We start from the raw sequence: 120,314 nt of genomic DNA on the forward strand, positions 1-120,314 counted from the left end.
TTCAAAGCTCCAACTGCCCCAAGATTTCCAAGCCCTCGGCATTTTTAACTTCAACGATTCATGGTTGTTCCGCCCGATATGTCATAGGAAATATACTAGTACAAGTCCATGAGGAGACAAGGGAACGAGCCATAGAATCCTCTTCTGCATGTCATTTGATTTGTTTGACCTCAGCACTATGGCATCTCCCATTGTTGTTGTTGTAGATTTGTTTGCGTTTTGGTGTTTGTTTGGGTTTATTGATAAATTTTAGTTGTATTGTTAAATTCATCTTGTACTTGTTGGTAATTATGTACTAGGGTAAAAAAGATAATTAACTTTTAAAGTTTAAGTTGAATATAAAAAGAGGTTATATATATAATTTCCCGTAAGAAAATGGCCTATTGAGCTTTGGCGCTATCATGAGTGTAAGTAGAATAATAAACAGACACTCATTTAATTTCTAGTGACCAACAATAAAAAGAAATTAGTGACATGCTAAAAATAATGTGTATAAATCATCTTTTGTAATCTCATTATTTTAATCGAAAAAGAGAAGAAGAAATGAAAGGGAAAGTGTAATCTCACCTCTGGTGTGCTGGATGTCATTTTTTTTGTCCACTTGTATTCTCATATTTTCTCTCTTTACAAGATCTAGAACTACAAAAACATATAAAAATACAAAACATGCTTACCTTCACCGAACTTCAAAAAATTAAAGAGAGGAGTTTAGATCCTCAAAATTGAGGTGTTCTTTCTCAATCACTTAGTTGCTGATTCATAAAATTTTGTTCTTACGATCGAAATCGTTTATTATTATAGATCAATATGCAAAGGTTTTTTTTTTTAAATTAAAATTAAGGTTGTTTAGTCAATCAACTGTAACAAATAAATAGACACTCTGTAATTTATTTATTAAATCCGTCAATTTGTTTTAATACAGTTCGATAAAGCAAACCTTAATTTTCAGAGTGCAAAGTGGTGTTATTTTTGTTTCAGGGATAAAGTCGGATTGAAGTCAAATTTCAGGGGGAATTTTCAAAAAAAGGATATTGCTTGTATCCCCCACGAGAAGACTTACTTGTTCCCTCACTTACGATTAATGAACTTTACAACCCGAACAACATAATTGGAACTGTTCAATCTCTTTATCTTTAGAACTGTTCAATCTCTTTATCTTCATCTAAAGATCAGATCTACAAAAAAAATAAAAATAAAAATAAAAATAATCTATTTGGAGATCTTTCAGTCATTCATATACATAAACCGTTCATTAGTTTAACATGTATTGATGGCTAAACAATCTCCAAAATTGAATGATTTTTTTTATTACATATGATCTTTAGATGATGATAAAGAGAATGAACGGTTCCAGTTATGATATTCAGGTGATAATGGTTCATTAATTGTAAGTGAGGCGACAAATAAATCCAATGAAGGGCACATGCATTAGTAGAATATCATAGTACACATAACAAACATACAAACAAATAGATTACCAATTATGTTAGTACATTAACAGAAAAACAAAGAAACTGTATTGCCGAATGGCGAGATGGCTACACTTAGAGACTACATTGTGAGCGACTTGTTTTTCTATGGAGTTACAAAGTCATATATATAGAAAATTAATCTAACCCTAATAGGCAAGAAAATGAAAACTTAATACTAATGGATAGATATGGATGCAAGCTTTGTTATGCTAACTTCCGATGCCAATTTCCCTACGAAAGTTTATTGGTGCAAGGAAAAGATTCCAATATATGTGCCAATAAGATTTCAATATCAATGTCAGTGCAAGATTGTAATGTCAGTGATAGTACTAATACCAATACCAATACCAATACCAATACCGTGCAATACCACGTCAAATTGGTGGAAGAAGTAACTATCTGATAATATGTACAACCTAACTCCCATGTCCCCTTCTTCTGATAATATGTACAACCTAAAGCAATGCGAGTGTGAAAATCCTTTGTGGCCTCACTGCGAAAAGCCTTCTTTCCTATTTCCATTAAATCTACTGTCACACTCATATTTTTTAAGCTTGATGTCTGTGCCAATTTTTAATTTTTGTCACTCAATTCACTGGATTATGAGCATCTATTTATTCTTTAATTTATAAAATCCCTAATGAGCTTACAAAAAAAAAAAAAAACTAAAAAAAAAAAAAAAGGAAACCACAATACCACCACTCCACCCCCGTCACCTATGTCAAATGGTGGCCAGTGAAACCCATCTAAGCGGTGGCCTCATCCAACGCTCACACACGCACACCCCTCCACGACCTACCTAGCCCTAGCCCACCCTCTACGACCGAACCTCCATAATTAGATCCACCACCCCCCCCCCCCCCCCCTTGAACCACTCATGATCTTGTTCCCCGTCCTATGAGACCCATCCCACCCAAACCCGACCCGGATCTGTGACATTGACAATGGAAGAAGAAAATAGAGAGATAGAATGAGAGGGAAGAGAAGAGAGGAATGTGGCGAGAAATTTAATTTCCAAACATGGCATGTTATCATAACTTGACTGTGAGGTTCATAAAAAAAGCAGTAAAATTTGTGTTTATGAAATTACTAAATTACCTATTATTTTTATTTCTGTTCAATTTCAATTAGAGGGTTATATTAGTAATGTACGAGTGAGACATCAAAGATTTTATTCATTTAAATGAAGAGCTTAATTATATAAAAATTAAAATGGGTTGGTTTAATTTCTCTAGCACGCTGTTGTAGTGACGTGAGTTCGTTAATTGCAATCCAATAATTTATTGAAATCAAATTCATAAGACATGATTATATATACTCAACAGTTAAACATTTATATTGAACTCAATTTATGGGAACCCAAGCTTATAAGCCGAGTATTCTTATTTTAATAGAAAATGTATGCTACATTGCTACTCATCTAGTCACGTAACATAAAAGTATTTTTTTCTACCTAATTATATAAAACAGAAGTTTTTGTATTCCAAATGTTTCTTTATGTAGTAACTCTTGCTAACCAGGGTAGCAATCATTATTCTAGACGAAATAATAGATCAATGCTAAGGCCAAAAAGAAAGTAAAATAAAATTGAGAAATGAATAATAAGATTATATAGTACCTTAGCAACAAATATATACATATATGGTCAGACCGGATGACACACCTTTGACACACTTTCTTCTAGTTCCTTTTTTTGTAAATTTTTCAAAGATATCACCCGTCTGTATAAAAAATTAGAGAACTCCTAAACTATTGAGACATTTATTTGTAGTGAAGAAAATGGACGAATATGATTCTATAAAGAAAAAGTAAAATGACTATCTTTTAATTCAAAAGTCATATAATTTTAGGTTAAAACATTGGCGTGAGAATCAACATTAGCGTGAGGTGACAGAGAATCTATAAGAAAAACTAACGAAAAGTCTTTAACAACTTTAGTTTTAATCAAAAGGATAAAATAAAGGTGTAGGTGAATAGTACATAAAGTGACTTTTCAAGGTAAAAATGTCCTTAACTTTAAAAGTAAACAGTACTAAGAATGTTTCGTTAAGATTCTCAAATCCATAAAGAGAGTTCCATTTCAAAAAAATCTCCTTAGCATTTTCCAAAATTAAAAAGGGAATGCAAAGATAAAAGAAGTGTACATATAGTATCATCTTGTTGTATATAGGTAGAGTCATTCCTACAAGCCACCAGCCACCAGTCGCGAGGGCAAATATAATTATATTAAGGTCTTGTTTGGCAGTTCGGATAATATTGAGTATTTTAGTCGGATATGATAATTAGTCATCGGATAATATTGACTAAATTAGTAATATTATTTATACTGTAACGGATAGGAGAATTTCAAAATTTTATTTTTTAATTGAAAAATCGATGATTAATGAAAAATAAAAAGAACAAGAATTAAAAAACAAAGTTGTCATCTGCCAGTTGGAGATGCATAGCAAAGTTGTCAACTGGAAATAAAACCCAATCGGTGGCACCGCCACAGTTGGCTTCCTCGTATCTCGTTGTGGTCCCTAATCCATTGAGACCTTAATCCAAATCAGAAATTCTTGAAAACCTAGCAGTCATTACACCTTACCCACGCGAAATCTCTCCCAATTTTGAATTTAATTCCCTCACATCAACAAAATCAATTAGCAATTAAGCCACAAACCCAGATATTCGAAGTGAGGATACAAGTGGTAGAAAATTTGTATTCCGGATTCCCCACAGCAGGCGGAATTAAAGTACCTTATAGATCTTAGGAGTCCAATTCCTCCAAAAGAAGGAATTGAATTCCAAAATTTTTGTGGGACTCTAGATTTAGTAAACACTGGTGTTTGGGTTAAAACTTAAACTTTGGGCTCAAAAGGGAGTTGGCCCAAAAGGAGGAGAGAAACCCGAAGCCCAGCCGGAGCCCAAAAGGCAGAAAAGGCCTTTCCCAACTAGGTGTAGATCATTTACACCACTTGCTCACCTGCCTAGGGACCAAGTGGTATAGACCAGCCAGCTAATCAACTCAAAAGTACTTTACAGTGGCAGTACAAGTAAATAGCTGATGAGTCATCACCCTTCAAGCTGCATCCGGGCAAGATTATTGCTACAGGAGGCCAAACTGAAGTGTCTATAAAAGAAGAAAGAGAAATCAGAGATAAAGACACTCAATTAAACAAACAAATACAAGCACAAACTTTGCTCAAAGCTAGATTTTCCTTCAAACGAAGCTGTAGTCAGCCCAAGCCTTCATCCCTTTCGGGATAAACCCCTACCAAAAGCCTTTGTAATAGCTCTGCTACCTTGTCCTAAGCTTGCTGTAGTATCGATTTCTTTCTGTAAACTCATCTCCCTACCTCCCCCCCCTTTCTAAAAGCTCTCAAACCCCTTGATAAACCACAAAGATAGGAAGTTGCAAGACGATCAACCTTGCCCGACCCTCTTTGTTTTTGTCTTTTCATTCATTAGCCTAGCAATATGTTGTATACTTCAAGTTGTATTCAAGTTATTTCTAATAAGATGAAGTGGAAATAAGATGACTATTATAAGACTCTCTCAGCTCTTGGATCCGATTAGCTATTACAAAGGCTTTTGGTAAGGGTTTATCCCGAAAGAGATGAAGGCTTGGGCTGACTACAGCTTCGTTTGAAGGCAAAGCTGGCTTTGAGCAGAGTTTGTGCTTGTATTTGTTTGTTTGATTGAGTGTCTTTATCTCTGATTTCTCTTTCTTCTTTTATAGACACTTCAGCTTGGCCTCCTGTAGCAATAATCTTGTCCGGATGCAGCTTGAAGGGTGATGACTCATCAGCTATTTACTTGTATTGCCACTGTAAAGTACTTTTGGGCTGATTAGCTGGCTGGTCTATACCACTTGGTCCCTAGGCAGGTGAGCAAGTGGTGCAAATGATCTGCACCTAGTCGGGAAAGGCCTTTTCTGCCTTCTGGGCTCCGGCTGGGCTTCGGGTTTCTCTCCTCCTTTTGGGCCAACTCCATTTTGAGCCCAAAGTTTAAGTTTTAACCCAAACAATTGGAGTACTCTGTAATCGGAATTCAATTCCACATTTGATTCCGATTACGGGGTACGTAAACGCGCCACCAAGGTTTTGGAGAGGATAATTAAACGGGTGGGAGAGGTATTAAAATGATGGGGTCAGATTAAATAATTCGATGCTTATTTAATGCAGAACTTATCAAACACATATTTCGTATTATTAGTATTATCCGATGATTTTATATGACATGCCAAACAAGGCTTAACTTTCCTGATGAGTCGCCCACAGGCTAGGCAATGGATTAGAAAACTAAAACTAGGGGCATCGGCGAGTGGTATTTGTGAGAGTCTATTGACCATTTGGTGATGGAGAGTTGAACAAACGACTTCTACCATGGAAATTTGAGAAGATTCCCAAAAACCAGGAGCTAATATGACACACGACTGATTGGACATTCATCCAAATGTCATTCCTCAGAAAAGCTAATCGCCACGTGCACTGTCCTGACTTCTCGTTTCTGTTCACAACCTGTGCATGAAAGGCACATTTTAACTATCCTTGTATTTATCCTACACGTACTTTGTTTGCTGTGAGCCTGTGACTGGATGAAAAGATAACAAAGTTATACAGGGAAGGGCATGTCCACACTATCGATTTTTATGGTCATTTTATAATGAGACACATTATACTTACTTTGTGGAGTAATCCTTCTCCTACTTTTAAGTTGGTCTTAGTTTTTATTTCTTTTTTCAACATACTTTGTAAATAGTGTTGATTCATTTCAGTTTAATTCCTCGTACTAAGCGAGGCCTTAAGGTGATAAGGCAGGACGCTGGTGCAAGTCTTTGTCTTCCAAGTAAGATCATATAGATAATTATTTAGATTTTTTTATGATTTAACTATAAAGTTAATCAGAAGAATAACTTTCCGTCTTTGGGTGGGAAAACCAGTGGCGAAGCCAGAAATTTTCAAGTGGAGGGGCGAAATTTAAAAGCGTACAAAATTCCAAAAAATATGTAGACAACAAAATCTTTTTATATAGTAAAAAATTTAAGTGTCGTTTGTAATGTATTAATACAAACAAGTTACAACTGTTGTCGTTCATAATGTATTAATACAAACAAGCATACACGTGATGTCACACCCCATTCCTAATTAAAAATAGTTTTTGGGTCTTAATTGGTGAGCCCAAGGGCCCACCCCCTGATATCTTTCCCTTTCTCCCGTACTCCCTCTCTCATATCTCTTCCTTTCTCCCCTCACTCCCTCTTCTGCTCTTCGAAGCTCCCCGAGCTCTCTCTCCCTCAAGTCGCCCTCACCCTCTCCCTCTCTACCCGTGAGCAACATCCATACCCACAATCTTATACACACGCACACCCTAGGACCCTCCCAAGCAAGAACTCGAACTGAGGACAGGTCTGTGGTGCACCACAGTGGCGGAGGTAGAACAGCCATGGAGGGGTTGGGTTTTCTGGGAGGGGAGGGGCTAAACCTGCGCTGGGGCTGTGTTTTTCGGCGAGGGGAGTGGCGGACGCCACTCCTCGCCCTCACGTGGCTTCGCCACTGGGGAAAACAACCATGTGTTTTGTGTATTATTTAGTTTTTTTTATGATTTAACTATAAAGTTGATTAGAAGAATAACTTTCCGTCTTTGTAGTTTTTTTTATGATTTAACTATAAAGTTAATCAGAAGAATAACTTTCCGTCTTTTTAAACAACCATGTGTTTTGTGTGTGTACCTACTGACACTCGCCTAATTAGAGTGAAATGTTGTCAAATGTATTTATATTTTAAGTAGTAAATTTTATCATGAAATGGGATTTGAACTTGAAACTTTTTTAATAATAAGATAAGGAGGTACAATTAGACGAGGAAATACTAACAACTCTCTCACCAAACAACTGAGTTGAGAGCTCCATGATCCGGAGTGGATTCAAGGGGAAAGGCAGAGCCTCACCTTGCAGTAAGAAGGTGATCGTTGCTAGGACGGGTTTAAACAGGAAAAATAATAATTGTAGTCTAACTTGTCGTGGTTTAGCTGTCGAGAAAGGTACCATTCTCTTCGTCCTATCGAGAAGTATGCTTTCGTTTTTGAATCACTCGATTTTGTTGAGTATTGAAGAAGTTATGAACGTTTAAAGTTTATCTAGTTTCCGGCGAATTTTCCAGTTTTCCTGTGGATCAGTCACCTTTTAGGTTATTTTCCGGCCATCTCCGGCAACCATTGGGCTTCCAAATAGGTATAATCTTGTTCTACACTTTCCTATCTTCATTTTGATATATTATGGGTCGAATTTGATTATAAACGATTGAGTTACGAAGCTTTGAAAATTGCCCAAAGAGCTTTTAACAAAATCATGGATAGTGGACAATCTCAGAGACCATTTCTAGCTCTACTTGTCTGGGGAAAGGAATTATATATATACCACGTGAAACTCATGGAAGAAGTGATGAAGTAAATAGGGGTGGGCGTGGTTCGGTTTGGTGCAGTTTTGAGTGAAACCAAAACCAAAACCGCAAGTTTTTGCGGTTTGGTTCGGTGCGGTTTTAAGGCTAAAATCGAAATGAAACCAAACCATTTGGTTCGGTTCGATTTGGTTTTAAATGGTTTTGGTTTGGTTTCATTATTTGAAAAAGCTATTATGGTTACCTAGTTGTATCTCATTTCATTTTCTTTTGATATACACTTCTATTACTGCATTGTTCAAGCATGCACACAATATTAAAATTCAATCGAGCATAGCTTCATACAACATTCATCCAATTTAATAAAAAAAAGTTTTTGTATTTCAACTTTCTTGAATTAGATACAAGTAATCACCGTCTTTGATCAATATTCACTCAAAGACTCGTAGGCAGTCTAAGTCGTCTCTCTTTCCCTATCACTTCACTTGGATCTTTGCCTTCCCTTTCGCTTTTGTCTTTCCCTGTCTTTGATCTACACTGCAATTCTCCCTTTTTCTTCCATTTCCCATTTTCCATTTACAATTGGGAATGGGAATGGCATCGGGATCGCATCCTTGATTGATTGTTTCATCCTTCACTTTGAGACTTCATCTTTTCCTTATATTTATCCAATTTTAAAGAAACAAGAAATTGGTCACTTGAGAGTGAGAGTGGGAGTGAAACAAACAGAAGCAGTGTTGGTGGGCGGTGAGTGGTTCCTAACGGCAGTCGGCGGCGTCTACTGCTCCTGATTTGCTAGGAATGCTGGAGTAGCACAAGAGTAATGAGCTTGTAGTTGAAAGAGCTCAACACACACTACTTTAATGGGGTCCGAGCAGCACAGATTCCCTCAGCAGGAGCTCAACACATACTAAATGTATAGACTCAATGAAATAACCAATTAGAATTTAACATTTAATAAAGGTATGCAATTTCGGTTTTGGTTTGGTTTCAGAAGGCCGGAACCGCACCCAAACCGTTTTTTCTTACACTTTCAACTCTGCCGACATAGAATTGTTTGGAAACAATGAGTGTTGTTCTTTTGCCACAAGCGCCGAAAATATTGACATGTTAACCCTATCTTTATACTGTAGGTTTAAATTTTATTTTCAAATTTTTTATAAACAATACTTTTAAATAAATATGTTGCAAGAATCAATTTGTTAATTCGAAGAAGTAACAAATGTTGTATATTCTCAAGGTTATTAGTTAATTCTTTAACTTATTAATTAAGTAAGTATTTCCCTTGAAGATTTTTTCCAACAGTGTGAATTTAACTTCATTATCAAATACTGCCTCCCTAAACAACACTTTCAACTGTGCCTGATTGATCCCAGCCATTCACGATGGGATAGCCAAAAGAGCAAAGATATTCTTACATATGTTGTAAAATCGACGGTGGGTGCAGTGGAATAAATTAAACAAAACACAAAATTTACGAAGTTCCTCTACAGTCAGTGTGACTGGAGTACGTCCTCAGGGCAGCAATGATGCTTTCATTATAATCTAAAATAATAAGAGTACAAAGATAACTCTCTCTATTATCTCCTCTCCTCTTCTTCTCTTTTCTCTCTTCCTCTTCCTTCCTTTCTTTTCTTTCTTTCTTTTCCTTCCTTTCTATCCCGTGAACCTCTCCCTACTTATCTCCTTGTAATGCTTTATTTGTAGAGCAAACATTATGAAAGCAAACAAAAAGTTCACTATTTAACTTGTGAACCTTTACTATATACATGTGGGCAAACATACCCATTGTTTTACAACAACATACTAAATCTACGAATTATAGAGAATTAAATAACTACTGTTGAACAAAGTACTCTTAATATCGCCTTAAACTCAAGATGGTACACTACAGCCTAGTTTAGTATTGTTGTGCTTTGAAAAAAAAAATATTTTTGTCATATTGTGAAAATAAGCAGTTGTGAAATATAGAAGTAAAGTTTTTGATAAACTGTCATTGTAAAAATAGTTTTAGAATAAGAAAATATTGTCATAGTATTTGCTAAACATTTATATAAAACAGCTGAGATTGTGTAAAATAACCAAAAAAACATAATGTTGGATGTGCTATTAATTTAATTATTTGACAAATAAAGGTTAATTATTAAATATACTTTTAAAAAATATTTATATATTAATTTAAACATATCTCAAATGCTAATTAGTACAACAAACTACATTTTAAACTAAATAGCTAGGATTCATTAGCACAAGCTGCACAACATTGGTGTTGCACCTCAAACACAATCAACGAACTAAAACATACTTCAAATAGAATAACAATCCAAAAGTTGTTCAATAAAATAGACAAAAGCTCAAATAATGATGTGGCTTATTGTATCAAACCGTCAAAATACTGGAACTTAAAAAAAGTGATTAAATAAGTACATAAACTCATACACTAATCTGGTTTTCATACATTTGATGGGATATATTTGTGATTAAATAAGCGTCCTCAATTGTCGCGTACATCGTTTAATTTTCATGAACTCAACCAGCTACAAATGCCGCCACCTTGTTTAGCCAAGGGCTTTCTTTCTCATATACTTCGCTGGCACACTTCCAGTTGATGACTTTCCATATGTTCTTCCCATAATCTGGTCTCACAGTCTTGTACTGCAACTTGAGAAATAGATGTCTTAATTCAAACTTTCATATAGCACGATACACAAAAAGGATGGCAAGAAACTAATACTGCAGACAGCTAACAGGTTATTGTGCGACACTTAAACTTCACCGCAAGCATCTATTGACAGATTTATACAATCTCTTTAACAAAAGTACGCATACTTGAAGCTACTGTGTTACTAATAACAAAGTAAGCATAAAATTTCAGCTGTACCAGACTTGGCTATTCATACTACCATGCTCAATCATTTTTAGCCTCATCAGGTCAACCAAAACGAGGTTCAATCATTTTAGCTAGGCAAACATTGTAGGTGGTTCGGTTGTAACACACCAGCCACTTCACCCCACCTAGGCTCAATCATTTTGCTCTGCCTTATAGTTGATAGGCATTGTCAAACAAGTGGTCAGCAAGAAGCATAGTTGGTAGGCAATAGATGCAGATATCAAATGGATTGGTAGGCAAAACAAAAGAAGACAACATAGACAATGCATAGGTGTATTAGATTCAACAACTGCAGTCTTAAAGCTAAGTCCTGCAGGTTCTATGCATGTTGATCCCAAAAGCCCAGTCATTGTATTATTAAAGTCTTCAATGCTTTTATCGCCTTGTTGGTTAGACGGTTAGACCGTATGTCAATCTCTAATTAATAACTCCAAGCAAAATTAGATTTCATATACAACATTGCTAAAGATCCCAAACTTCTCGATTTGTAGAAAACTTTGCAAGTTGCACACCAATGGCCAATTACAACAGCATTGTTGATCCAAGTAATAATTTTAGCATTGCTCATCTGCGAAGTATCGAGCAATTCAACACGCATTTCCTCCGTAGTATCGGATGGAACGGTAACATTTTCACATACATAACCCTACATTCCTTTATCCATCGACAAATTCTTTAGTCTCACACCAATAGCTTGAAGAGATTCATCTTTTGCACCACCAAAAAAATTAGCAAAACATTGAAATTGAAAATGCCAAAGCCATCTGTCCTTAACATGCAGTTATCTGACTCTCACTAGCTCTACACGCATCAGTTTCTTCTCCTCATATTCCAATTGTGATCTCTCCAAATGAAAATGCAATCACAGAGAAAGTTACAGTATCCTGCCAAGTGTCCTGCAACCAATCACTTACAAACATAAGAATTTTTCTAAGGCGGAAATAGTTGGACTTCTAATCTTGGGGAAATAGTTGGAGCATTGTAGTTCCACTTTTCCCTGGTACAAAATTTTATCGACTTCTTATCCAAAATAACTACGAAGAGTAGAGAGCTCGGGTGATGGGAACAATGTTGATCTCTTTTATTTACTTTCAATTTTCTTAAATGATTTCAGAAATAACTTGTAAATCACCTGCAGAAACACCGCTCTCCTCGTATAATTTTGTTTATTTTTTGAATTTTTATATCAATTATCTACATCATAATTTGTTAACGTTAACTTTGATCAACGGCATATTAACCATATATCAACGGCATATCGACATTTTTAAAATATGTGATTAACCACACCTTTGAAAATCTATATATCTATTCAAGTCAGATTGAATTCATCCTTCATAGCAAAGGCGTTTAGAGAGATACTAGTAAATTTTACTCGCACGTTGTTGCGGGAGCGAAAACATGACTATAGATTATGTTTTTAACATATAAATATGGAAAGAGTGTTATAAATACTAAACAGAAAATGGAACAAATATTAAAACAAAGCTGTCCAAGTTTATATAATTTACAGAAAAGACATTATCAAATGCCTTATCATCAGTATACAAAAATGGTTAACCTAGTATTTCCCCTTGACAGTGATCCTAAAGAGCCCATTGTTTATATACACAAAAAGAATGAGGAATTCATGTTAGGATCAACTATTTACACACACAAAAATGTGAATCAGGTCACATTCTCCTTCCTCTGCAAGCTATTTTAAAAAATATATATATAATTGTTGTTTTGCTTTTCTTAATAAAAAACATATACACAAAAAGTTTACTGCAAGCTTATAGCTAATCGGGTCACATTCTCCTTCCTCTACAAACAAATAAATCAAAATTCGATGCCGAAAACTATTTAAAAATATATATATATAATTGTTGTTTTGGTTTTCTTAAAAAAAAAAAAAAAAAAACTCGGTTTATTTTTTGCTCTATCATTGTCATCAGTTTAAGTAGCAATCATTTATCCTAATTCATTGTCAAATTAGGCTACGAATTCAAAATACAAAACACGAAAATCCAAATTAAACGGAAAATTAAAAATTCACAACGCAAAAATCTAAATGCATCTAACATTTATTAACCCAAAAAAAGCAAGCTAGTCATGATAAACAATTTGATCAATTAAGAAAATCTCTTTCTTTTATTATTTTACAACACTCTTGTTTTCAAAAATATTTAAGCAAAGTTATCCCTATGGCACTGTCAGCAACCAATTTTTTGCCTTGGTATTCAATCCATACATATACCCTCTTTAAAATTATACTCTCCATCAATCCCACTAAACTTTTGTCCAACGACTTACATAAGAAAACCAATTTTCTTAACCAACCACGCTTACTAATCCTTACGCTCTGTGGCAAGAAAACCAAATAACTCACCAAGACCCACAACACTAACCCACAAAATCAGCCAAAAGATACCAAATAGGGGAAAAAAGCTAAATCTAGAAGAGAGAGCAGACAAAAGAGGAAAAAAGCTCAATCTGGACAATTTCGCCATTTCACTATTAATAAACAGTATTAAGAAACTGAGTTTTAGTATATATAATTTGCTTTAATAATTTTGTAGTACAAGAGCCATGTTCCAAATCTTCCAAAACTCGGAGGACCGAGCCCAGTCAAATTCACAAAAACGAAACTTTGGTGTACAAAGAACCACTCTATGGATACTAGCACATGAATAATCCAATAACAAAAAAGGATTAGCATATAGCACATAATCGGACCAAATGGTAAACAGCTAAGTGACATATTAAGAGGACCAACAATCTGTTTATTGATGCTCCACCCAAAAATAAAAAGATTTATGCATAAGGCCCTTATCCAAACACAATAAAAGGCATCCTTTACCTAAAGCCCAATTAGCAACGTTTTGAGATGCCACATTTATGGAGATAGATCATGTTTGTTATTTCTTTTCCTTTTGGATCAAGAAATTCATTCAGCTTCACTGCTTGAGCATTTTTGAAACAAGAGGAGGCACCTTTAAAAATTCAAGTATCTTTTTCGTGACAATTTAAGTTAATTTCTTCAACTTGTTACTAAAACTCTAATTTTTTTAATTTACTCGTTTCTAAAATATTTTCTCTAATTGTTGTATTATTATACACTCACTCATACTAACAAAAATATGCAATTCAACACTGTTTTATACATATTATAGAGTGAGAAAACAAACAAAAAAATGAAGGAAAAGAACTTAAAAATTCAATAGGAATTTTGTAAATACTTTAACTATGTTAATATACAAATTTTCTGGAAAAAAAAAAGAGAGAGGGCACATTTCCGTATAAATAAAAATTCATAAACCCTAAGGCCTCGCTTAGTACGAGGAATTAGACTGAAATGAATAAGCGACTATTTACAAAGTATGTTGAAAGAAGAAATAAAAAAACTAAAGACCAACTTAAAAGTAGGAGTAGGATTACTCAACAAGTAAACTTATCTATTCCGATCAACTCCAAAATGAAAGAATAAGAAAGGGAAAATTTTCTTCTTATTTAATCCTCTTACAATCTCTCAAAACGAAAAATAATTCTCATCTACCTTCCATATCCTTGAATGGCTGGAAATACATCATTTCATACAAAAGTACAATAGCAACAGAAAAAACAAAATAAAAAGGAAAAAATGGCTGGAAATACACATGCATGCGAGAACATATAAGTTGAATACATTGAACCTTGCTACAATCAGCAGAGTCAACATATTTTTCTAATGTAACTAGAAGTTTTGTATTCAACAAAACAAAATATTGTGTGCTTAGATTTTATTGGCACACAGTATTGTTAAGCTAGATTATGAACTAATAAACAATGAGATTATACTTTTGGTAGATGCTTAAGCTAATTTAAACGGAAAGACACACACAAAAAAACCATATTCCACAAATAAAAATAACAATAAATAAATAAGTAAACAAATTAAAAAATGAGCAATGCTAAAGACTCTAAAAAAGAAGACTTTCTACTAAAAATTTGTCACTTCATATTTTTTTTACACAAAATAATAATAATTAACTTTAAACTTTTAAATAACAAAGAATCTATCTAAAATCGTCTTAAGAGAGCCTCCTAATCATTTTTTAAAAAACAAATGCAAATAGGTTTGGGAAGCGTCCATAGACCCAATAGCGGTATTGCAAAGACCTCCTCAAATTTAGGAGTCGAAGTTGTGATGATGGGGGTGGAGATAATTACACAGGTGACGTTTTTCCACGTAACGTGGGTGGAGTCTGACATTCTCAGATCAGAAAATTGGTGGTCCCGCGCAGTTATCGTGAAGTTCATGTGTTGTTGGAAGCCATTTGCATATTGCATGGTTGCCACATGTTCCCACCTTTCCTCTGCGTTCCTCCACGTGGTATAGCTTATCAAAATTCAAAATTACACAACTTTTCCTCGACGTTCTCGTGTCCATCTTTCCGCAAACGCCAAAGCCCAAAGGTATGGAAAACTTGTTCCCTCGATTTTTATATTATGAGTGAAATTATTCATATTATAATTTACTTTACAAAAGTTTAATAAGGTTATTTGATTAACAAGTATATAGATAATTCGTAATTAAATTTAATTATTTTTTTGTACAATTTGATGACTAAACATTTTCGATTTTATTAATGTTTCAAAATATTTTCTACAAAATGATTTATAATACGAACCTGAGCATAATACAAAGTTCCGTAAATTAGTAACAAGACATTTTGGAGAAGACCTCCTCCTCGTTTATTTGCGAGCTAAGTTAACTCCTTTAACAATATTTCCACTTCTGGTTTTGGTGAGTTTTCTTGTACATCTTTCCTTTGAGTCATGGCACACGACTATTAGCTCATCTTGAATTAGTTGAGGTTATTGCCATTATTAGTTTGTGGTTTTTAATTTATTAGTGAGACATCAAAGATTTTATTCATTTAAATGACGAGTTTAATTATATAAGAATTAAAATGTCTTGGTTTAATTTCTCTAGGTTGTAGTGACATGAGTTTATTGATTGCAATCCAATAATTTACTGAATAAGACAATGATTATATATACTCAACAATTAAACTCATTTATACTGAACTCAATTTATAGGAACCCAAACTTATAAGCTGAGTGTCCTTATTTTAATAGAAAATGTATGCTGCATTGCTACTCATCTAGTCACGTAACACAAAAGTTTTTTTTCTTATTAATTATATAAAACAGAAGTTTTTGTATACCAAATATTTCTTTATGTGATAACTCTTGCTAACTAGGGTACCAATCATTATTCTAGACGAAATAATAGATCAATGCTAATGTTACATCCAACATCGTCTAGGTGAGTGGATCCTATAAGCCTTATATGTATATTCTCATCTTTACCTAGCACGAGGTCTTTTGGGAGCTCACTGGCTTTGGGTTCCATCGGAACTCCGAAGTTAAGCGAGTTCGCACGAAAGCAATCCCATGATGGGTGACCCACTGGGAAGTTCTCGTGTGAGTTCCCAGAAACAAAACCGTGATGGTGTGGTCGGGGCCCAAAGCAGACAATATAGTGCTATGACGGAGTCAAGCTCGGGATGTGGTGAGGGCCCAGGCCGGGATGTGACATGCGTAAAATTAGGAAGAGGTTGTCATAGCTAAGGCCAAAAAGAAAGAAAAATAAAATTGAGAAATGAATAATAAGATTATATAGTACCTATAAATAAATATATATATATATATATATATATATATATATATATATATATATATATATATATATAGTCAGGATCAGATGACACACCTTTGACACACTTTTTTCTAGTTCCTATTTTGTAAAATTTTCAAAGATATGACCAGTCTATATTAAAAATTAGAGAACTCCAAAACTATTGAGACATTTATTTGTAGTAAAAAAAATGGATGAATATGATTCTACAAAAAAAAAGTAAAATGACATGAGAATCAACGTTAAATTGTGAGGTGACAAATAATTCATAAAGAGAGTTCTATTTCAAGAAAATTTCCTTAGTATTTTTCAAAATTAAAAAGGGAATGCAAAGATAAAAGAAGTGTACATATAGTGTAATCATGTTGTAAATAGGCAGAGTCATTCCTACAAGCCACCATCCACCTTCCGCGAGGGCAAATATAATTATATTAACTTTCCTGATGAGTCGCCCACAGGCTAGGCAATGGATTAGAAAACTAAAACTAGGGGCATTAGCGAGTGGTATTTGTGAGAGTCTATTGATCAGGTGATGGAAAGTTGAACAAACGACTTCTACCATGGAAATTTGAGAAGCTTCCCAAAAACCAGGAGCTGATAAGGTGGATGACACACGGCTGATTGGACATTCAGCCAATTGTCATTCCTCAGAATCTAATCGCCACTCGTCTCTGTTCACAACCTGTGCATGAAAGGCACATTTTAACTATTCTTGTTTTTATCCCACGCGCACTTTGTTTGCTGTGAATCTGTGACTGGATAAAAAGATAACAAAGTAATACAGGGAAGGGGATGTCCACACTGTCGATTTTATGGTCATTTTAAATGAGACACATTATACTTATTTTGATTGAAACCAAATAAATAAGGTGATAAGGCAGGACGCTGGTGCAAGTCTTTGTCTTCCAAGTAAGATCGTATAGACAATTATTTAGTTTTCTCATGATTTAACTATAAAGTTAATCAGAAGAATAACTTTCCGTCTTTGTGTGGGAAAACATTAATTAGAGTGAAATGTTGTAAAATGTATTTCTATCTTGTGTAGTAATTTTTATCATGAAATGGGATTTGAACTTGAAACTTTTTTAACAATAAGATAAGGAGGTACAAGTAGACTAAGAAATGCTAGCAACTCTCTCATTTGAACATTTCCGTTCTACCTTCTTGGCTCTCTTTTTCATTCCCCAATAATGTTTTTGATGATCAAAACCGTCTATATAATAGATCCCCATTTAAAGATCAAGTGTGCAAAAATAAGCAGAATAGAAATTGTTTAACAATTTGATTAAGGTTGTCAAAATTTTATTGTTTAAGTAAGAAACATAGTTCGTCTATTTATTGGATAGCTATTAGATGACTAAATGATTTTAGGTTTAGTTTATATTTTCGTATATGATCTTGAAAGGGTGATCTAGAAAGTAGACGGTTCTCATTGCAAATACATGAGGTTCCCTTATCATCAAGCAACATTGCACAATAAGAATGAGAGCCAAGAAGGTAGAACGAGAAATTTCAAATGAGAAGGTTATTAAAGTTCCTAATGATACACTAATACCTAATTGGTATTCTTATCCGTTAAATATATATACACTCAACTTTAGTTTAAGAACCTCCTCAAATAAGCTTATTTAAGGGACACTACTTATAGGCCGTGACGGATCTAAGACTCTAACCTTGTGGGGTCATGGTGTAACAAATCAAAAGCTCGCAGCGTGTAAAAGTTCTTCAATTTTTTGCACAAGATAACATTAGTCGAGAACTTACTGGGCATATGTCATTATTTACCGAGACATGTCGATAGCTTCCAAGGCTAGATGTCGAGCATCGCCTAGCTACCAAGGCCTATCGAGCATGCATCACTCAAGGCCGGCCCTGCTTGTCAAGGTTTGCCAAATTATGCTAAAGAGACATTTAATCGAATAGTTTGCGGGCATATTCAAGTCTGATAACAAATGACCATAGGCCATCCTACAACCTTCATCCCAAAATTCCCGACTTCATTAGGTTCCTGAGACCTAGCAGGACCTTGGCATCGCACACTCCGCATTGTATTTCAATGATCCAATGATCTATCTTTTAGATATGCCCAAATCGAAAACCCTACATAAATATATGACTATCATATTAAATGGTGGTCATTTTAGTATTCCTTTGGAGCACCGTATTCATCTATTTGGTTCAATATATACAATTAGTTGTTTTTAATGATTTGAATTTGTCTATTTTTTCACTAGATGATATGTGATAAATGATATATCATATCATATACTTATACAATTCACTTGTTAATAAGGCAGCAGCGTTCATCACTTGTTCGTATATCTATTTTTATCACAATTATGTAACTAAATAATTTTTTATTTGAGTGAATTTTTTACTGGAATGATCATTCAATACAAGGACCTAAAAAATAAACTATTCAACTCATGAATTTAAGTCCGAAAAGCTTGATAAGTGCTCTTTCTGCCTAGCTGAATTTAAGTCCGAAAAGGCTCCTACAAATTTCGAATCTTGAGAAAGCCAAACTTAATAAAACTAATGCAACTATGTCATTAATTAATGAAAAATGCTACGAAGACCATCTATTTAGCCTATTTATAGATCATATGATATGTCACCAATAGAAAATGAGTTCATTAACCAAACACTTAAGTAATAATTTTCAATAATCAACATTCACGTCATGTAGTTTACAGAATATGATTTAGATAGTTAATCTTCCTAGCATTATTCATAATATATATATATATATATATATATATATATATATATATATATATATATAATCTATGTGGTTGTGCTTCCATCATTATAAAGAATATTATTAATTATTTAGTAAGGAAAAAACATCATTAGGGTCACTGCAATAATGTCCAAATAAAAGAAATGGGACGATCCAAATCTTGTGTTCGAGTTCACATGAACTTTGAACTAACTGATGCACGAATTAATATATCGTAATGCAAGTTGTGCGTAATAAAACATAACATTAGCAAGTTTGTTCGCACAGATACATAGTGCTATTAGGTACCTGAATTATTCCCCCAATATTAAAGCACCCGTGTTTTGTTTTCTAACACAACTTGTCATTTTTTTCTTAGCAAAATACTAATTACTTTTAGTTTATGATCAACTCAAATATATTGTTTAGTTTTGACAAAAAATATATATATAATGTTTAGTTGGAGGCTTGATTTATAAGAAGACTTTTTAGTCAAAATGGTTTGAGATTGACATAACTTTTTACTTTAGTCATTGAGATTTGAAATCGATAGAAGTAATCCATGAATTTGTTCATCATCCATCATTTTGGTCATTCCGTGTAAAATTCTATTAAATAAGGACCAAAATAATAAAAATACCCTCAATTAATAAACAATGGGTCAAAATCATTTGACAAAAATTGAGGGTATTTTTGTTATTTTATCATTATATAATGGAGATTCTTCACGGAAGAACCCAAATGATTGATGTTGACAAACTTAGAGACCACTTCTATCGATTTCAAATCTTAGTGATCAAAGTAAGGAGTTATGTGAATCTCAATGACTATTTAGGCTAAAAAGCCTTATAAGAATAGTGCTATGAAAACTACAATTTTATATCAGTTTTTAATACCGCAAAATGCTACATACAATTAACTATCAACGGTAGGGATGGGCAAATACCCATTGGTTATGGGCAAGGTATTAAATATCGGTAGTCCAGAAACACGGAAATATCGATGGAAATATCGGGATATTATCGATATCGATAAAAATAATATGGAAACCACGGAAATTGTAAGAAAAACTTGGAAATTTTTATTGAAACTTTGTAGGATGTTTACTTAGTCAATTATCTATTAGTTTATCACAAAAAATTGGAAGGAAATGCATTGCATGATGGATTTAACTGATTTAAGTTGATTATATAGCGAGCTGGCAAACATTGTGAGTGTAGAAAATATTTAGTAATTAATGAAAGAAATTTAAACACACAGTCACAAACTATAAAAAATTGTACATGTAAAAGCTGTAAAAGTTGAATTATTTAGATGCTTTTTTTTCTTACACGCCACCCCCCCACACACACACACACACACTCTCACACGCCAACACACACGCACACACAGATCACACACGCATACACACATTACACACGTAGACAGAGACTGAGGTCTCTCTCTCTCTCTCTCTCTCGATCCTTCTCTCTTCTCTCCGACAGAGACTGAGGTCTCTCTCTCTCTCTCAGTCATTCTCTCTTTTCTCCGACAGAGACTGAGGTCTCTCTCTCTCGATCCTTCTCTCTTCACTCCCTTCTTCATTCTCCCCCCCCCCACACACACACACAGATCTCTTGATCTCTCTTCTCCCTTCTCCCACACACACGCACAGAGACATCGCCCCTCGTCATCGTCATCGTCACCCACACACACGCACAGAGACCTCGCCCCTCGCCCATCGTCATCGTCTCCACCACAGATCTAGGTCTTTGAACGTCAAAATTTCGAGCGCGCTTCCTAAGCCAAGAATGGAGAACCTGATCTTGTTGGTAAACAAAATCCAGAGAGCTTGTACTGCTCTAGGGGACTATGGCGAAGGTAGCGCATTCGTCGTCGCCGTCGTCGCCATCGTCGTCGGTGGTCAGGTCAACTCCCGGTCCCTCACCTTCTTACCTCTTCGATTGATTCATGCATATGAATTGTGGTTGTGTTTTCAATCACTCTGTAGCTTAGATCTTGATCTTAATCGTGTTTTTGCAAGGTTTTTGGGACGAAATCGGCTTGGGAATCGGCACACCCATTTCCAGTGTTCTTCTCCAAGTAGCCCAGTTCCAAAAATATCGTGATAATTTCGGAAATATCGCGATATTTTGATGAAAACCCTTTGGATACCTATTAAAATATCGGTCCGGCGAAAAACCGATAATATCGGCAATATATCGTCGATATTATCAGCATTTTGTTCCTTGGTTATGGGTAACCGCGGTTACATGCCCATTTAAATTAAACGGTTATGGTTATGGGTAACTGTTTAGATAAATAAACGGTTATGGGTATAACCGTTTACCCGTGAAATTTAAATGGGCGGTTATGGGTATTAACCGAGGTTATAAACGGGTAACTATTTAACCATTTATTTTATATATGTAAAACTAACACAAACCATGTTCTCGATCCAATAATACTTAGCACCCAATAAATTAGCAAGGAATTCATCGGTCATTCTCTCAATAACACTACTACAGGAATGATGATTCTCATCATCAAGGAATTGGCCAAATTAATTTAAATTCCTTGCGGGTAATCGTGAAATTGACAGAAATGTTTTGACATAAATGTCTTCTAAACAATTTTTGTAACCCAATAATACTTAGCAAATATTATATTTACCTTCATTGGTAACAGTTAAAAATATCGTTCGTAAACTATTATTTCACTTATTGGAATGGTATAAGGACTTAAAAAATTAAAATATTGAAATGTATGATGAATGTACTAATAACGGTGTTTAATTGTCAAAAAAAAAAATTATGACAATTTTTTTTTTAATTTTTAAGTTGTTAAAAAACATGTAGACGGGTGAAAAATGGGTAGTGGTAAAAAAAAAAAAGATAAACGGGTTAAAAAGGATAAATGGGTAAACGGGTATTAAACGATCACGGTTAAATGAGTATGCGGTTATGGGTATGGGTATAACCGTTTAGGCAATTACCCAACGGGTAAACGGTTACGCGGGTATGAGCATAAACGGTTATGGGAAAATAATCGCGGTTACCCGCCCGTCATAACTGTTGCCCATTCCTAATCAACGAGTTATAATTATTAATAAACATAATATGTACATTCATTACCGACGATAAACGCATTATATGATACTAATATATACATAGTACAAAAATGTCGTATTTCCTAACATTAGTGAATTCATAATCATAGTCCGAGTCTTAATTAATGGATATGTTGCAAAGCGCAAACATTTTTCGATGAGAACAAGATAAATTTCCAAATTAGCAGGGTTTGCATTCACCAAACCTTTTGCTTTTAAGAATAAGTATATATTGTCCCCATTGTTTTCAACAAAAGGAGGAGGCAGGACACAGATTATGTAAAAGGTGGTAATGGTATTTTGAGCCTCCTAAAAACCGGGACCGAGGCTGCTGTGCAACTATGTCGGTTCCCCGTGATATATGACCGTATATGATTAGGTATCCACAACTTTGGAAACTTGTGCATGTAACCGATCGATCAGCCTTCCAAAAGATTCACGAGTGTATTTTCCAATTAAAAATAAGTTTAATTACAATAACACATTAACACCTTCTAAAGATTATTATATTTTTACAATTTTCTACGTTTGAGAAATAATTTTTAAAGAAAATTTTATAAATAAATTGAAAAAAAAAATCGCATTAAACATTAAAAAAAAAACAACAGATACAAAACTTGTGTTCAATCTGGGAGGTAAATTAAAAAGAAGGTCAATAAATTTTCAACCAAATGAAATTGGCACCGAGGAATCTCATTAAATTAAGTTTATTTTTTTTCTTGAATTTTTTGTAGCCGCCCACTGATAGCGTGCAATTGAAAGAAATTAGGAAGGATAAAAAATGGATAGGACTACACTCTTTACGCTTACATGCTTTTTTTTTTTTTTTTTTTTTTTTTTTTTACCAATAATACCAATAATAGATTAAATTGTTAAAAGTTGAAAGGGAGGAAGATCGGTGAGCATCGAACTCGTACCGGAGTGCATAAGTATTATTATTTTCACCCATTGCAATAAAACATCATCTGATGCATACATGCATTTCACCTCATGTTTTTGGTAATACTAAACAAAGAAAACAACAACTATTTAATTTCTTTATTTGGTACCACTGCATCTCTATTGCATTACGAAATTACTGACTCTTGAAGAAAGAAAAGCAAAGAAAAGAGTCCACATGCATTAGTGGTTAGTGCGAGGTGTATAAGAATGAGCAAGAATTAAGATAAATCCACATTCAAGGAGGGTTGGCTAATGGCTAAATTTCAACTAACTTTGTCCTTTACCTCATTGCCTGCAAAAATTGATCATATAGTACATTCCTAAAAATTGGAAAATTTGCTGATTCCCTTCTAAATAGGAATTACATGAAGGTCAATCACGATATGATTTTATTCTTCTCTTTTATAGTAAGTTATTTATGCACTCATGTTAATTTACGATTGACAACAAAGACAAGAACGTATGAATTCTTTTATTTCAGAAGCAATGCCCCTAGAAAAATTAAATTTTCACAAGCATCTCTTTAGCTAATGAACATATATAAGAATATGAGTATGATACGACAAAAAGAAAAAAGAATATATATGAGTATGAAAGTGATTGTTATAATCAGCTAATTCAAATTGGTGCATAAAAGTCTTAAGAAAAGCAAATTACTTTCTTAATTTGTAAGAAATCGGACTTGGTATGTAAACTTGTTTTTACCACTTATAATTTGATAAGGAGACAATTTTGGTGATCTATGTGAATTCTAATAGGAGAATCATATGATTTTTGGTCTATATATTGAACTTAAACTTATTGTAAGTAGAACATATTGTGAATACTACTCTCACAAAAAAACTAACTCGTTATTGAACTTAAACTTATTGCAAGTAGAACATATTGTTTTTGCAAGAACGGAAAAGCTTGCTATTGAAGTTGACTAGAAGTTCATCTTCTTTGTTATTTTAAACGTCAGATTACTCTTACAAAATAATAACATATCCAATGCTCTCTTTGAATAAGCTCCCTATAAACCTTCGAGAACTCTTAAACTTAGAAGAGATTAAAAAAGATCTCCGATCTCCGAGTTATTCCTTATCAGTATTTGAGTGTTTTAACATCAGTGAACTCATTAAAAGTCTATGACTTACTATACTGGGAAGTATGGTTGGATTAAATTTTTACATAAAGCTTCCAAGATAATTTTCAAGTCTTTTTCATGAACGTTTAACTTTGAAATAGAGAATATGATTTGAGATGTTCTCTTAATAGATAATTTTTTTTATTAGCACTACAAAGTAATTATCATGTACTCCTCACTCCTTATTTTCACTAGAGATGAGTATGACGACTTTATTGGAATGTCAATAGTACCAATTAATAAATATGAAAGTATATAGACATAAAATCAATAAGATCTTTAGGTGTTATAATCAAACTATTGTGTAGTTTTATCAACTATTGTTTGAATACAAGTGACATCGAAATACTACGCGGTATGATGCTCACACCTAAAAACTCACTCATAAAAAATGAATTAGTGTTATTATATTAATGACTTGATAGTAATACGTTGATTGTTGCGATATGACACAATCATAAATTCTCGTAAAATCAGACCAAATCATTTTAAGATAAAAGTTAAACAGTAAGAAAAAATAGCTGAATCATTACAAGATTAGTTAAGAACATTTATGGTAAGATTTTCTATAGATCTTGAAAATATGCGACAACTTGTAATTTAAAATGTTAAACTGATAGATTGTTGGTAAAAGAAAATAAAAAGAAAATGAAAATAAACCCATAAAATTGGAGTTGCGTGTGGCGTAGTGTTTGGACGTAGGTGTTGGCGGTGTCAACGTAAAATAATCCAACTAGGACGTCCGGGTCCTGCCTTACAGGATAAGCATCATATTTTAATTTAATAAACAAAAAATAAATAAAAAAATAAGGCCAAATATTAAAAAAATTAATTAAATACTAATTTGAGTGTGTAAATCGCGAGCGAGAGAGCCCTCCAAAACCGTTGGCGAATAGGTCACGTATTTTGCAGGGCGCCCACAGTCCCGTACAAAACCGGAAACCGACACCCTGTTTTTTCTCCCCTCACCTGGTTTTCCCCGAAACCAGTACGACCTCCCGAAAACCAGGAGCTCTTTTCTGTGTTTTTATACTCCTGTTTTTTTAAATAATTAAGCACCCCACATCACTGATATGTGGCGATTCGACCGCACTCTGACACTTCAACGTGACTGCCACGCGCCGCTCTCTTCCTCTCTCTGGTTTTGTACCTATCTGCATGCCTATCCACCCTTTTCCCCCACTTGCATCTCCTTTGGAGCCTCTGTTGTCGATTTACCATCTTACCCTCGCCATTGCAATTGTAATCTTTTTGAATTCATACACAAGTTCCTTGTAATATAGAGCAATTCAAACTCAAGATTTTTGAATTATGTCAATGTAATTTTATCATCATTTAGAATATGAAAAGTGACCTGATTTTTCAAATAGCTCTTTCAGAAATACTTTTAAAATAATTAAAAGTGTTTTTGAAAAAATTGATATTGGTTTCAAAACATTTAAGTATTTCAAATGCTTTCTGAAATTTACTTGGAGTTTTACTAAAGACTTAGGATTTGTTTCAAAAATATTTTCAGTTATTTCAAAAAGAATTTTCAAATGTCTTAAATTTAGAATTCACTATTTATAAAAGGGTATCAAGTTGAGATGTAAATTAAACTTCACCATGTACAACACATTGAATTCACTATTTATATAAATTGACTATTAAAATTTTTCGTTTATTAGTGAAGAAAAATACTATTACACTATATAATACTAATGCATCCATGATGTTTTGTTTAATTCATGATTTCCTTAAAAAAAAAAAAATTTTACTTCCAATTCTTGAAGAAAAAATAAAATGGTTTTCCCAACTTGTTGAAACTCATCCAAGCAAGGGGCTCCCACTAACTGGGAGTACGTTTCACGCTCTGAAAACGAGAGTCATGGAGGAAATTAGTACAATGGATTAAACAATAATAAAAGGATTAAAATATAATAACTTTGTAAATGATTTAGATTCGATTGGGAGTACTGAAATAAAAATTGAAAGTGCTTCTAGAGAAAAATTTATATAAAAAGCATCTAAAAAACATTTTAAATATTTTTTCAAGTTAATTAATAATTTATTAAAAATTAATTCTAAAAATATTTTTATCAAAAAAACGTTTAGCTATTTAAAAATATTTTTAAACGAGTCCTTAATTTAAGGGATAGGAGAGAGAGATGAAAGGGTGGGTTGAAGGCCAACCCTTCTTGAAAATGGAAACCAGTGTCTTGCTTTGCACACAACAAAAATTGAAAAAACAGCTGCGTCCCCGCAAGCCAGTGGGCAGAGAGAGAAAAAGAGTAAACCCAGCAGCTCAACCCGTAAACCCCACCACGCACCCCCACTTAAATACCCACCACTCTCTCCCATTTCTTCTCCAAAATCCTAAACCCAAAACCATCACTTCCTCTCTCTAAAATTCCCAACTTTCTCTCTCTAAATACCCAGAAAAGCCCATCTCTCCGTTTTGAAGAAGAAGAAAGCGAAAATGCGGATGAGCTGTAATGGATGCCGAATACTCCGAAAGGGCTGCAGCGAAAATTGCAGCATCCGGCCTTGCCTGCAGTGGATTAAGAGCCCGGAAGCCCAAGCAAACGCCACCGTTTTCCTCGCCAAGTTCTACGGCCGCGCCGGACTCATGAACCTCGTCAACGCCGGCCCCGAACATCTCCGCCCTGGTTAGTTCTCTTTTTCTTTTGCTTTTTTCCGGTTGCATGTACTTTCCGGCATTTTGTTTTTCCCGAGAAACAAACAGAAGACTTGGGACTAATAGCTTTTGGTTTTGGATTTACAGCGATCTTTCGGTCTTTGCTATACGAGGCATGCGGACGGATTGTGAACCCGATTTACGGGTCGGTCGGGTTGTTGTGGTCCGGGAGCTGGCAGCTCTGCCAAGCCGCCGTTGAAGCCGTGCTGAAAGGCCAGCCGATTACGCCGATTACTTCCTAAGCGGCGGCGGACGGGCATGGCCCGCCTCTCAAGGCCTACGACATTCGCCATGTGTCCAAGGACGAGAACTCGGCCGCGTCCAACGATCCTCAGAAGGTTAAGACTCGGTACCGGTTCAAGCGGTCCGTTGTCAAGCCCAAGACCAACAAAGTAGGCTCCGGTTCTGGGTCGGGCTGTGGCTCAGGAGCTGATGACTCGGCCAAGCCGAGTTGTACCGGGTGCTGTGGGAACGAGTTTAACCGATCGACGAGTCACGAGTCGTCGCTGAGTCACCAGTCCGAGGTGGCTGCCAACGTGGACGGCGACAGCAAGGAATCGGAGAGCATGATTTCGTCCGAGACGGCTGAGGCTGAACTCTTTTCCCGAGCCGAGCCAGAATCGGCTCGCAAGCGGAGGGAGCCGGTTCAGGATGGGGAGCTAGCTTTAGAGCTGACGCTTGGGTTGGAGCCGCCATCACGGGCCCACCACGTCGTTCCGGTGAAGAAGAGAAGAATTGAGGCTGAATTCGGCAGCTTATCATCGGCTGGCGACGGCGCGTGTAAAATGGAGCTGGGGCTCGATTTCGTGGCCTGAGCGGTGGGGAAAAAGTAAAAGTAAAAAATGGTTCAGTTTTGACGACTCAGATCGGCTCGTTTGTTTAGCTTTGAAGAGATCAAGACCCTTGCTTTTGTTCAGAGTTGTTTTTAGTTTCGAAGTTTCGGTTTTTGACTTTTTTACCCTTTGTGAAGGTGAAATCAGATGTACAAATGCGGTTGGAACCTTGAACTTGCATATACAAGATGGTAAATGAACAGAGGGACAAAATATCAAAATATTTTTTTTATTTTTTTATATTTTACCGATAAAAGGATAACGTCTTAACTAAGAATTACGCTTTTATCCAGAGAAGCCTGTTACAAGCAATAATTGAAATATCATCGGTAGATATTCTTCGATATTTAATCGATATGTGAATATACGAAAATTTATTGATTTTAGCTTCAAATTAGAAGTTTATCCAATAGATGGAAATTCAGACTTCATCTCTTTTTTTTTTTTCATATTTATCTTTAATTTTTTAGATATTTTCACGAAAATATATTGAAGAAAATTTCAAACCGTAGCCGCATGAATAGTAGTGTAGTATTGTAAAGTACAAGGTTGGTTTGTCAGAGAAACGCCATTTCCTTTGGACATGTGGCATTGCGCATGCAAGAGACTTTTGTCTGGTTTTGTGGGGTTGTTTTGCCAAAATTAAGGATAAGGATTATCTAGTTGCCCTATAAAACAAATATTAAGGATAAGGATTACCTTAGAATGGACGCTTATCTTTATCTTCTCCCCTTTTAATCTATTATTAGTCAAATTTTGCAGGCTCCTTGTATGTTTCCTTTTGAGTTATTTTGAGCGTTGATAGGGAGAAAAATTTGTTTTGTGGACACGCTAGTGTACTCGTTTTATACAAGTTCTCGTAATGTATCTATTTACCTGTTACCATTGGTGTAATTTGGTAAATCTTTTTGTTAATGTCTTTGAGGTGGTTGGGAAATATATGAGGTGAGTTGGCATAGAAGTACTCGGACGGTGAGACTACAGTACTCTGGAGCATGGAATATTTTGCAATTTAAAGCCTTAAATCCAAGTCAATGGCTTTTCAATTTCCTTTTACTACAGTGGAAATGGCACTATGGCATTCCACAGTGGATCGAAAAATCGAACGTGATGCTAATAATACAAGTATCAAACTTCTACTGTGGGCCGCAAAATATGAGTGCTACTCTTATTTTTGAGTTTAATATATGGAACTTACGAGTGTGATGCATATACAATATACGATAATTAAGAGAGATAAAGAGATAAACAATGTAATATATAAAAAGTCACTTTATCAACTCACACTACTGTGATAACAGTACAATACGAATTCAACTTACAGTGTCTAATCCACATATATAGGCATCACACTCATTAAACTACCGTGGAAGGCCTAAGTATTGTTAACTTTTGCAAGTTGTGAAGTGTTTTGTTGTGTGTGTGTGTTTGTGTTAATTATAACACTCCTTGAATTGTTTAATTTTGTACTTTCCTATTTGTTTGCCTTTTGGGTTTGCTTTCGTTTAAGTGGCATAATATTTCAATACTCTGCACACTTCGCTGCTTAAGGGCCTTTGGATTTGTTGTATAAGTATAACACTCCTTGAATTGTTTAGGGTTTGTTTGGTATCCTATTTAACTTTTTTTTATAATTTCTCAAAACATTTCTTAAGAATTTTTCTTGAAAACAATTTTCTTTAAGACTAAAAAACTTGTTTGGTTTGCGATTTAAAAATTCTAAATCTTACAACTTAAACTGGATAAAGAGATCCAAAAAAAGGGGGTCTGAGAGAGAAAGAGGATAGAGGAGGAAATAAAGTAAGAGATAAATGGAGGAAAGAGAAAGAAGTGAGAGGATCGGAAGAGATAGAAAGGAAGGGGAGCGAGAAAAAGAACCGAGAGAATGAAGAGAGCGGATTGAAGGAGAGACGAAAAAGGTAAAAAAAAGAAAGAGAAGGGTGAGAGAGAGAATAAAAGAGAGATAGATTTGGAGTGAGGGGAGAAGGGAGAGAAAAGAAATAAGTGAGTTTAAGTTTAAAAACCCTAAAAACTTACTTTTTTTTGTTTTTTGAGAATATGTTATATTTTTTAATTAGTCTTGAGTTCAGTTTTTAAAAATAGTCATACCAAACAAGTTTTTAAGGCCTAAAACTTGAAAATTGTTTTTGAGTTTAAAAAGTTGGATTCAAATAGAGTACCAAACATGCTCTTAATTTCTTTGACAACTATTTGATTGAATTATATGTTGAAAATTTATGGATTTAGTGAAATACCACAATTTTCGTAAGAATTGGCCACTGAACCCAAAACAAACGGAGTAAAAATTAAAATGACGGAGGAGGACTAGAGTGCGACAATGACCATACCGGAGGGCTACAAAATTTAACCTCAACTGAGGAATCAGAGTATTTTAGGGAACACGGTTATATTTAACCCTGTTCTTTTGCTTGTTTTGTTTTTTTATAAACATCTGTGTCTAAACTGTGAAGTTCTTCATGAAAATTATGTGAAAAACGAATACCAGAATTGATGAGTTTGTCATAAGATCTGGTCTGCCGTCTGCACTATCAAAATTCTAGCAAGAAGCTTGGATTGATTTGGCATGGACGTAACTTTGTCCCATGTTTGGTGTAACTTTGGAGTAGGTGGAGGATAGCGCTAAATAATCATTTAAATTTGATGAAAAGCGGATAAGGATAATCCGGTGAAACAAACGTACACTAAATTCTTGGATTAAGCCACCAGCCCACGCTTGGGACTCAAAACAATCAAACAAAAATTTATATCAAATAAACTGGGTCCCGGGTTTAAACTTTAAACATTTCCCTTTCTTCTTAGGGTAACCTAGTTATATCGCTATAAAATAACCAACTAAAATGAATGATGAGAACAAGTTGTTCTAGACATTGTCTTGGACTCTCTATTACATGGAAATTTAAAATCAGAAATCCTGAAAAGACTTGAAATGTGAAATTGAATTGAAAGATTACAAAGCTAGTGATCCTATATAGTGCAGACTACTTTGTTTTAAGCTAAATTTTCTGGTTGTTGCAACGAGGCTTATTTTGCAGACGCTCTTTCTTCAGTGCCATGAATTTAGCTGCTATATCATCATAGTCAGGCAGCTTAGGGTGGACATGAGTAGGATACTGGAAGGCGTCGGAATAAGATCGTCGGAAGTCATCTTTGTGATTGTCCTTAGCTCTTTCGGGCGGCATTGTCACGGCTCTGGAATAAGGAGGTACTGTCTCTTTTCTTGCACTCCAAGAATTAGTCACATGTGGAGATGTGGAACTATATGAGGCACGCCTGCATCGAAAATTCGATTCCTCCACTCTTCCTTTGAGCACTTTGTTTTGCATAGTGGGATGCTGATGATCCGGATACGTGAAAACGTTATACATCATAGCTTCATTGTCATAACTCTTCCTCCTCATTGGCTCTGGACGCACTGCAGGCCATTCGATTCCCCTGTTCAATTGTCCATGTCCATAAGTTGGAAATCCAACCCTAGCTGTAATCCCTCTCTTTTGCTTCCACGGTTGAACTTCACAAGAAATATTTTCGTCGTTCCGAGTGCAAACATAACATGGATTTCCCAGGCTGCAGCCACAGCTTAATCCCTTAGTATCAAATCCACAATTACTTTGATTTTTCAGATGCTTTCTGCCATAGTAATTTAGATATTCATTATCCTTAAAGCATTGGTTTTCCTGAGAAATCGATCTCTTCCTCGGTCTTTTGCCACTTCCCTTCCAACTTGATCTCCTTGGGCTTTTTGACTCGCAATTCTCACTCCAAGTCTCATAACATTCCACATAAGTGAGATCATAACTGCTTTCAAGATTCTCCCTCTTCGGTGCGATACCTTTGAACTTGAAGAGTCTTTGGTCCTGGGAGTCTGCATCTCTTGTTGTAGAAAACTGAACCTCTTCTATGTCATCAAGGTAAATCACAATATCTCCATCTCTTGTTCTAGCGTGACTTGTGCTACCAGAAGTACTGCTCCGACTTTCTTCAGTGCCCGGAGTTGATATATTTGGAGAACCAACTTCAGAAAAATTCCCTTCAATCAGTGGCATAACTAATGAAGAACTAGCAGAAGTTCTATATACATTAGAATCAGCATCTACGGCTTCTCTTTCCATTTCCTCGACATTTAAAACTTGCATTCTAGATGTTTTGGTTCGTCCATAATAATCTGCATCCAGTACTTGATGTCCACTAATTTCCTTCACCTAATATGCATTGAACAAAAGGACTAATATTTTAATTTCAAGTATGATAAAAGACATGGAGTACTGGGAGCTAACGGATATGCACAAAACCAAGCACAGTGGCGTTCTAGGATTCATACAGCCAACTCCACTTAGTGAGATAAGGCTTTGTTGTTGTTGTTTATAAAAGATATATAATAGCATAAATGTTCTAGACATATTTATTGAAGTATGTAATGAGTAACTACCTTTTGTTGCCATTCTGAATGGTACTCAATAGCTAAAACCTGTGGTTTGATGCAGTAATTTCTTGCTATTTCACTGACCAATATATGCTTCATATCATCTGTTACTGACTTTTGGGAGAGTTTCTCTATTACCTGTAGTTTTGGATTTTGTTAGTTCACACTCATGTATAACTTCCAATAACCTTATGAGATCAACAGAAACACCCCTTAAAAAATTTGTTGCAAAATCGTAAAACTTGACATCGTACCTCACGGCTCACAAGATTCCCAGGGAGTAGTTCAAGAGCACTCATTGTGAATTTCTGCCCGTAACGTTCTCCGAATAGCTTCCTGATCCCCCTAAGCTCAGGCAGATCCCCACATCTTGCAGAAGCATAAATAAGACTTGAAACTGCTTCATTTATGTCATTTGGGCAGTCCCTGAAAAACCACCAAATTGCAGCACAAACAGAATTACTTCAGATCAAATGAGGAAAACGAATTACTTAAGATCAAATGAGGAAAACAAAAAAAACTTGGGAGCAAGATAGAAAAAATTCAGATCAAGGCATACTTGTGTCTGCGGATGTAAGGAAGGTGGATGAGGATGAATTCACAGAAATTGTCCAACACTTCAAACAATGCCACTACGGATTCGTCTTTGATTATCTGCTCAACCTGAAAAATAAAATGGCCCAAAGTTCAAAAAGTGTTGATAGTAGTTTGAGATACTCAAATTGTTCTTGGTAGCACTTTGGTTTAACCGCACCACTTTTGTCACCCAAAAGTGCTTTGGGGGAAGCACAATATCCCAAATCAAAAAACATAAAATTGAATTTAGTATGGCAAACGCAAAAAAAATTAGAGAATTAAAATCAACGAGAAAAAAAGGTAAAAAAAAGGTAAAAAAAAAAAAACCCCAGAGGCACACGGAATTGTTGGCAGCACAATAATATTAAGAAATTGCAACGAACACATGCTTTCTGGTGGTTGTACTTTTAAGTTTTAACCACTCAACTTTCTCAACCAAAAGTTGAGAAATGTGAACAGACCCAGGTGCCAAATTAGTTCAACCAACTATATGTACTACGAAATAATTAATTAACTAGAATATTCATGACGAATTAAAATTAGAAAAGCAGAGAAGATGTCACGGGATTTCTACTGTTACATTCATACCCTGTTGAAGGCTTTGTCTTCGTGACCGTGTTTGATCAGCTCCGCCACGTCTTGACGTAGTTGCCTAACAATTGCTTGCCTCTTGTTTTTCAGCAACTTGAGCCGGCAGTGCACCTCTTTGATCAGCCTCTTGCTGCAACCCAAAAAACAAGCACACACATAACAAAACAATACAATGAGTTTGGTTTTATAAAAGATAAAGCTATGATACATTTCCAACAAAAGAAACAGCTTCAAAGATTGCATTGAATTAAGTTACCACTTCGAAGCCTTTCGCCACCCGAATAAGATGTCGAACATGTCTACAGTTGCGGAATAAATTTTGGGTTGTTTTGAAGGTGAAAGAACAAAAAATGGTAGCAAGGAAAACCAGCATCATTTGCAGCTGAAGCTTTGAGGAATATGGGAAAGAGAGAAAATGTGAAGGAGAGAAGTTGAAGAACTAGTAACCACCATATGACAGTTGGGTTGATCACTTCATACTTAGGAGTGGGTTTGAAAAGGTTTAGAGAGAGAAAGAGAGTGGGAGAGAGGAGAGAGAGATTGTGGAGGCACGAGACAGTTGTTGGTCTCCTTGAAAAACTGCTCCCGCTACTACAAGTCGTTTGGGACACTTGTGAGGCCACTCTGGAAACCCTCGTTAATAGAGATTAGAGCAACAGGACATGGGGTTGTTTTTTTTTTTTTTTGCGAAGGTCCGGTTCTACATATAATTTGATAATTGTGTTGAAAAGGAAAAAGGCTCATTCTTTATCATTGAAGAGATAATCTGGGAAAAGAAGATTGGATAATGATGATATTTGATGACTCCAGGAGGAGACAATGAAGAAATTGTTGATCAAGCCAAATCATAAATATCTCTAAAAGTTCATCAGAATGAAGTCAGCCGGCTCCTAAAACCCAGAAGTACGTGGTCATGAATCAATTAGATAGTGGAAAAATCACAAAAACACAAGAGCTATATAAACACGGGATAAAAAAACGAATCGGACGAAAACTGGTAACAGAAACTTTGGTAGCAGAAAGTTTATATAGGCATCAAGATTCCTAATTTTAGATGATGTTGAAATTATTGTGTAATGAAATTGTGCTCTTTTGAGTGGTAGGTGTTTAATGACTCTCCAATAAAATAGAATATCGTTAGAAAAAAATTAAAACATAGAAATAAAATGACACAAGTGTGAGTTTTTCTTTTTCTTTTCTGAAAGAACAAGAGAAATCCTGTAATCACGAATAAAAAGTACAATGGGAATACGTATTACTCATAAACATTGTTGAGCCGAAAAGATTGGTATGGTTGGTGTAGTTTGTGCATATCAACTGACCTTTGTAATTTGTATAAGTTGGACGTTATTGTACTTTGCACACAACATAAACATTGTTGAGCCGAAAAGATTGGTATGGTTGGTGTAGTTTGTGCATATCAACTGACCTTTGTAATTTGTATAAGTTGGACGTTATTGTACTTTGCACACAACCTTAACACACACGCATTGACATTGGACCCCATCTGCTCATTCCCCTCCTTGTCGGATAAAGGTGAAAAAGAAAAATAATATGCAAACACAGAAGCTGCTTCACCAAAACAAATGCACAAAATGGCTGCGTGGTTGGTTGTTTTCTAGGAATAGGTAATCAAACCCACCTCTGTGTCTCTCTCTAAACTAGTAATTTATGTGTAAATATTGAGCTGGTGACCAACTGATGCCACAGGGGTATGCTGCATACATGAGACATGGCATGCAATAAACTGCAGGGTTGAGTGTGGGGAGCAAGCATGGCGTGGCGGATAAAGGCAAAGCTCCAATGATGAACGATGATGCTCAATTTATAAGAAAACCAAAAAGGTGGCTTGCTGACTCTCACAACATTCTTTTATAGGGCTTATTGTTTTGCTAATCATTAGTGCACACCGCGCGGTGGCACAACACCCAACAGGATCCTCTTCGGATTTTTTTTATGAGGATCTTGGAGATTCATAAATTATGTCTATTCATCGTATATTGTGTGGTCAATTTTTATCAAATACTGTTTGTATTTAATTTTAAATAAAAATATTTAAAATAATTTCTCACCGTACAATGTACGATGAACGAATATGATTCATAGATTCTCAAAATCCTCACAAAGAAGATCCGGCTAGGATCCGAATTTGCACAACACAACTGGAAAAGGATTCTCTCCTGAGCATATGCTCAGGATCCTGCTGAGCAGGACACGAGGACCGTTGGATGAAAATCCAACGGTTACAATTATTATAACTTTAAAGGGATCCACCTTTTTATAGCCGTTGGATTTTCATCCAACAGTCCTCGTGTCCTGCTCAGCAGGATCCTGAGCATATGCTCAGCAGAGAATCCTTTTCCAACACAACTATCATCCATTCCGTGGAGGGCCTTGTTAAATATTATAAAGAATTTTACTCGAGAAATGGATAAAATATAATTTAGTGCTAACTACATTTACACTCTTTAGGTTGAGATGATTTTTAAGATACTGGGTAAGGTTTTAAGTATTTCACATTGCATCTGATATTTTAAAATTATATCAATTTATAATTTTTATATATTTATATATATATTTTTTGAAGAAACGATATTACTTATACTAGGGAGTTGAGGGATGGGTTAAGCCTTACAATCGGTTTGCAATAATGTGGTTCAAATTCGCCTTTAGCAAGAATCGAACTTAAGACCTCTCACTTGCAAGTGGAGAGGAATACCACTAGACCGTAGTACTAAGTGACACAACTTTTGTATATTTGAACGTATAATTATCCATTAAATTGATGAGTTTTTTGCGTTATATGGTGTAAATGTGGCTTACATGTCATACTAGTTACGGGTATCATGTTAACCATGTCATCAATTTAGTGAAGATTGAAACCTCATGGCCAAATTTAAAAATCATCTCAAACTTGTGTAAAATGTAGTTAGCTCTATAATTTAATATATAAAATGAACTTATAATGTCATCAATATTTTTTTGTGATAGTGTGATAAAGCCCCCAGGCCATGTTGCGCTGGTGATAACGATCTTCTGGTTTATAAGGCAAACAATAATACATTTACAATAACCAAAAATAAGCAATTAGAAAAGACTTGAAGATGGACTCAAAATAACATTAAAAAAAAGGCTAAGAAGATGCTCCTACGTATTACTATTACAGTTGTACGCACTTTCAAGAGTTCAAATAACGAGGAAGCTCCCGGTCGAAAACAGTGACGGTTGACCGGCATTTGCGTCGATAGTTTACAGGTTGATATAAAACAATTGTCGTTCTATTTTATTAAATAGATAATCAGATAAAAACCTTTTAATAACACTCAAATTTTTCGAACAAAAAAACACACACGTAGAGAAAAGTTCTGTTAAATCGGGCCCAATACGTGTGTTTTTTGAAAGCCCAGTCATCCAATACCTGAAGCTAGAGAGCTAGCGTATTTTCGAAATCTCGACGTAAGGAAGCAAATTTGAAACCAGTAAATTAGGACGTATCGAATGAATAATCTGTTTTGATGTAATTATAAACTTTTAGGCCCACCGCCAACATCAACGATATTGGAGGTGGAGAAGGCGGTGGAGAGGGCAGGCCGTCGAGAGAATTAAACCAGAACAAAAACCAGCAATCCTTGTCACATTAGCAAGGCGGTGGAGAAGGCAGGCCGTCGAGAGAATAAACACGAGGGGGGTTGGAGTATGATGACTCAAGTGTAGCGAGGCCACGCAATCAGTACTTGGTTCGCTTCCCTGGGAAACCAAGCCAACGAAGATAAGAACAGGAAGCTTTATAATTCACCCAGTTGGAACAATGTCAATGCCCACAAGCAGTGCCAATAGATTTGTACCTTATCCCTTTTAAAAAAAAACCTTTCTCACGCTATCAGTCTCGCCACTTTTCTCAGAACCCAGTCCACACCAGATCTGAAAGAAGCCATCCTTCCTTCCAGCGATCTCTCTTGTTCTCCAGGTCGCGTTCTCTCGGCTCGACGTCCTTCCTCTGGTAAGCTTCTCTTGTCTAAAATTTCATTATTTATTTGTTTGGGTTTTTAAATTTGGGGAGGGGAGAATCTGAGTGAAAGAGGGGTGGGAAGAGCAAAGGGATGAGGTTTGCAGTGAGTGCAAAAGCTGAGGCTCACAGGTGGGCCTACTGGGTGCCTCGCCGAGGAACCGGAGGTCGCGGAGGTGGTCGGAGAATGAGACTTGAGAAGAGAAAGTCTTGGGCTTGGTGGAGGAGGTTGTGAAGCCAAGAAAAAGGCGGTCCAAGAAGGAAAAGCTGGACTTGGTTCTCAGTTTGCCATCCCCAAGTACATTATCAAGTAAGTCCCAATTGGAAATTGCTCTCTTTTCTTTTTTTCGTTCTTTGGTCTTTACATGTTTCTCAGGTTCTTGTGTTTTCGCTGTTTGGTTTTGCAGTCAATGATGAGTATCAGGGTAATCTTGATCGAATCGGGCAGCTCATGACTGATCTGATTATGTGGAGAGATGTTGAAAGGTCGAGCATTTGGTTTGGTTTAGGGTCGCTCTTCTTCCTTTCCTCTTGCTTTGCCAAAGGAATCAACTTTAGGTGACTACTAGTCTACTGCTACTCTCATTCACTTTTCCCACATTTTCCCTATTTTAATTTTAGCTTATAAAAAAACATCTGATCTTAACCAATTCAATCATTTCATCATTTTCTCAAGATTTCCCAAATCGGACTTTTGATTTTGGGTGCTTCATTTGTCTCCAATTCAATCTATCAAAGGTCCTTGTTGTTTCCCTTTCGGCCACTATTTTCTTTGTTTCAGGGGGGGCTTCATTTGTATCCAATGCTCATTCTTTTATTTCAGCTTAATTCAGGAGAGCCATCCATGACCCTCAAGGTAATGGCAAACAAAACATTAAGGCAGCGTTTGAATTCGAAGTTGCTTGCTTTGGGTGATTAGTAATGGAAGCTCAACTTTTCTGAGTTACAGGTAGCTCCGTTCTTTCTTATGGGAGTAGAGTGTGGGCATCTTATAACATTTTGGAGGCTATGTATGCTTGGTATGCCCAACTTCTAATCAGCCGACTCTGTTGTTGATTATTTTCCGTTGCTTTACTTGTTTCGTGTTATAATGATGATCATGGTGCTAACTCTTTGACCCCATTGTCTTAAATTTCTAGCTCTATACACAGTTAAATGCAGAAACTCTCTCGTTTCTCTCTCATCTCTCTTTCTGATATTTCATTTCTTCTTGCTATTTTGTTAAGAGCTCCAACTAGTACGAGCGCAAGCTCATAGTCTAGCTCTTTGACTTGTCAAACAGTTCTACACTCTAAACAGAAGAATATGCGAGTGCGAGTCTACCGTAAGAAGAGTTCGATTAATAATTAGTTATTCAATTTCTAAAAAATAAATACAGATCATGACTAATTTCTCTTCCAACAATTACAACAAAAACACCAGTAAATTAGCTAAGAGGTAACTGGATCTTATTAATCACTTCGTACAATGAACAAAATCAACCAAAGATAAACATCACACATATTACATCAAGAGGAAAAAAATACATAAAATTACATGGCACGAAGAATTTAAATTCAACGTTTCTTTTTTTTTGTCAAACTTTCCTGGTCCATAAGTATAAATGCATGTGTCACGAAGGAGGGGAAATTGCATCCACACAAATGAGGCTATTGGAAGAGTCGCAAGAAGAATAACTGGGATAACGATCCATGATTGTTTGTCAAGCATAAGGATTAGGGCAGAAGAGAAGGCCATCATCATAGCGGCGATAGAGAAAAAAAGGGTGAAAAGGCCTAGTATCATTTTTGTGGGTAAAGATACGAGGAAGTATTCTTCGGAATAACGCGATGTGAGCAACCCTAAAAATATCATTACTGAAGTTGTGGAAAAAAATAGCGATATAGAATCTGACATTATAAAAACCATGAACAACTTTTTACCCAAATATGTGGGATAGCCTTTGTCTTGTGTGCTTCCTCCAGGAACTGTAAATGATGCAGCAAACATCATTGTAACAATTAAAGCACCTACAACTGTACAAGAAGTTGCAGTCGCTTTCATCGATTTCTCACCCTCCTCCACCAATTCTTTGTGGTTCTTGGTAAATAATGCTCGAGCTGTCATGCGATCAGTATAATTTATCAATCCAGGGACAATGATAGGTACAATGCTCTCCACCTCCTACCAGGGCCGGCCCAGGCCCAGTGCAGGAGGGGCAACCGTCCAGGGCCCAAAAAAATTAGGGGCACCAAAATTATTAGGGTGGTATATTTACATATGTTTTTATAAGAGTATAAATTTATAAAATTTGATTCAAAGACACATAAATTTAACTAGAAGTGGTGATTTGTCATTTGAAAATAACAAGGAGGTCTTGGGTTCAAAACACCATGTGTGCTTATTTACTTTCCTTTTTTTACAAATTTTTTTTATAAGAGTATAAATTTAGAAAATTTTGTTAAAGGATCAAAAAGTTTAATTAGAAACAATGATTTTTGTTGTTTAAAATTAACAAGTGGTCCTAAGTTCGAAATGCTATGTGCATGTTTATTCTTTTCAATTTTTACAAATTTTTGTTTGGTTGGTAATTTATTTTTAGTTACTATCTAGTAGCTATGTGGGTTGTTATTTTTAAATATTCGTTTTAATTCAAGTCTAATCTTCAACAAAGAATAATACGTAGACCAAATTTGCAAATTATATGACGTGTCATCAAAATGTTTAATTTAGTACCCACTCATTAATAATACATATTAATTAAAGATTCGAAAACATCATTATTTTTTAGTCCAGTATTGACAAGTTTAGTAAATAAGAAAAAAAAACACCTCACGATTTATTCAAAAACACATTCAAAGTTCAAATGGAAAACAAAACTCATCATCTATCTACTTGTAAGCCCGCAGTTTTTTTGTTTCCCTCTCTCAATACAAAATAAATTAGTCTTTCTGTGTTTCTAAATTATTGAGTTTGAAGTGTTTTTCTAAGTATAATTTTTTCGATATCTTATGTGTGAAAATAAATAATTTTCTTACATGAAGTTAGGGCATTTTTTTTTACGTCGTCCCGGGCCTCAAAAATCTCTAGACCGGCCCTGCCTCCTACATTTCAATAAATAAAAACTTACCAACTACAACCATTTAAGAGGTACATGGAGGTTAGTAGAAATAAAACCAGGCATCTTAGGATTTTTTTTTTTTCCTATTTTTGACCTTTTCTCATTTTGCTGCTAGCAAGTAAAAGTTTAGTAGTTTATTGAAGCGCATGTCTGAACAACTGTCTCATAAAACTACTGAAAAGCATGCGCAATAGCGATAGTTGCGACGGCCAAACGATGTTTCATGGCTTGTGTCGCTATCAAAGCCATGGGTTACTGTAGATCAGGGGTGTCCAGTGACCAAGCAAAGAAATTATCATATTTGGGGAGCCCTAAGTCAGAAACCGTAACCCATCGTAAAAGGTCAGATGATTTTCACAGCCTAGGTTCTGTTAGCCTAGAGGCTAATCCTCCACCCCCTCTCCTTTTTTTTTTTTTTTTTTTTTTAACAATCGATATTATCTACACTAAGGACCATCTCCTCCCCTCTTAGTGTAAATAATATTGTTTGTTAAAAAAAAATATTGGCATGAGTTAAATTGTAGGGATTCTAGGAGATCTTTCGAGAGTCCCTATTTTAGTAGGAAAAAGATTATGTATATTTCTTTCATTATAAAATTAGGTTTTGTATATGTAAATATTGTAACCGTGTGTTTTAGTGAAAATATAGAGTTTTGGGTTATATAAATACAATTCTACTCTAAGGCCCCGTTTGGGATTGAGGTAATTTTAAAAAAAGTCACTGTGAAAAAAAGCTGAGGGTCATTTTTGTGTTTGGTAAACTGAAAAAAAAAGGCTTATTTTGGAAGCTGCTGTGAGAATAAGCTGAAAATCAAAGGAAAAGCTGAAGCTGCTATTTGTTGCTTTGAAAAAAAGCCAGTTTTTTCAAAGCACACGGAGCTACAGTGCTCCTTTAATGAAAAGACACACTATCATCCTACTTTTTTTTCCAAAAGCACTTTCACAAAAAAGTTTACCAAACACTCTACTGGCTTTATTTCACAGCCGCTTATTCTCACAGCACAGCCGCTTATTCTCACAGCAGTTTTTTTTCAAAGCACAGCAATACCAAACCAGCCCTAAACCCTACAAAAAAAAGCCCTAAAAATATGCGAAGCTTTGTGTTTTCAAACATATTTTATTTTATAATTATATCCTACAGATCACCTACCATTAATTCCAATAAAAATCTAAAAGATGTGAAATTATCCATCATTGTTATTGACTTTTGAGCTATTTACTTCCATGTTTAACAATAATAAAATATAACGTCAACATTCAGCTAAATTACAAAAACTATATAGTTACACTATAATCATCAAAGTTTATAGTGCAGTCTTACATAATAATTGTAAGGTTATAGTTATTAACACAATATCATTTATTATTGTAACAAAGTTGGTTTTTCTGTTTTATTACATTGTCAAGGTAGGATCTTATGTGTGAACATAATTGCATTAATTATAAAATCATCGTTTCTATTAAGGGATATTGATGATACCCTTGTTTTAATGGGTACCCTAACTAACCTGTAAATATTGTAAAATAGCATACAAATTTCACTAAGAGATTAGATGTCTTACTTCCAACGTTACATCTTGCAAACCGGCATGTTCCACTACTATTAATGTGGTTCTTTTTGTACACACAAACTTCATTAAGGATAACTAAGTCAAAAAAAAAAAATCTCTATTAAGTAATAACCCCCCTATAGCTATAAAATTGTTTTGGTCCCAAACACTAAACACTATGACTATATAGAGGTTTTATTGTATTTATACATGTTTTATATAATTAGAAAAAAAAAACTTATGATTGGTCTATGGCTCTTTTTGAGGACATTTTGTGTTAATTTTGAGTTTGATGCTCATCACATTCTAATCGTCCTCCCTTAGGCTTGTAAAGTAGAACCGTAGTTGTACATGTAGGCTATGGACAATTCATTATGCCCATGTATAATGAATTTAACAATAGCTATTCTCTCTTAATACTATAATAGAAGATGCAGTTTTCTCTGCTTTTCAGTTTAAAGTATTTATGTGTTATATCAAAAGTAATTAGACCGCTAGCTTCACTCGCTGTCAGTTGGTATTGGGTTAGACTTGTTAGCTGGCAAGTAGAGCCATGGCCATATATACATGTTGGGTGAGAATAATTTATCTCATGCATATGCAGTGAGAAATTAAGACTAACCTTGAACCATTGCAGTTCGCTTTGCATTTGCAGCGCTGCACCCTGAATATGATTAAGGTTCCCAGATAGATTCGCCGCTGAATGTAGAATACTATTACAACTCAAAGCCCAAGTTCTATCACTTTCCCTCAGCATCCCATACAGAAGGTTATAAATTTTTGCTTGACGACATTCCACGGCATATTCCAACACTGCTTTGCCTTTTCCATCTTGTATCTCAAGGCCTGGATTAGCCTCAAATAGATGATCAATGAACTCAACTAGTCCTTGTTCCATAGCTCGGAAGATTGCTGTTTGCAGGAACGAATATTGCTTCGCCGTCACACACGTAATGTGTCTACTCATTAAACATAAAAATTCTCGGGTTCGGTCATGGACCAATTTCATTTCATACATACGCTTGACACCTAGGTTAAAAATGGAAACAGCAAGCAAAGTATGAAAAGAATAAGAATTAAAATGTAAAAATAATATCAACAATGTAGATGTAGCATACCCAAAAGTTTAAGGAGATTCTTAGCAAGTCCTCGAAATAAACCCACATCTGCATTGCAAATTAGTACAAATATATGTTAGTAAAAATTTATACAAGGGTATGTTAATTAGATGACAATACATCTGTAACTTTTGCAAGGCGCTTAAAAAGTGCTTTCCAATCAAACAATAGTACTTCAAGTGTTAAAAGCTTCTACTCATGCATAATTTGCCTTCTCCTATTTTCTCTAGAATAAACAAATAAAAATAACAACCGCAATTTTATTTTAGAATATTTTGTTTTCCTCGATACCAATTAGTGGCATGTAGATTGTCATATACAAAACAGATGACCGAGCGGACTGAAAATGAAATGGATCAAAAAATGATAAAAGGATGCAACAGGAATTTACAGATTTGGTTTGAGCTTCGTTTTGGACGCATACACTTCATAAAAAGAGTGCTACGTCTTGGTTCAATGTGAAGTATGTTAGATTTTAAAGTTTGTAATTAAAATCAAACCTTTAGTGTTCCGTCCGATTTATGTCAATTTATTTCCCTATGACCCGTGAACTTCCCTTGGGTTGGGTTTTAAGTCTATTTAAGCCTTTTGGCTTCTGATCATTCAAGAATTACCCAAATAAACCTTTAGGTTTTCTCTCAAAATTTGATGGATTTCAGAACATTGTTTTTTCAGGGGTTACATTTGTATCCCTTGTTTGCTTGTGCTGCATGACCGTCTAAACTGGCTATCATTCGAGATATACTAAGCAAGGAGTACACATAAAACAAAAAATAATGCTATTTTTCGCATTATCTTTCGAGAATATGAACCTCCTCCGTCCTTTACTAGTTGTTTATAACTACTATAGGTTTCTTCAATACATGAATGTTTTATATATATGACTGATGCGTCATGGCAACTGTCTATGAATGCTTTTATTTCAATGTAAAAAATAAAATAAAAAACCCTCTAATTATTGACCATTTCTTACACACTTCTAATAGATCTGAAGCGCATTTATATATGTAGTATCCACGTATTAGAATTGATCAAGAGTCCAAATTACATGCAAAGCAAATGGCATTTCCGACACCGACAGGCAACGTACCTGAGTAAATTAGACCCGCTTGATCACCAGGTCATCTTGTAAAAGATCATTGGTGGGGGTAGATGTTTCGACCGCAGTAGGTTTTACTTGTATCACTGTAGAGATAAGAACATAACAACATAAATGGTTTCCACATGAAGTATGCTAGTATGCTCGTAACTTGAGGGGAGAGAGAGAGAGAGAGAGAGAGAGAGAGAGAGAGAGAGAGAGAGAGAGAGAGAGAGAGAGAGAGAGTAGTTCTAACACTTATAGATCCATCGTTCCCAGAAATTGAGTCTTACGCCACATAAGAACGCAGAATGTGCACCAGCTAATGCATTTAAAGGGGTATGCCCGAAGTATGTCAATAGTAAGGGTCAAGCTTGGGTAACTTTGAATCAAAATCCATGCAATATCTAGTGTGTATATGAAGATAACAGGGTGAGAGGATAATAACTATTAACATAAGAGTGTATTGATAAAAAAAAGAGTACCGATATGATGATTACATTTTTAATTACAAGTGATACTTATTATATAATTAATGACACAATTATGGGCTGATTTGGTATTGCTGTGCTTTGAAAAAAAAAACTTCTTCTGCTGTGCTATGAGAATAAGCTCATTTTTGCTGCTTCACGTTTTCAGCTTTTTTTCACCGAAAACTGTGAAAAAAAAGCTGTTTTTAAGTGTTTACCAAACACCTTTTTGAGCTCAACTTTTTTTTATACCCATTTTTTTTTAAATCACCTCAGTACCAAACCAGTACTATATATCATGGTGTATATAACTGCAGTAAACACTTAGGTGAAATTTGAGAAGGAAAAACTTAACTTTAGAAAGAAAAACCTAACGATAAATTTATAAGGGTACTGCTAGGCAGACCAAAATTTTAAATCAAATTTACAAACTAAATGATATACCACCTATAAAAAATAAGCATGTTAATCAAAATTTAAGTAATAATCCAATCATCTACATCCACATCATTAGACTTACAAAATTTGGTTTAGAAATTTGGTCTCCCTAGCATTAACCAATTTATAGTGTTTGTATGAGACTGGAATTATTTTGAGCTTGTTGAAAAGTCAAAATGGGTGTTTTTATTAGCTAGGAGGTGAGAGATTTTAGATTAAATTACATAATGGGCTTGCCATAATAACTTAGTATCAAACTTATCATTTATTCATTAAAACTCTAGTAATGGGTGGGAAAAATAAATTAGTAGACTTGGAAACAGAAAGATCATGAAATTACAAACAAAAAAATTGGAGTATAAATATTACCATTTAAATAGATCAAGGGACTAAACTCAATTTTAAATATTGTACGGCATTAATCTAAACTTCATGTTAATTAAGGATTAAAACCTAGTTTTTTAATAAATTTATATACGTACCAAATGATTGGGCATAGAAACAACTGGAAATAAGTTCAGCGCCGTCACGGCCTTCATTGGGTCCACATGTTAGTTCTTCGGGAGGAGTGACTTTATAAAGCTTGCGAGCGATTTCATTGAAGCCCAGTGAAAAAGCATAGAGAACAGGAGTCATGTTGTCGGGAGGAATTCGCATGGCCGCTATATTCTTGTTCATTTCAATCATGTTTTCAACTATTTCGATACTTCCTTGATTTATAGCATAAATCAGAGGTGTGCAACCATGTTGATCTGTTATCGCCAAATCTTCTTCTCTCATCCATTGCAGCAGCTCTTTCACTATATCAAACCGCTTAAACAAAATTGCACTGTGAATAATCGTCCCTCCATCCTTAGAATATACTTTTCCGATTGCCTCAGGATTTTGGTCAAGAAACGCCTTTGCAGCTTTCCAATCACCGCGCCACACATCACTGAACAAAGGTCCAAGGTAGGAGTCGTCAACGCCATGTCTTGTTTTATCTAACAGAGGATGGAAAATAAAATTAATAATATTTTTTTCTCAATAGTAAGTTTCGATTTTTGATAATTATAGGAGCATTAGAGTCATATATAATTCATACCATCAGTCGGGGATTTTAATTCCACCGGAGTCCCAATTACTATCGACCGCAATGACGTCAACTTCTTCATACTACGCTGGCTCCCACCTACATCTTCACCTTTGGATGATCCATTGCCTGAAAATTGAAGGATAAGATATCCATACAATACTATATGACCCAATAAACTACTCTACATGTGTAAAAAATTATGCAACCAAACTTGCGTTTGTTCCGTGGGTGGCATCTCTTAATGGGGTGTGATATCCACACACCCCTTTTTACTTCTTACGCACCTTTTTAATTTTCGGCCGTCTGATCGGATGAATTGAAGAAGATCAAAGGACAAAAATCAACAAAAGGTATGTGAGAAGTAAAAAAAAGTGTTTGGATAACACAACCCCTCTTAATTTGTCCACCCAGTAGTAGTCAACTTATTCTGTAAATAGAAACTATTCATTTTATCAATTTCCATGTAAACATCAAATCCAAAAAAATGAATTTTGTAAAAAAGAGTATACTTTTTCACGATGTTTTACTTGATGTCTTCATATGTTTCAACAGTTTCATATGTAATTAATCCTTTTTTTTTTTTAAAGATCCATGAGTTATAATATGAATGAACTATAGAATTAGATATATTCCTCTTTTTTCATTTTAAAATTATAATATCTTCAAATATATATTCACTCATATTATAACACCGACATGTTATACCTAGGGGTGGTTCGGTATGGGATCCCATACCGAAACCCTTGTCCCGATTCCCATACCGAAATTTTCGGGAATCCCAATTTCAATACCGATCCCAAACCAAATTTTCGGGAATCCCAATTTTCGGGAATCCCGAAATAGTTTCGGGATTTCGGGACAAATCGGGAATCCCGAAATAATTTTGGGCTTTTGGGCTTTTGGGCTTTTGGACAAAAAAAAACTAATATTGGTCCAATTGGACAAAAACCTAATATTGGGCCATGCCCACTGAATGTAACAGCCCCAATTTTTATCATCAGCTTAAAAATGAAACCTTGAACATGCCTATGCTTCACTGCTATATAACTCCTATAAATTGAATGAACCTAAAATGAGTTTCTACAAGTACAAAATTTATAACCAGTAAACCCTCAATACCTCAAATTAAAAGTGAAAATTAAACAAGAGAAGTACAATCTGTAGTTATATCAACTTGGTGACTTTTGCAGTGGCAACAATATGGAAAAATAATTTTCTTCATTTACTTCCAACATTTCTCTCAAAAATCAATAAAAATACAAAAAATAAAGATTAACTCAGTTACGGATGAACTCAAACAAAATTACCCCAACCCAATACAAAAGCTCAATGAATTAACTTAAATCAAATTTCCCTCCATTGCGAAAGGCACAAAACACGAGCTAACAAGGTCAGAACAGTATACCCATTCAAGCAAAACATCAACAGAAGCAGAAGCAGAAGCACTCATACCTTTTAAGAGAGAGACGGAGATGAAGAAGTTGAGGAAAGAGAGTTGGGGAGAGAGGGGGGGGGGGAAGAGGAGTGAAAAGAGTACAGGAGGAGTGTGTGTGTGTTGCCGTGAAGTGTGGTGTAATCTTCCTCCTCGAAGGAGCCCTAGTTTTTGAAAAGTACTTGGTAGTTGTAACCGACAATTTCACGGCTTCCCCCGAACTCACTTCTGCTAGCGTTGGTGAGGGCCGGAGGCTGAGGGTCAGGGCTGCACTTCGAAACGGAGGAACTGAAATGAAATGTGATCTGACCTAAAAAAGAAATCAACGGCACAGATTAAATCCAAAACAATCAACGGTTGAAATAATTCTCTTATAATTAAAAAATTATATATATATATATATATTTTTTTTTTTTTCGGTTCGGTATGGGAATACCGAAAAAATGAAATGCAATACCGAATCCCATACCGAAACTTTCGGTTTGGTTTGGGATTACATCCCGAAAATTTCGGGAATTTTGGTTTGGGATTTTTTTGGTTTGGGATCGGGATTTTTTTGGTTTGGTTTGGGATTTTTGGGATTTTTTTCCAGCCCTAGTTATACCACACAATCATATTCCAATATTACACAATAATTTCTAATTCAGAACTTTAAATTCATAAAGAAAGTTTTTTTTTTCAAAAAAAAAACCCAGTTTCATCATATAAACCAAAAATACCGGAAAAAAAACACAAATTACTGCTATTTGAGTGGGAGTAACCAGCTAGTATCCTGCAGGCGACCTGTATTTTGAGTTGTATAAATAAAATAAAAAATTGAACAAAAACACACGCACACAAAATATTTTGAGTTTAATTAGTTTTTATTTTTGGCTTCTTTCTTTAATTTAATATTTAGAACAAACTACCTTTGAAAAATCTCCGGTGTATTTCGAACTTGTCTAGCAAAATATCCCATGCGGATTTGGCCGAGGTGGCGTCACTGATAAAACTTAAAATGTCATCCCCGCAAGAAAGCTGGATCGCATGCAAAGCCTGGGCATTCCTCTGCTTCCAAACCTTATGTTTATCACTAGGACCAACTTCTGGATGTTCAGTTTGGACAACGTCCCAAAGATCTTTCGCTACCAAGTAGGTTTTAATTCGCATACTCCAAGGTGTATAATTATTTTGGTTAAGAACTTCAGGTCCAATTCCACAAGCCATGCTCAATCTGTTGATTTACCCAAATGTGATTTACCGATCAAACAAGAAATTAGTAGAAACTAATCAAAACAAAGTAGTGCTAAAACAAAAAAAAAAAAATCTCCAGAAAGCAGCAGCTTGTGAATTCCGGTAAATCAGCCTACAGTGGGCCGTGGCCAAGCTTTTGATTTACAGGCGAACAATAATACATTTACAATTAAAAAAATGATATTTTGGTTGCGATCCCTAATCTTTAACATTCTTTGATTAAAACCTTAATAGTATTCAAAGTTTGATCAAGATCCATTGACTTTGTACATCTCATTATATTACTATTACTATTTATATTTTTATAGTTTCGACATTAATTGTTTGATATTTTATGAGATTTATAATCCTATAAATTTAAAATCCCTAATTATAATACTATTCGAAACGGTTACAATAAAAAAATTCAAACATTGAATAAATGGATAAAAACTATGTAAAAAAAAAGAAATAATAAATGGCAAAAGAATATATCCATAGTGTTAAAAAAATTGGTACATTTTACAAAAAAATTGGTACATTTCACATATAACAAAGTGGTACATTGATAGAGAAGAATGGGTACATTAGAAATAAATTAGGGTACAGATAAAAGATTAAAAATTATGAATACAAATGAATTTTTAAAAATGTAGGCGCTAAAAGAAATTAATACATGGGTACAAAGTAAAACTAAAAAGAAAATACTACAAATTAAAAAAAAAATGTTGCAAACTAAAAGTGGTGTTGATGCACAAAACCAGAGGTCTTGGAACAACGTAAATCCGACCGTGAATCTGCAAGTAATGTAAATAACACAAGATAAATCGTGGTTCACCCCAAGGTTTGGGCTACGTCCACACTGATTATGTATTTATGAGGGAGAGAGAACCTCTCTAATGTGAGAGGGGATGTGAGAGGATGAGGGAGCTTAAGGCCTAAGAATTGGCCTCTTGGGGGTGAGAGTGAGACCTCCCCCAATTGTGAGAGTGAGGGGTCCTTTTATAAAATAAGGGCTCCTCACTTATTACATATTTTCCCCTTCCTTTATTACATAATTACATTTGAGTCCCCCCGAGTATTTATACGATATCTAAATACGGAGGCCCTAAGTATGGTATAAACAGTAGTCCCCCAAGTATTCAGTCAAGAGAGTCTTTTGGCTAGAGACTTGAAATTCAGTCCATGTGTGGGCCGAAGTAACTAGATGTCGTCTAGAATTGATACTCGATATGAGGCGATGCCCAATCTGAAATGATGCTCAACCAGAAGTAGCACATGTTGCGAGGTTGCTCTGCTTGTGGCTTATGTTGCCTTGGTTGGCTCGGCTTGTGGCATTTGAAGGTGAGGGAGTCCCTTTTATAGAATAAAGGCTCGCTCCTCATTACAAAAATGATGGGTTAGAGTTGGTGCTCGCGGCGAGGCGGTTGCTCAGCTGGCGGCGAGGCGGTTGCTCAGCTGGCGGCGATGCTTTCTAATGAAGGTGAGGAAGTCTCTTTTATAAAATAAGGGCTCGCTCCTCAGTACATCAATAATGGGCTAGAGTTGACACTCTCTAATGATGGTGAGGGAGTCCCTTTTATAGAATAAGGGCTCGCTCCTCAATACATAAATAATGGGCTAGAGTCCTCCAAGTATTTTTCATGAGGCCCAGTTGAGGCCCAATATATGGTGTATAGTGTAGTCCCCCAAGTCTTCGGTCAATAGAGTCTGTTGGCTGGAGACTTCAAATTGAATCCATGTATGGGCCGAAGTGGCGGTTGTTCGGATGCGGTATTTGTATACCCTGCACTGAAGCTTTGTAGGTGAAGCTTTGCAAGTGAAGCTTTGAAGTTGAAGCTCTGTAAATGAAGCTTTTGAAGCTAGAGCTTTTGTAAATGAAGTTTTTGAAGCTAGAGATCTGTAAATGAAGCTTTGGAAGCTAGAGCTTTTGTAAATGAAGCTTTTGAAGCTGGAGCTCTGTAAATGAAGCTTTTGAAGCTAGAGTTTTTGTAAATGAAGCTTTCGAAGCTAGAGCTCTGTAAATGAAGTTTTTGAAGCTGATTGACATGAGTGATGCTCATGAATGTTTATGTTGATTGACATGAGTGATGCTCATGGATGTTGACATGAGTGATGCTCTTGAATGTTGACATGAGTGATGGTCATGAATGTTTATGTATGATTGATATGAGTAATACTCATGAATGTTTATGTATGATTGACATGAGTAATGCTCATGTATAATTTGAAGTACTGAGCGTACTTTTGATCACCTGGTTGGTGATAATAGCGGCAGACTGTTGAATAATTTTGGAGTACTAGACATACTTTTGATCACCTGGTTGGTGATAATAGCGGCAGGCTACCTGAATAAATTTGGAGTACTGGGCGTACTTTTGATCACCTAGTTGGTGATAAGGGTGGCAAGTTGACGGATAATTTTGGTGCCATAAGGCCTAGCTCTTTTGGGCATATGGGCCTTGGCCCTCCACATAACATTCCAGCCCATTATTTTGGGCTTGACGTTTTTTTTTTTTTTTTACCCTCTGATGAGGTTTATACAGATGTCTCCGAAAAATAAATCACATCATTAAAAAACAAGAAAAGTAAATCACATCATTTTGGTGGGGTGTTTATTCTTTGCTTTTGCTTTCTCTTTTCTTTTCTGTTTTTTCTTTTGCTTTCGGCCTAATTGCTGCTGGGACCTTGTAGTGGGATGGCAAACAGCTTGGCATCATTAGATGTCTGAATTCCTTTATCATCGTGGTCGCTGGGCCACTTTCCAGCTGTGTGTTTAAAGGAACCTGCTTTACCTTCACTGCTTTTCCAGTCATATGTCACCAGCGGTGGAGCCATGGACGTGGAACAGGGACTGTCGCGGAGAAAAGATCGCACTTTCCATTTGGTGGAGGTATCTGGTCCTGATCTCCATCTCCTGGAACTTGCCTAGAAATTGGCTCCTCTGAATCCACAGTATTTTCGGGAAAATGGGTTTCTTTTCAGTTTCATACCTATTCTCTGAAAATAGAAGAATAGAAAAAAAACATTCATCCACACCGCTTATCAGAAGAACATAGACAACAATGGCATACACCGTTCTTAAAGACAACAATGGCATACACTGTTCTTTAAGATCTCACTGTTTTCTTTTCAGTTTCATCCAACACTTCAGCTGCATCTTTAACAAACCCACATCGAGAGTACAACCCCATAAGCGACGAACCCACAAATCCATTTGAACTACACCCAGACTTCAAAGCATCCCCATGAATCCCTCGTCCAAATCCCAAATCCCCCAACTCGATACTTTTCAAAGCAAAAGTAATGGTGTCGCTATCCAACCCGATATTCCACCTCCTTAAATATACGTACCGTTATCCAGAGAGACAGATAATCGGGGACGATGAAGGTGGGCTGTCTAGGCTTGGGCCTGGATTTGGGTAACCTGGCGCCGGCTGGATCGCGATCGCTGATTTCGTTGGCGAGTAGGTCGGACGACGTGTGGGCGTGGGAGAGGGCGAAGAGGAAGAAAAAGGCGGTGACGGTGAGGATGAGCTCTTCCGCTGATCTGGGAAATCGACGGTGGTGATGAACGAAGCCCCACGAGCTAAAAACGGGTCGTCAACGTGGAATAGAGCCACTGCGCTCGCCGGGGAGTTGATCAAACAGAGAACAGTCAACGCAGACAACATGGTCGATGAGGCCGGAAGCCTGTAGTCCTAGTACCAGAAGAGCCTCTCGCACGACAGGGTTGGCTGTGGCGGGTAAGGCTTCTGCATCCATTTTCTTGGCACCCTGGCTCTTTGGGAATCGGTATTCTGCTCTCTCTCGCACTAGACCCGACTCGACCCGCACCACCAACCATAAACTTGCATCTTACCTGCCCACCAGCCGCGTCACCATCTTGATATACTCTTACGGGCCAAATCTGTCGTAACCCGTATGAAGTCTTCAGCATTTTTTACTTTTGTGAGCTTCTAGAGAGAGAGAGAAAGAAAGAAAGAAAGAGAAAGATAGGTCATGGAGCTCTAAAGTGCAGCCATGGCTGCCATTTTCTCGTTGCTTGGCTCTGACTGTGACAGAAATGGATAATACAGAGAAGCAGTATCGTGTGAGAGGGAGATGCGATGCGAGGGTTTAGAGTGTATCTGAGTCTTCCTCTGTCCTTCTCTCTGTGTGTTTAGAGAGAGACGGAAGGGAGAGAGAGAGTATTTGGTTTCCTTGGTCTTTTTGCAGATTTTTCAGATTCACGGTGGATGTTAAGAAATGAAAGAGAACCGACATAGTTTTTTGTGTCGATTCCCACAAACGGCGCCAAATGTTGATGCACAAAACTGGAGGTCTTGGAACAACGTAAATCCGACCGTGAATCTGCAAGTAATGTAAATAACATAAGATGTATCGTGGTTCACGCCAAGGTTTGGGCTACGTCCACACTGATTATGTATTTATGAGGGAGAGAGAACCTCTCTAATGTGAGAGGGGATGTGAGAGGATGAGGGAGCTTAAAGCCTAAGAATTGGCCTCTTGGGGGTGAGAGTGAGACCTCCCCCAATTGTGAGGGTGAGGGGTCATTTTATAGAATAAGGGCTCCTCACTTATTACATATTTTCCCCTTCCTTTATTACATAATTACATTTGAGTCCCCTGAGTATTTATACGATATCTAAATACGGAGGCCATAAATATGGTATAAACATTATTAATAAGTGAAATCAACTAGTTAATGTTCTGCAGCTATGGAACAAAAACAGTATTAATAAAATAATTACAAATTAATTCAATTGGAGAAGGTATGGTTCGCCTTCTAAGTCTTGCTCTCCTAGGCCTAAAATCCATATTTTCTTGTCAATTTCTTCACATTCTAAACAAAAATGATAAGTTTTTGTCGACATTATAAACATAAATTTAATATGATATGAAAAGTGTAGAAGGATTGGACTATTTTATTTCTTTATTGTGTTAGGAGACATGCGATGATATTACTACTTATTTTATTTTATTTATTTTATCGGCATAAAATAAAATGATGCTATTATGAGATGTAGTGATAAATTGCTTGCACTTTCTTCCTAAAAGAGAGATAATACTTGCACTTTTTGGGTCCATAATTTTAGAAGTTGGAAATGGCGGAATCTCTGATTTAAGCATATAAGAATAAATTGTGAGATATTTACAAAGGAAAAAAAAATGAACGGTGAGACTAGAAGGTGGTTCTTGAGAGTGTTGCGTTGGTGGTTGTGCTGTCTCTTGGCAGCCTTCACCAAAGCAACGGAGGTAGATTGTCTGTCTGTTTGAGTGCCCTCCCTATCCCTTTTTATTTGTGGTTAAATCACGTAAATATTTTATATTCTTATTGCTTTTTATCTTATTATCTTTATAAAAAAAATAATATAAAATGTTGACATGCACTACTACAAAAGGGCCTTATAGTGTCAGTAGATGGTGTCAGTTTAATATAATATAGTGGCGGACTAGACAGTTGCGACACTTATTGAACATGACGTCGGTTTAATATAAACATTTAATGTCGCTTTTAAACCGACGTAAACATTTAGAGTCGCTTTAAAACCGACATACATTTTAATAATTTTTAAATACTAGTGTCGCTTTAAATATAACAGTGTCGCTTTTAAGCGACATAAAATATGAGTGTCGCTTATAACCGACACTAAATTATTGTTTTAAATATTTTGAAACACAATGTCACTTTAAATTAGTTTTTTTAAATATTTTGAAACCCAATATCGGTTTTAAGCGACAAATTGATTACTCTCCCCCGTGTTTTCTTCTTCCTTTCTTGCGTTTTTCCTATTCGTTCTTCTAATTGACAAACCCCTTCCCGTGTGTTCTCTCTTGCATCTTTCTTATTTGTTCTTCCAACTTCATTTATTCCTTCTTCAGAGCAGTAAGTTTTTCTTGCTTGTAATATTTTTATTTTCTCCTCTTATGTTTAATTTTTATTTACAATTTATTTTTTGTAGGGAATTTATTTAAGCTAGTTGAGTACATAAAGAATTGATCGACGACGGAATTCTTCCATAATTCAGGTTTTTATCACTAAATTCTTTAATTTTTAAATTGTATGATACACAAGTTTATTTATTTAAAAATTCTAATTTAAGTACTTAGATAAATTTCTACTATTTTTGTTAAATTAATAAATATTTAGTGAAATTAATTAATTTTGTCACTTGAATTGTTCTGAGAAAATGGAAATGAATAATATTTATAAGCATTTATGTTAAATTAACAATATTAAATATAACATGAACTTGTAATATTTAGTAATATAAGAATATATTATGTTAAATTATTTTGTTTTGCATTCTAATTGTTATTTTAATTTGTTGTTATTTTAATTTGTTTTTGTTGTTATTTTGATAACTTTTGGTTGTCATTTACTAGAATAGATTAGATGAGCATAAGTTTGATAACTTTTGTTGTTATTTTAATTTGTTTTTACTATAATAGGTGTTGAAAATTAAAAAATTGCAATCGTGGTAGAGTTCGAGGGTTGAAAGATAGAAATTGAAAATTCTAATAGTTTTGCCTACATGATAGGGATTGAAAGATTGTAGGCATCTTAGTGTTAACGTAATATTTTGCCCTTGTAAAGTGGTAAGACATGGACAAGAGTTGGTTGATGATACCCCGAAATGGAGACTTTTTTAGGTTGCTTGAAGAGGCGGATCAAGATTTATGGCCAAGTTGTAAGAAGTTTAAGAAATTGGAAGCAGTTGTAAGACTGTATCAGATCAAGTGTTTAGCAGGAATGCCAGACGAGATCTTCACCACTTTACTGGAGTTAATTAAAAGAATGTTGCATGAAGGGGATTGTTTGCCTGAATCCTGTTGTGAAGCCTTTCTCAAAAGTTAAAACATTGCCAATTGACTCAAAGCTTGCATGTTATTCCTTTTACAAAATCCTCAATTTTCATCGATCTTCATGACATAAGATTTTGTGGTATCCACTTCTGTAAATATTTTAAATTGACGATCAAATTAGTTCATTGTATTCCTATAGGATCAAGGAGTGTAGTTGTAAAAAATCATCAAAATCGGAGTTAAAATAACCGTTAAATCGTGATTTTTTATTTATAACCGTAAAAAAGTTTTGTCTCCTTACTTGATCTTTAAATGTTTTTTTTTTGCAATTTTTGGCGTATGCAATCTCGAAGCATATATAAACAAGTTTGACGGTTGGATCGTTGAAATTAGTTTCGTAGAATGCGTATCCCATCAAAATGATAGATTCACTAACACTTAGAGTTTATTTATATTTTCATTAAGTATAACATAAGAATTTGTGGTATCCACTAGGGTAAATATTTTAAATTTAAGATCGAGCTCATTCATTGTATTCATATAGGGTAAAGGAGTGTAGTTGTAAAAAATCATCAAAATCAGAGTTAAAATCACCGTTAAATCATGATTTTTCGTTTATAACCGTTGAAAAGTTTTGTCCCGTTACTTGATCTTTAAATGTTTTTTTTTTGCGATTTTTGGCGTATGCAATCTTGAAGCATATATAAACAATTTTGGTGGTTGGATCGTTGAAATTAGTTTCGTAGAATGCGTATCCCATCAAAACGATAGATTCATTAACACTTAATAATTTATTTATACTTTCATTAAGAATAACATAAGATTTGTGTGGTATCCACTAATGTAAATATTTTAAATTGAAGATCGAATTCATTCATTGTATTCATATAGGGTCAAGGATTGTAGTTGTAAAAAATCATCAAAATCAGAGTTAAAATAACCGTTACATCGTGATTTTTTGTTTGTAACCGTAAAAAAGTTTTGTCCCGTTACTTGATCTCTGAATGTTTGTTTTTTGTGATTTTTGGCGTATGCGATCTCAAAGCATATATAAACAAGTTTAACGGTTGGATCAATGAAATTAGTTTCGTAGAATGTGTATCCCATCAAAATGATAGATTCACTAACTCTTAGAGTTTATTTATACTTTCATTAAGTATAACATAAGAATTTGTCGTATCCACTAGGGTAAATATTTTAAATTGAAGATCGAGCTCATTCATTGTATTCATATAGGGTCAAGGAGTGTAGCTGTAAAAAATCATCAAAATCAGAGTTAAAATCACCGTTAAATCATGATTTTTCTTTTTTAACCGTTGAAAAGTTTTGTCCCATTACTTGATATCTGAATGTTTAATTTTTGCGATTTTTGGCGTATGCAATCTCGAAGCATATATAAACAATTTTGTTGGTTGGATCGTTGAAATTAGTTTCGTAGAATGTGTTTCCCATCAAAACAATAGATTCATTAACGCTTAAGAGTTTATTTATACTTTCATTAAGAATAACATAAGATTTGTGTGGTATCCACTAATGTAAATGTTTTAAATTGAAGATCGAATTCATTCATTGTATTCATATAGGATCAAGGAGTGTAGCTATAAAAAATAATCAAAATCGGAGTTAAAATAACCGTTAAATCGTGATTTTTCGTTTTATAACCGTCGAAAAGTTTTGTCTCGTTAGTTGATCTCTAAGTGTTTTTTTTTTTTTTTGCGATTTTTGGCTGATGTGATCTCGAAGTATATTCAAACAAGTTTGGTGGTTGGATCGTTGAAATTAGTTTCATAGAATTCGTATCCCATTAAGTTCAATGGTGTGTGTATATATATATATATTTATTAAGTAGATTTAAATTTATTTATTTTGTATGTATAACACTTAAGAAATTGAATGGTATGTATATTTAAGCTGATCCAATGGTCACCAATTTAAAATTTAATTTAATAATATATATATATAATTATTATAGTTTTTAGGGGTATAAAATTGTTACATTAATATATATATATATATATATTAATATATATATATATATATATAATTATTATAGTATTTTTTAGGGTTATAAAATTATAAAATTAATATATATAAAATTATAGTATTTGAAATATTAGGCGGGAAATTTCCCGCTTGTTTGCATGAGGAAATGGATGGAGAGACTTAGTGTCGGTTTTAACCGATGCTAGTGTCATTAAAGCGACGCTATGTGAATTTCAAAAAGTGTGTCAGAAGTTGGCGTCGGTTTAAACCGATGCTAGTTTCATTAAAGCGACGCTACGTGAATTCAAAAAGTGTGTCAGAAGTTGGCGTCGGTTTAAACCGACGCTAGTTTCATTAAAGCAACGCTATGTGAATTTCAAAAAGTGTGTCAGAAGTTGGCGTCAGTTTACACTGAAGCTAGTTTCATTAAAGCGACGCCAGTTTCATTAAAGCGACGCCAGTTTCATTAAAGCAACGCTATGTGAATTTCAAAAAGTGTGTCAGAAAAGTACCCATAACCCCTCTCTTTCCCATTTCAACCGTGTTTTCATTTCTCCCCCAATTTCAAACTTTCTTCTTCTCCTTCCCCAATTCATCTGTGCGTCCCCTTCTTCCTCCTTTTCAGTTTTTCCTCAACTCCTTCCCCATTTGTTTTGGATCACCAATTTGAAGATCAACATTCTGAGGAACTCCAATTCGAGGAGGAAGAGCTTGAAGGTGGTTCATTTTTAAATTATTATGATTATTAATTTTTAGTTTTTTCTCAACTCCTTCCCCATTTGCTTTGGATCACCAGTTTGAAGATCAACATTCTGAGATTTACTCTAGATAACAACATTTTTCTTGCTACAATCAAAAGATCTAACTATAATTTAACCGTCGATCTTTTCACAAAAATTGTGAGCTACAAGTCACCATTTTTTTTATTGGTTTTGAGAAAATGTACAAGAATCATGATAAACTTTTTATTACTTATGTCACATAATGAATTGTAAGACCATTTCCGAATCCCTAATAACCTTTTTTTTAGAAGGCACTTAAAAGATCTTGCTAAAACTCATCGATTGAACTTTTCACTAAAACTGTGACCTGTCATGATATTATTTTCACACAAATTATGAGTTGTCCCAGTTATTTTGTACTAATTATTTTACTAAAGTAGTTGGAAAAAAAATACCTTCAGGATTAGGCTTAGTTTATAGAAACATAATCTCTCATGGGCAACTTTGCCCCCTCCCTCAATGGTTATGGTGCTATCTCGGATGGGCTTCCATGTCCTCCGCCATCTTTTGATTGATGTCTGATAGTGGAATCACTATTAGCCTCTCCCTCTTTTGTTTCACCTGAGTAGTGTTCAGTAGTATTTGTTTGATTGTATAAGCCGTATTTCGCTACTGTCTAGTTTGTATCGACTGCACTCTCTTTTTTATTTTGGGTTTTGCCTTTGGGCTATCATAGCCTTTATTTGCACTTGCTGCCCCTTTTCGGGTCTTTAATGAAGTTTTCATTTGACCAAAAACAAAAAAAAAAAGATGCTAGGTTCAACCCGATTTCTCATCCTTCAAGCAGCCTCGTGGCTTCCGCATAATCCTCTTCCTCTTCTTGTGTATTATTACTGGGCAAAATAGTAAACATGCGAAGAATTAGTAGAACGGCGAACGTTGTCGCTTAGATGATGATGATGATGATGCTGATCTGGTTGAGCTGCTGCTGGTAATAAGGAGGCATTGTCGCCGAGGCAGTGGTCGATGACGTACGGCACCAATTTTTTTTTTTTAAGTAATTCATTCATGGTGCAGCCACAAGCTAGCCAGAATTATAACCATGGGTCAAAGATAGGGAAGTAGCTTATGTGACCAAATTAAAGGAAACAGACTCGATTATTTATATTCACTTGTAGTTAAATACATAATTATACACCTTGGAAGATTATTATCTAGCTTTCGAAATTCCTAGATGGCAAGGTTGAATTTAAAGTCATCACATCGAATTCATAGGTTTGAGGTAAACTCAAATGACAGAGACATAATATGTTCTAATTGCTAGAAAAAATGGCAATTATTATCATCGTTAGTTGCACATAATGAGGTGAATAAAAGATCTATTGGTAACTAATGAGCTGTATGAAAAGTATGCTGGTGGCTAATACCCACATTAGACACTACATTATGTGCAACTAACGTCATTAACTATTATTTAAAACACGAATAATGTGACAATCACAAAGTAAAATAGTAGTAGCCGGAGAAATAAAATATTTAAATCTATTTTCAACTTTGTAGTCATGACATGTTGCGTCCTTACGAAGACTATTTGTACCTCGCAATTTACCATTTTACTTATGACATGTAAATTAAGATGCATGTCACAATCATTAAGGTATTGACTTTAAAAACATCGTTAACTAACCAACATCTAATCGGTACGTAGATAGTCTACGAAGATAGCACAACCTTAAATTTGAATATGTACCGAGGAAGTACGTACCGAAATGAATTATACTTATCCCTACCAAAATTTTTTGAAGTACTAATCCAGAATTGCAGATGAAGAGAGTGCTTTGCTATTTGCTAATGGGGGTGAGAAGAAGCAGTAAATTGAGCCAGTTAATAGGAGCAAAAAGACTGAAAAGTTCTCCTTCTACAACACCGAAACGTTACGTGCCTGTTTGTGTTGGTGTGGATGGTGATACTAAGCGTTTCATGATTCATTCCAAGTTGCTTCGTCATGTAGAGTTCTTGAAACTGCTATATAGATCAGCTGAGGAATATGGGTTTTGCAATGATGGGGTTTTGAGGATTCCATACGAAGCCAGGGATTTTGAAGAGTTGTTCGTGGCTAGAATTTCCGTTGGGATGTTTCCTAGCGGACGAGCACACAGCTCCCCGAGAGGTTGGCGCTGGTCGATGCTTTCTGTCGGGTTTCTGCTTCACTGGCGGGCTTGTCGGGCAAAGTTTGTCGGACAAGGCTGAAAGAGAAGGACAGAGTTAACTTTGAAATGTGCCTTTGTGGGGCCTTAGGTATAGGCCTTGAGGCTCACAATCAAGATTAATTTTTAAGTGTTCAGGCGTGCCACTGCCATCTTTAGCATGGCAGATGTAAAACGGATGTTGAGTTTTAGTTGTATATATACCCGAGAGACTGTTTTAGTTATGAAAGGTGCCTTTGTGGGGCCTTAGGTGTAGGTTTTGAGGCTTCCAATCAAGAACTAACCCAATACTCGAATATATAATGTTTGTTTCATTGATTGCAGAAGTATTATGACTATTATACTTCTGATTACCCGAGTCCGAAGAGCAGAAAGAATCCAAATAGGTGCCTTTATAGGGCCTTAGATATAGGCCTTGAGGCTTCCCATCAGAATTACTTCTATACTCAAACGTTATATGATAATCATAATATAACAGACATAAAACTAGGAAATAGGTCGATTACTTGCACCCCAAGTAACTTCGGACTTCTTGTTATCAAAGACTATCGTGGATGGGTTAAGTCCACATAAGGTTCTTTTTATGCCTTGAGACCAAGGACTTTTGAATGATCAATCTTACATGCACAAGGGTTTATAACCCAGATCTAATTTAAACTATGAATACATATATCAATCGGATTCAAGAACTGAGGAGTCTTTTAATCATCAGCTTGCTAGAAATAACTTGGATACAAATGGAAGTATACAACATATTACTAGACTAATGACTGAAAAGACAAAAACAAAAAGGGTCGGGCAAGGTTTCACCTTGTCGGGCAAGGTTGGTCGTCTTGCAACTTCCTATCTTTGTGATTTATAAAGGGGCTTGAGAGTTTAGAAAGAGGGATAAGGAGATGAGTTTACAAAAGGAAATCGATACTACAACAAGTTTAAGACAAGGTAGCAGAGCTATTACAAAGGGTTTGGGTGAGGGTTGATCCCGAAAGGGATGAAGGCTTGGGCTGACTACAGCTTCGTTGAAGGCAAATCTGGCTTTGAGCAAAGTTTGTGCTTGTATTTGTTTGTTTGATTGAGTGTCCTTATCTCTGATTTCTCTTTCTTCTTTTATAGACACTTCGGCTTGGCCTCCTGTAGCAGTAATCTTGCTCGAATGCAGCTTGAATGACAATGACTCATCAGCTTTTTACTTGTACTGCCACTGTAAAGTGCTTTTGGGTTGATTAGCTGGCTGGTCTACACCACTTAACCTCTAAGTAGGTGAGCAAGTGGTTCAAATGGCCTGCACCTAGTCAGAAAAGGGCCTTTCCTGCTTTCTGGGCTTTAGCTGGGCTTCGAGCTTTTCCCCTTCTAGACCTTCTTTTGGGCCAACTCCTTCTTGAGCCCAAAGTTCAAGTTTTAACCCAAACAAGAGTATTGGATGATCAAGATTCCCAAACCTAATATTTACAGGGTTGAACCAGTTTAATTAATTATTTGTCATGGGTTTGTCAGTAAGTAAACTGTATGATGTAATTATTTGAATACATGATCTTAGTTGGGTCCAATGGAAATGTTTTTTTTTTCAAAGAAAACCTCGACGGTACGAAGTAATTTTATTGATAACGAAAAAGAAGTTACATCTAGTCAGGGGGACATAAACCTAACCTCTCATAATGGAAATGCTATGATTGAGCACCGTTTTATTGACATTATGATTAAGCACCGTTTTATTGGCATTACATAATATCTAAAACATCTGCATGATAATGTAATTTAGTTTACATAGGGTAGGCCTCAACAATGGATGCTAAAGCTGGAATTTTGATGACTTTGTAGCGAGGGAAACCTCCTTCTTCCAATATATTCTTCCATTCAGTCTCAGTCCTCTCTCTTCCACCTGACGCGTGTGCAATCATCAATAAATCAAAGACCAATCGTGTGTCATCCAGAATCCCTTCACCATTTGGCTCTAGAACTATATCAACAATAATGATCTTCCCACTTTTTTCGGGTATTGCTTTTCGACAATTCTTTAAAATCTTGATGCAATCATTGTCACTCCAATTGTGCATAATTCGCTACATTAATCAAAAGTTAATTAGTTCGTCATTTCAAATTTAACAAATAATACTATGTCTAACTAACAACGTTTCTTCAAAACCAAGAGCTACGAGATCACCCACAAAAGGAAAGAAATTTATACCTACAAGGCTACAACCAAACCATATAACTGGAATGTAAAAGATTTTATGGTGACTTACCTTCATGAAAACTGCATCAGCATTTGGAATACTGCCCTCAAACATATCACCACTTACATGTGACACACCATGGTACACCGGTGCTGTGGCTACGACATGGGGCAGATCAAAATTGAAACCTTTGATGTTGGGATAGGACTTGACAATCTCAGCCACTGCACTTCCAGTCCCACCACCTACATCCACTAACGATCCCACACCATCAAACCCATGTTCATAACCTGTGAGTATTGCCTTCATCACAACCCTAGTAGTACAGGCCATACCATCATTGAACAATTTGTTGAACTCTGGATTTTGGGACGCATAGTCCCAAATCTCAAGTCCATGGGCCATCTTAAAGGCATATGGACCTCCTTCTTTGACGCATTGGCCGAAATAGTGCCAAGGGGCCATTAGGCAAGGGTGATTCTCCATCATAAGCATTGGGGCTAGGCTCAGCTCTGCGTTATGTAACAACCATCTTGATGAGTGTGTCAACCCGTAAAGTGGTTCCCCACCATCAGATGGGTGATGTATGGCAAATATATTCCGGCGGACAAGAAGTCTCATGATGCGTGTGAGGTACGTCATGTCTGGGAAGGGTGCTATGGACGAGGCTACTTGGGACAAAGTGATCATAGGCTTTGAGTTTGAGGCACCATCAGTAGGACTATGGGAGTGTATGATATCGGCAATGCGTAGCTCCACAGCACATTTTAAGGCCATGGAATCAGCAAAACCTAACATGTACTTCCATATATCTGCTTGGCCTCTTAGGCTTGCCTCAACTTCTGTTGCTTCCTGCATTTCCATCTATAGAGCGCTTTTGAAAAGATGTGCTAATTACATGAGTTATATAAAGAAGGGAAACATATATTATATAATCTCAATGATGTATCCGAGTTATATGGATAAGGGAAAAAAATATTATATAATCTCAATAATGCTGAAACCTTTTGGTAAAGTGTAATGCTCAATTGGTGGTGCAAGTAATGTTGCAATTAAAACTTATCTTTTCTTTCTCTACCTCAGTTTTTTCTCTTCCTCTTTGATGAACCCAAAAGCATCTGAAGAAATCATTAGATAGTACTGTATCATCACGTCAGCTGTTATACTTTGATTAAATTTTAGTAATGATTCCTTAACTTTAACTCAATTAGAGCAATAGTCTCTCATCCTAGAAGTGCTCTTAGCAACACAGTTATACATATATTTCTATTCAAAACCGATCACATGATTGAAACAATAAACTTGTAAGTCTGTGTCATCCATTTTCTTATTATATATTTTGTAATATATATATATATATATATATATATATATATATATATATATACAGTTTTCAGAAATTAATCATCATCTAGGATCCCTTAATTAACTTCCTTAAACAATGTTGGAAGTAGCTTGTTTTTGTTAGCTAGTGTTTGTTACAGGCAACACTTATCTTGGTTACTTGTGTATTTCAGTTTCAAACAATTCGGCAACACTTTATTTTGTTCTTGTTAGCTAGCAGACGGTAGACTCATGAAGTGGGGGCAACTAGGATTTGTTTTCTTTTCCAGAATATTATCGTGATATATGTATAGGTGGAAGACCACGTCAAATAAATATGCAGAAAAAACATGTTGCAGATGGGTCCCCTTTGGAGCAGGTTGCTTGCTTCTGATACTGTTTAGTGATGGAGGAGGTGGGAAATGGATCATCTCCGAATCCCTTCTTCTTAATTCACCAAATCAAAGAATCCATGCCATTGAAAATTGATTCAACGGCTGAAGTTATTATAACTTTTAAAGTGGGTCATTGTTTATGGCCATTTGATCAAATTTCAATGGCACGAATTCCCTGATTTGGTAGATTAGGAGGAATCCGGATCCCTTTCCGAGGAGGTGCCTAAAAATAAAGAACAATACTTGGTTACTCAAAGATGAGGATGAACTCATACTCAAAATTCTTAGTGTTTAAATCGCAGAGCTTTGTGCTTATGATCAGAACTGTTCATATTATGAATCACATTGTAAAGATCATCTCTGCAAAAATTAAATAAAATTAAGGTCGTTTAGTCAATCTATAACAAATAAATAGACGGTTTATAATGCTTTTATCAATAATGTTAATTTGTTTTTAAATAATTTGATGACTAAACAACCTTAGTTTTAATTGATTTTTTGCAAAGGCGATCTTTCTATGGTGATTTATAATATGAACAGTTATGCTTATAAACATAAAATTCTATAAATTGACAACTAACAATTTTGAAAAATTTTAAATAGGAGTTTCTACTCATATTTGAATAGCTAAATATTGTTCGAAAATAAATCCAAGGCACATGGATATGTACAGTGACATTGCGAGAAAGTTCTACAGATAAACGTGGCACCACTACCTTGCAGTTGCAGACTTACAAAAGCATCCCTGGTGTCATTTTCTTCTTCTGTAACCACGACATGTCACAAAAATATTGCAGAGAAATTCAGTAATTAATTTATTATAAAACCTTATTGACACCGAAAATGCGACAGATCTTCATTTTTACTTCAGCCAGAGCAATGGTAGTAATTGTTCAAAATTTTACTTTGAATTTAGCATCTCAATCCTTAGAGAGATGTGACAACTTGCTTATATTATTCATTATTAATCGCACAATCATTGTCTATATGATTTGAACTCGAGATTTTTTCAAGGTGAGATGAGTTGATTTGTTACGTATATATTGGATGGAGTTGTGCCCTACTAACTTAAAGACTCAAATCGTGCTTAATGTGATATCATCAACAACTTTTCTGAACAAATAACAACTATAAAGCTTTGGTTTAGCTAGCCTCCATCATAATTTCAATTACTTTAATACTATGCTTATTTCTAAGTTCACATGGTAACACGGTAATCAAGATTTTCTCTTTAGCAAAGTGAAAATTAAGTATCGCTAATATCAAATCATCATTCCGAGCCATCCATTAGGTTAATTAAGCTAATTCTAGGTTTGAAATAGTACAAAGGTAGTTGAAGAAAATGAGATAAAAGTGACTTCTTTTTGTTATTCAAAAAGGAAGCATAGAAAGCGTGAAACATGTTGCCAAAAAGACACATCACACCCCAAAACTTTGTCTTCTAAACTAAGATTAAATAAATGTCTTAATCTTTTGTGTTGTTATCTGCACAAAATTCGGATGCATATGATCTCCTACATGTTCATACACATCACTGTTAGACTTATCACCTACAAAACACAATGCCATAAAGCTACTCGTCAAACTGGAAGGGACCCACTCTCATTTTCAATCTCAAGATCAACTCATTCCCACATCAACGCTGTGCTGGATGTCTATCTACTTGTTCATACTGTTGAGTAATTGCTGACAAAAAAAAAAAAAAAAACCCTTAATGTTGTAAAATCGACAGTGGGTGCAGTGGAATAAATAAAATAAGACACAAAATTTACGAGGTTCCTCTACAGTCAATGTGACTGGAGTACGTCATCGGGGCAGCAGTGATGCTTTCATTATAATTTGGAATAATAGGAGTACAAAGATAACTCTCTCTATTATCTCCTCTCCTCTTCCTTTCTTTTCTCTCTTCCTCTCCCTTCCTCTCTTTTCTTTCTTTCTTTTCCTTCCTCTCTCTCCTGTGAACCCATATCACTTCATCTCCTTTTCTTCCTTTATATAAACAAAAGAAAGCATTATTCACTTTACAATTTTTCCACAAATGAATAGTGAAAATACTGTGCATAAATAGTAACAAACTATTCATGTGGGCCATCCACATATTATCACAACACTCCCCCTTGGATGGCCATAAGTCTTTGATTAACTCTTTAAAATCTTGATCTGTTTTGAATGTTTCCCCTGATTAGTATCTCCCATTGATTTCAAATCATTTAGGCTGATCGTTGATAATTCTGCTTCAGTCTCTTAGCGGGGAGAGTTGCCGAAAGAGGTGCTTTACTTGTTGTTAACTTTCCACAGGCTTTTTCTTGAATTGGGCTGTAGGACTTTCTGCTAGACTTGCATCGAAGATCTGAATTTACTCCTTTTATCCGGAGTAGTTTGATTCAAGGGTGGTGGACACTTGATCTTGAATCGGACTTGTGATTTCTTCAAGGACTTCGAGGCTTGATCTTGAATGAAATTGGACCATGAGGAGCTTCACGTGACAAGTGATCTTCGGCTTAGTTGGGGATGAATCAGCACGTGTTCATTACACTTGTCTCCACATGCTTCAATGTATCTTTTTCACTTACCTTACTTGCTCCCCTGGCTTAAGTAGTATTTTCCCTGGTTTTCCCCTATGCATGTGTGGCATATTCTCCTGCAGTATTTGCCCTCTGATGCAGGAGTAGAATGCAACCCTTGCATTTTGATGGTTCATCACTTCTTGGTGACTGGAGATCCAGCTCCAACAACAGTTGTAGATGACTACTCGAGAGCTAGGTAAGCAATCAGGAAAGGTTTCAGGCAATCGTTTCCTTATCGGGAGTTTGAGTGGAGGTTCCGACATATTGCTTTCTTTATCATTATCTTTGCAAGTAAGAACAAGAACAAAGGAAAAGATATGGAGATTGCATGATATGAGATACTCTTGCTTTCGGCCCTGAAGATATGAGATAATCTTGCTCTGGTGTGACTTGTTTGAAGAGGTATTCTCGGAGAGGAAGAAAACTGAGTATTTTGAGATGCTTTGTTGAAGATGCATTCTCGGAGATGAGGAAGGGTTGGACATTCTTGCAAGTCTGCCTTGTTATGGAGAACGGAGGTCGACATATATAGAGATTTCTCAATAGCAAGTGCTGGTGCTGTGCTTTTACTCTTGTCAACAAATGTGGTGTAATTAGAACAGTAAGATTTACGCGTTTTCAACTTTGTCAGAGATCTTTGACAAAGTTGCACGCGATATCCGAAAAAGCTGAGATTACGTCTAAAAAATGCCAACGAACTTTATTCAGAAAAATCTGGCTTTTGAAATTTTGAGAGCCATGCCACTTCGATCTTTGAACAAGTGGCTCTGTTGCCTCTTCTTTTATAAAGACATCAATTGTGTTCAAGAGTATGCTCATAAAATTGCTGCTTGAGAAATTTCCCCCATCTTGCACTTCTGAAATTTTATTTGACCTCTTTTTTCCTTCATCATTTCTGAAAATGACTTGCCCATCTAACATTTGCTTGGATTTGAGTATTATGAGTGATACAGATGAGCATCATCATGATAACATATTGCGCCCGTCCTTCTTATCTTCTAATGGTCATCTTACGGTTGGGGACTCTGTGATGAGGAATAACATAACCGCTACTGTGGTAGCTAGGAGTTTTCTCACTTCAAAGGATAACAGAATCCTTTCAAAACGGTCTGACGAGTTGGCCGTTCAAGACTCCTTGGCTCTCAATGTTCAGTATGCTGGCTCTGTTTCCAATATGGGCCAACGCCTACTTGCTTAAACTCACCAAGTTGAATCATTGATAGCTGAGGTGGCAAGTCTTAACCAAGAGATTAAAGGGCTCAAGCACGAGAATAGTGTTACACGTGCTTGCAAATAATTACTCGACGAGTATGAAAAGAAAGCTCAACCAGCTGCAGGAATCCAAAAGTCGGATTCAAAGTGATCACCAGAGGTTCGTTGCTAGATTCCGAAAGCAGCTGATGCCTTCCCCTTCTGGTGTTTTGCCAAGTACTGGGGTGCCACTTGATCAATCTCCAATGCCTCCCCCTTCTGGGGTACTTCCGAGTACTGAGGCTTCACATGAGCAACCTTTATGAAGGCTCTATCCTGTTTGTTTGTTTTAACTCATGTGTATGTACATATCTGTAATTTCTTGGAGATATTAATAGATAAACTTTATTTCATTCCATGTATTGTGCCAAATACAATAAAGCATATACTTTATTAAGATGTGGTACTTCTGGACCAAATATTAATTTATCTTTACCTTCACGAAGATAAATGATTATTCTTAGTGTCTACATCATTTGAGTATTCAACTCATAATCTTCAATCCATATGGTTCTTTTAATATCATAAACATCATGGGTAAGATTCGTGTTGGTAGATTGTTCGATCTGCAGTTCGAGACAATATTTCTCTCAACATTTTATAATCTTTCTTGACTCTTCAGAAGTCTTAATTTAATATCATCAACTCTTCAGGAATTCTAATTTAATGTCATTGACTTTTGCAAGAGATTTTAGTATGTTGCAACAATATCATAATGATAGTACCCACTAAGGCAATTTATACCATCCCTTGGTATTGAGTACATATTTTATGCTTTACCCTTCGGAGGCTTGCTTCAAGCAATTTGAATCCTTCAAGAATTTTCTACACTTCATGACACATTTTCCTTTGGAATTTATACAAAGCAATTTGCTCCCATGTATACTTGAGGGATTTACTTATGGAGATATGATGTGGGCGACTCACAACCCTTCATATATAATTCTCCATTTATATGAACTCGTTTACAAGAGTATAATTTCAGGTTTCAATTAGTAAACTTATGTCATATCATGTGAGTGTATTACACTGTATTACAAATGCCCATATGTAACCTTCTTGATTCAAAATCTTTTGGCTATTTGTATTGTATTCAAATATATAGGTCCATTTTTTCACGTTCTTACAAAATTGTAATGGAATTGCCTTTCTCCATTTTGGCCAATAATTTTCCTTTTGTCGACGAACAAAAGAACGTGACTCGATATTAATACAACTCATTGATGAATTTATTAGCTACTTATAAAAACCAAAATTACCATTGGTTATCATCAATCCGTGATCCCATATTCTCATGTGCATGCGCATGCATAAAAGCTTTTCATTTCTTTGGATATCCATTGCCTCTTCAAGGGCATTACACTATATCTTCCAGGATAGTCATAATTTAGAGAATGTTGATCATAACCTCCTCTTGAGCGTTATAGAGCTTGGATTTTAATCTCCACTTCCGGGGAGTTAAGTCATTGGAACCTATACGTCTATCATGCTACATGCATGAGACATCAATATTCCCATGTCCGTGGATTGTCCTATTTGGGATGTGTATCCATGCGGCGACTGTCATGCTTCTGGCATGCAACAGTTATGCTTCGAGAATGCAATAGTTCAGTAGTGCTATATTCTTCTTCTTTCAAATGACTAAACCTTTTGAGTCTGAAAGTCTGCCACGTTTCAGACGTGCAACAGATAAATCATTTACTGTCTCATTATTTTGTCCAACAGAGACATCAATTCTTGTAGGCACATTTGCAGCAAGTATATATGATTTCATCACTTTTGTTGCATCATTCAATTATTCCTATTTCATTTTCTCATTGATTGCTTCGTGAATCAAAATAAGACAAATTCTCTTCGTTCTTCTGGAACAATATTTTCTTATCATTCTTCTGGAATGATATTTTCTCATCGTTCTTCTGGAACAATGTTATTTTCTCCCCTTAATGGCGGGAAAACTGTCTTATCAAAATCATAGTCCGCAAATCATGAGGTAAATATATCTCCAGTCAAGGGTTTTAAATGTTGAATGATAGATGGTGGATCAAATTCAACATAAATTCCCAGTTTGTATTGATACTTTATTTTAGTACGTTGTGGCAGTCTTACAGGCACATAGATAACACAACCAAAAACTCGTAAATGTTAATGTTTGGCTGGTGCCCAAACACGAGTTGTACTGAGAAATATTGATGGTTGACAACTAGTCTCAACCAAACTTAATAATGAATTATGTAAAATTACATGTCCCCATGTCAAAATTGGCAATTTCATTTTCATGAGCAGAGCGCGGGTAATCAATTCCATTCGCTTAATAAAGGCTTCTGCTAAACCATTTTGAGTATGGACATAAGGAACTTCTGGTCCTTATTTAATAGTCTATAAACTGAGACTCTTATGGCTTTTATTACAATTAAGTTAAGGTACTGCGGCACTTCAAACTTACGGTACTCATCTAGGAACTTCATGTCCTGATCTTCAGGATCAAATGACTTCATACCTGATCTTTTTGCGTGATGGAACTTCAGGCCCAATCATTTTTATATGATAAGGATCAAGAAATTGCAGGTTCTGATCTGATCAATGAACTTTAGGTCCTATATATACTCATTGTAACAAAAGATAAGTGCAATAAATAAATTAAAGCAATAGGCGGTAATTCCAACCATAATGAATAAATTGCATTTAAGTAAATAAAGCTTGTGACAAGGGCTTTAATTCAACACCATCAAAACTTAAAGCAAAAGGCGATAAAACCGTCCATGGTAAACAAATTGCTTTAAAGTAATAAAGCTTGTGACAAGGGATTTGATTCAGCACCATTCACATAAATATCAAAGCTTTAAAGCAAAGGGTAATAATTCTACCCACTGTAAATAAATTGCTTTAAATAAATAGAACTTATGACATGGGCTTTAAACCAACACCATGCACATAAATATGACAAAACAGAAAATGCAATGATTAAGTCCTCATCTTTTACTTTTTCTTTTTCTTGGTCTGCCACTTCTTTTGTTTGATTCCTTTTATTTTTATTTTTATTTCACAATTCTGAAGTCATTTTGGTTACTCAGTAAATAATAGTAACAATAAGTTCTAATTGGTGTTCCGCCTCCGGTGAGTTTCGAAAAAGTCGAAACAGTTCTCATAAGTTTTGTAGTCAAGAGTGTCTGCAACTTATGAGAAGATCAAACCGTTAGATTTAGTTCAAATTTTAGTATGATATGGATAAGAGGATACCAAACAACTTTCGTGAAGAAACAATTTCGATCTGAGCTACCGAAATAGAGTTGTGGTACTCATAAGGTGGCTGTCCAGTTTTATGCGGAAATTGGAAACTGGTTTGGTATTTCAGACATCTGCGACGATCGCACCGTTAAAGTTTTCTGAAATTTTGATATGTTGTAGATACTGAACGGATGAACAACTTTTAAGAAGAAAGTATTTCAATCCGAGGTCCATAACTTGGAGTTTCGAGGCTGTTTACACGGCTGTCAAATTCTTTACGAATTTTGAGTCTGTACTTTTTTGCTTCTGCAAAGGACGATATACAGTCATGCAACAACATATATATATTTGCTTCAGGAAAACCAGTAGTACAAAGATTTTAAGATGAAATGAAAAGATTTTCTTATCTGTGAGATTCCAGCTGAAGGAAGTGAATAGGATTTGTGATGTTGTGCTTTCCACTGTCACAAGAGCTTCTCGTGCTGATAACGTGTTGTAAAATCGACGGTGGGTGGAGTGGAATAAATGAAACAAGACACAAAATTTACGAGGTTCCTCTACAGTCAATGTGACTGGAGTACGTCATCGGGGCAGCAGTGGTGCTTTCATTATAATTTGGGATAATAGGAGTACAAAGATAACTCTCTCTATTATAAAACCTCATTGACACCGAAAGTGCGACAGATCTTCATTTTTACTTCAGCCAGAGCAATGGTAGTAATTCTTTAAAATTTTACTTTGAATTTAGCATCTCAATCCTTAGAGAGATGTGACAACTTGCTTATATTATTCATTATTCATCGCACAATCATTGTCTATATGATTTGAACTCGAGATTTTTTCAAGGTGAGATGAGTTGATTTGTTACGTATATATTGGATGGAGTTGTGCCCTACTAACTTAAAGACTCAAATCGTGCTTAATGTGATATCACCAACAACTTTTCTGAACAAATAACAACTATAAAGCTTTGGTTTAGCTAGCCTCCATCATAATTTCAATTACTTTAATACTATGCTTATTTCTAAGTTCACATGGTAACACAGTAATCAAGATTTTCTCTTTAGCAAAGTGAAAATTAAGTATCGCTAATATCAAATCATCATTCCGAGCCATCCATTAGGTTAATTAAGCTAATTCTAGGTTTGAAATAGTACAAAGGTAACTGAAGAAAATGAGATAAAAGTGACTTCTTTTTTTTATTCAAAAAGGAAGCATAGAAAGCGTGAAACATGTTGCCAAAAAGACACATCACACCCCAAAACTTTGGACTTGGATTGTTTGCCCCTCCCATTTCGGTGCCCTTCCCGTGCCCTCCTGTTTTGTGTGGTCACGGTTAAGCCACGTCAACATTTTATATTGTTTTTTTATAAAAATAATAAAACAAAAAGAAATAGTAATATAAAATGTTGACGTGGCTTAACCGTGATCACACAAACAGGAAGGCACGAGAAGGGCACCGAAATGGGAGGGCAGACAATCCAAGTCCCAAAACTTTGTCTTCTAAACTAAGATTAAATAAATGTCTTAATCTTTTGTGTTGTTATCTGCACAAAATTCGGATGCATATGATCTCCTACTTGTTCATACACATCACTGTCAGACTTATCACCGACAAAACACAATGCCATCAAGCTACTCGTCAAACTGGAAGGGACCCACTCTCATTTTCAATCTCAAGATCAACTCATTCCCACATCAACGCTGTGCTGGATATCTATCCACTTGTTCATACTATTGAGTAATTGCTGACAAAAAAAAAAAAAAAACCCTTAATGTTGTAAAATCGACGGCGGGTGCAGTGAAATAAATGAAACAAGATACAAAATTTACGAGATTCCTCTACAGTCAGTGTGACTGGAGTACGTCATCGGGGCAGCAGTGATGCTTTCATTATAATTTAGAATAATAGGAGTACAAAGATAACTCTCTCTATTATCTCTTCTCATCTTCCTCTCTTTTCTCTCTTCCTCTCCCTTCCTCTATTTCTTTCTTTCTTTTCCTTCCTCTCTCTCTCCCGCGAACCCATCTCACTTCATCTCCTCTTCTTTCTTTATATAAACAAAAAAAAGCACTATTCACTTTACAATTTTTCCACAAATGAATAGTGAAAATACTGTACATAAATAGTAACAAACTATTCATGTGGACCATCCACATATTATCACAATACTCCCCCTTGGATGGCCACAAGTATTTGATTAACTCTTTAAAATCTTGATCTGTTTTGAATGCTCTTCCTGATGAGTATCTCCCTTTGATTTTCGTTAAAGTTCCCTTGTATATATGGTGAAGTGCCGGTTGTCACTGAACTATCACATCAATAAAAAATATCTAACTGAATTATTTTTTGATAAAATAAGTGTCCAAATTCGTTCAAAGTTGTTAATTTCATTTTTACTATTATATTTAAAACTATTTTATCTAATTTTTCTTTAATTTAAGTCATTTAGCATATTTTAGATTGTAATACTATCATTTTCTCGTTTATAAACGTTTAACATTTCATATAGGTTGGTTGCTAACAACTAATTCACCCCTCTAAAGTTAACTTAAATTATTTATTATGTAAAATTATCAATTTACACATAAATGCTTATTTAGTAACAAAAATGTCATGTCACCCTTGTGTGTGCATATATGTGTGTGTGTGTGTAATGATGGCAAATTGAAATGGGAGGAGACACATGATGGCAGAAAGGACATACATAACGCGCAGAATCCAGAGAGTAGAGAAAAGTCGTGAAGGTGTGAGGAAGAAAAAATAATGGGAGGGGACATATGATGGCAGAAAGGACATACATAACGTGCGGAATCCAGAGAGTAGACAAAAGTCGTGGAGGTGTCAGGAAGAAAAAATGATGGGGTGAAGAAAGTAAAAGTGTGAGTAACCCTTTGAAGATCTAAGTTCCAAATGTTACTTTAGAAATCTTAATTGTTTATAAAAATTTCACTTTTTAACTTTGCGGAATTGGGTATTTTGAGTAGATAATAGATAAGAGTTGAACCAAAAACCTTTATTTGTGTATGTTGTGGTCCTTTCAAATGTTGGAATAAAGTGTTTGTCACTGTTAAAAGTAAAAACACTTCTCTCGGACCTTTAAGAACAAGTCCACACATAAGGACTTTGTACCAGCATCCAGCCAATTTATCTATCCCAGTGAACAGTAATAGACTCCAATGAATAGTAATAGGTCAATGCATCTCCACCCCTATGCGTTGGCACCCAGTGAAAAAATACGTTGACACAAACGATCTCCACCCCTACAAAATGCACTGGCAACCAACCTATTTAAAATATTTTTAAATTTTTTCTAAAAGAATAAAAAAATAAAATAGTTTTAATTTCGGATAGGATTTTTAACCAATCTTGTCACGCCATGTGTCATTATCCGAACGTACTATTTTATGAATAGATTTCCGCTAAGATTTTCAACCAATCCCGACGTGCCACGTGTCACTTCCGTTTTACAATAATTTAGCCAAGATTTCGATATGATTTTCAACAAATCACATCATGCCACTTGTCATTATCCGAACGTACTATTTTGTGGATAGATTTCCGCTAAGATTTTCGACCAATTCCAACGCGCCACGTGTCATTCCGGTTTACAATAATTTAGCCAAGATTTCGATAAGATTTTCAACCAATCACGTAGTGCCACGTGGCATTGTCCATAACCTCATCCTTTCTTTTTTTGTCTATATAAACCCAGAATTTATCCTCACACCAAGCTTAATCCTTCTTTTTAGCTCAGAATCGTTGTTCATCGTTTTCAAATCTTGAGTTCTTATTACAATGTCTTCTTCAAGGAGAATGTATAAACAATTGCAGGAGTAACAGAAAAGGTTGTTGGCACAACAGGCAGAATTGGCCAATCTCAAGGAAGGTGGAGGTGGAGATGAGGCTTTCTTCATGGAGGAGCATGAGGATGATCACCATAGAAGGCAGAGGGCCTCACATTCCCGCCGTGTCATTGAAGCCGTGGGTCAGATAGCCAAACCTAGACGTGCTGCAAACCTCGATAGAAAAAGGGAAAGACGAGGTAAAGATCTCTTGGAAGATTATTTTATTCCCAACAGTATATTCCCTAATCATGTTTTTAGAAGTCGTTTTAGAATGCAACGAAGTTTGTTCAACAAAATCATGAGTGCCATTTGCAACCTTGATTCATACTTTGTGCAAAAAGATGATGCTTTTCATGTTTTAGGTCTTCTTCCCGAGTAAAAAATTACGGATGCCTTGCGAATGCTTACATATGGAGCATCTGCAGATCAAGTGGATGAGATCACGAGGATGGGAAGAACAACTGTTCTAGAGTTCCTGATGCGGTTTTCCTCTGCAATTGAAGCCCTCTACACCAATGAGTACTTCCGGACACCCACGCCAAGGGACATGCGAAGGCTTCTGAGGAAGGGTGAGATGCGAGGCTTCCCTGGCATGATTGGAAGCATCGACTGCATGCATTGGACTTGGAAAAATTGTGGCTTCATTTGGCAAGGAGCTTATGACGACAGAAAATGAGCCAAAAACATCATTTTGGAAGCAGTGGCTTCATTTGATACATGGATTTGACATGCTTTTTTTTTGGTGTTCCAGGAGCTCAGAATAACCTAAATGTCCTTGCCCAATCCCCAGTATTCGACGAACTATTGCAAGGAAAATCGTCGAGATGCACATATTGGGTTAATGGTACCCAATAAGAGGGATCATACTACCTTGCAGATGGCATTTACCCAAGATGGTCAACGTTTGTCAAAACAGTGCCACATCCACAGACTGAAAAGGAAAAACACTTCGCAAAATGTCAAGAAGGGTGTAGGAAGGATGTCGAGCGTTGTTTTGGTATCCTGCAAGCTCGTTGGGCGATTATCAGGGATGTAGCTAGAATGTTTGATGTCGAGGCTCTTCGATCCATCATGATGACGTGTATTATTCTTCACAACATGATTGTTGAAGATGAGTATGATTATGATGCCATCAATGAATACGAGCTGGATCTGATCAACAACTCACGAACACGTATCTACTGTGCTCATGACAATCCTGAAGATCCCGTGCGACACGACCCGTTGGAACGGGATGGACGTTACAATGAATTGATCGTTCAGTGGTACACGAACTTGCAAGAGCCATACTGGCACGTAACTCGCCAGAATGACTTGATTGAGCACTAGTGGGGATTGCAAGAAGGTGAAGATAATTAAAATGAGGCTTGTGGTTGAAGAATAAAGTGTATTATTTTTTTTAAGTTTATGTAATTCTATGTAGTGTGTTTTGTTTTTAAGTTTATTTGGTGAGTTTATGTAATCTTATTTCATGTGTTTAAATAAAGTACAAATATAAATAAATAATTACATTACAATTGCATAATAAATTAAATAAATATAAATAAAGTTCTAAAAATAAATAAGAAATAACATAAAAATTACATAAGAAATTAAATGAAGTTCAAAAGAAAAAAAGAAAAAACATAAAAATTACATAAGAAATTAAATAAAGTTCAAAAGAAAAAAATAAAAAACATAAAAATTACATAAGAAATTAAATAAAATTCTAAAAAAAATAAGAAATTACATAAAAATTATACAAAGTCTCTGGAGCTAGGATATGTGGTGCTAGGATCTTGGTTGCTATGATTTATGTAGCTAGAACACCCTTGACTTGTTTCCGCATCTCTTGCACGCCTCCTTCGCACGACATCTTTTTTTTTTTCCGATGTCCAAAAATATTTTGAATTTAGAGACAGTCCTATTAGAGACTTGCTCATAGTGTCACGATCTGCTTGAGCCATCCTTTCATCTCTAAGCATTTCATTTTCTCGATGAAGTGCTTGTCTAACCAGCTCGTTCTCTCGATTAACTATTTCTCTTTGTCTCTCAGCCGCTACATCACAGGCCTTAGTAGCTGCTATTATTACTGCCATAGCAGCAACTTTTTCCTCATCTCTAGCCTTTTCCCGTGCCATGTTCAGTTCACCTTGGCGAGCAAGTTCCTCCATATATTTAGTGTAGTCATTTTGGGAAGAATTACCTTTTTTCTTTGATGCCTTTTTTACCTTGAGGCCTGAGGGACTGACGAGTCGGTTGGGTCTCGGGCACTTGTTCAGGCGTCCTTTTCGTGTCTTCAAATGTGTTGGCTTCTTGTTCGGTCATGTCTGGTTCTGGCGAACTATGTAGACCCATGCCGTGCATGACAACTTCTGGACCGGTTGCCACAATTTTGTATTTAGGGCAATCTTTGACAATTTCCCAACATTCCCATTTGTTGAATGATTTGTTCTGGTTATTTGAATTGTAGAATGCTTGAGCTTGTAGTGTCTATAAAAATGTGGGATAAGATAGTGTTAAAAAATGTAGGTGTAACACAAATAAATAAATAAATTAAAATATTGATGCGGGTGGAATGCATATAAATTACATAAGAAATGACATAAGAAATTAAATAAAAATTACATAAGAAATTAAATAAATTAAAATTTTGATGTGGGTGGAATGCATATAAAAATTACATAAGAAATAACATAAAAATTACATACGAAATTAAATAAATTAAAATTTTGATGTGGGTGGAATGCATATAAATAAATAAAAATATTGTCACCTGATCCGTTAAACTTGTCCCACTACGCAGGTTACTGAAAGCATGAGAGATGGCGTTTTTCCAATAAGTAAGGGATGCGTTGAGTTTTTTCCAACGACCTTGAAGACCTTGACTAGTTCTGGCGTCTTTTCCATGTACATCGCAAAACGCTTTCGTAATTTTACTCCACATTTCTCGCTTATCCATCTCATTACCCGTAATCGGGTCATGAGTAGTGTGAACCTAACATTCACACAATGTAACATCTTCAATAAGCATCCACGAAGACTTTTTTTTCTCTTAAAGTGTAGAAAATATTGAAATGTGGTGTAAGGTGGAAGATGAGGGTTAGGTATTTATAGAAAAAAAAATAACTTTTTTAAAATTTTGCTGTATTTTAAAAAAAAAATTGTATTTTTTTATAATTTTTAATTAATTTTAATGTAGTTAATTAATCTGAACCGTTGGATTTGAAAAATATTCAAATCCAAGAGCCAAGGATCTGCCACGTGGCCAACGGTCATAAATCTGACCGTTGGGTCATTTTTTGGGGGGGGGGAATGTGGACCGTTGATATGTGATCGGACGGTCTAGTTTAAAAGTAAAATTTAAATTTTTGTTACCATTGGAAATCCAACGGTCTAGAACAACTAGCCGTTGGAAATCCAATGGCAAATAGAGGGCCACGTCGCCATGCTCCGAGTGATGGGCGAGTGCGCTGACAGCGGGCCCCGCCGTCTGCAATCCTGTCTCCTACTCGGGCCCACTTGCGAGTGAAAGCCACGGGCCAGCCAAATAGGTCGGCTCTTGGGTTTGTCAAAATTGGGCTGGTCTGTTGCCTGGCTTGGGCTAGGTGCCAGGCAACTGAACGGGCTGGAGTGAATTCACTGACCCTTAGCTTGATATTTGGATGGGGTGCTGGGAAAATATCACTCCGGTGGACTTGCTCTAACAATGCATTCTGATAGTGGAGATCAAAGAAATTCAAAATGATGGAATCTAAAAGAAATTTTAGCATTTTTTTGTTTAACGTTTCAATTTTCATTTTGTTTACATTAGTATAGTTCATTTACCTTCACAAAAAAGAAAAAAACACACTTTTTCACTCGGATCAAAATATAGAGGTCTAAAACCTAAAAAGCTACGGCGAAGACTATCACTTCCCAAGCCTCAATCTCTTCAATGCTTCTCCTTTGCTTTTTCCTCCATTTACGGCTTTTAACGCATTGTTGACATGGTCTAAAATATCCATAATATCCCGAAATTTCCGTGTTTTTGAACTACCGATATTTCCGATATCATCAATATTTTAGACCTTGCTAAGTTACTCATGTATCTTACCATGCAATGTATAAAGTGTAAAATATTGTACTAATTCATTATATAAATGATTATGGTGTGTTTAAACTTCTTTCATTAATTACTACATATTTTCTACACTCACAATGTTTGCCAGCTCGCTATATAATCAACTTAAATCAGTTATATCTATCATGCAATGCATTTCCTTCCAATTTTTTGTGATAAACTAATAGATAATTGACTAAATAAACATCCTGCTAAGTTTCAATAAAAATTTCCAAGTTTTTCTTACAATTTCCGTGGTTTTTATTCAATTTTTATCGATATCGATAATATCTCGATATTTCCATCGAAATTTCCGTGTTTTTGAACTACCGATATTTCCGATATCATCGATATTTAATACCTTGATTGTTGATGAATTGTGGGCTCAGGAGGAATGTTATTGGATGCAGAGATCAAGAGTTAATTGGCTGTGTGAAGGGGATGCGAATACTCAGTTTTTTCACCATTCTACTTTGCAACGAAGGCAAAGGAATAAGGTTTTCACAATAAAGGATGAGGAGGGGAATTGGGTGGAAAACCCTTATCGAGTTCGTAAATTGGTTGAGGACCATTTCATGCATACCTTCACTTCAGAGGGGTCGCAGAATTGGGGAGCGCTTTTAGATTGTGTCATTCCGAGCGTCTTTGCTGATATGAATGAGGCCCTCTTGAAGCCGGTTTCTAAGGTTGAAATTAAGGAGGAGGCTTTGAAAATGAGGGGTCTTAAAGCTCTTGGGCCTGATGGTTTCCAAGGGATTTTTATCAGTCTTTTTGGGAGCATGTTCATGAGGATGTCATAGATTTGGTGGGTGTTTTAATGCAGGGCTCTCCTAGACCTTGCTTTATCAATGCTACCCATATTGTTTTGATCCCTAAGGTTCCGAATCCGGAGTCGGTTTCGCAATTCAGGCCTATTAGTCTTTGTAATTACTCCTATAAGGTTCTGTCAAAAGTTTTGGCGAATCGATTGTGGGTTATTCTGCCTAAGATTATCTCTCATTCTCAGAACGCGTTTGTGGCGGGTAGACAAATTCAAGACATTATTGGAATTGCCCATGAGATGTTTCACTTTCTCAAATGGATGACAGAGAAAAGAAAGTTTGATCTAGGCATTAAGCTTAATATGATGAAAGCCTATGATCGAGATTTTCTTGATGCGATCATGGAGAGAATGGGATTTTTCAGATTGTGGATGAAGCTTATTATGGGTTGTGTTTCTTCCGTCAAGTTTGATGTTATCTTAAATGGGCAACCTGGTGATAAGTTTGTTCCTTCTAGGGGTTTCAGGCAGGGCGATCCCTTATCTCCTTATCTCTTTATATTGGTTGGGGAAGTTCTCTCCCGGATGATTCAGGAGGCGGTTGATGCGAAAAATTTAGACGGGGTGCGGATTTGAGGTTTGGGGCCCATCATCTCGCACATGTTTTTTACGAATGATACTCTTCTTTTTCTTAGGGCAGATGTTAAGAACTGTAGGAATTTAATCAATCTTATTGACAGGTATTGTGATGCTTCCGGGCAGAAAGTGAATTTACAGAAATCCAGTGTTTTCTTTGGAGCGAATGTTCCAAATGAGGTTGCTGCTGAGTTGGGCAGTATTCTCGGTATGTCGGTGGTGGATAATCCGGGTACTTATTTGGGTGTTCCTGCTATTTGGGGTCGTTTGAAGAAGCGTGGCCTTGCTTATGTTAAGGGGAGAATTTTGGGGAAGTTCCAAGGGTGGAAGCAGAGCACTCTGTCAAGAGCAGGTAGGGAAGTTTTGATTAAGGCTGTGGTCCAGGCAATTCCTGCTTATTCTATGAGTATTTTCAAATTTCCTGTGGCTGTTTGTCAGGAATTAGATGCCATGGTTGCTAGATTTTGGTAGGGAAGTTCGGATGAAAAGAGGAAGATCCATTGGGTGGCTAGGGAGGTTTTAGGCCTGCCTAAAGATTTGGGTGGATTGGGTTTTAGGAACTTCCAAGATTTCAATAATGCCTTACTTGCCAAACAATGATGGCGCTTGATATCGGATTCGCATTCTCTTTGGGCTCAGGTTATCAAAGCCCGTTACTTCCCGAATTGTTCTTTTTGGGAGGCTAATAAAAGGGGCAGAGCTTCATGGGCTTGGACCAGTCTTCTTTTGGGTAGGGAGCTAATTTGCAATGGTTCCCATCGGCAGATAATGGGGGGGTGAGGATGTGTGTGTTTAGGTGGATAGATGGCTGCCAGACTTACCTTCGGGGCACCCAGAGCCACTTGGAGAGGTCGAGATCACAAAAAATCTTCAGGTAAGCTCTCTTATTAGTTCATCTTCCCGTGAGTGGGATATTGAGTTTCTGCAACCTTTTCTTTCCTCAACAGATCAAGAGGCTATTAAAGCCATACTAGTCGGAGACCCTAGGAGGAAGGATCGCTTAGTTTGTGTTGCTAGCAAGAATGGTAGATATTCGGTTAAGTCGGGTTATCGGTGCCTCCAATAGAGGTCATTAGCCTCGAGGGATCACAGAGTCCCTGGTGCTCGTTTAGTCCCGAAGGAAGTGTGGAGAATAATCTGGCATTTGGAGGTTCCTCCTAAAATTCGTCACTTTTTGTGGTTATCGTTGCATCAAAGTCTTCCTACTAGAGTTGCTCTTTTCAATAGGCGGGTCTCCCTTTCCCCTTCCTGTCCTATTTGTCTTTGCAATGAAGAATTTATTGAGTATGTTTTTCTCAGGTCCTTGGGTGAAGGTTATTTGGTTTGGAGGTGCTCTTAATTATAAAGTTGATCGAGCCGGTACTTTTTCGTGGCTGCTTTGGTTGCAAGCTGTTATGTCTTCTAACCCGCCAAATAGGAATTGGTTTCAGGCTTATGTTGCTTTTACCTGTTGGTTTATTTGGAAAGCCAGGTGTGATTTTGTGTTCAATCAAGTCCATGTTAATCCTTCAAAGGTGCTTTTTGCTATTGTTAATGCTGTGGGATCTTTTTTGCTTGTGGTGAAGGATTCGGGAACCATCAGCTTTGAGGGTGGTGCTCGGGAGGCCCAAGTTTCCAGGTGGTGTCCTCATTCTTCTCCTTTTATCAAAATTAATATGGATGCTAGCTGGTCAAAGGTGTCTAGATTGGGTTTCGCGGGTGTGGTTGCTAGATCTGAGGGAGGGCGTTTTGTGGCTACTGTGAGGTACCCTTTGATGGCTCCTTCTTCTGCAGTGGCTGAGGCTTTGGCGCTACTTCGTGGTTGTGAGCTGGGTGCCTCGTTGGGTGTGAGCTCTGTTATTTTCGAATCTGATTCTTGGGAATCGATTTCTTGTCTCAGCGGTTCTCTTAATAATGGCAGTTTGGAGGCTTTCCCCATCTTGGGAAGGGTTCAAAGGTTGAGTGGGGCCTTCCAGTTCTGTCGCTGGTCTTGGGTGTCAAGATCGGCCAATGTTACAGCAGATATACTTGCGTCGGCTGGTTTTACGGAGATGTGTGATGTTGTGTGGGTGGACATGCCCCCATCTTCGTTAATTCATGTTTTATGTAATGATGGTTTTCCGTGTCCTCATTAGTTCTGTTGTGGTGGTGTTTGGGGTGACTCTTTTGCTTGGTAGAAGTGTCTTTAACTTGTATCCCCTTGCACTGCCTTAGTCTTGGTTTTTCCTTCTTGGTGTTTGCCTCTTTGTAGGCTTTCTTGTGCTTGTTTGGCTTCTTAGCCCTGGAATGTGATTCCCTTGTTTCCAAAAAAAAAAAAAAAAGGTATTGGAGTGATTGAGACCTGGCCCTTTGTGTCAATCGAAATCATTGCTACTAGGTTAGCAGAAATATGATATATAGGGACCTTTCTCTCACGATGCAAATCAAAATAAACTGAATCGTCAGTGATGATGAGCGCGTTTCTTTGATGTTTCTAATTTGATTCATAAAAAAAAAATAATGAAGCAATTTATACATATAAATACATTTAAATATATAAATCATGCGTAACAAGTAATGATTCAAAAAATATGTTTTACACGCCTGTGAGAGCGTGCAGGAAGGCTAGTAAATAATAAGGAAGAAAAATATCTAGAAAAGAAAATTTACTAAAACGGCCTTCAATTTCAAAAAAACGCCCCTATGTTTTCTTCACTATCAAACCTAAAAAATTTCAAAAAACTAGGACAAATTGGTAAAAAAAAAATACATAGAAAACTTTAATCGAAAAACACAAATTAAAAAAAAAGTTTACTATATATGTAAATAACGAATATAAATACAAAAAAAAACAAATATGAAAACTTTAATGGAAAAACACAAATTAATTTTTTTATATTATATATGTAAAAAACAAATATAAATACAAAAACCTAAAATTAAAAAAGTTACAGTAAAAATTAAACATAAGAAAATTTAAAATAATGTTGGAATGAAAACAAAAAACTTGAAAGAAAAAAAAGAAAAACATGAATGTGCTTAACCCTCACAAACTGATGTGCAGTAGTGGGCAATTTAAGAACACAAATTAAATATAAAAAAATCATCTTTACCACATGTGCAAAAAAAAATATACAAAAAAATCAACACTGAAATTAAAAAAGTTACAATATTGTTCAAAATAACAGTTACAGTAAATATAAAAAAAAAAGAAAATTAAAAAAAAAATAGAAAAGAGAACGAACGTGCATAACCGTCACAAACTGCTGCAATAGTGGACAGTTTTCTCCTCCAAACATTCCACGATAATCGATATGAGTTTGGTGGGAGGTTCAACACTAATCATCCACATACCACCAGTATTTAGAGATGAATAAGAATAACAGTTGTCATATCCCGGCCTGGGCCCCCACCACATCCGGGCCCAACTCTACCGTAGCACGATATTGTCCACTTTGGGCCCCGACTAAGCCCTCACGGTTTTGTTTCTGGGAACCCACATGAGCAAAACTTCTCAGTGGATCACCTATTCTGGGAATGCTCTTGCCCCTTTCTCGCTCAACTTCGGATTTCCTACGGAACCCGAAGCCAATAAGCCCTCAAAAGACCTCGTGCTAGGTAGAGATGGAAATATACATATGAGGCATAGAAGATCCGCTCCCTTAAGTGATGTGGGATGTTACAATCCATCCCCTTTAGGGGCCCGACTTATTCGTTGGCACATTTCCGGCCACGGATTGGTTCTGATACCAAGTTGTCACATCCTAGCCCGGGCCCCCACCATATCCCGGGCCCGACTCCAACGTAGCACGATATTGTCTGCTTTAGGCCCTGATCACGCCCTCACGGTTTTGTTTTTGGGAACTCATGCGAGCAGAACTTCCCAGTGAGTCACCTATCCTGGGAATGCTTTTGCCCCTTTCTCGCTTAACTTCGGAGTTCCTACAGAACCCGAAGCCAATGAGCTCTCAAAATGCCTCGTGCTAGGTAGAGATAAGAATATACATATAAAGCATAGAGGATCCACTCCCCTGAGTGATGTGGGATGTTACAACAGTTATCTCACTAATAACTTGTAGTTTCTTTTTCATTGGTTTATGTTCACTCTTGCAGAAAAAAAAAATTTATTTTCTCTTCAACTCCAAAATGCTCTTCCGCCTTCATCAGTCAATTTTCCCAACCAAATTAACAAAATTGCCATGGAAAATCATGTATCCAGAAAAACAATTGCATGTATCATAAAATCTCTCACCTTCTTTTCTCTTTTTGGGTATGATCTGAAATTTGGATTTATGTGTGAATTTCTTTTTTAATTTTGAAGGGGAACTGCAGGATATGATAGAGATGTAAGCAAATTTCCAATCTTCATCTATCTACGTTTTGGTATGTAAATTTTTTATTTTGATACTCTATTATTTTTGGTAGAGATTAGCTTGATAATTGTTTGCTGTTCTTTTAGCATAGGAATATGGTCAGTCAGGCAATGAATATGAGGAATACGAGGACGATGAGGATGACGAAGAGTATGAAGAGGAAGAGTATGATTCCAAAGAGTTTCACCCCCACTACATTTGCATGTTGCAAATTTTTAGTTTGATTGAAATCCTCCATCTCATCACTCTCTTTTTCAGTATCTAACTAGGCAATTTTCAAACTTTTTGTAATAATTTTTCAGTTCTAACAGGTAATTCTCCGCTTAATTGTTTAATCTTTTAATTGCTACAAGCCTACAAGTATATTGTTAAAAAAGTATTGAAGTGTCGTACTTTTTTTATGACTCTGGCTGTAATGAAGATTTTCCTCAATGGTCAGGATGGTAAAGGTTTATAGATATCTAATTTTATTCATATGTGTATTCTTTCTCATTTGCTTTTCTACTCATACGAACTTAAACTTTAGACTACACCAATTTCAGGGTTGTACAACATTTCAAGCACACTCCTAGAGTCGGGAATTCTCCCTCTCTCTCCTCCTTTCTCTTGAATGTTTGATTGGTATTTTACTGTTGGGTTAAAGACTGTTTACTACTCTCATGTTTCGTGGTTTTCAACATTTAGTACATCATGTTTTTTTCGTCTCAGAGTCATACCTAAAGTGTAAATTTTGGGACAGTCTCATACATCCGTTAGTCAAACTGTTAAGTTTTTCGTTAACTGTGACGTGGCGCACTGACTGGGCGCCACGTGTCATCCACGTTTTTTTTTTCTTTTTTTTTTCTTTTTTCTTTCTTTTCTTTTCTTCTTCCTTCTTCTTCTTCTTCTTCTTCCTCCGACTGCAACTTTCTTTTTTTTTTCTTTTTTTTTTTTCTTCTTCCTTCTCCTTCTTCCTTCCACCTTCCTTCCCTTTCTTCCCCTTCTTCCTTCTTCTTCCTTCTTATTCTCCTTCTTCTTCCTTCTTATTCTCCTTCTTCTTCCCGAATCTGGGGAAGCTTTTTTTTTTTTTTTTTTTTTTTCTCTTCTTCTTCTTCTTCTTCTTCCTCCAAATCTGCCCAGATTCAGTTTATTTATTTTTTCTTCCTCCTTCTTCTCCTTCTTCCTTCCCCTTCTTCGTTCTTCTTCTTCTTCCTCCGAATTTGGGGGAAGATGAAAGTGTTTTTTTTTTTTTTTTTTTTTTGAGGAAGAAGAAGAAGAAGAAGAAGGAGGAAGAAGGGGGAGGAAGAAGGAGAAGGAGGAAGAAAAAATTGCAGTTGGAGGAAGAAGAAGAAGAAGAAGAAGAAGAAGAAGAAGAAGGAAGAAGGAAGAAGGAAGAAGAAGAAGAAAGAAAGAAAGAAAAAAACAAACTTCTCCAGATTTCGGAGGAAGAAGAAGAAGAAGAAGAAGGAGAAGGAAGAAGAAGGAAGAAGGGGAAGGAAGAAGGAGGAAGAAGACAAAAGAAAAAAAAAACAAACAAACTTCCCCAGATTTCGGAGGAAGAAGAAGGAAGAAGGAGAAGGAAGAAGCAAAAAAAAAAAACGTGGATGACACGTGGCGCCCAGTCAGTGCGCCACGTCACAGTTAACGAAAAACTTAACAGTTTGACTAACGGATGTATGAGACTGTCCCAAAATTTACAGTTTAGGTATGACTCTGAGACGAAAAAAACTTGATGTACTAAATGTTGAAAACCACGAAACATTATGGTAGTAAACAATCTTTTACCCATTACTGTTATTAGGTTTTTCATTTTGGTTTTTGCCTCAATCAGAGAGAGAGAGAGAGAGAGAGAGAGAGAATGTTCTTGCAAACAATCAATTGGTATGCAATTTGTGAGGGAATTTGCTCCATTCTTTCTTTTGGTTATTTTACGTTTTTGATAATTAAACTTTTTGTTTTACACTATCTTTTTTATTTTGTTATGTTCCTCTAATCCAGGAATTCGGCCTGTTAATATTTTTGTAAATTTTAATTATGTTTATATGTGTTGGAAAGTGGATGCTACTTGCTAATGTTCATGGACTTTAGGTTGGAACTTGCATTTAAAATTCCATGTTGTTTGACAATTGCATGAACTACGCAAAGTGAAAACGAAAAATATGACAATTTTTTGGGACGTACATGGTAAAGAAAAAGTTCATCTTTGCACAATACACTTAAAATATATTTTGATAATTACAATGGAAGAAAAATTATCACAATACACCATTAGGGACGCGTAGCGTCCGTGATGCAAAAATGTTTCTTTCACGCACGTTAATGCGGGCAGAGAGGCTAGTAAGAATAAAAGCATAAATTATTTATCATGCTATTTATGCTTTTACATCTTGAGACGACGTATCCATGACACTACAAGATTTTGTAGAGTTTATTATGTTAACATAATATTTCTAGGAATATTCCAAACCGGATTCAGAAATGGATCCCGGTCGAATCCGGGTCGGATTCGAATTTGGGTCGGTTCGCTGATACGCAGGTCGGGTCGACCTGGTCTGAGTCGCGGGTTGCACTGCTGCAACACTGAAATCTCCACCAAAATACACACAATTCCGACTCCGTTCAACACTGAAATCTCCACCAAAATACACACAATTTATATCAAAATGCAGATCAAAGAGCAAGGAACAGTAGTATATCCTTAATAAGCCAAGCCGTGGCCGGAGAATGGCCTGAGAACGGCCTGAAACTCGAATCAATCGCCAGAAAAATTGGGGAAATTTCCCCAGGGTTAATCTATCACAAAACCAGTCCCAAAATCAGATGGAGGTCACGGTCTGGGTTCGCGTTCCGAGCCCGAGGTCTAGGTTTCTGGGCTCGAAGGTTGGTAAACCTCGTCGAGCTGGCGAGATTAGGTGGTGGTGTGATTCGGGGGATCTGTGCAAAACCGAGAGAGTGAGAGTGAGAGTGAGGTGAGAGAGTTTGAGATGAGGAGTAGAGGAAGAGCAGGACGAGGTGTGGTGGTTGAGTGGTTCTCGGCCATGAAAATGGCGATGGTGGTGATCCCGTTGTTTCTGCGTTTGCAGAGGAAGTAGATAGTCTGAGATTAGAGAGTAGAGACAGCAGGAGAGTGAGTCAGAGAGGGAGAGTGAGTGAAATGAGAGAGAAGGACCGAGAAGGTGGGAGAAAGGGGACACGGGACAAGGGAGAAGTGGAATTGGATTCTCTCCGAGGCAAACCCTCGGATCCTCTAGCACGGACCGTTGTATTTCAATCCAACGACTACAAACAGGAGGTCTATCTAAAGTTATAATAATTGTAGCCGTTTGATCGAAATCCAACTGCCCATGTTAGTGGATCCCGAAGGTTTGCCTCGGAGAGAATCCAATTCCGGGAGAAGTGGGGTGTGGGCCCCACAAGACACAAAATTTCACCAATAAAGTATAAAATAATAAAAAGAAAAAATATCTAGAATAATAAATTTACTAAAGTGCCTTTCAATTTTATAGTTTCGTTAAATCTTTGTTGTAGCTTCGAATCCAGTTCCATTTGGCCACGCATTTGTGTTGTCAAGTACTTCAAAAATATATGTATGTGTCTTTGAATTAAACCGAAATAATAATTAATTAGATACAATGCCTAATTATAAATCAAAATAATGCATTTCGACAATCATCACCATGGGATCCATATCAGCTGGGGAGCTTCTCTCAGATCCAGCGGACCACATAATGGATATTCTTTTGTGGACCCACCCTACCAACCCATTACCCTCACCCATTCCGTCTCCCTGAACCTTCCCTCCTTCCCCTTCCGTCTGCCCCGACCCTTTTCCTGGGCGAGTTTCCCAGGTGACTTTACGGCGAACTCCTGCGACAAGAACCGTCGCCACCACCACCGTTCCACTGCTCTCAGTGACACGAACAAGACCCACTCAGATTTCCCGTTGTTTGGCCGCCGTTCATGGCGGATCGAACCATGGAATTCCAGAGATTTTGACGCCGGGATTCCGGGAAGGCGTTCGAACATCCATCCTCACCCTCCTTCCCCCTTCATGTAATCAGGAATACTTAAAACTATTCATGTAATCAGGAATTCCATTTAAAGTTGGATGGTCCATAACAATCACAGATAAGCACAATATGTGGGTACATTCAACACACAAAATGATGAAATTTAAAGATTTAATCTCACAGACAAATTCAGAAGGAACCCATCAAGGAATAAAGCATACCCACAAGAACAAATCAGAAGCAAAATTGAAGACCCTAAAAAACCCATCAGAGAAATCGAAAAACATAAAAAACCCATTAGGGAAATTGAAAAACATCAAAACCCACCAGAGTTTTTGCAGGTTTATTGCATTGGAAGCAAATTGTATTAAGTGGAAGGCTCTAAGAACAAGCAAAGATCGAGTGGCAGAACAAAGGTTCTTCTCAGATGGCTGGACGGCGGTAGCTTTCAGCCTTGCTGTTGCTGTTGACTATCGTGCTCTCCAATGGCAGAACATAGATTCTGCCTCATTTCATGGATGCTGCTTTGTATAACCAAAACGACTCCGTTTCACTTATTTATTTTTTTAAATCCCAGGACCAAAACGACGTAGTCTGGCCTGGGTATTTTGAAAAAATAAAATTAAACGCTGCAGTTCAGCGCAGCAGTGCAGTGCGCTGCAAACCCAGAACCAAACGGCGTTCAAACAAATTTGAAGGCAGAAGAACCCGGAATTCGAATCGGAAGAGAGAAAAGAATTCAGTTTCAGTCACCACCTCCACAGGCACCGTTGATGATCAAAATTCTGCTCTTCTTCGAGCTCTTGATATACTCCGACAGCGCCACGAAGAGAAGTAATTTTGAATCCAAGATGAACTCTAATCCGATTGAGTTGTAAATTTATATTTATATTCTTTGATTTGTTATTTGAAGATTTTCCGGATTTTAAGGGTTTTCACGTGGTGGGTCAAGTGAAGTTGGGTTGTAAAATGTTAGTTTGTTTTGGTTTTCTGAGTTTTTTGGGCGGTGGGTTGGGAAGATTATAACTGTTGATCTTGGTTTAAGTTTCCAGTTCATATTCATTAACGTGGATTGATCGCTCTCCAATAAACCAAAATTTCAATTTTTTTTGGTAAAGAAAAGCTTCATTTCAAAAAGGGCCACTCCCAATAAAAAAGTATGAGTAATGTTATGAAGATTAAATTTTATCAATCAAATTTGTAATTTAAATGATGCGTCATTAATAAAAAATAAACACGTTAATCGTCATTTAATAAATAATTCAATCATCTACAACCACATTATTTCGTTTATAAATTTGGTTTGTAAATTTGATCTTCCTAGCATTATCTAAAAAATATGGAACAGGAAAAAACCATAAACAGACTTGAGATACAACCCACCAACTTCGACGCTAAACTAACATACCTGAAACCTCCAAAATACTGAACAGAGGAGAGCAGTCCTAGACCCTCAAAGTCAAAACAAAAACCAGAACAAAACCAGCAATTGTTCACACATTAGCAAGGCGGTGGAGAAGGCAGGCCGTCGAGAGAAAAAACACGAGGGAGGTTGGGGTCAGATGACTCAAGCGTAGCGATGCCACGCAATCAGGTACTTGGTTGGCTTCGCTGGGAAACCAAGACAACCGAAGATAGGAACAGGAAGCTTTCATATGCCTTCTCTCTCTCAGAATTGCATAATTCATCCACTGGGAAAAATGCCTAGTATCCTTCATGGTTGGTTCAGTATATAATTCTACAAGTCTCTTTACGAATGCATAAGATAAAGAAATTTTCAGTCATGGGGTACCCATGCCTCGGGAGCTTTCATTAATTATTTTGTAAGATGTTCATATCTTCTAATAATAATTACATAAAGGATGTGGATATTTCAATATAGTCTCCACATCTAAGAAGATTAAATTTGGATCCTATGTGATTGTACACAGTCAAATGCAGAAATCTCTTTTCCTTTCTCTCTCATCTCTCCTTCTGATATGTCATTTCTTCTTGCTATTTTGTTAAGAACTCTAAGTAGTACGATCACAAGCTCATAGTCTAGCTCTTTGACTTGCCATTGACTGAACAGTTCTATACTCTAAGCAGAACAAAGAATATGCGAGTCTACCGTAAGAAGAGTTCGATTAATAATTAGTTATTCAATTTCTAAAAAATAAAAACAGATCATTACTTATTTCTCTTCCAACAATTACAACAAAAACACCAGTAAATTAGCTTAAGAGGTAACTGGATATTATTAATCACTTCGTACATTGAACAAAATCAATCAAATATAATTGAAATACTTAATTGATTTTAGCTCGATAAGTCATTGAAGCATCTTAACATTGGAAAACCAAAGATAAACATCACACATATTACATCAAGAGGAAAAAAATACATAAAATTACATGGCATGAAGAATTTAATTTCAGCGTATTCTTTTGTCAAACTTTCCTGGTCCATAAGTAGAAATGCATGTGTCAACAAGGAGGGGAAATTGCATCCACACAAATGAGGCGATTGGAAGAGTCGCAAGAAGAATAATTGGGAAAACAATCCATGATTGTTTGTCAAGCATAAGGGCAGAAGAGAAGGCAATCATCATAGCGGCGATAGAGAAAAAAAGGGTGAAAAGGCCAAATATCATTTTTCTGGGTAAAGATTTAAGGAAGTCATCTTCGGAATAACGCGATGTGAGCATTCCTAAGAATATCATTACTGAAGTTGTGGAAAAAAATAGCGATATACAATCTGACATTATAAAAACCATGAACAACTTTTTACCCAAAAATGTGAGATAGCCTTTGTCTTGAGTGTTTCCTCCAGGAATTGTAAATGCTACAGCAAACATCATTGTAACAATTAAAGCACCTACAACCGTGCAAGAAGTTGCAGTCACTTTCATTGATTTCTCACCCTCCTTCACCAATTCTTTGTGGTTCTTCGTAAATAATTCTCGAGCTGTCATGCGATCAGTATTGTTCATCAATTCAGAGGCCATGACAGGTAGAATGCTCTCCACCTCCTACATTTCATTAAATAAAAACTTACTAACTACGCCATTTAAGAGGTACATGAAGGATAGTAGTTTCTTGAAGCGCATGTCTGAACAATTGTCTCATAAGACTACTGAAAAGCGTGCGCAATAGCGATAGTTGCCATGGCCGAACGATGTTTCATGGCTTGTGTCGTTATCAGAGCCATGGGTTACTGTATATCAGGGGTGTCCAGTGTCCACGTAACCCATCGTAAAAGGTCAGATGATTTTCACAACCTCTAAATAGTTATAGGTTTTGTTAATCTAGAGGCTAACCCTCATCTCGCCATCTTCTCTTAATGTAAATAATATTGTTTGTTAAAAAAAAAATGTTGGCATGAGTTAAATTGTAGGGATTCTAGGTCTTTCAGGAGTCCTTATTTTAGTAGGAAAAAGATTATGTATATTTCTTTTATTATAAAATTAGGTTTTGTATATGTAAATATTGTAACCGTGCGTTTTAGTGAAAATATTGAGTTTTGGGTTATATATATACAATTCCACTCTAAACCCTACAAAAAAACCCTAAAAATATGCGATGCTTTGTGTCTTCAAACATATTTTTATTTTATAATTATATCTTACAGATCACCTACCATTTATTCCAATAAAAATCTAAAAATGTGAAATTATCCATCATCGTTATTGACTTTTGAGCTATTTACTTCTATGTTTAACAATATTAAAATATAAGGAAAACTAATGAAAAGGGTTTGAAAACTTTGAGTTTTAACGATAAGGACAAAATAAAGGGTAAAATAAATAGTACCATGTTTGACTTTTTAGTGTAAAAATGTGGTTTTTTGTCAAACAATATTAAAATATAACGTCAACATTCAGCTGAATTACAAAAAAAATGTATAGTTACACTATAATCATCAAAGTTTACAGTGAAGCCTTACATAATAATTGTAACGTTATAGTTACTAACACAAAATATCATTGTTATTATTGTAACAAAGTTGGTTTTTCCGTTGTGAACATCTTATTACATTGTCAAGGTAGGATCTTATGTGTGAACATAATTACAAAATCATCGTTTCAATTAAAGGATATTGATACCCTTGTTTTAATGGGTACCCTAACTAACCGGTAAATATTGTAAATTAGCATACAAATTTCATTAAGAGATTAGATGTCTTACTTCCAACGTTACATCTTGCAAATTGGCATGTTCCACTACTGCACTACTGTTAATGTGGTTCTTTTTGTACACACAAACTTCATTAAGTATAACTAAGTCAAAAAAAATTATTTTGACAACATCTCTATTAAGTAATAACCTCCCTGTAGCTATAAAATTGGTTTGGTCCCAAACACTAAACACTATGACTATATAGAGGTTTTATTGTATTTATACATGTTTTATATAATTAAAAAAAACTAATGATTGGCCTATGGCTCTTTTTGAGGACATTTTGTGTTGATTTTGAGTTTGATGCTCATCACATTCTAATCGCCCTCCCTATAGGCTTGTAAGCTCACAAGTAGAACCGTCGCTGTACATGTAGGCTATGGACAATTCATTATGCACATGTATAATGAATTTAACAATAGCTATTCTCTCTTAATACTATAATAGAAGATGTAGTTTTCTCGGCTTTTCAGTTTAAAGTATTTGTGTGTTATATCAAAAGTAATTAGACCGCTAGCTTCACTCACTGTCAGTTGATATTGGGTTAGACTTGTTAGCTGGCAAGTAGAGCCATGGCCATATATACATGTTGGGCGAGAACAATTTATCTCGTGAATATGCAGTGAGAAATTAAGACTAACCTTGAACAATTGCAGTTCGCTTTGCATTTGCAGCGCTGCACCCTGAATATGATTAAGGTTCGCAGATAGATTTGCCGCTGAATGTAGAATACTATTGTTAAATGTATCTGGAATCAAAATCAAAGTTCTACCACTTTCCTTCAGCATCCTGAGTAGAAGGTTGAAAATTTTTGCTTGACGACATTCCACGGCATATGGCAACACTGTCTTGCCTTTTCCATCTTGTATCTCAAAACCTGGATAAACCTTAAAAAGATGATAAATGAAGTCAACTTGTCCTTGTTCCACAGCTCGGAAGATTGCAGTTTGCAGGAACATATATTGCTTTGGGGTGTCATATGTAAAGTGTTCACCCATGAAACGTAAAAATTCTCGGGTTCGAAGATGGACCGATTTCATTTCATATATATGATTGACACCTAGGTTAAAAATGGAAACAGCAAGCAAAGTATCAAAAGAATTAGAATTAAAATTAAAATGGAAAAATAATATCAACAATGTAGGTGTAGCATACCCAAAAGTTTAGCAAGTCCTGGAAATAAACCCACAACTGCATTGCAGATTAGTACAAAAATATGTTAGGTAAAAAATTATACAAGGGTATGTTAATTAGATAACAATACATTTGTAACTTTTGCAAGGCGCTTAATCTTCAAGAGCTTTTCAATCAAACAGTTGTACTTCAAGAGCTTAAAAGCATCTACTCATGCATAATTTGGCTTCTCCTCTTTTTCTTAGAATAAAAAATAAATAAAAATAACAATCGCAATTTTATTTTAGAATATTTCTTTTCCTTGATATCAATTAGTGGCATGTAGAGTACCATATGTAAAAGAGATGACTGAGTGGACTAAAAATGGAATGGATCAAAGGAAGACAAAAGGACGCAACAGGAATTTACAGATTTGGCATCCGAGCTCCTTTTTGGGCGCATATACCTTCCCGATTCAAAGTCATTTAAACTTCCAAAACAGCGTTTTAAAGTTTGTAAAAAAAAAAAAAAAATATCTGAGCTTTAGTTTTTTATCCGATTTATGTCAATTGAATTCCCTATGACCCCTGAACTTCCCTTGGGTTGGGTTTAAGTCTATTTAAGCCTTTTGGCACCTGTTGTAATACTTCGTTCAAGAATTACTCAAATAAACCTTTCGGTTTTCTCTCAAAATTTAGTGGATTTCAGAGCATTATTTTCGACGGGTTACGTTTGTATCCCTTGCTAGCTTGTGCTTCGTGACCATCTAAACTGGCTATCATTCCGAGATATACTAAGCAAAGAGGAGTATACATTTAAAAAAAAAAAAAAAAGAAGCTATTTTTCGCATTATCTTTCGAGAATATATATGAACCTCCTAGTACTGTGCTTTACTAGTTGTTTATAACTTTTTTGGGTTTCTTCAAGACATGAATGTTTTATATACATGACGGATGCCTCATGGCAACTGTCTATGAATGCTTTTATTTCAATGTTAAAAGGAAAAAAAAATCTAATTATTGACCATTTCTTACACACACTTCTAACCGCATTTATATATGTAGTATCCACGTATTAGAATTATTGATCAAGAGTCCAAATAACATGCAAAGCAAATGGCATTTCCAACGGGCAACGTACCTGAGTGAATTAGACCCGGTTGATCACCTTGGTCATCTTGTGGATTCTCAACATTTAGACCCGTTTGATCCCCTTGGTCATCTTGTGGATTCTCAACATTTAGACGAAGATCATTGGTGGGGGTAGATGTTTCGGCCGCAGTAGGTTTTACGTATATCACTGTAGAGATAAGACGTAACAAGATAAATGGTTTCTACAAGAAGTATGATCATAACTTGAGGGAGAGAAAGAGAGAGAGTAGTTCTAACAGTTATAGATTCATTGTTGCCAGAAATTGAGTCTCACGCCACATAAGAATGCAGAACGCGCACCAACTAATGCATTTAGAGGGGAATGCCCGAAGTGGTCAGTAGTAAGGGTCAAGCTTGGGCAACGTTGAATCAAATTCCATGCAATATCTAGTGTGTATATATACACATAACACATAGGATAAAAACTATTAATATAAGAGTGAATTGTAAAAAAATGAGTATGATACAAGTGATTTTACAACTAGATGGTAAGTGTAGCACTACTCTTGCAAATTTGGTTTAAAAATTTGGTATCTCTAACATTATCCTTAATTTTAGAATGTTAGCTACTTTCTCCATTTCCTTTCATCTTTGTGCCTTCCCCGGCCTTCATTTGCACATTAATAGAGATGTCAATGGGGCAAGATCGGTTTAGAATGTGCTCTCCCCATACTGAAACCCAAAACCGAAGAATCCCCGAACGGGTTTTCTCCATAACAAAACCCGTTGGATATCGGAATTACCATCGGGTAACGGTTTTCCCCATTTGATATTTATATGGTTGATGGTTGATGTCCTTGGTGTTTGTAAGTTGCGTTATGATGAGTTGGGTTAGGTTGTTTGGGGCTCTTTTACCCCTTTGTTACCAACAAATGGCCTACCGTTATCTGGGATATTTATTCATCACCTACTGAATTTTCTCATCCTTGTGGATTACACGTAAAAAGAAATGTTGGATTAAAAAGACGAACCCAACGAGTGAGGGGTTTTGTTTCAAACAAATGCCGCTCCATTTAGTTGTGAATATTGAATGCAAATGCACCCTCCATAATGCACGCATGTGTATTTAATTCTGGCTATTAACTATTAACTATTTATATTTTTAATTATATACTGTATATAATTACTAGCACAGATTTTCATATTTAATAATGTATAATTATTGATAACATGTTTAATAACGCATGATTAATGATAATCCGTTTCCCCAATTCATATTTTTTGTTAAAAAATTAAAATGGTTTGGTTTTAAGTATGGGTTTGTGTGGATACATCAATAACCATAACCGAATCCGAAACTAAAAATTTTACCCGACTATTGTCCATAACCGTAAAAAATCCGAAAATTAATCCTCGAAACCGAACCGTTCGGATCGGTTACCTACGAAGATCGGGTTTGACGGGTTAAATTGTCATAGCTACACATTAAACTAAACAATTATCCCCATCCCATCCATTTACATCTCTACCCTTTTTTCCTTTTTTTTTTTGGGAGCTCCCACCCCTATACCCTTTTTTCTTTGAGCAGCCTTTATGGCGTCGGCTAACTACCACCAAGTTTTCATTTTCAACCCATTAACAGAAGTTTGATACTGCATGAACACGACTGGGTTTCGTAGGTGTTGGAAATCACGGCGATTATGAGCATTGTTAACCCAAAATAGAGAACCACAGATTGCTTATGAGCTTAATTTTCCCATTGGACTTTAGTGGCAGGACTGATTATTTCATGAGTTTTTAAGAAAACACAGGTGAGAATACCCAATTAGATCTTCGAAGGTATGAAAGGAATTTGCTGGGATGAGTGGAAGTAAATGAGTGAAAGTGAATGCGATAGAAAAAGGAGGATTATGGGTGATAGCAGCTTGAGGCTTGAGCCCTGGAGTCAGCTCAAGTGCCCACGGAGGAAAGTGAAGACGAAAAGTTTGGGAAAAGAGGAGAGAGGGTGAGAGAGATAAATGGGTGGGCCCTAGTTTGTATTATTTGATTTTTTTTTTGTAACAAATGATATTTACGCGAAGAGGAATGAGGGACACAAAGGTGAAAATAAACGAGAAAGGTCGCTAACATTTCTATAATTTTAATTTTTTGAAGTGTACTTTAAACAAATTCAAATTCTATTTTTGTTGTTTAATATGTATTTTTATTTAACGTCTTCACATTAAAATTTTGATTTTATTAATATGCACATTTTAGTTCTTCCAATTATAACTAGGCCTAAATGAGAAAACATTAAAAGAAATTAGTGACACATAGGAACAATATGTAAATACATAAGTGTACAGAAAGAACTGTACCAAATTAGATTAAATTGACTTGTTTGTACTGAAATATTTGTACCTAAATATTTGTACGAAATAATTACAATGAATTAGTGTGCCTAAATGTTTCTACCGAATTATATTATAATGAATGTGTGTGTACCTAAATATTTGTGCCAAAGTGTATTTATAATGAGGGTTTTTTTTTTTGAACAAACGATATTATCTACATTAAGGAGGAGGAGGAAGTGAGCTTAGCCTCACAATTGGCTAACAATAATGTGATTCAAATTCGACTTTGGTGAGAATCGAACCTAAAATATCTCATTTACAAGTGAAGAGGAATACTTCTAAACCGTAGTACTAAGTAGCTATAATGAGTTAATGTACCTAAATATCTCTACCAAAATATATTATAATGAATTAGTATAGACTTGGAACAGAATAATCATGAAATTACCAACAAAAAAATTTGGAATATAAATGGCATTTAAATAGATGAAGGGACTAAACTCAATTTTAAATATTGTACGGCATTAATCTAAACTGCATGTTCATTAAGGATTAAAATCTAATTTTTTTTTTATAAATTTATATACGTACCAAATGATTGGTTGTAGAAACTGTTTGGGCCCAAAATAACAGTTTGGGCCAAGTGTAGGGTCATTCTCGGCCCGGGAGGCCTTGCGACAAGAATACCATGGATCGTTTAGTACGTGGGCCTCCAAACCTAGGTCGGCTAGGTCATAACGCAAGAGGTCGAATCCTAGTGCGATAAGGAGTCTCGGCAGGACCCGGAAGCGAATCCGGCTCAGGTAAAGGACTAGGTTCACAGTCCTAATGAAGGTAGGACTGGTCGAGTTGATGCTGATCAGGGGAAGAAAACCTAGTCCGAGTAGGTTTTTAACTCGACCTTGGGGGGAGCCATTGCTATAAATAGAAGAGGTTACACATCATTCAAGCTCCCTACAAATCAATACAAAATTGCCCTGCGCAAACTCTCACAACTTGTGATTTTTCTTTTTCCTTTTTCGCTGACACATCTTCCGTTGGCATCAATAGCACTGTGGAAGCCACCGATGATATCTTAAGTCGGCATAGATAGCTCTGTCACCGTAGAATTGATCGGTCTTGCAGTATCTTCCGTTGGCATCAACAGCACTGCGGCGAGAACGGTTGATTACCTATCCAAGTCTCGGTCGAGAAGGGTTTCTGAACCCTTATTGGTCGAGGTCATCTCATCAGCCTTCTCGGCGAAGTGAGGTGTTACAGTTATTACATTCGGCACATTGAAAGCCGAATTTGATATTGAACTTCGTAAGAATAGTAACCTTGTCTTCAGGTTCGAGAGCCCAAGAGGCCGAGACGTGTTCCTTTCTCAGCCGCAATCGCAAGACGCAGAAGTCAGTAGCGCGACCCAACGCAACATCAACAAATTTACTCCTCGGCCGAGCTCGGCCGACGAGTTGGCACGCCCCGCATTCACCGAAGGACGTAGTTAGCTCATTAATTACTCGGCCTGCGCGCCACGTAGGCTTTGTAGTTTCTAGGGTCAACAGAAACAAAGGGAAATAAGTTCAGCACAGTCGCGGCCTTCATTGGGTCCACGCGTTAGTTCATCGAGAGGAGTGACTGTATAAAGCTTGCGAGCGATTTCATTCAAGTCCAATGAAGCAGCGTGGAGAACAGGAGTCCTGTTGTTTAAAACAGGATTCCTGGCGTTGGGAGCAGAAGTTCGCATGGTCGCTATATTCTTGTTCTTTTCAATCATCTTTTCAACTATTCCGATACTGTTTTGGTATATAGCATAAACCAGAGGTGTGCAACCATTTACATCTGTTATCGCCAAATCTTCTTCTCTCATCAATTGCAGCAGCTTTTTCACTATATAAAACTGCCGACCCAAAATTGCTGCGTGAATAATCGTCCCTCCGTCCGCAGGATATACTTTTCTTATTGCCTCAGGATTTTGGTCAAGAAACGCCTTTGCAGCATTCCAATCACCGCCCCTCACATGCTTGAACAAAGGTTTAAGGTAGGAGTCGTCATCGTCACTCTCATGTCTTGTTTTATCTTAACAGAGGATGGAAAATAATATTAAGAAGAAATTAGATTCTCATTTTATCAATTTCCATGTAAACATCAAATCCAAAAAAATGAATTTTGTAAAAAAGAGTATACTTTTTCATGGCATTTTGTAAGCTCATTTCATACTTTTTCACGATGTTTTACTTGATGTCTTCATATGTTTCAACAGTTTCATATGTAATTAATCCTTTTTTTTTTTTTGAAAAGATCCATGAGTTATAATATGAATGGACTAAAGAATTAGATATTTTCCTCTTTTTTCATTTTAAAATTATAATATCTTTAAATATATATTCACTCATATTATAACATCGACATGTTATACCACACAATCATATTCCAATATTACACAATAATTTCTAATTTAGAACTTTTAAATTCATAAAGAAAGTTATAAAAAAAAAACAAACCAGTTTCATGATATAAACCCAAAATACTGGGAAAAAAAAACAAATTACTGCTATTTGAGTGGGAGTAACTAGCTAGTATCCTGCGGGCGACCTGTATTTTGATTTGTATAAGAAAAATTGAAAAAAAAAAGAAAACACCCACACACAAAAAAAAAGTATTTTGAGTTTAATTAGTTTTTATTTTTGGTTTCTTTCTTTAATTTAATATTTAGAACAAACTACCTTTGAAAAGTTTCCGGGTTATTTCGAACTTGTCTTGCAAAATATCCCATGCGGATTTGGCCGAGGTGGTGTCACTGATAAAACTTAAGATGTCATCCCCGCAAGAAAGCTGGATCGCATGCAAAGCCTCGGCATTCTTCTGCTCCTTATCACTTGGACATGCAACTTCTGGAGGTTCAGGTTTGAGAGGTTCCGTTTGGACAACGTCCCAAAGATCTTTAGCTACCAAGTAGGTTTTAAGCCGCAAACTCCAAGGTGTATAATTATTTTGGTTAAGAACTTCAGGTACAATTCCACAAGCCATGCTTAATCTGTTGATTTACCCAAATGTGATTTATCGATCAAACAAGAAATTAGTAGAAACTACTCACGTATGTGCTAAAAAAAAAAAAAAAAATCAACTCACAGCTGATTGTATTTGACAAATCTCCAGAAAGAGCAGCTTGTGAATTCCAGTATGTGTCAGCCTACCAGTGTGCTGTGAACAAGCTTTGATTTATAGGCAAACAATAATACATTTACAATTATAAAAGACTTGAAGATTGACTTAAAAATAAGATTAAAAAAGACCAATAATTGAAGGTTAAACTTAACAGTTGTCCTTGTTCCAAAAAAAAAAAAAAAACAATTATTCAATTGATAATGGGATCTGTGACAACATAATTTGAACACAAATTTCGAACAATTAAATTAATTCACTTTTGATGATTGATCCGACACAGCAATTTACTTGACATAATTTTTATTAAAACAACAAATATTGAAATAAAAATATGAAGGCTTTATATTTATGACCTTAATTCTCTTTCCTCAATAGTTAATTGTGTTTTGATTGCCTATTCGAATCCCCTTATTTTCCGTAATTTTCTTCTTCATCCGTCCCCCACAAACTCTTTTGTTCTGTAAATTCTCTCAGCCATTCCAGTCAATTGCCCAATCATGTAACCGGGCTACATACATTGCTTAGGTAATAGATAATTTATGCTTTTATTCTTATATTTATACCTAAGACTAGGGACGAGGTTAGAAATTTCTTTTAGTAGAGGCAACTCGAAAATCAACTAAGCAAAACCTTATTATAGTATAGTTTGTACCCAATATGATAATAGAGATGATTTCAAATAATGATGTATCACAATTCTAATGTTACAAAAATTTCAGTGTAGTAGTGGAAAGTGGCAGAGTGATAGGAAAAATATTAATACATGATTACGCGGGAGAGAGGTTTTTCAGTTTGAATGACAGAACAGAAGCACTATATAATAATTGATATGAAGTATATGCAGTATGAAAGTATGTTGGACATTAAATACCTATATTTTCTTCAAAGATAACGCGTTTGTATTATATAATTGTAGTTTGCAACTTAACAAACAAATCACTTAAGTGGGGGCATATGCCCCCAGTGAGCCTTCATTAGCTCCATCCATGCATAAGACAATAAGAAGAAAAACATATATTATGTTGTAAACTTTCTTAGTTTATGTGTGATTCTGTAAATCTTAAATTATATTTGATTCTAGTTATTATTTCCTATATGGACTTGTATTCCTTGGGGATGAAGGATTTTATTCTCTTCCTTATTACTATAAATAAAGGCACTGCGTAGGGGGGAGAATATAGATTTCTCTCTACAATTTTACATACACATCTCTCTCTCTCAATCTTTCTCCTTGCCACCGGCACCTTTCCCCTTGTCAGATAAAATAGGCTACAACACGTTATCAGCACGCTCCTACCGCTGCGCTTAGGAATCTGACGTTGAAGCATTTTCTGCATTAAACCAGTTCATCCATATCATCACACAATCATATTCTTCCAAACAACAGTTTTTATCTCGATATTTTTGCAGCCCTGATAGCATGAACATTCACCATAATGCATGACCCAACTTTACGTTTTTCGAATTTTAGATTCTACATAAATTGTGTATGCATTATAATCATAATAGTTGAATTATGTGAATTTGATATTGCCATAATTGCATCAAATATTTGTCCATGCATTAAAATATTTGAATTAAACATGCATTGAATTGAATTAAAAAGAAAAAAATTTAAATTGAACTTGGGAAACAATGGGGTTCTTCGAACCCCTAACCTTTAGCCATGCCAGCCGCCAACACCAGGCCAACAGCTTGGCGAGCCCAACCCAACATCGAAACCCAGTTTTGTAAGCCTAAACCAAAAACGGTGCGTTTGATGCACCCTGTCTCGACCCATGGCCTGAAGCCCAGGTCCTCCCAATCAATTTTTCTGACAAAACACGACCGGCCGTCATGTAATTTGGACGAAAACTCATCGTTTTCACCAACGATTTCTCGAAATTCAAGAAGAATTTCATGATTTTTTTTTTGAATTTGATTGAATTCCTTCAGTTCTCCATCCCCTGACGTCAAGTTTTCACCTCCGTCGATAAGTACTTGGTTCTCCAACGAACCATAGCTTGTACAGACCATGGAAATGTCACATGAAGCGATGCCGTCGATTGATATCATCGAACTCGAATGGGAAACCACTAAACCGTAGTGCAACAGTTTCATTTTTTTTTTTAAGCAATATAGTCCCACGGCGATCCTTTAAATCTTATGTCCATAGGGAGTGTTAAGATTTTTGCTCAGGAAATATGCTAACCATTTAGACAGAAAATTTAAAATTATTCAAAACAGAAACGAACGCTCTGTGCAAGACGAAGAGCTGTTATCCAAAGGCGTAAAAAGGTATCATGCCAGCTTGCGCCATTTGTTGCTCGAAGGGTTTTAATCAAACCTACAAAATGAAACCTTGCTTTTTCATCCTCACAGAACTGGCTCCATAAGAACAAATAGTAATTTAAAAAGTACTTATTTAAGCACAAGTAATTACTTCAACAGCACTTGTTGCCTCAACTTGATACCCATCATTTGATAATAGAATTGAATTTGTGAATTTTCTTGTTTCATAAACCTAAAAGAACAATATAATTGACTATGAAATTTGTTATTTTTAAATTCTCAATCATAGAAATTGAGAAATTACACATATTTACATGAAATTTAAACTTGGAAATTGGAAGTCCCAAATTCCAAGTTTTTTTTTTTAAGCAAAAATTTTAAATTTCTATATTTATAAATTCACATAAGAAAATTGATACATGTCAATTTTTTCATTGGGTTTTTGTTACCTAATGAGGTTTTAATGAGACACTCATCCTGGGATGATCATACTCCGTTGAGTTCACTACTTTCGTCTTATTTGACTTTTGTTTTAGACATTATGTATACTTCTCACATTTCTCCTTTATTTATGAGTTTTCACATGCCTCAGGTTTTATCATAGCGAGATTTTGTAAGTTTTATTACAAATGCATACTTTATTTAAATTTGTGACTCGCATTCACACGTTGTGTCGACAACTTCATCAACTGTTCTACCTTATCTGTTGAAGATCTGATGTGATGTTTTGTTTGAGTATTTACACACTCAAAGGAAGTGTTGCAGTCCTATTAGATTAGGAATGTGATTGTGTAAATCTTAGTGTATCTATGGATATTTTTGAATATTTCCTTAAGGGTAAGGATTTAACCTTCCTTACTACTATAAATAAATGCAAAATAAGGTGATACAATATACACCTCATAATTACATCTATCTCTTCTCTCTCTTGCCATCGGCCCTCTCCCTCTGTAGTCTTAAATACAATTAATTAAATTATGCCTACAACATTTTTTTTTTAATTTTTTTTTTCTTTTTGTTTCTTTTTTTTTGTTTCTTTTTCCTTTTCTTTTCTAGAACTTCTTCTAGATTCTCTCGAGTGATCCCCCTTTTTCCTCCTCTTCTGTTCTTTTCTTTTCTTGAAAGGTTGCTCCGCAGATGATGCAAGCTTCAAAAAATTGGACTTCTGCAATGCGAATCCGGGGTTATGCAGCATACCTTCCTAATGACGATCCTCCAATAACCTTCCAACTGACAATCCTCCCTTCTTCTTTATGGATCTCGCCGGCCGATTTTCAATTGGGCTTTTCACTACTGAAAAAAAAAGGGTCTAAGAAGACAATTAATTTGTGCTCTTTTTAATTTTATTGAGCACATGTATGATATATTTATTTGTGCTTTTAAATGTCATTGAGATTGAGCACAAAACTATCTCCAATGCTTCTTTTGCGCAAAAATGTACATTAGTTTGTGTCTTAAAAAAAGTGTATTTGTGCCCATTAAAATTTGAGCACAAAAAATTATGTCACTATTTATGGGTATTAGTAATTATAATTTTTTATTAATTTACTAATATAACAACAACAAAATTTTATATCATTAAATAGAACCGGCTTATTAATTTACTAATATACTAAAAAAATATTTTCGTGCCCTTTGATTTAATATATTTAAATCACTTGGTCTTAAATCTTTTTGTTATTTCATTTGTACAACATGCTCTAAATATTCTGTCACATCTCATCTCAATTTTTTTTAGTACATCGATATTTTTATACAAAAGGGAAGGGGTTTCAACTAAGCCACATAATGGGCAGCCTAATTTAGTATCGAATTCACCATTAACAAGATTCAAACTTAAGACCTCTCATTTTCAAATGAAGAAAAATATCATTAGACCGTAACACTGAGTGGTGTCATATCTCATCTCAATTTAATTCTATTTTATTCATGACACTGGAAAATTAAGAAAAATATCCTTGAAGGGTTAAGTGAAAATCCTATTTAGACACACACATATTCTCGCAGTGTTCATCCCTACGATGGCGTGGACAAGTCGAGACGAAGTTCATGGTTACAATGAAGATTCTGCAGAACCATAAAGACCAAGGACAATTTGGTAAGTTCACTAGTTGTGAAATGTCTTATCTGCCTTATAGAATTATTTTAACACTATTTTCTTGTTGGACCTTGGTCCATGGGACCCACCCACGTGACCCACTCTCTTGGTTTGTCTTCCCCGTGAGCCACCGCTTTCTCATTTCTCTCTCAAACCCTCCCTCCCAAGTCTCTCGTCCCTCTCCTTGCTGCAAACGCAGAAAACAATAGATCGCGTCTGCCGTCGTTCCCCGTCAATCTCAAACCTACCACCACTCTTGTCCACCTTTTCTTCCTCACCACCATTCAATTTCACTCTATGCTCTCTGTGAAACAGAGAAGCTGATAGCTCCTGTACAAAACACGGATAGCGGTTCCGTCGCTGTCCAACAAACCATGTCGCCAATCACCAACCCCGTGCCCCTTTCCCAACCACATACCCTTTTCCTTACCTCTGCTTCATCGAAACTCGAATGGGAAACCACTAAACCGTAGTACTACGGTTTCATTTTTTTTTTTAAAGCAATATAGTCCCACGGCGATCCTCTAAATCTTATGTCCATAGGGAGTTTAAGATTTTTGCTCAGGAAATATGCTAACCATTTAGACAGAAATTTTAAAATTATTCAAAACAGAAACGAACGCTCTGTGCAAGACGAAGAGCTGTTATCCAAAGGCGTAAAAAGGTATCATGCCAGCTTGCGCCATTTGTTGCTCGAAGGGTTTTAATCAAACCTACAAAACGAAACCTTGCTTTTTCATCCTCACAGAGCTGGCTTCATAAGAACAAACAGTAATTTAAAAAGTACTAATTTAAGCACAAGTAATTACTTCAACAGCACTTGTTGCCTCAACTTGATATCCATAATTCGATAATAGAATTGAATTTGTGAATTTTTTGGTTTGATAAACATGAAAGAATAATAGAATTGTATGTGAAATTTGTTATTTTTCAATTATAAAAATTGAGAAATCATACATATTTACATTAAATTTAAACTTGAAAATTAGAGGTTCAAAATTTCAAGTTTTCTTTTCCAAGTAGAAATTTTAAATTTCTATATTTATAAATCTACACACAAAAATTAATGCATGTTAATTTATAAGTTCTTACTTTTATTCAAATTTCAAATTTATTTTATTCATCCAATCATAATCGAATTATTGAAAAACAAATCCTCCTATTCATGTTGGCAGTTGGACTAATTGATGTACCAAGCTTTCTGATAAGCAAGGATTGAAATATCGGCCGATACATCGATATATCGGCTGATATATCAATATTTTCAACTGTCGATACCGATATTGGGGGGTAAGGCCATATATTCCCCTATATCGACGATATATCCCCGATAAGTGCGATATCTTCGATATTTTGCCGATATTCTTGATATTTCCCGATACCTATAACAAAACCCAAAAAAATTCAAAAGTTTTCAAGCAAATTGAAACCCAAATGAATCTTATGATGGCTATGGGTATGTCATGTTTGATTATAGTGGAACTAGTTATGGAGATCAAGATGGTGAAACAGACTATGGACCTACTAGTTGGGTTAATCCTAACTATCCCATGTATGGGAGGACAGTAGGGAGCTCAAGAGAGACTTATGTGCACCATGTTCAAACATGGCTTACAAACTGCTCGGGTTACATGACTTGGTATGACTATTGTATGAATCTAGATGGTTGTTCCTCATTGTTTGAACCTCATAGGAGCTCTTTATTTATGTAGTTGGACACTTATCTAAATTGTAATCTAATGTTTAAACAAACTATGGATTTATGCATGGTTTATTCATTCTAATAAACATTTTATTAGAAAACTTTTCATTAACGCGCATTATATATTTCATCATATGATATCTTATTATTAGTAAATTTTGAGTTTTATTTGTTCAATACATTCATTGATAATGTACATAACATCTATGAAAGTTTTAGACCAAAATTATATGTTTCAATGCCTATATTTGTCATTTTTGTTGATTTTTTCTCGATACCTAAAACGATAACGATATATCCCTCAAAATATCAGTAAATTGAAGGCTCAATATTATCTGCACGGCCGATATTTTAATCCTTGCTGATAAGTTCATCCAAACCGAATTATTGATCCACAGGACCCAACTACACACTAGCAATAACGTTCAGTGTGAGAATTACATATGGATCCAGTCAAAGTGCTATAATAACTATATCTACTATTCAAATCTATAATGATGATGATTGTCGAAATGCATTAGGTAGAATTTTTTTTTAACAAACGATATTATCTAGAGATGTGATATCCACACACCCTATTTTACTTCTCACACACCTTTCTAATTTTCGACTGTCGGATCGGATGAATGGAAGAAGATCAACGAATAGAAATTAACAAAGGGTGAGTGAGAAGTAAAATTGGGTGTGTGGATAGTGTGGATGCAAATTTTCTCCTCCTCGATCTCGGACGATTTTGCACCTACAAAACAACTAGCACCTTAGGTTAAGGCCAAAAGCCTCACGCGCCCACGATGAATGGGGGGGGCTTTGGCCGAAGAACCTCCGATGCCAAAGTTAGAATTTTAGAGAGAAATAGTGTTTAGAATATTTGAGATTTTTTGCAAGAGGTTTGGAATCTCCTTTTTGGTGAGAATGAGAGTATATTTATAGGGATAGGAGGTGGCTAGGGTTTTTTGGGTTTAATTTAGGTTTAAGATGATTTTGGGAGTTATGTGATTAATTGACTAATTAATTTGGCAAAATAAAATTATTACCAAATGAATTAGCTAATTAATGGGATGAAATGGGCAAATATCAAGAGATAAACAAAACATGGCCAATTCCTTTTCTAACAATAGGTGGCCGGCCCTTCACTTGTTTTTGGGGTTGAATGGATGTTTTAATTGACAATTAAGGAATTGATTAGGAATTAATCCCTTAATTAGTCAATTATTATGATTTTAAAGGAAGATTTTAGGAAATATGGTAGGTATATATTATTTAGCTAATTGATTAGCTAAATAATGAAATAGAAAATACTAGGTTTTGGGAAATACCTTATAGAAAGGATTTGATGAAAGAGGTTTTTAATTGTTACCTTTTTTGGGCACTTTTGACTTGATTGAAAGATGATTGCCCGCTGCTTGCGCGTAGGAATCCTGGTATGCCTCAAGGGTATTTTTGTTCTCTTTTGTCCAAAAGTCCACATGTCGCCTAGTGAATATTTTTGGCTCCACAGATAGCACACCCCTATTATCTATACTAAATGAGGGCTGAACTTAGCCTCACAATGGGCTCACAGTAATGTGGTTCAAACTCACATTTGGTGAAAATCAAACCTAAAACCTCTCACTTACAAGTGAAGAGGAATACCACTAGACCGCAGTACTAAGTAGCTGCATTATTTCAATTTATAATATGATAATAATATAAATATTTGTCTGACAATAAGGGCCTTACTTATAGGATTTGGATCCTCGCTGGATCCCCTTCTTGGGGATCCCAGGGATCAATGAATACAGATCGTTGATCAAAAATCGTACGGCTATAATAATTTTTTCTTTTTTTATATATTTTCAAACAAACGATGCTGCTTTACTTTTAAAAATATAAAAAATATTTAATTGGGACCGCACGATTTTTTATCAACGGTCCCTAGGATCCTCAGGGAGGGGATTCGGCGAGGATCCAAATCCTCACTTATATGCAAATTTCTTTTGGGGAAAAATAATATACACATATTTGTATGGTTAGTTAATGGTTTGGGCCAAGATTTCGCCCATTGGGTTCGGGCCAGCCCTCTTGACCTGCAGGCCCACAACCAAATGGTGACCCCTACGTTTGTGTTGAAATTTTTTTATGAATCCCAATAGTAGTGGAGAAGTCAAATATAAATTTTATCATAACGAGTTTTTTAATAAAGCAGTATTGTCAGTGGGTTAGCTTGTTGTTAGAGATAAAGGGAATTGATGAGAATCAAAACCGCACAATAGAGATTTCAATCAACTCATTAATTTTAGGCACATTCGCATTTTGACACACAGATTTATTTTGTTCACAGTCCGATTGCTCCAATCCACAATGTTTTCATGATCAATTTCTTCTCAAAATTGAAGGGAAAAAGTATGCGCAAAAATATTTCATGATCAGTTTATTCTTAATTAATTAATTATATGTTTCTGACCCCATGAACCTTCCGACAGAAAGCAAATTAATATTTGGTTTTGTTTTCTTTATAGTATATAGGATATTATATATATATATATATATATATGTATGTATGTATATGTATGTATGTATATTTATATATGTGTACAAGTTGGTTCTTCGGTCAGAACCACTAAGATGTCCGGGAAATTTGAGAGAACATCAGTAAGTTCAACAGTGTCAAGGTGGAGGCTACTGATCCAGTCCTTTATCCGAGCCAATTGATGTTCATCTTGCATTGAATCCTGAGTGTACACGAGATTCTTTGCACTGTTGTTTAAGATCTTGGATTTCTGAATGCTATTTTCTGCGATTTTGATCCCTACTCTGTTCCCTGGTATGGAAGAACGTTTAGACCTATGTGCAGCCCAAGTGTTTGACGAATTGCCCAGCTCAGAATTGCAAATCTGGGTTGCTCGAAGATTAGGTATATGGGTTGCTTATCGATTGGACGTCTGGAGTTCAGTGCTATTTGACGATCTGGTGATGCTTGTGTGGTGATTCAGGTGAATTTGTTTCTATTTCTCGAATCTCGATTCTATATGCTGCTTATTCTCTGAAGTCGTGGTATGTGTTTATTCTTGATTTCCTGGTTTGTTTGAAGCAAAGATTTGGGGGTTCTTGATTTCTGGATAGAATTGTGATATGGTGATGTCTCAAAAGGCCGATGATATATATTGTGTTTGTGAAAATGTCTTAGACATATATTGTGGGATTTTATGCATGATTAAGTGTGAAGGCCGATGTCATATGTTGAAAGATGATGAAATATGAGTTCTTGTTAATTGAATGATAACGCCGATGCCAATGGATTGATGTTCTGAAGATTCCAGTGTTGAATATTGTTAATCTTGAAGTTGAAATTGTTCATCAAGATGTCTGATAAGTCTGTAAGAATTGAAAGTTGGATTTTAATTGCTTGAAGAACTGTGTGATTGGATTCTTTGATTGTACTCTGTTCTCTGCTATGAAAGAAAGATTAGACCTATGCGCAATTCCTGTGTCTGTCGAAATGCCCAGCTCAACAGTTTGATGTGAATGTGCTTATTGAGGAGTTTGTGCAGTATGTTTCCCTTATCTTAGCTTATAATTTCAGAGTCTAACCAACTCAGTTGTTAGCATGAATCTACAGTAAGTCCGGTTACACGAAGGGTAGAAGAAGTTGTTAACGGTAAATCCCACGAAGGGTAATCCCGTGTTTTGAGTAGGTAAATCCCACGAAGGGTAATCCTACATAAATGTTGATTTTTCAGTTGTTGAAATTGTGAAGGCCAATGCCATTGTTCAAAGAAGTTGTTTTTGGTAAAATCCACAAAGGGCGATCCCGTGGTGCTATAGTTAAGGCCGATGCCACACTATAGTTTGTTAATTTTCTGTTTTTGTAAATATTAAAGGCCGAAGCCAAGTTGAATGAGATTGTTGATGGTGAATCCCATGAAGGGTAATCCCGTAAGAAGTTGTTATACCGGCATGAGGGTGTGCTACAACTACTTTATAGAAGGTTGTTCTTGTGTAAAACTCCTGATAGAGGCAGAGGCATACAGGGTGTCTTTATTTGTAAGGCAGTGGAAGAAATTTGGACTGACAGACAGAGGTTTTTTGGTCAACAGCTACAAAGAGGTTATGGGGTACACTTGTGTGTGTTATGTTATGATCAGGCCGTTTGCTGCTACTCCACTGTGGTTGTCTGATTAAAACAAAAGGATAATGAGCAAACATTAGTGCCAAACACTTTGATACATGATTGGTTTGACATTCCCTGGCTGAAGGCTTATTACAACTTCGGATTTGATCACTTTAACCTCACATGGAAGAAAATGGGTGTGAGGGGTCTTGTTGATTGCCTCTTGGGAAACTCAGGCCCGGTCGCTTCTGGTGATTGGATTCTCCCAGACCTAACACTTCAAGGCTCCATAAGCCGTAACAGTCATTTCCATTCCTTCCCCTACACATATTACTTCAGCTATGCCACTAAGCGTACCAAGAAGGTGTTGGGTGTCACAGTTCCTTCAAGTATATTCGGAATTCATCCATTGCTTTTTATTCAAGTGTTGCAGATGAGCCGATGGCGTTACCCTTCAGATGTCTCTCCCCCATACAAAGGCTACAGGGATGATGATTGGCAGGCATAGCAGAGGAGCCATATGCTGGACCTGGTGCAAGGCAGGCCAGTTTGGAGATTGCAAAGATCAATAAGAAGCAGATGTCTCAACTTGCAGGACTCAACAGTTTATCTCATGCTCACATTGCTGCAATATCAGGCTTGGTAACCTAGCTGAGATTGAGGGGGGATGAAGACAGATGTCTCTTGATTATTGGTTACTGTGTAATCAATGCCACATCAGCCTAAGTTGTTATAATGTTTGTTAGGTGGTTAAATGATTTGTTAGTTGGTTAATTAGTTACTTGTGGTTAAGTAAGCTTGTATTGTTTAGTATATAATGCACTTCCAGTTACAAATGTAGTAAATTGTCATTTTCTTCAAATATATAAAACTTTCTCTCTCTCTCTAAACTCTCTGTGTTCTTCCTTTTACTCATCCTTTGTTCTTGATTTTCCCTTCAATTCTCAAACACTACAATGTAGAAGCCTGAAACCACTAAGATGTTAGTTAGTTAGTTAGTTACGTGAATAGCTTACTAGCTAAGTTTGGATTCCATGTATAAATAACTGAATAACAGATATTGTAATTCAGTAAGGAATATACATAAATCAATACAGTTTCTTTCTCTATTCTTTCTCTTTGATCTCTGTATCTTTCTGTGAGTTCTTCGAAGGTATTATTAGTGGTGTACCATGATAATACACCACTAATAATACCTTCGAAGAACTCACAGAAAGATACAGAGATCAAAAAGAAAGAAGAAGAGAAAGAATAGAGAAAGAAACTGTATTGATTTGTGTATATTCCTTACTGAATTACAATATCTGTTATTCAGTTATTTATACATGGAATCCAAACTTAGCTAGTAAGCTATTCACGTAACTAACTAACTAACATAAGCTGAGTTGGCTGTCTATCTAACCCTTGAATGTTGTAATGAGTTGGCAGTTCATCTAGCCATTGATTTATGATACTCAACATTCCCCCTCAATCGTGGCTGGGGTACTCAGCCTAAGATTGTAACAATGTCGAAGAAAGGCAGGGCTGTGAAGACCTTTTGTAAGAACATCCGCAATTTGATCTTCAGTTGGAATGTAAACCACCTTCAGATCTCCTTGTTGAACACGTTCTCTCACAAAATGAAAGTCAGTATCAAGATGTTTGATACGAGAATGAAAAACAGGATTTGCAGTAAGGGCAATGGCTGACATATTATCACAATGAATTATGGGAGGTGAAGGCAGACACACTTCTAAATCCTTTAGGATTCCCCTTATCCAAGCAACATCAGCTGCGGTATGGGCAAGAGCCTTATATTCAGCCTCAGTTGAGCTTCTTGATACTGAACATTGTTTCTTTGATTGCCAAGACACGGGATTGTTGCCTAGATACACTACATATCCTGTGATTGACCTTCGAGTATTGAGATCAGCTGCCCAATCAGCATCTGAAAAAGCAGTGATTGTCCTTGTCGTCATTTGATCAGCTGAATATAATATCCCATGGTGCAGTGTACCATGAAGATATCTGAGTATTCGTTTCACTGCTGCATAATGCCTTTCTGTCGGAGAACTCATGAACTGACATACTGTATTAACCGCATATGCAATATCGGGCCTAGTAAAGGTCAGATACTGCAATGATCCGACGATACTCCTATAAAGTGATGGATCAGACATTAAAGAACCATCAGAAAATAGCATTTGATCATGAGGTTTGCATGGAGTAGCAGCAGGTTTACATGTGTCCATACCTGCCTTATGGATCACATCCTTTATATATTTTGATTGATGCACAAAGATATCCCCATTATTCTTATACGAAATCTGCAATCCCAGAAAAAATGTCAATTGTCCCATATCCTTAAGATCAAAGACTTCAGATAACTTATCAATCATCTTTTGAATCTTGATAGAATTGGAACCGGTCAATATAATATCGTCAACATAAAGGAGAAGAATAACAATATCCCCATCATCCTGCTTGATAAACAAACTTGTATCAGAAACTGAAGCCTGAAAATTCATGGCAGTCAAGTAAGATGTGAACTTTGAATTCCACGCCCTTGGAGCTTGTTTCAAACCATATAGGGATTTGATTAATTTGCACACATGAGTGGGATGGGATGCATCGACAAACCCTTGTGGTTGTTTCATGTAAATCTCTTCTTGCAAGTCACCGTGCAAGAACGCATTTTTAATGTCAAGCTGTCGAAGTTTCCAATGGTTACTTGCTGCTAAGGCCAATACAATCCTCACCGTAGTATGCCTCACTACCGGACTAAAGGTATCCAAGTAATCAATACCTTGTTCCTGAGAAAATCCTTGAGCCACAAGCCGTGCTTTATACCTGGAAACACTGCCATCAGGATTTTTCTTCACTTTATATTAAGGGTAAAAATGTAATACGTTAGTAATATAGTTAGGTAGTTAGTATTTGATTAAAGTGGTTAGGATTTCTATATAAACTGTTGTCTCATAGTTGTAAATATTCATTCAATCAATACAATTCCTATTCTCTCTAAACACTCTCTCTCTCTAGAATCTCTCTTGTTTCTCTCTGCCTTCTTCCTCTTTCTCTGTACAAATCCTTCATCTTTGCAATGTAGTTAACATGGTATCAGAGCCACCAGGCTCACGCCATGATTCTGGTGGCTCACGCCATGATTCTGGTGGTTTCTCTTCGTAGTATACATTTTTTTTGTTTGTTTTGGTTCAGTTTCTCTTCAATTTCCATTAGATTTTTCGTGCTTCTGCGATTGTTTGTGGGTTGATTTTTCGGCGTCTAAGCATGCGGCATACAGAACGGCAGAGAATTGGAGGACATCGAGCGGAAGAAGAAGATCAAGATCATGCCTCTTTCATATTGTGATTTGGAGAGATGGGTTGTTTGGATGTTTGGGAAATAGGTCGATGCATGACTAATTCTTTGCATTGTTGATTGAGATCTTGGATTTCTAGATGCTATTTTCTGCGATTTTGATCCCTGCTCTGTTCCCTGGTATGGAAGAACGTTTAGACCTATGTGCAGCCCAAGTGCTTGACGAATTGCCCAACTCAAAATTGCAAATCTGGGTTGCTCGAAGATTGGGTATCTGGGTGGCTTGTCGATTGGATGTCTGGAGTTCAGTGCTATTTGATGATCTGGTGATGCTTGTGTGGTGATTCAGGTGAATTTGTTTCTATTTCTTGAATCTCGATTCTATATGCTGCTTTTCTCTGAAGTCGTGGTATGTGTTTGTTCTTGATTTCCTGGTTTGTTTGAAGCAAAGATTTGGGGGTTCTTGATTTCTGGATAGAATTGTGATATGGTGATGTCTGAAATGATCATTCTTTCTGTATCTTTTCTTGGAGTATAATTCTCTAAAATTTGTGAATATGTTGGGATTTATAGTTTATGGGTTTGAAGAAGAAAGTAGCAGTCTTTCTGTGGATTTTTGGAGTGTCATTCTCCTGAGTCGAAGTGTTTTCTGTGAATCTTGGAGTGTCATTCTCCTGATTCGAAGTGTTCAGGTGCTAACTGAGGAGTTGTGCAATATGTCCCTTATCACAGCCTATAATGTCGAGTCTAACCAACTCAGTTGTTAGCATGAATCTACAGTAAGTCCGGTTATACGATGAAGTTTGAAGAAGTTGTAAACGGTAAATCCCACGAAGGGTAATTCCGTGTTTTGAGTAGGTAAATCCCACGAAGGGTAATCCTACATAGATGTTGATTTTCAGTTGTTGAAATTGTGAAGGCCGATGCCATTGTTCGAAGTACTTGTTTTTTTTTTTTTGGTAAAATCCACAAAGGGCGATCCCGTGGTACTATAGTTAAGGCCGATGCCACACTATAGTTTGTTAATTTTCTGTTTTAAAGGCCGATGCCAATGTTAAATGAAGTTGATGCCGGTAAATCCCACGAAGGGTAATCTCGTACGAAATTGTTATAACCGGCCTGAGGGTGTGTTACAACTTTATAAGAGGCTGTTTTTCGATTGAAGCTCCTGCGAGAGGCAAAGGAATATTGGATGTTTTGGATGGGAAGATTGTATCTACAAAAGGTGTAAATTTCTATCTGGTTTGCAGTGAAGATCCTATTAAAAGGCAGAGGAATATTAGACTTTTGGATGTGCTTCCTACTGAGCTTGCAGATTGAGTTTGTTGCAGTGAGTCAGTGAATATATTTGGGGCAGATTGATGTTCACTGCTGCTCTGCAGCTATAACAAACTCGTTATTCAGAACAGGTTCGAGATCATTTCCATATTTGCAGAATCAAGGTTGCAGTTGGTTCAAGTTGTTCTGTTTTTCTGGGTTTCCTAACAGTGATTGCAGTTGTTCTTCCAATCTCAAACTGGGTTACCCCAGTTGAGATTGAGGGGGAGTATTAAGGGTAAAAATGTAATACGTTAGTAATATAGTTAGGTAGTTAGTATTTGATTAAAGTGGTTAGGATTTCTATATAAACTGTTGTCTCATAGTTGTAAATATTCATTCAATCAATACAATTCCTATTCTCTCTAAACACTCTCTCTAGAATCTCTCTTGTTTCTCTCTGCCTTCTTCCTCTTTCTCTGTACAAATCCTTCATCTTTGCAATGTAGTTAACATATGTATGTATATGTATGTATGTATATTTATATATGTGTACAAGTTGGTTCTTGAACGAAAGCATCCATATGCCATGCACGTACAAAAAAAAAAAAATCATTTTCACAAACGCTAACATGAAATTTTCTTAATTGATATGCAATCTATCTACAAGATTGTTCTTGTACGAAAGTACCGTTGCTACTAAAGTGAAAGATGCAATAATTTTTGTGTATTACATTTGAAAGAAAAGAAGGGAAATTATGTTGTGTGCAAGAACCACACATTAACTAACCATGCAATCGATCTTCCCTCTGTAGAAATTAAGCAGCTAGCTAGCTAGTAAATAGCTTGCCATGCAAATGCTTAACTTCCCACCTTGTACGTATTTTGAATTCGAAGTTATGACATTCATGAATTTATCATTTCTTGAACTTATAACCAAAATTAAAGTGATATTTAGGGTCTGAAATCTGTACTTTCTTATCTGGCTGGGACAAATTGTTGACCACCATGGAGGCGTCAACATAAATCCCGATTGGATCCGGCAATACATTGTACGCTCCGAGTCCTACATTGACTGGTACCCTAACCGAAACAGCCACAGGGATCCTGCCACTCTTGATTTTCTGCATAAGTGACTCCCCGATAGGGCCCTTAAAGTCACTCCCTTTCAAGTCTCCTCTCAAGTCCACGTCCATCAAGGTGGTATTTCTCGTCGGTTGACGAAAATGTGGGACCACCCCGGTACAAAGTTTCATCCCGGAATACTTGAGCTGCACGGTGCTGCCCTTCCCATATACAATGGATATTCTTTTGTTGGGATTCTCGGCCTTTACCGTGACCACAAATTGCGCATGGAGGCTGTAATCAGGGGTGAGGTTGAATGCCTTGACAGAGAAGTCACTAATACTGTATTTGGGCTTACGGGGATTGATAATTACTAGGCTGATGGCCACGGCAGCGATGATTACCACTAGGGTTACGAAGATGCAATAACAACACCAACAGTAGCATCTCAGACAACTGTTTTTGCGGCGCCCATTAGGGCGGTACTGGCCATTAAAGCGAGGAGGATTGCGGCCATTGGGACCTGGATAACCTGGATCTTGATGCATCATGTGTGGCGGTGGATGTTGGTTAGGACCAGAGTGCATAATATATGATAATTTTCGATTGTATGACTGGGTAGCAATAGCAATTGAATCAAGTACGTATGTACGTACTTAATCCTTCAATTACTTAATGTGCATTCATAGATTGTACGTATGTTTTAGGTAAGTATTTAGAGATCGAAGAAGAAAGAGAGGTACTTGATCTATCTTCTTCTTCGATCTAATGATGATCAGGTGGATGATGGAGCCCGAAGGTGGCCGTCAAGGTGAGGAAGGGGAGGTGGGATTTTTTTGCAGGGATATATATGGGGATTTCCATTGGTTAAGGACATTGTTACATATGTGTGGATATCGTCAAACATTTGACTCCTGCTGGCCTTGTATTGTAATTGTGCGTCAAAACGGGTTTTGTGGGTTTCAAAACTCACAACACCAATTTTCTATTTTAGGCTCAAAATAATCCGCTAAATTTACTGCCTTTTGGTGTAATTGTAAACTTTCTAAAGAGTTTAGGCTTCGTAATAAAATTAATTGGCAATATAGGAGTCATCCAACCTCTTATAAGTCCTTACAAGGTTTCTCCTAGTATGGGGAATAGTCCAACCTCTCATAAGTGATTTCTCATTGTATGGGTAGTAGTCCAACCTCTTTTATAAGTCCTTACAAAGTTTTTTCTTTTACCGATGTGACTTTTTTAGCTTTACATCTTCACACGCCCGCTCATGTATATGGCAAATTTTCAAACCGAACATGTGAACAACATAAATTAGATGACATGGAACATGTGTGACTGTTAAGCTTCACACATAGACCAATTTGTTTTTATATCATGTAAAATTCACATGTAGGCCAACTTGCTTTTATACCAAGTAAACTGTGTAATTCTCATTGATTTCTGTAATGCTACTGTACATCGTTTTATACAAAACAGATACAAGAGTCCTATCTCATCGAGAAAATTACATCTGAAGTTTAAAATACAATTCAAATATACAAAGAGAATTAAGAGAATTATTTCTCACTAACTGCTCTTACTAACCGTAAATGAATGCAAATGTTAATTGAACTGATTTGGATAACTTCATAATTAGTTACAATTTAGTCGAAATTACATATATACATAAACCAAATTGATCTCCTTGTTGGAATTTATTAGGTTTATTTAGGAAATTAATTAGAGATTTGATTTTGTAGTAGGGAATTTTTGGCATTTACACATTAGGGTTTCTTAGGTTTATTGCTCTATAAATAGAGCTTATAATTTAGTTTGAGATCAAGTCATTCACAATGTAATCTCTTAGGGTTTTGTAGTCGTTTCGGCATTCTCTTTTGTTTAATAATATTCTTATTTTGTAGCCTTATTCATTGCGCACTCTGATATTCAACTTGGTATCATAGCATGTTCGATTCTTCGGAATTTAATCTGTTCTAGATGGGTATCAATTTGTTCATTCATTTGTCCACTGCGTATCAGTTTGTCATGAAGTTAGATTGAAAATTGGCATTGGCATTGACATTGGCACTGGCACTAGCACTGGGATCTGAAGTCTTGCATCCACATCTACTTTGGCAAACCCATGTCGTGTTCCGCCATGAGTTTGACGGCGGGTGTTGGAATTTAATAGGTTTATTTAGGAAATTAATTAGAGATTTGATTTGATTTTGTAGTAGGGTATTTTTGGCAGCGGGTGTTGGAATTTATTAGGTTTATTTAGGAAATTAATTAGAGATTTGATTTGATTTTGTAGTAGGGTATTTTTGGCATTTATGCATTAGGGTTTCTTAGGTTTATTTCTCTATAAATAGAGCTTGTAATTTAGTTTGAGATCAAGTCATTCACAATGTAGCCTCTTAGGGTTTTGTAGCCGTTTTGGCATTCTCTTTGGTTTAATAATATTCTTATTTTGTAGTATTGTTGTTGGAAAATATTTGTATTTTGGTTTATTTGAATGTTTGGTTTTCTAGGCTTAACCCATTAGCATTAGGTTTCGGTTTCTTACCTTTTAGGGTTAGGGTTAGTTTATTATAAATAGTATGCTTGTTATTCAGTTGAGTACAAGTCAGTCATAATGTAGTCTCTTCGGGCTTTGTAGCCGTTCCGGCATTCTCGTTAGTTTAATAATATTCCTATTATTCTTGTTAGTTTTGTTCGTTGTGCACTCTGATATTCAACTTGGTATCAAAGCAGGTTTGATCCTTAGGGATTTAATCTGCCCTTGATTCGTATCAGTTTGTTTGTTCATCTTGTTCCTTGTTAGATTGTCGTTGGTTTAGTTTTTTTTTTTAAAAAGGTTGAATTTGTTTGCTTGGGAGGGCCGAGGCACACCGTGCTAAACCCAGATCCCCAGTTCGAGACCACCACGAATCTGCATCTGTCTGCAACGTACCTGCACCACTTGAATTTGCACCTGCTCGAACCGCTGCAATCATTGCAGCCAAGTTCAATGAACAGGACCACTGTCGCACCATTACACCTGCAGCTTGACGTGCTTTTGCGACCCCGTTCGAACCCGCCTGCATCCGCATCGGCACCCAGATTTGTAGTCGTTGTTGCCCCACGTTGCTGCAGTCCGGCCTGTTTACATCTAGATCTTGTTCCTGCACTTGCATCATTGCACTCTTGTTTTTGCAGGTTCTATGGAGAAGACTGTAGAAAAGAGGAAAAGAAAAGAAAAAAAAAAAGAGAAAAAGAGAAGAAAAAAGGAATAAGAAAAAAGAGGGGGATTAAAAAAAAAAGGAGAAAAAAAAAGGTAGAAAAGAATAAAGACAAAAAACGTTGGTTTTTTGTTTGAAGGCCCACACGGGCATAAAGAAATATATGGTCTGTTTGGTTGGAATTTTTTTTTTATTGTTTGTTTGGAAGTTGGTATTGATATCGGCATCGGCATTGGAATTTGAAGGCTTGCATCCACACCTGCTTGTTGGCAAACTCATGTCGTGTACCGCCATGAGTTTGA

General features: G+C 36.1%; 7 protein-coding genes and 4 long non-coding RNA genes across 14 annotated transcripts in view; 6 read left to right on the top strand and 5 right to left on the bottom strand.

Annotated features, from left to right (window-relative positions):
- LOC126634637 (uncharacterized) overlaps positions 1 to 266 on the top strand; it is a 2,406-nt gene extending 2,140 nt beyond the window's left edge. The window contains exon 4 of the long non-coding RNA XR_007627405.1: positions 1 to 266. This exon is cut by the window's left edge and continues 79 nt beyond it. This is a non-coding gene — a long non-coding RNA (uncharacterized LOC126634637).
- Positions 267 to 26,513: 26,247 nt separating this feature from the next.
- LOC126634635 (LOB domain-containing protein 40) lies at positions 26,514 to 28,026 on the top strand. The gene is made up of 2 exons (XM_050305168.1): positions 26,514 to 26,933; positions 27,050 to 28,026. Exons 1-2 carry the CDS (start codon positions 26,744 to 26,746, stop codon positions 27,202 to 27,204), a joined length of 345 nt encoding a protein of 114 aa, XP_050161125.1. The 5' UTR covers positions 26,514 to 26,743; the 3' UTR covers positions 27,205 to 28,026.
- LOC126582617 (LOB domain-containing protein 41-like) lies at positions 27,221 to 27,777 on the top strand. The gene is made up of 2 exons (XM_050246776.1): positions 27,221 to 27,326; positions 27,389 to 27,777. Exons 1-2 carry the CDS (start codon positions 27,221 to 27,223, stop codon positions 27,775 to 27,777), a joined length of 495 nt encoding a protein of 164 aa, XP_050102733.1.
- Positions 28,027 to 30,493: 2,467 nt separating the features above from the next.
- LOC126634626 (uncharacterized) lies at positions 30,494 to 34,511 on the bottom strand. Its single transcript, XM_050305159.1, has 6 exons — positions 33,660 to 34,511; positions 33,401 to 33,533; positions 32,796 to 32,899; positions 32,491 to 32,662; positions 32,243 to 32,374; positions 30,494 to 32,015 (listed from the first exon to the last, which is right to left on the bottom strand). Exons 1-6 carry the CDS (start codon positions 33,698 to 33,700, stop codon positions 30,810 to 30,812), a joined length of 1,788 nt encoding a protein of 595 aa, XP_050161116.1. The 5' UTR covers positions 33,701 to 34,511; the 3' UTR covers positions 30,494 to 30,809.
- Positions 34,512 to 36,837: 2,326 nt separating this feature from the next.
- LOC126634636 (uncharacterized) lies at positions 36,838 to 38,592 on the top strand. 3 transcript variants are annotated; one of them, XR_007627403.1, is made up of 4 exons: positions 36,839 to 37,403; positions 37,495 to 37,719; positions 37,817 to 38,265; positions 38,359 to 38,592. It is a non-coding gene; the product is annotated as an uncharacterized LOC126634636 (long non-coding RNA). The 3 variants fall into 3 exon arrangements; XR_007627404.1 differs by having other exon boundaries at positions 37,502 to 37,719; XR_007627402.1 differs by having other exon boundaries at positions 36,838 to 37,719.
- A 175-nt stretch (positions 38,593 to 38,767) lies between these two features.
- Positions 38,768 to 100,892, bottom strand: LOC126634628 (ankyrin repeat-containing protein ITN1-like). 2 transcript variants are annotated; one of them, XM_050305163.1, is made up of 8 exons: positions 48,579 to 48,877; positions 46,248 to 46,364; positions 45,646 to 46,146; positions 44,512 to 44,662; positions 44,268 to 44,362; positions 43,178 to 43,225; positions 42,682 to 43,088; positions 38,768 to 39,572 (listed from the first exon to the last, which is right to left on the bottom strand). In XM_050305163.1, exons 7-8 carry the CDS (start codon positions 43,075 to 43,077, stop codon positions 38,913 to 38,915), a joined length of 1,056 nt encoding a protein of 351 aa, XP_050161120.1. In that variant the 5' UTR covers positions 43,078 to 43,088; positions 43,178 to 43,225; positions 44,268 to 44,362; positions 44,512 to 44,662; positions 45,646 to 46,146; positions 46,248 to 46,364; positions 48,579 to 48,877; the 3' UTR covers positions 38,768 to 38,912. The 2 variants fall into 2 exon arrangements, with proteins under 2 accessions (XP_050161120.1, XP_050161119.1); XM_050305162.1 differs by lacking the exon at positions 38,768 to 39,572 and adding an exon at positions 100,821 to 100,892 and having other exon boundaries at positions 42,980 to 43,088; positions 48,579 to 48,805.
- On the bottom strand, positions 62,187 to 64,136 carry LOC126634627 (xanthohumol 4-O-methyltransferase-like). The gene is made up of 2 exons (XM_050305161.1): positions 62,848 to 64,136; positions 62,187 to 62,664 (listed from the first exon to the last, which is right to left on the bottom strand). The coding sequence occupies exons 1-2, from the start codon at positions 63,640 to 63,642 to the stop codon at positions 62,365 to 62,367; spliced, it is 1,095 nt and encodes a 364-aa protein (XP_050161118.1). The 5' UTR covers positions 63,643 to 64,136; the 3' UTR covers positions 62,187 to 62,364.
- Positions 75,318 to 76,897, top strand: LOC126634639 (uncharacterized). The gene is made up of 2 exons (XR_007627407.1): positions 75,318 to 75,585; positions 75,751 to 76,897. It is a non-coding gene; the product is annotated as an uncharacterized LOC126634639 (long non-coding RNA).
- On the top strand, positions 78,013 to 85,661 carry LOC126634638 (uncharacterized). The gene is made up of 3 exons (XR_007627406.1): positions 78,013 to 85,056; positions 85,156 to 85,206; positions 85,283 to 85,661. It is a non-coding gene; the product is annotated as an uncharacterized LOC126634638 (long non-coding RNA).
- Positions 100,893 to 112,644: 11,752 nt separating the features above from the next.
- Positions 112,645 to 113,697, bottom strand: LOC126582619 (uncharacterized mitochondrial protein AtMg00810-like). Its single transcript, XM_050246778.1, has one exon. It carries the CDS (start codon positions 113,695 to 113,697, stop codon positions 112,645 to 112,647), a length of 1,053 nt encoding a protein of 350 aa, XP_050102735.1.
- Positions 113,698 to 116,266: 2,569 nt separating this feature from the next.
- LOC126634120 (NDR1/HIN1-like protein 6) lies at positions 116,267 to 117,643 on the bottom strand. Its single transcript, XM_050304607.1, has one exon. It carries the CDS (start codon positions 117,397 to 117,399, stop codon positions 116,665 to 116,667), a length of 735 nt encoding a protein of 244 aa, XP_050160564.1. The 5' UTR covers positions 117,400 to 117,643; the 3' UTR covers positions 116,267 to 116,664.
- Between the last annotated feature and the right edge of the window lie 2,671 nt (positions 117,644 to 120,314).

The sequence above is a fragment of the Malus sylvestris genome, chromosome 9, assembly GCF_916048215.2.
Source record: "Malus sylvestris chromosome 9, drMalSylv7.2, whole genome shotgun sequence".
Lineage (NCBI taxonomy): Eukaryota > Viridiplantae > Streptophyta > Magnoliopsida > Rosales > Rosaceae > Malus > Malus sylvestris.

Excerpts from the sequence above, each read along its gene's own strand:
- LOC126634635 (XM_050305168.1), top strand. The coding sequence starts at position 26,744 with ATGCGGATGAGCTGTAATGGATGCCGAATACTCCGAAAGGGCTGCAGC. Across the intron at positions 26,934-27,049 it reads CCCCGAACATCTCCGCCCTG|CGATCTTTCGGTCTTTGCTA; the intron begins GTTAGTTCTCTT and ends TTGGATTTACAG.
- LOC126582617 (XM_050246776.1), top strand. The coding sequence starts at position 27,221 with ATGGCCCGCCTCTCAAGGCCTACGACATTCGCCATGTGTCCAAGGACG. Across the intron at positions 27,327-27,388 it reads ACTCGGTACCGGTTCAAGCG|GAGCTGATGACTCGGCCAAG; the intron begins GTCCGTTGTCAA and ends GCTGTGGCTCAG.
- LOC126634626 (XM_050305159.1), bottom strand. The coding sequence starts at position 33,700 with ATGTTCGACATCTTATTCGGGTGGCGAAAGGCTTCGAAGTG. Across the intron at positions 32,375-32,490 it reads GGAATCTTGTGAGCCGTGAG|GTAATAGAGAAACTCTCCCA; the intron begins GTACGATGTCAA and ends CCAAAACTACAG. Across the intron at positions 32,016-32,242 it reads ATTCAGAATGGCAACAAAAG|GTGAAGGAAATTAGTGGACA; the intron begins GTAGTTACTCAT and ends AATGCATATTAG.
- LOC126634627 (XM_050305161.1), bottom strand. The coding sequence starts at position 63,642 with ATGGAAATGCAGGAAGCAACAGAAGTTGAGGCAAGCCTAAGAGGCCAA. Across the intron at positions 62,665-62,847 it reads CTGATGCAGTTTTCATGAAG|CGAATTATGCACAATTGGAG; the intron begins GTAAGTCACCAT and ends TGATTAATGTAG.
- LOC126634628 (XM_050305162.1), bottom strand. The coding sequence starts at position 100,891 with ATGGCTTGTGGAATTGTACCTGAAGTTCTTAACCAAAATAATTATACA. Across the intron at positions 48,806-100,820 it reads TGGAGTTTGCGGCTTAAAAC|CTACTTGGTAGCGAAAGATC; the intron begins CTACTTGGTAGC and ends GCGAATTAAAAC. Across the intron at positions 46,147-46,247 it reads ATTAAAATCCCCGACTGATG|ATAAAACAAGACATGGCGTT; the intron begins GTATGAATTATA and ends ATCCTCTGTTAG.
- LOC126582619 (XM_050246778.1), bottom strand. The coding sequence starts at position 113,697 with ATGAATTTTCAGGCTTCAGTTTCTGATACAAGTTTGTTTATCAAGCAG.
- LOC126634120 (XM_050304607.1), bottom strand. The coding sequence starts at position 117,399 with ATGCACTCTGGTCCTAACCAACATCCACCGCCACACATGATGCATCAA.